This window comes from Copadichromis virginalis, linkage group LG16, assembly GCF_057382275.1.
Source record: "Copadichromis virginalis isolate Kocher_CV1m ecotype Utaka linkage group LG16, C_Virginalis_male_GT1.1, whole genome shotgun sequence".
Taxonomy (NCBI): Eukaryota; Metazoa; Chordata; class Actinopteri; order Cichliformes; family Cichlidae; genus Copadichromis; species Copadichromis virginalis.
In genome coordinates, this window is record NC_140633.1 from 7850707 (window position 1) to 7982876 (window position 132170).

General features: G+C 40.9%; 2 protein-coding genes and 1 long non-coding RNA gene across 3 annotated transcripts; 2 read left to right on the forward strand and 1 right to left on the reverse strand.

Moving 5' to 3' along the window:
* The first annotated feature begins 12819 nt into the window (after nt 1–12819).
* Nucleotides 12820–75054, forward strand: LOC146690177 (axonemal central pair apparatus protein HYDIN-like). The gene is made up of 92 exons (XM_085435061.1): nt 12820–12919; nt 14154–14279; nt 14970–15089; nt 15332–15466; nt 16328–16527; nt 16784–16908; nt 17449–17650; nt 17833–18007; nt 18642–18741; nt 19015–19133; nt 19478–19701; nt 19869–19936; nt 20052–20293; nt 20683–20783; nt 22507–22642; nt 23772–23936; nt 24032–24184; nt 24786–25024; nt 25140–25437; nt 25546–25689; nt 26156–26299; nt 26819–26911; nt 27176–27390; nt 28101–28275; nt 28861–29070; nt 30031–30213; nt 30346–30520; nt 30952–31082; nt 33108–33235; nt 33570–33706; nt 34523–34650; nt 34758–34871; nt 36974–37054; nt 37188–37337; nt 37482–37721; nt 38054–38183; nt 38296–38418; nt 38732–38902; nt 39036–39209; nt 39913–40085; nt 40347–40421; nt 40582–40765; nt 40900–41041; nt 48117–48243; nt 48322–48415; nt 48540–48631; nt 49604–49723; nt 50014–50175; nt 50337–50531; nt 50664–50864; nt 51030–51262; nt 51355–51537; nt 51709–51828; nt 51913–52072; nt 52151–52323; nt 52516–52714; nt 52829–52922; nt 53339–53432; nt 53524–53689; nt 53772–53854; nt 54065–54211; nt 54375–54465; nt 54969–55173; nt 55357–55589; nt 55689–55837; nt 55999–56194; nt 56355–56451; nt 56926–57165; nt 57264–57406; nt 57918–58142; nt 58237–58397; nt 58674–58768; nt 58926–59145; nt 59274–59474; nt 59553–59679; nt 60093–60258; nt 60776–60923; nt 61036–61243; nt 61340–61561; nt 62471–62640; nt 63860–64058; nt 69185–69337; nt 69419–69589; nt 69816–69925; nt 70057–70279; nt 71086–71295; nt 71417–71580; nt 72912–73062; nt 73143–73373; nt 73488–73712; nt 73924–74205; nt 74621–75054. Exons 1-92 carry the CDS (start codon nt 12842–12844, stop codon nt 74828–74830), a joined length of 14895 nt encoding a protein of 4964 aa, XP_085291187.1. The 5' UTR covers nt 12820–12841; the 3' UTR covers nt 74831–75054.
* A 429-nt stretch (nt 75055–75483) lies between these two features.
* LOC146690178 (uncharacterized) lies at nt 75484–85358 on the reverse strand. The gene is made up of 6 exons (XM_085435055.1): nt 85213–85358; nt 85010–85111; nt 84408–84680; nt 81691–81833; nt 79100–79203; nt 75484–76351 (listed from the first exon to the last, which is right to left on the reverse strand). Exons 1-6 carry the CDS (start codon nt 85289–85291, stop codon nt 76201–76203), a joined length of 852 nt encoding a protein of 283 aa, XP_085291181.1. The 5' UTR covers nt 85292–85358; the 3' UTR covers nt 75484–76200.
* Nucleotides 85359–115669: 30311 nt separating this feature from the next.
* On the forward strand, nt 115670–116738 carry LOC146690179 (uncharacterized). The gene is made up of 2 exons (XR_014915753.1): nt 115670–115893; nt 116481–116738. It is a non-coding gene; the product is annotated as an uncharacterized LOC146690179 (long non-coding RNA).
* The last annotated feature ends 15432 nt before the right edge of the window (nt 116739–132170 follow it).

Sequence of the window (132170 nt, forward strand, 5' to 3'; positions counted from 1 at the left end):
CATATGAGTGACTGACAGACATGAAAAATGTAAACCTAAGCTACGGGATGGTGTAAAATATTCAGTTTGTTTTTTATGCTATAATGTGTCTTTCCACAACTTTGTTCACACTATATCAGAGGCATTTCTCATAGTCTAGGCTCCCCAGTGATAGGCTAGACTATCTGAGTTACAGTATCACAACATACAACTGCAAACATTACTATAAAGGTGAATCGATTTCTCTTTTTCAAACAGTTTTAACAGAAACATAACACAAGCAGTAGCGGTTTTTGATACGGGCATCACGTGTATCGGCAAAAAAAAAAAAAAAAAATTGCTCGGACCCATGCTGCCCCGATGTCATGCCAGCGCATATTGGGAATGGTATAGGCCAGGGGAAATTCTAGGATCAGAGCTTTGGAGAGCCCACCCAGAGAGCTGCCCATCCAGGCAAGGTAAACTTTACTCGTCACGATGAGACTTCTTCCCTGTCTCTGTCAGTCCCTGCATCCTTAAATGTCTCCAGTTGTCCCGAGTTCCCTCTGATTATCTCCTTGGTGCATTTAAACCCCTGTTCCTCCCTGTCCTCATCATCTGTTGTCTTCATCTCCATTATCAGTCATCATAATTTTACCCTCTGTGCAAGTCTGCAAATTTCTTTATTAAATCACAAGATTCTTAAATTCATCAAGTCTCTCTGTGCCTGGGTCCTCTTCACAAATGACGTGCCATCACTGTTTTGTACATTTTAACACAATTTAATCCCCACATTTGTGAAAGAAAGGCAAAACACTTTTTTGAAAAGTCTGTATCAGATTTGATGGTTTTGTTAAAGGTTATTTAAATGCTGCTAAAGACTACTATTGCCAAAGAAGAATGGATTGGAATTTAAAAAAAAAAATACATATCCTAACCTTAATTACTGCGGGAGAATAATGAATGATGCTCATAGAGAGGAAAAAGTAAACTGAGTGCAGTTTTTGGACAGAGATTCACTTAAAGTGTATGTATAATATAATACAGATACATAAAAAATACACTCCAAAAACAGAAGAGTCCTTGAAATGTACAAAATATTATTAAAAGATTAGACAAATGGAGACACCTTGGCTTATGGTACAATGTATAATAATGTTAAGAAATATACTCTAAAAGGTTAGCTAGATCATGTCCCAGGCAACATCAGGGCATCTCCTCCTCTGGAGCAGCACCACCCTGGACCTATAATCCTACAATAAAAGATGTTAGTGTGTTTTGCATATTAAGTTTGCTTAAAAACTGGCTCTGCCAGGAGCCTGCATACACACCATCATGCCCTGGAAAGCAAGATCTGGAAGTGAAATCAAACTTCACACCTATAAACAATTGTATCATAAGAGTAATAAGTATTCAGCACTAGCAAGATAAGTGTCATATGCAGGTTTTCTCAAATCAGTAAACTACAATTATTTCCATAATTTGCCTCAGACATGGATCATCCCATGTACTCAGTCAACATTAATCTTCTACATGCATTCTTAGAAAAACAAACATTAGCAACACACATTGACTGTGGTCAGACGCAGGTCGACAGGTTCCAGAGGTACCATAAAAAGACCATAAAGTTAGCCATCCATAGCTGTGGAAAGAGTGTTATTCACATCATCAAAGTAACCTTCACATTTTCCCAACAGCACAGTGTAACAGCATCACCAACTCATAACCTGTAGACACAGTTTTCTTCACACATAAACCCAGAAATCCTGTAGTAGAGAAACATTAACTAGTCCTCTTATAAATCACATGATCAAACACATGAAGAACTGTAATGCTGTAGAAAAGAAAATGCAAATGTTAGCGCTGCGCAGGCGTATGCATACTTTGTCACAGTTACCTTGACTCAAGGTAGTGTTAGATTATAATATTATTTTATGCCATGTTATACCCCTAATTAAAGATTGTGAATTATTATGTAGTTTTAGTTTGCATTATTCTCCTGAATTAGAAGAAGCTGATAACTATTGCATTAGTTAAACTGATTTGCATTACATTAAACTGCTGACTTGTTGTGAATGAATGATATTGTTTTATGATGCATTATACTGCTGAGTTATAAGAAATCTAATTTGTCTGAGTAGAAGAGAACAGAGTGTGCTGGAGTTTTCTGCCCCATTTCAGCAGGAGCAGATAAACAGGGAGCCAAGGTCGTAGCTTAGGCGCTGTGTGAGAGAAAGCATGTGAATGTTTAGGCTTTGTATGATAAGGTGGAGGCACCAGAGGCTATAAAAGTTTGAGCAATGCTCCACCATTTTGAGATTTTGAGGCTGTCTGCATCAGTGTCCATCTCCCACGTGTGTGATCATTAAATCATCGTTTGACTCAACCCGACCGGACCAGTGTTGTTATTGTGGTTTTTCTCTTGTCTCCATCCCCAATATTTTGAACCTTAACATTTTGGGGGCTCGTCCTGTGGTATTGGGGTGGAATTTAAAAGTTTGGACGGTCCGAGGTTGTCGAACGGACAGGCACGAGCCAGTGGTCTGATTTGAGTGGACAAAAGCCGGCTTATCTAAAGGTAAGGCACTACCTGTTGAATTATTTCCAAAATGTGCCAAATTGGATATGACTAAATTAAAGTCTACTCACTGAAATTACTGGTAGAGTGTCTGTTTTGATTTTGATGAGAATCACCGTGTGTTATACAGTTAAAGTTGCTTAAGAGTATTTAATGAAGTTGAAGAAATATGAAACTGTTCCCAGAAGTAACAGAGAATGTTGGGTTTGAGTCCCTGGATATTGAGCTGAAGGCTCAGGTAGTTTGGTAGGGAAATTAGGACAGAAACTGTTCCCAGAAGTAACAGAGACTGGTTAATAGTTTTACAAATTAGGTCAGAAACTGTTCCCAGAAGTAACAGAGACTGTTTAATTGGTCGTAAAAAAGTTATCTTTCTTCGGTGAGACCCGTTATGGTAAAATTTCTCAAAATCGGTTAGGTGAAAATTATTATAGGACGGCAGCCCAGAAGTCTGCTAAGAAGCACATAGCCCGGGGGTTACGCCCCCTCCTGGCCGTGGACGCGCGGTCTTGACCTGTCGGCGAACAGGGTTAGTTCAGTTTGGCTTATCTGTGGGGTACAGGGCATCCTGAAATAAGCTAGGAGTTACCGAGTCTCCTCATCGTTTAAAACGGTGTCATGTGCTTGTTTGGACAAAGTTAAATTGAGTTAGGGATTTAGAAGTTAGGTCAGAAACTGTTCCCAGAAGTAACAGATACTGTTTGATTGATTACACAAAAGTGAGACTTTCTTCGGTGAGACCCGTTATTTTAAATTTGTCGAAATTGTATAGGCGCTCTTTAGAAGTTAGGTCAGAAACTGTTCCCAGAAGTAACAGATACTGTTTGATTGACTACAAAAAAGTTGGACTTTCTTCGGTGAGACCCGTTATTTTAAATTTGTCGAAATTTGTTAGGTGCTGAATCTGTCAGGCCTGTCAGTGATTGTAAATACAAGACGTCTTTTGTAATATAAAATAATAGAGTTTTGCCTGAGCTTGGTGTGAGACTCTGTGTGACGTGCAGCTGCAGCGCTGCGAGCTATTTTTAGACGGTGTGTGAACATGCAAATGAGCGGTGACACGCACAGAGGACTTTTGTTGCTGTTTAGCGTGTTTTTGAGTTTTATAATTTTGATTTGCAAACAATGATACATGCCTGTAATTAAAACGCTGATTTTGCTGATTATGATACTACAAATAAGGTTTTGAATGACTAGGGTGTGAATGAGGTTGGGTTTTAAAGCTGAAACTCAGAGAGGAGTGTGTTGGGAGACTGGCATGTAGTCTGCAGTGCAAAGGTGGGCGTCTTGCCTGCTAGTCTATTTAACAGTGATGAAAATGATATTAAATAAATCTCTCAGTGTGTTGATACAGGTGGCTATGGGGCTGGACCAACTGCCCCCACAAGCACGGCGGCCAAAGCAAAATTATAGTAATGGAAACCAAACTCAGCAAGAATCAGCAGCTGTGGAAAAGACAGCAGCTAGCAGAGAATTAAAGGAGAAATTAAGAGAAGTTTTAACACATAAAATTGCGGCCAACAGACTTGTGGAGGTTGGGAAGGCGCCTGGAGCATCACAACAAAAAGGGGAAATAAAAACACACACAAGCAGAGAAATGTGAGAGAGAGGCACGTGCTAGAGAAATGCCTCGTTTGAGAAAAAACGTTAAATTAGCCCATGTACAAACGCACATACACGCAATGAAGAAACAGCTTACACCCATGAACATGTGAAGATTTTCCAGCAACTTTAAAGCAGTGAAGCTTAACATACACCCGCCGTTACACAATAAAGTTTATCCACTACTAACAAATAAACCCTCTGGGTTGCAGGACAACAACTTAACTTCAAAAAAAAAAAAAATCACAACCAGTGATAACACGACAAATTTAGTGGTTAATAAAAGTCAAATTGTGACATGTTTTCTTCTGATTGATTAATACAAGTGATTACTGAATGAAAGAAAATTCCATTTTTGTGCTTTAAACATGATCTTAAGAACTTTAACATGTACCCGTGTTGTCCTGTCAGCTTGGTGGGTTATGAGAGGATTATATGGTGAGAAAAAACAAAAAAAGGGGGAGAGAAGGCTGACACAGGGCCTGGTCCCGTTGTTTTTCCCCTCTCTGAGTAACACAGCCAATACAACATGATTTTCCTGTTCGTTTGTTTTTTTTTGTTTTTGTTTTGTTTTGTTTTTTCTCTTTATGCTTGATTACAGGCTGCTTTGTCGGCCCGGAAAAGCCGAGGCTGACCCTGGACTCCTGCTCTCCCCTCTACCATCGTTGCTCTCTCCTTTACCATCTTCGATGTGACTCTGACCAAATGCTAAAGCAGCTGGACCCACAACAACTTGAAACTGTCAACAGTGCTGCAGGAAAACGATCTCAGGCAGCAGAGACGGAGAGAGTTAAATCCAAGGCCCGTTTCACTACACGGGGAGATTTCCGTCAGCGTCTTTTCTTTCTGAGAAGACTGAGAAAGACCCGGCTCCCACCACCGATTCTGACCACCTTATATAAAGGAATTATTGAGAGCATCCTGAGCAGCTATATCACTGTCTGGTTCGGGAACAGCACCATGCCGGACAGACAAGCTCTACAGAGGGTTGTGCAATCAGCTGAGCGCACCATCCGCTCCGAGCACCCTGACCTGCACTCAATCTACAGCAGGCGGTGCTGGACCAAGACCAGGAAGATCGTGAAAGACCTCAGCCATCCCAACAACAGACTGTTCTCTCTGTTGCTGTGTACGTGACAAATAAACATCTGGATTTGGAAAACGAGGCACTCGCAAAGCCACCAGCATTGTGCCTGATCGGACACACCCCTCTCACACACTCTTCACACTCTTGCCATATGGAAAAAGACAGCTTCAGTTGACAGAGCTGTGACGAGACGCCCATTAAGCCCAGATGAAAAGCGAGGCCGAGCAAAACCATGCTGACCTTAACCACTCTGCATTAAAACTGTGCAGGACAGTGACGGACCAACAATGACCATCGGGCAGCAAAAAGGGCGTGCCAGAGACAGGAGGAGTAACTGAGGTCAGGAGGCACCTCAGAATGGACAAAATACCAGGAGAAAATAAGCTGAAGGCACAGGTGTCGGGGCTCGGCCAGGAGCTGACCTCTGAGAAGAGCCGAACAGCAGAGCCGCAAAAGGCCGTGGAGCAAAGCAAGGAAAACATCAATGGACTTTAATCTGATTTCTACGGAAAAGACTCTGAGGTTTCTGCCCTCAATAAGACCTCGAGGCATCAGAGCAGAAACTGAGCATGGCCCAGGAGGAGCTAGCTGAAAATCGAACCCATCAGGCTTGGAGTCCAAGACACCGGACTTGAAATCAGGCCGGAGCATCCTGGAGCTAGATGAGCAGTGTGATTTGTCCGGTCTGCTATGGAGCAAACGTTAGGGGGATGGCTTCCTGTCGCCTCTGCCGTCCTCCGATCGCTCAGCGTCCTGGGCTGCCCAGCTCCGGACTGAACGCTCGGGCCGAGACACCCAAACAACCATGGACTCCATTCCCCTGGAATGGGACCACGACTACGACCTGAGCCGTGGGCTTGAAAGTGCAAGCAGGGATCCCAGAGAGCCTTGAGGCCTGTGTTAAACTAACAGAACAAAGATTGAGGTCTTCCACTGGGGAGGTGGAAGCTGCAGACTCTCCTATACACCTTCTGGATGTCAGCCGTTCCACCTGCAAACAAACGGACAGCAGTCGCACTTCTGCAAGCAACAAACGGACATCCAGACAATTGAGCTGCGTATCAAAACCCTGAAGGAAGACCGAAGCAAAAGGGTCAAGTTAAGGAGGAGCGAATTCTGTGAAACATAACCATATAAATTTTTATTGTTGTTTTTATTGTTTTTAACTTGTATTGTGTCTTTTACCTGTATTGCTATGTATCGCTTTTATTTGATTTATCTCTTTAGTTGTACAGCACTTTGTTTGAAAGCGCTTTATGAATAGTTATTATTATTATTATTATCCATCCATCCATCCATTCGCTTCTGCTTATCCTTTTCAGGGTTGCAGGGGTGCGCTGGAGCCTATCCCAGCTGTCAAGGGGCGAGATGCAGGGTACACCCTGGACAGGTCGCCAGTCTGTCGTAGGGCCTATTGTTATTATTATTATTATTATTATTATTATATGCTTTTATTTATTCACTTACTAATACTAATACTAATGTATTAGTAATACTAATACTAATTTTACTAATGTAAAAAATAAATTATAAAATACAAAAAACAACTATTTATAATTCAACTTTTAACTATTTAAATTTTAAATGTTTTCCTTTTACACAAATTTAAAGTGAAACAAAACAAAACACGGCAAGCCACAACACAATAAAATATAAATTAAAATATGCAAAACATATTTTCATGTAGGCCTGGGATGATTTTTTTGGGACAGTGTTTTCCTGCTTAGAATTGCATACATTGTCACGGCCAGCTCTCTCTCTCTCCCATGCAGTGTGTGTTTAGCATTTAACAAGCGTCTCTTTGTGTACAGATTCCCTGGACTGTTTTCCTGGTGTGCTGATTTGTGTCTGGATTGTGTGGAGAGAGACGAGCGTGTTCCCCTGGATTTTCCCCGGAGCCCTGCCCCCCTCACCTTTTGTACATAGCACTGCCCCGCACCCTTGTAAATAGCACTGCCCCTTATCTGTGTATATACAATCATTGGACATTGTTCTGTGATAAATTCTCTTGTGTGCATCATCCCCGGAGTCCAGCGCGTGAGTCCACCTTGTACGTCGTGACATACATAGGATTCAGTGAATAAACTTTCTGAATCCTTTATCATCCACAACTGAAAATAGTTGGAAATCAAGTGCAATCATTTTTGCTAGGTCTTTATCAATTGGGTTCTGTTTTGCTGGCATCACAGACTTCTGCAAAAACTGTCTAATAGAGCTCTGGGTTGGTTTAGGTGGTTGTGGTGGTATACTGCAAGATGCTGTAGATGCAGCCACAGCAACAGTTGTAGTAGACACACTAGCACCATTAATATCACACTCAACTGACTGTGTTTTATCTTCCCATTGCACTGATGGTTGGAGAGTTCTCAGGTGCCTGTGCAGGTTGTTTATGGAGCCGGCTCTGTATGATATCCTTTTCTAGCAGACTCTACACTCTGCCTATGTATTGTCAACAAAATTGAAATGGTTCCACATTTTGCTTCTTTTCGTGGTGTCACTCTTTTTCTTTACTGTACCTTTCTAATGTGACGATGTTGTCTCTTATTGTTGTCCCTGGCTCTCACTCTCCCTCCTGCTCTGTTCCTATGCTACTGCGAGTGTAACTACTGCCCCTCCCCATCTGCTCAGCGCAAACACAAGACTTATGTGTGGCGAAAAGCGAAAAAAGAGAGAGAGAGAGAGAGAGAGAGAGAGTGAGAGAAAAAACAAACAAACCATGGCTCCCAATAAGGAGGTACTTGAAATTATTTATGCCACAAGTTGTGTTTCCTTTCCTGTAGAATACCCAGAATTTATGTATTCTTTAAAAATGAAAAAAAGAAAAGCTTTTCTTTTTCTTTTTTTGTTTTGGCTAAATGGTTATTGTTTCACACCTGGTTCTTCCTGGTCTTGGACACTTTCTCTCTATCCCTCTCCTTCCTCATTCTTCTTTCTTTGCACTGACAATTACACAAACATACTGTATTCATTAAGAATGTTTTTTCTCTCTCTGTCCTTGTGCTGCCATTGCAAAGGTAATTGTACCAATTAAAAAGAATTTACAACAGATAAAAGATATAAACTGATTCAGATCAATTTAAAACAATTTTCTAATTAAATATCGACTCTTTCATTTGACTTGTACTGACTTTTTCTTCTTTAAACAAATATGTCCAAGATTGGAAAAAAAGGAATTAAACATAATTTATTCTGTTTGGTTCTGTGCTTCAACACACTGTCAATAAATGTACTGTAGATAAACAATTAATAGGAAACTTTAACAAACTGAATTCACAAAGTACATTAACTCCTTGGATGGCAAGAAGCAACATGGCTCAGAAAGCTAAAATAGATTTCAATATCTAGCAATCTAGCCTATGTTCGCTAATATTAACATAATGAAATTTGGGCATCCTTGGGGCCCCCTACAAAGGGCATAATCTCATCTTAATATTTACATTATTAAGTAATCCATCCACCTATCCATTCATCCATCCATTTGTTTCTGCTTATCCTTTTCAGGATGCTGGAGGATGCAGGTGCTGGAGCCTATCCCAGCTGTCTTAGAGTGAGAGGCGGGGTACACCCCGGACAGGTGGCCAGTCTGCCGCAGGGCTAACACGGAGGGACACAGCCATAGACAACCAGTTGCTCTCACATTCACTCCCACATTCACACCTATGGGCAATTTAGATTAATCAATTATCAGGGCCATGCAGAGACGTTTAAAGGGGCGAGTGCTCAAAGCTAAAAAGGGGCACATTGAACCAGGCTGAATAACAACAACACACATTCATCAAGAATCTAATATGGGCAACGAGGCAAAGCAAACGTAGCCTATGTTTTACCTGATGGGTACAATGTTGCTGTTAAGGTGTTGCTGCTGCTCCTGCTGCTGATAGTGCTGGAGGGCAGGGCTGTGCTGATCTGAGACTGTAGACATTAAAAACTCCATAGGAGAGATGGTAGCTGATTAAACAAGTGTCATGAGATAATAACAAAATGCAAAGATTGGTGACATAAGGCAACAAAAAACTGAGAAATAAACTAGACTGTGAATCACTCTTTGCTTCTCTTCTTCCTTCCATCCCATCATTTCGTATATCACTCTCCACTTGCTGTCCATCTGAGAACAAGGCACAACTTGCTATTGCAATAAACCATTATTTAATTATCCACACTTAACAACTCTTACACTTAATCTATAATAAAATGATGACAGAAAAATGTTATAGAAGCAAAACATTTCAGTTGTGCTTATTATTTTTGTTTATACTGGAATACCTCTCCAACAACTGGTACATGTGTTAATGTTACCTGTGCTCTTTCATTATGCACTCCACACTGTATATAAATGCCACTTGTTTTGCACATATTCAACTCTGTATATTTTATATATTTTATTATTATTATTATTATTATTATTATTATTATTATTATTATTATTATTTTATTTTATTTTTTTACTATTTAATTTGTAAAAATGTGTATACACACACACACACACACACACACACACACACACACACACACGTAGGAAAATATTTAGTATACACATCCAGAAATGCATACACTATTATACATTGGACATATATTTATTAGTTTCAGGTTGGCCATTCTTGTATTTTGCTCGTTTGTGTTGTTGTGTTTGCACATCTCTGTTGCTTGTGGGGCTCGCACACAAGAATTTCACTCGCATGTGCTGTGCCAGTGTGCCTGCACATGTGATGTGACAATAAAAGTGATTTGATTTGATTTGATTTGATTCTAATCCAGCTGCTGAGGGATCCACTACCTTTAGTAGCCTCACACAGCTCCTACTGTTTCCTCCTCATGTCCTTACCAGCCATGTCTGGACAATGATATATCATGAGTAATAATTTAAAAATCCATATACATAAAACACACACATGCACACACAGTGACATTTTAGACCTTCTTCAGAATACTGTATATACTGTGGGCACAAGTTTCCATCATGGTGCTGATCCAGAATCCTTCCCTTATTATTTATTACTAGAGCTACAATAATAAAGCAATGAGGGGAAAAAAGTAATAAATATGAAATAATGTATTTATGATGATTCCATTTGTTTCACTATCCACTCTGTGCAGGGGCAAAGCTTATTACATTTTTAAACTGTAGAGATACAATAATTTTGCTGCTGTAAAATCAGCATTTTGTTTTATTTAAAAAATAAATCTAATATAATCTGTTTCTTAATGTATGTTCTTTAAAATACAGCGTGTTTTTTTTAAATATTATAATTATAATCATTATTATGTGGACATGCATATTAGATCGTTTTTTAGTGAAATATCCCTCCAGAAAGGCAGGAAAAGCCCGGAAACTTACTTTAAAATATGTTCTAAATACTTTAAAACTAAATATGTTCCCTAAAACGGTGACAGAGCTACAGACCCATGACAGCCTTACACAGGAAGCCAGCAGCTATGACCAGCACTACTTGTGCAGTTAATAAAAGGACAGGTAATGTTTGTCGCGCTGTTGCACACACAGCACGCTCGTTTGTTTCAGTTCGTCAGTTGCAACAAGACAGCTTACCAACGTGTACGTAATAAGCTAATACTCCTGTGTGCTACACACTACAGTGTACGCTGTACACCTACTTACTGGTTTTGTCGCATCAGTCTGTGTCTCTGAGTTAACTTGTGTTTCTCCTACAGCTCCGGACCACAAAAAATGCGCGTGCTCTTTGTGAGCTCGTTCCCGGCTCGTAACCAGCGCGTTCTGCCGTCAAGGGCGATCATTGGTTAAATGTGATCATGTGACTAATACAAGCCAGATCCTTTTATTTAGCAAAACTGTGATTAATAGTTAAATATTATTGTTGAGGGGCACAGACAGGACTCCGCACGCACACACACATATAAAAAAACAATTGCCTCAACAAAAGGGCACTTTGGGCACCCATCAGGAAAGGGGCGGGTGCTCAAGCCCCTTCCGCCCCCCCTCTGCACGTGCCTGTCAATTATCCTATCCCCACTAACTGCATGTCTTTGGACTGTGGGAGTAAGCATTAAGTAATAATCGTAATAATTTAGGAACTATTACTTACAAACTACTTACATTTACTTACAACTGTTTTGTTTGCTGTAAAAACGGACTTTTTACCATCTTAGTACTTTTAAGCAAATCCAACTATCAGAACCAACAAACAAAGTTAGAATATTAGTTGTGAGGTACTTGCAAAACTCTGGTGTTTGATCATTTTTGTCAGTTTTTTCTTAGTTATATGCTTTTCTCCCTTCCTGGAAAGAGAAAAGTGAAAACATATATATGCACTGTGACTAATTCAAAAACTTTACAACTATGGAGACTTTGAGTAACATATAAATAAAGCTCATAATAATGCTGAATAACAACAATTAAATATAATCACTTTTAAATCAATTAGTCATTTTACTTGCTTTTACAAACTTACGTGATAGTTGTTGTATTCAAAAACAACCATGTATGAGAAAGCCTTCTTTTTGTCTGTCACAGCTCGAGCCAATCAGCAGACCCTATACTGAGACGTTGATGAGTGTGTTGCCACGACAACGAACCAAGACAACATTGACTTGCGCGCTGGTAACTGGCTGACAGAGGGCTTGATGTAAGGTAAAAAGTTCTTCGACACAACGGTGAGTTCTTATTAAGATGCTTGTTTGTGCAGTCTGTTAAACGATCCATTATTAACGTTAAAGTGAACGCATAGAGTTCTTACAGCCTATACTGTATGTACAACTACGGGATCCACGGTATTGTGAAGTGCTTAAGAGAGTGAGAATATAATGAAGTGCAAAGCTCAGCGAACAGTAGCCTACAACTGTTAACATAAAAACAATGCAAACATGAATAAAACAGCTAGGCTTTAGAGACTGTTTATGCTCCTCTTCTTCGTCAGTGCTCCAAAATTTTCTTATTCACACGGAGCACTGCACTCCGTCTAGGGGTTTCTTAAACTTACCAGCTAACACAACGACTTCTGAATAAATGTGATGTCGTGGTCTCGCTCTCTCTCTCTCTCTCTCTCTCTCTCTCTCTCTCTCTCTCTCTCTCTCTATATATATATATATATATATGTATATATATATATATATATATATATATATATATATATATATATATATATATATACATATATATATATATATATACATCCCATTTTTTTCTTCTTTTTGGTTACTCAAATGTTTCTACGGTCACATCAACGACAAATTTCCTTTTACTGATTCAAAAAACCCATATTTCATTAAACAGTCATGAGGCCATGCTGAGAAAGCACTTGATTTCTGAAATTGAATCTAAATCTTCAAATTACTGTACCATAAGTATGTATGACATAAACTGAAGTGGACATGGTATACCATCTCCACTGTTTGCCAGGTCTCTCTTGGAAATGAGATTTTTAATCTCAATGAGATTTTTTACCTGGATAAATAAAGGATTAATAATAATAATAATACAGCATATAGATTTCAGTTGTTAAAGACACACCCTAATGCTACTTCTGAACCTGATATGATAACTGAAACATAAAAAATGGATGTCTAGTTTATGACTCCATGTGTTCTCTTGTGTTCTTCTGTTTCCTTTCTTGCAGGTGATTTTGCCATACAACATATTCAGAATGAGCGTCACTCAGGTGAAGAAAAAGGCGTCCCTGCTATGCAACAATAAGCGTGTGAAGGAGGGGAAAACAAGGAGGGTGAGGTTCTAACTTGCATTTTTTCCCTTTTACCTCTGTAATTTTGAAGCTGCTTGCAAGTTATGTTGTGAAATATAGCCATATGACAGCTTTCAGGTGACAAGGAAATGAAGATGTTACAGCAGATGTCAGAAGTGGGATTTTCTGACAAATAAACAGCATTCTGTTTTCTTGTGACCTACTTCTTGCACACTGTCCCATTCTTTTTTAAATAATGCTTAAAATGATGAGTTGTCCTAATAATCACTTTGGCTTCTCATGTAATTCTCAAAATGAATTACATGACTACAGTGTTTTGTTGCATTGACCTCAGCCTAACCATTTTAGCTCTCTTCCACTTCACTTACAATTTTCTCAGGTCAGAATGTGGAATATTGATGTCCATACTTGCTTACTTATTTGGTAAGATTGTTAAAAAGAAAAAATTAGGCTCATCATCAGTGTGAGCTGCGCTGTTACACACCTGACAGAAACTAGGTACAATGTTCAGGGATGCAGTGGAGGGATTAACATTTTCTACTCTGCATTAGTTGTCATTTCATCTCATGCTCTAAAATATTTAATATTTTCAAAATAAGTGCATCCAGATAGTCTTTAGATTTTATAAAGACTTCAATCTGTGATATTTTGAAACTAAAAGACTTAGTTTGTTACGAGAAGCCACCAGTTTGCTTTGTTTCCGTTTAGATATTGGAATCCATCAAGATTTTAAATAGTCAGATTTCCAAAATAAAAGCTCCCTCATTAGATATGGAAAATAACATGTTCAGAAATATAAGATAGGTAATGACGGATAATCAAATCAAATTGTAAAAAATATTCTATCTGCTGCAGATGCTCGTTTTTACAATCTTGTGGCATTTATCTCTCTAACTGCATAATAAAATGAATAATAATTATTATAATTATTAATGATAAAAGCATAAATATTGCATAAGCAGTTTTGCAGTTATGTTATTCATTTAGATTTAGAGTTAAGCTAAAATCATTTTCCTTCAGAGAGACTAAGTGCAATTAGTTGTTTTTTTGCTTTAGGTGCACCAATGACAGAGGATTATGTAGAAAATACAATACCCAAAAAATGATGCACAAAATGAACATTATTTGAGTTTATGTATATGCAAGCATTAGAGCTGTAAGCTGAGCTGTTTCAAGAGCAATAGCCTACAGCTCAGCGCCTCATTACTGCTGATTAGGAGACCGTAAATAGGCCTGTGTTGCTGTGTGTTTGCAGGTGACTCCATCAGTTTTCTCCCAGGAGATGTTGCAGTCCACAGAGGAGCGCCTGAGTAACACAGCTGAGGTGCACCCACCTCGCATCCTGGAGTTGCTTGACCTGAGCGCCGCTCCACATCACAAAGTAAATGCCAGCTATAATTCTGTGATATCACACTAGTTTAAAAACTTTCTTCCTATTACACACAGTGATACAGTATAACATTAACTGGGAACCAACAATAACAGTGGCAACAGTCTACCGTAAAAGGTGCAAATTGAAAGGGAGTTCTTATTTTTAAATATTTTCTTTGATATCACTTACTCCTGCCTAGCCTATTGCCTAGCAATATGTAGAGACTCTTGTGCTGCAGAAACAGCTCAGACCCTTCAGGTGAAGAACTGTAGAAAGGCCGAGGTTGAAATAATCAGGAATTTGACTCAATCACAGCACATTTGCCTGATCACCAGTCTGTTGATTTTTCACACTCATCATTTGTAGAGTTGTCGCGACATTATATTTTCTCCCCATAATTGATTGTATATTTTAAAATTGCATCTGCACAAAAGCTAGGACTGCATAAAAAAGAGATAATTAATATTATTGGCATCATACTGTGTGTCCATCTTTTCACTGTTAATTAGGAAAAACATGTTTTCTTTTCTGATCATTACATCAATATGAATAAAAAGCTTGTTTAAATATTTACAAATATTATCATGTGTTTGTGCTCACAAAGCAGCAAAGCAAATGCACTGTTCAATACGTATTTAGTGCAAAGTATGAGGTGAATTGGAAATCTAAAGAATTGTCTCTGTATGTGTGTTTGGCTAGGGTTCTTTTCCAGATATAGATCAGCCGCTTTTTCAGCCCTACCCTTCTGAGTTGGTCTTCCAGAATTTCTCTCCTGGACAGACCTACAAGTTACCATTGCTGCTTCTCAACAATGACAAGGTATATTAATCAATAAGAGTAATGAAGATCAAATAATTTTGAAATCAGCATGACTGTCAAGCCTATATTTGAATCAGAAACATTTGTGAAACAACACCGCCGCAGCATGACTATTTGAAAAAGAGAAAATGTGGGGAGTGTGAAGAAAAGGTCATTGCTGACTGGAGGAAATCTGAATAAGATACCATGATAAGATACCATTTATGCACTTATCAACAGTTTATGTTTATTTTTTTGTTCAGGTTTCACGGCAAGTGAAGCTGGAGCAGCAGAACTCCGTGTATTTCAGTGTTTTGCCTTCAAGTGATGCACGCAGCAACGTTGCACCAGGAATGTCTGCCACTTTCACAGTCTTCTTCACCCCACACGAAAACAAGGTACAAGAGACGTTTGCATTTGATTGGACTTTGCAGCACAAAAACAAAGAAGCCTAGACTGAGAGAACAAAACACAAAGTCACAATAACCACATATAGGATGAGGATAACCTCATATGATCTTGTATAGCCTTTACAAAACTTTCTGCATAAATGTTTCATGAAGTCTCAGTTAGAATCAGAATCCACTAAAAAAAATTGTCCTAAATGTTGAATTTAACAAAATTAATTACACGTAAATTTTCTGTGTAATTTTGGTACGTAAATACAATATGAAATCAATCAAGAGAATATACTTGATTTGTATACATTTTCCTTAATGTTTAATTATTTCAACAAATAACCTTCTGATTTTGTCACATATATAATTTAAAAAATGTTTTTTAATTATTGGTTCATGTTTATTAAGGAAAGAATCGTTTTTTTATTGTTTTAAGGGTTAGGACTCAAGTATGATATTTTTGGTTAGTTTGTTATTTACATTTGAATAACTGAGCAGCTCATGGAATAAACAGCTTGTTTCGCTCACCCCAAACCTGCAGCGTCAGATGGCTGCCACTTCCTGAGCTTCATTATGTCTGTGGTTTCTTCCTGTTAGAAGGGAATTTTTCCTCCCCACTGTCACAAAGTGCTTGCTGATGGGGATTTCTCTATATTACTGTAGGGTCTTTGCTGCCTTGAGGTGACTGTTGTTGTGAATTGATGCTATAAAAATTCAGTGTAAGAATCAAACTGGATAAAATTGAACTGCTTGTATGCCCAAATTCAGTGGCACAAAATTATTTAACAACTGATATAATAAAGTATATTGAGTTTATAGAGTTTGTGTGGTTGCAACAGGCTTTTCTCCTTGTCTACACAGGACTACCACCATAGACTGGTTTGTGTGACAGAGAGGGAAAAGGTTGAGATTCCAATCCGGGCCATTGGGCCACGTGCCATTCTTGACTTTCGAGACAAGCTTGACTTGCCCGTGTGTCACGTGAAAGCTTCAACTGAGAAGACTCAACTTGTTTGTAATGTAGGAAACAGCAAAGCCAAATTCAGGCTCCACACAGAGAGGTGAGAGTAAAACAGTCATTCTTGTACCCAGTGAATAGTTATTTTTAAAGTTCAGCTTGTGAAAACTGTTAAATACATTTAAGAAAAAAATTCAGAATCATAAGTGAACAGAAAACATTTTTTACCTACTTATCAAAAATTACACAATGGAGTCTTGGGTATACCTTTAACTAGACTTTACAGTACTTATTGTTGGGTCTAGTTAAAAGTTTGCTTTTCCTCTGTCAGTTTCTAAAACAGTAACCTATTATTGCAGGCCTTTTTCAGTGACACCTGAGTTTGGGGCACTTGATGTTGGCGAGAGTATGCAGGTGACTGTGGTTTTCCACCCAATGAACACAGGAAACCACAGGCAGGATCTGTTGCTGCACTACCATACTGGTGAGAAAACAAAACTGTGACACCAATGAGACTTGTGTTGAAGACTCTTCAAGATGTAACAGATAAATACACACTGATAAGGGGCTTGCGAGAGCGGTGCGTATGTGTTTGTTGGTTAGGGGGCCAGTGAAGTAAAGGTGACATACTGTAGGTGATGAAAGAGAATATAGCCAGTCTTTAGGGAATGAAAATTCAGCTCATAATGGCTGTATTATATCACATTTCCTGCTTGGTATGGCTAGATCAGAGGGGTTGTTTTCTCTTCTCCCTGATTTCTTCTCATAGTACATGTTACATCTTAGTGACTTTGGTATACTGCCAGAATCTGGTATTTAGGAATCTCCTGTTGTCTTTCAATTAGACAAGAGTAACCCTGTTAAATTTCACTTAAATCCCGACAGTATTCCTCCATATTTTTACAAATGACTAATGAAAACAAAAATAGACAAAAAAGGTCTCTTGATACCTATTCTCCACCACTTATGTTACCCTGTGGTAACCAGTTACTTGGTCATAAGCACCATGATATCTTCTACTCAGGTGAAGATGTGTACATTAGCCTGCATGGGTCTTGTGAGGAACTGAACATCCACCTTGAACCTGACTCCATCTGGATGGAGAATACTTATGTCTCCCTGATCAGTACACGCACAGTGTCCCTCACCAACCACAGTAGCATCCCTCTTCAGTACTGCTGGACTGTGTGGCCCAGCCAACAAGAAGAGGACCTGAGCTTACTGAGGTATTTATGCATGAGCACAAAATGTATTTATTAGAGCATGTGTTGCCAGAAATGAGCTCAGGTACCCATCACATTCTTTCTGTCGTGTAGATCTTTGTCCTTCTACTGGCCTCTTTTTCTCTCTGACCCTCCTCATTTGCTATTTGTTATACTTTTCACTGTCTCTCCCCACTTGTCTCTAGGGAGGGCTCAGTGCTCCAGCAGAAGGAAGAAGTCGAGCTAGGACAGTTGCTTAAGTCTGACCCTGCAGGGATCCATTACCTCCCGCTGCAGTCCAGAGCCCCACAGGAACACAGAAGTCAGGATGCAAACGACTACCTCTTGGCCCTTTCACACTGTATAACTGTGGAGCCTCCGGTGTGTTTGTGTTTCATTGTCTTGTCGTGTGTTCACATGATTTTCCTCTTGCCAGACTGATTAGTTGAATACTTAAATGTCATTACATTGCCCATTGTTTCTTTTCCATCAACTCTAGAGGCAACAATGCCTCCTATAGTATGTCTGCATAATGTAATAGTTTTAAGTGGGGAGAAGGAACAGGAGCAACAGCACTTGAAATTTGTTGATGTTTCCGTGAATCATTTCTTGCAGCATGCTCTACCCTCAGAGCTGTATTATTGCTGTGAGAACAGAATTCTGAAAAGGTTGATCAGATCTGATGTTAAAACTGTCACACAGACTTTGTGATCAAGACTGTTTGCATATAACGTCTGTCTGATTCTTCTGTGACATTAGAACCACAGATTAGGGCCTTTCTGTCCAGAGACCTTTAGAAAGTATGAGCTGCTCTGTCTTCTGTCCCCAACTCAGCCCCATTCCCTGGACAAAGAGATAGACAGCACAGAGTTAGGGAGGTCACCTGCGTGTGTGTGTGTGTGTATGTGTAGAGTAAAGCCTGACCAAAAAATCAGTCGTTTTCTTCTTCTTACGTTTTTGTAATGTTTGCATTTTGATTCACTAAAATAATTATTGTTGTCTTTACGTGTTTCAGGAGGGGGAAATATGGCCCAGCACCACAGCGAAGTTCACCATCATCTTCAAGCCTGAGGAGGCCAGACTTTATCAACAAACCATATACTGCGATGTCACAGGTTTACTCCGGTTTCTCAAACACACACACATACAGCAGCAAAAGATAATAATTCATAATGTTATCAGTTTAATCAGTACTTTTTGTCCATTTTAGTCATGTTTACATTGTTAAAAAATAGAGCAAAATCACAGAAACACAGAGGCAACTTTTAAACTTCACCGTCACATGCATAAAATCTGTGTGATGTTTTCTTTCCTGTGGCCCTACAATTTTCCTTTCTCTGTCTTTAGTTCTATTGTAACTCTTTTATCATGGCTGTTTGTCATCTTAGGATGTGAATCACCGTTACCCCTCACAGTCAAGGGCAAAGGCACGGGCCCTCAACTTGTGCTTAACTATGATGGGATGAACTTAAAAGATTTATTCATAGGTGAAAGATTTCGCCAAGAGGTAAGAAAAACCAAGCCAGTGTGAACACGTTATGTTATTCCCAGTATGGCTCTAATGTAGAATGCTTGAGCTACAACTTTGTGTGAGTTGAATTCAGCCTTGGTGGATGCACTGCAAGGTTATAGTTCTTATCCACAAGATAACAAAACAGCATATATTGTTAAAAAAGCTGTAAAATAAAATAAAAACAAAATCAAAAGTTTTTCTTTTGACAGTTTTAATGCACAAATGTAATGCTGAAAGACTCTACCACCTTATATCAATTCATCTACTCCATGAAACACATTTTGTATTTAGATGATCAATATTGGGTATTTGTTCTCATACAAGAATTCATTCTTCAGGTGCAGTTGTCAAACAAAGGGCCAATTGATGCCCCTTTCAGGTGGTCAAGTCCTGACACCACTTTTGGCCGCTGTTTCTCCTTCAATCCCGAGGAAGGTGTTGTTCCCTCTGGCACCTGCCAGATAGTGGAAGTATCGTTCTGCAGTCCCATTCTGGGTTCATTCTTTGAGGAGTTGCTGCTAAGTGTAGCAGGACAACCTCAACCACTGACCTTCACTGTTGGGTAAAGTTAGCAAGCAGCGAGCCAGTTCTCTGCCAGGACATTTACATGTAACACAGCACAAATAAAAGCTGACCCAGCTGTAGTAGTGGGTCTATTACACTCTCACTGCATATTTTCAAATCTTATTGTTCCCGAGGTTTCAAGGTTTCTTTGTCTCTTCTTTGCAGGGGTTCCGTCATTTGTCCCACAATCCACTTCAGTGTTTCAGAACTTAATTTTGGGGATGTAGCCTTTGGTACATCACTTTTGCTCTTCTAGTTTTTATAACATATATCCAGAGAATAATGACAGACATCATCTTAATATATTCACATTTTCTCATATTTGCTTCTTTTAATCTCCCTGCATAGGTTTTCCAGTAACAGTTGGTTGTACGCTCTTCAACCCTTCCTTTGTACCTGTGAACTTCATCCTGCGTGTCTTGGGGGACCCGCTGGGCTCTCCTAGTGTTAGCTCATTCAAACAGATTTCGGATGAGTCACTGAGAGATTGGCAAGGTTATACTGCTAGAGATCTTCATCCATGCCCTGTGGAGTTCACGGTCAGCCCGGCAGCAGGCTCAGTGCGTAGCGTGTCCGATGTTGACATTAAGGTACAGTTTATTAACACCATCCCCGCCACTGACAAAATATTCCAGCAGTCAGTGTTTTCATGTTATGAAATAGTAGGAAAAAACCTCAAATATTCTGTTTTTATTTTTATATACATGTAAATTATGTAGATTATTTAGATAATATAAAAATATCTGGGGAATCTTGAAGGATTAGTAAATCTCATTGACATATTTTGCTGGTTTAGAAAATAATCAGATCTCTAGCCAGCAGTCATCATCATGGTGGTTACTCTGTCGATACTGGGGTCTTTAAAGCTGAAGGTGACATTAATGAACTTTCCTTTCTTTTTAACCTTAGACACTTGTTGTCCTGTCTGTGTATTGGCGTATTTGTGGTCTTGTTGTATGTCTGTGCGATGTTTGTACAGGTCACACTGTGCTCCAACACAGTCAGGACATACCAGCTGTCACTGGTGGTGGATGTTGAAGGTGTTGGGGAGGAAATTCTGACTCTGCCTATAAATGCTAGGTACACAAACATGCTTAATGTCCAGACTAGAGCTGGGCGATATATCGAGTTTTTAAAAAATATCGATATATTTTTATACGAGATATAAGATGTGACAATATCCTTTATATCGATATAGTCTATGTTACGTTATAATTATACTTGTGGAGCCGCAGGTTTGCCTCTCTTTCGTCCACTTTCGTCTTTACGCAATGTTACTCGGCCTCGCCTCTCCTTCACTGAACACAACTCCTCGTCCCCCATCGCTTCACCTGCAGGAAGCGACAAGATGGACACGGCAAATCTCCGTTAACGAGTTACTGCGCATCGCCCCATGCGTGGGGCTGGACGGCGTCAACGTGTTAGCTAGCTAACCACGCTAACGAGCTAACCACGCTAACGCCATGCAGCCCAGAGGGGCTGCACGGACTAAAATCCTTTCATTTTCTCAAAAGTTGACAGCGCGCCTTATGTATGAATTCTGGTTGTGCTTGATGGCCGTGAACCGATTTTATGTGGAACACGGCGCTCAGCAATCTGTCAAAAAATGTTTTAGTATGACTTTAGTAAGCTACGGAGCTGCACCGCTTGATGGATTGTCGGAGCATTACGGCTGAGCCTCGCGGAGTGATACGTACTGTGCTTCAACGTAATATTACCCTACTGTGTATAAGGACTATAAATGGCACCTGTTAAGAGACGCGGTTGCGAAGCGGATTTCAAACTCCAGGCTGTCAGTCACGCAGTAGAAGTTGGGAACAGAGCAGCTGTGAAATCTGTCTTTGTTATTGTGCTCAGCGTCTTTTAGTTTACATTTTGACTGCACAATTGTGAGCTTTTTGTTATGCACAAAAACAACATTGTTTTCTTTTATTTATGGAGCATTATTATTTAATAAATGCTCATAATTTATTTTTGAGTAAATTTTATGTACATCTGCTCTATGTTAATAAAAGTGCCTGTGTGACATCTGGGACACAGCTTTGACTAAGAACTCTCTTTTTGTTCTTACTTTATGGCTTTAAAAAAATATATCGAGATATATATCTTATATCGCCATCCAGCTAAAAAATATCGAGATATGAATTTTGGGTCATATCGCCCAGCCCTAGTCCAGACGTACTCAAATAAACAGTTATTGAAGTCATTTCTGTCACAGCAAAATGAATCTAAATGTCATACTGGGCCCATTTACACAGATCTTTATTCTCTATTAGCCTAAGACTGAAAATCTTTTTCCCTTTGAAAAGGGAAACGTAATAAAAAATGATGAATGAGAATGAATGGCCATCCATCTGATATAGGAAAATAGAATAAAATGTCTTTGTTGTGGTGTCTTGGTTGGTGGATGAGACCCATAAAATCCATGAAATGACATACATTACTATAATTTTTCTCATTTACTTTTTACTATAAGTATAGTAGTTTTTACGCTGTATTTGTCATTAGAGATTAAATGGAACATATTATGTTCATTACCAAGTCAAGCATCCCTTAAGGATCCCAATTAGTAGGGTGAGTGTTAAGTAATCTCTTCTGTCATCTTTTTTCCTAAAGCAATGTAGCTTTTTTTCTTCCGGTAGTCTCTGTTGCACTTTTGTTTGTTTGCATCCATTGAACTTGAACTTGGAGGATTAATAGAGTTTAGGCATGATGAAGTGCAATTACACATCTTTTATTCTCCTCATCTTTTCCTTGTTTTTCTCCTGATTGTCTGACTTGCTTTTTTCCCTTTTGTTGATAGGTGTGTTGTGCCTCAGATTTTGGTGGATACTCCTGTGCTACACTTTGAAAAGTGTTTCCTCAATCAACCCTTCGAACAGAAAGTGCGGTTGACCAACCCCAGCAATTTGCCTGCCTGCTACGGCATGCTTGATCAGGTTGGATGGATCACCGGAGCAACAACAATTATAGAGTTTACATGTTTTGGCAGCCACTAAAGTGTTTTACACTGTACCTTTCCTTTTCAATCAATATGAAGTTGGAGCCAGGAGAAAGTTAGCTTAGCGTAAAAATTAGAAATACCCACTTTTAGTTCGTCGCTTGCCACAAGGGGTCACCACAGGTAGCTGCACAAATTTGATTTTAGCAGATTTCTATATCAGATGTTGTTCCTGATGCAACTGCTAAGGGATTTGTGTCTCTTCCTTAGAACAAACTGGGATCTTTCACTTGTTAGGCAAATGTGTAAACAGTTACACTGTGGAGCCATGAGCATAAAGATTGGAAATGAGCAAACAAAAGAACTGGCTTTGTCTAAATATAATCAAATGGTAAAAGGCCTGTATTTGTATAGCACTTTACTAGTCCCTAAGGACCCCAAAGCGCTTTACACTACATACAGTCATCCACCAATTTACACACTGGTGATGGCAAGCTACATTGTAGCCACCAAGACCTCTGACCACCACCAGTAGGCAACAGGTGAAGTGTCTTGACCGGCAACCTTCCGATTACAAGGCGACCTCCCAACTCTTGAGCCACAATCACCCACAAACAACATTGTGTCTGATTTGATTTCGTTTTCTCAGCCTAATAAACAGCTCACTCTTCTTATTTTGGAACTCTGCGTGTGTTTCTTGTATTTCACTCAAAATTTTTTTATTTGGGATTAAGTTTAGAAAGTTATGTCAGGTGGTTCCACAAAACTGTGTCATGTAACTGCTAAGAAAGCGTTTAAGTTTTATTTGTGTTATTTTGCTTTGAATTGATTTGGATTTTTGAGACAAAGGGCAACAAAAGCTTTCCTTATATAATCAGTGACTGTGCTTCATATATATATATATATATATAGCAGAGATAGATTCTTTGTGTACACATGCACTGAGGCAACTTGTGGGCGACCGTGGTTCAGGGGGGCGCTTTGGGTGCCTAGAAAAGCGCTATATAAATGCAATCTGTTATTACACATGCACTGAAGCAACTTACCTAAACACATTTTGTACCAGATCTGTATGCTGACATTAAAACTTATAATTTAGTTTTTCTTTTTGCTTTCCCTGTTTTCAGGAATATGAGGATAATTCTTCGCTGCTTTTAGGCAGTTCTGCACCCAGAGGAGTGATTCATCCGGGCAGCTCCGAGGAGCTTCCTGTGCGTCTCCTAGCTAAGGCCCCTGGAATGCTGCATCACACGATACGTATTGCTGTATTTGGGAGCTCCCAGCCACCCCTGGTCTGTGGAAGTGCATGTGTGGGAGTGCAAGTTGTGTGTAGGTCTGAATACCGGCATGGTGCTTATTCTCTAATCCTACTTCTGTTCTGTTTCAGGAAGTGGCCTTATCATGTATTGGGCACGGGCCACTAGTTCACATTCAAACCACACAGCTACACTTTGGCAAAATCCCAGTTCTGACGGACATTGGCAAAACCCTGCTCCTGTCAAACCACTCGCCTATTCCAGCTCACTTTACCACTCCAATGGTACAAACACTCACCCAAGAAAATAAAAATACCATTTGTGACTTAGACAGGCAGGCGCATACTATTTACTTCATATCTGTCCAACCATAGATCTGTTCACGTATTAGCAGTCCGACTTTCTTAATTGCTGTGATTGATCAATTATCAGTCTAATTGGATATGTAATTTATGAGCTAATGATTTTACTGCTATGGTAACTCTTGAAATAATTAGTTGCTGCTTAAATTTGAGAATGAGAATAAGGGGCTTCCTTTGCACTAGTCATTTTAAACCAAATTGTGACATTTTACCAATTTAGATAGACTAATGATAAAATTATGTAGTCTCACTGTTTGGTGTAACATTTATGCACAAAAAATGCTGTTAACCTTTACTGTTGACTAGACTTCAACTTTCATCTCTTGCTCTCTCTTAATCTCTTATCTCTCAGAGTTCAAACCTTTGCAGCACAGTTATAGAAAATGCTCCCACTTGATATTTTCATGCATCACATTTAGTGCTGGAACGACCTATTGGAGCTTCTACGCTGCTTTGTGTTTTTTCCTCAGCTCATGATGTTCACACTATGAATAGACTCAGATTTTTGTTTCTGCTTCCTTAGACCATCAGAAAGCCCTTTTGGCGTATTGAGCCCAGTGAGGGGGAGGTGCCACCATGGAGCCAGGTGGAGCTCAAGGTCGTGGTGAATCTGAAGGATACAGTTCCGTTTGAGGGCAAGTTAGAGGTTTCCATACAGGACAGTCAGCCACTCACTGTCCTCCTGTCTGCCACTGGCACTGGCACTACAATTGTCAGTGACAGGCCTTTTGGTCCCAGCCTTGACCTGGGCACCCACTTCAGGTAGAAATCCCATTTTCATAGACTAAAATGGAGCGTTTCCTAGTTATTAATTCACGATGTAGATGTGGATAATACGACACTGACACTATCCTTCGTCTTTATTCTACTTTGTAAGTCATGAAGCATACCAGTACCACTTCAAGCTCTGCAACCATGGCAAGCGAGTACACCGGATGTACTGGAAGGTCGATACCTCACAGCCCACTGCAAAACTCTGCAAAGGTGGCACCTTGCCCGACCAAAGCTTCCTACCCCCTATCTTCACTCCTAAACAGAGAGATGATGCAAGACGTGGATCTTCACTCCCTTCCAGCAGGGAGAAGTCGATGGTTAGCCTCAGACCGTCTCGTCTGGAACTTTTTCCAGGTGGCTCTGCTGACATGGTGCTGACAGTCTCTGCAGACTCCCCAAAGGTGAAATGGTTTGTTGCAAGTTAAAGGTTTGCGCATGCACTAAATGACATGATGTAGCATAGTAAGCAGCATAGAACATGTAAATAATGCTTCTTTTCGACAACGCAGGTTGTACGTGAACGTCTGGTGTGCTACGCTATAGTTGGCCAGCAAGGGTATCAGGAGAAAATCATGTCTGTAGACATTGCTTGTCGCTTTGTGGCTCCGCTGCTCAGCATTTCCTCAAAGCAGCTGAACTTCTACATAAAGAAGGTTAGTCTTGAGCAAAAATTAGAAACAGTGCCTTGTCTAGAATAAATGCATATACTGAATGGTCTCTATTGTAATGCTCTGTAAGTTGCATGTATTTTTAAATATTATCTAAAGCCTAGTTAAAGGCTAAAGTTAAATATCCATAAGCTACAACTTTGATAGATAGCTATGTCAGTCTTACAGGTGTCCTTAATGCATTTCGAGATTCACAACCAAATGCCACATAGATGTTGTTTAGTTTAGGGATATTGTGACAGGATGTCTAGCATATTCCAAACTCTGTATAGTTTAGTGAAAGCATTTAGATTATTTTAACATTCAGAATTTTTGAAAATTACAATAGTTTAACCTTGTTAAAGACATCATTAGCTCACAGTTAACAGCTAGTTGTCGATTAAACTGCAGCAGCTTCATTCCTGTCCTTTATTGTGGTTCATTTAATTAAGGATTTGTATATGTGTTACAGGTCAAAGGGGAGAGTGTGCGGCCCCTGTATGAGAAGCTGATCTTGAAGAACGTGTCCTCTCTGCCTGTATCCATGAAGTTGTCGCTCATAGAACCTTTCTCTCTGTGTGAGGCCCCAGGGGAGCACAGTACAGCCACCACTAAGGTGCACATTGTTGTTTGCTAGTTGTTTTCGTTTTAAGTTCCAGGAAAGCAGATTTCCTGGATTCTCACTGTTCTGTGATAGAGCCATGCACCAATGTTTGTGAACATTTTTGTGGAAACATGTTGTGTTCTTACTGTCTTGTAGATGAGCTTTTCTCCAGATTAATGTTGTTATTTTGTTTTTGTTATTGTGTGTCATGGATATCTGTATGTGGTAGTGGGACTTCACTGTATGTGCACTATACAGATATAGTAGTTCAAATTAGGGCATCCATAATATGCAATTCGAATTTGAATTTGAGGAATTGCACTTTTCTGTAGTGGTGATTGAATGATCCTGATTAGAAGGATAATTCTGATAAACTTGGGTCCCGTGGCAGAATTATAATAAATATTTTATTAAATGATTTCTTTCTTCCAGGTGCAAGACCATGCTCTGTGAAAGAAGTGCTCTTACACTGATTTGCCCAATATACTGAAGTGCTATAACTCCAATAATAGTCTTGTGTATTTTTTCCAGTCTGTGGTTTTAGGCGACAAGTGTGAGGCTGAGTTGTGGGTATGCTTTAATCCAGCTTTCTATAAGGATCGAGTGTCACACAATGTGGATGAGGTAACTACGATACAGCCTCTTTTGATATATCATGCTGTTATCTTGTTTCAGTTGTGCATTTTTGAGCAGTGGCTTATTCACCTGGATTTACATTGAAATTAAATAGGCCGGATAGAAGTAACATTTACTTTTGTTTATTTATTTTTTTACTCATTTAATGATCTAAAACTAATGTCTTAATTAAGCTATCAGATAATCCTTGGCTTTGAATAAATGTTCACTTACTAACATAATTTTTTCCCTCTTTCTTGAAATGGTTTTCAGTATCTTGAGGTAAATTACTTGGGACACCCACAGCAGGATGTAGTGGACCTGCATGCAGAGGTCCACTACCCCAACCTCGACTTTCCCTCCACCACTGTAGATTTTGACTGTGTGTTAAACTGCACCGAGACTCACAAAGTCATGACCATCACAAACTGTTCCCTGCTTCCTGTGTCCTATTACTGGACCTTTCTGGATGACCACATTAACAGCAGGTATAGTCACACAGAATCTGGCCAAACAGTATTAGAACATGTATCACATTTATAAACCAGACACTGCAGTATCCTGTTGTATAATTGTAAAGTGATTGTGTGATAAGTCTTTTAAACCCAGATTTGTTCTGTTTTAGATGTTATGTGGGTCAGAAACAGCCAGCCACATCACTTAAGAAAGAGATTATAGTGCTATTACTGTGTTAATACAGAACCTATTTGGATATTTATTTTGACTAAGTAGTCTAGTGTCAAGTTTGAGATCAAGTATCTGACAGCTAAAGAAAATCCACAACAGAATCGTGTGTTTGTATAAACATGACCAAAACATTTCAGTGAGTTAACTAATTTCTAATATCTGTACTTGTTTTTAAAAAAAGAAATCTTGGATCTGTAAGATGCCAAAGTGAGGAAATATCCTAAATATTTTAACTTCAGATCTGAGTAAAGTTCTCTTAAAGAGAGAGGAAATACAACTGCACGATCAACTGATTCTGATTTTAAAAAATGAAATAACAGGTCCACTTCAAGAAGATCTTGAATTTGTTTGGGGTTTTTTCCACCAAGATGCTAAAAGATAGTATCATATTTTTCCTTCTTTGCAGAGAATTTTTCATATGTTCCATTTATTGTAAGATTTCAATGCAGTGATTATGAAAAATATATTTTTAAGTTTAGGGATGCTTTATTTGACTATTTTGCTCTTATAGAAAAACAGAGATGCTGAAAGGAAAAAAGAAAAAGAAGCAGAAACTTTCAGAAAGTCAACAGGAAGAATGGAGGCTCTCCTCTGCAACTCTTTCACCTGCCTTTTCAGCTCCTCAAACCCCCCTGCTAGCTGCAGATCAACAGAGCAGCACACAAGCTTCTGTTCGTGTGGAGGAGGTACGCAAATATTTCCATGTAGGAAATTTCTTCTTTTCTTTCAGGCACACGAAACATAAGCAGATTTGTTATCAAAAGAAACTAGACATAACATTTATGTCCAGTTACTTATGAGTCTTTGCTAAAATAATACAACAATGCCCTTAAAGCCAGTTGTGTTGTGTTGTGGCGTTCCAAGCAGATTACCAACAGTGCCCTCTGGTGGACAACCCATGCAACATGAATAATGGTTGAAGGGCATTTCTCCTGTTTTCTTCTTTTTGTTCATCCATGAATTTTCATAGTAGATTCATGGATGTAGTGAAAGAAGGCATGCAGAGGGTTGGTGAGATGGTCCGCTGTGATGACGCTTAAAGCAAGCAGCTGAAAAAAAGAATAAATCATTTGGACTCTAGTTGCAGCTACGATTATGTTCTTCACTGATTCAATCATAGAGTAATTTTTTTATAATCAAATTTCATTAGATTCTTGTCTATACATTATAAATATTTTAAATTTATTGTCCACCATCTTTCAAAACTGAGATTCAGAACATTGCTGAGAGTAAAACCTAAATAACATCTGGTTTTCTCGTTGTGTGTGTAGGTATTTGATATTTTGCCGACACATGGTCATCTGCAACCTGGGGATCAGCAGGCAGTCACGTTCTCTTTCTACGGCCACGAAAATATCAGCAGACAGGTGGTCGCGCAGTGCCATGTAGAGGACGGGCCTACATATGAAATCATTCTCAGAGGACACGCATCAGAAATCAGCTACACCCTTGACACCACCCATTTGGACTTTGGCCAGCAGGTGCGTATACAAGGCACCTTAATTCTTACGTTTCTTACGGGTATCTTTATTCCAGCCAGCTCCATCTCTCCAGTGGTTAAAGTTCAAAGTGTAAGTACTTGGACTCTCAGCTTAAACACATTCAATTTAAAATAAAATAATGAAATCTACATTAAGTTACCAAATCTCAGATTTAATTTTAGTACCTTTATATTAATATAGAAAGAACTGTGTGGAGCAGTTTTAACATGAAGATAACGATAAAAGGGCTCCCATTTGACTCAGAGCCTTATAATTCACAATAGTTTACATTTAAACTGAGGTGCAAAGAGTACAAATTTCTAAAGGTAATAATGAGAATACAATTCAAAACTGCTCAGATCCAAAGCATATTGCTTTGTAAATTGCTGTTAGACCCTTCAAGAAGTGAGTTGGGTTGACCTGTGTGAATGCCTAAGAAAGGGAGGAAGGGTCAAATGATATTCGCTGAAACATTCGAAATGACACCATGTGCATCTCTCAGCTTAGTTTTGAACACTTAGAAAGTTAAACACTGTATAGAAAGACTTACATTTACCATATTTCTATACACCAATCAGGCCTAACATTATGACCACTGTCAAGTGAAATGAATAACACTTTAAATTTTTTACATCATGGCATCTGTTAGTAGATTGGATTTGATTCAGAGTAACATGTTTTTGCTTGCCCTGCTTGGGCCCTTATGTGTAAAACTATCCTTTCTCATATTTTCATAAACCTTGAGATTAAAATAAAATGTCCATTACGGTCAATGCTTTTTTTTTGAAAAACAAATTGTTTTCTCTACCAAATTCAGTATACTCGGTCACTAGGTGGAGTACTTTGTCTGTTTGCAGTAAGCGGCTTGACATGATCATTAATAAAAGTAAAGGTACAGTTAACTTTAAAAGGCAAAACAGTGTTTCCTCTCTCCTCTTAGTCTTTGTCCTTTGCTTCTAGCTTTTTCATTGTGTAGGTGAAGTTGATGTAACCCTGACAAATACGGGCAAGGTGGGCTTCAAATACAGTATACACCCTCATAGAGAGGAGGAGGATGAAGGGGTTGGTGAGAAGGAAGCACGGCAGATGAAGGTCTTTGAACATGAGGTCAGGCCTGGTTGGCCTACAGTCATTCCTGCTCAGGTGAGCTTATGAGTTTGCCATTTCAATTGTGGATGTTCAAAGCTATTTTATCACGAAAAGGATGGCTTTCCTTATGTGTGTGTGTGTGTGTGTGTGTGTGTGTGTTTGTGTGTGTGTGTGTGTTTGAGACAGGGTTACCTTGATGCAGGTATGGTACAGGTTCTCCGTGTACTCTACCTTCCGGGCACTCCTGAAGTGTTTAAGAAAACGCTTCAGATGCAGGTGGCTTTCCTACCACTGGAGGAGATCACTCTGACTGGTGTGGGAGTGTTCCCCAGGATCAGCCTGAATTTACCACGAATCCTGTGTATGCACACACACACACACACACACACACACACACACACACACACACACACACACACACACACACACACACACGCACAGAGATATGTTCAATCCAAAATCAATGAGCTAAAAGATGAATATTTAGCTCATTTAAATTTACTTCAAAATAGTGCTTTTGCTCAAAATAAATAAATGATTCTGCATCAGACAAAAGGGCTGAAAATAGGACTTATAAATACATATGATTACATCAGTGTGTTACCATCTTATAGAACTATATAAGGATGTTGTCAATTATCCTTGTGAACTCATATTTCCCTCTTTTTCTCTTTAAACCAGTTTTGTTGAAAAGCATCAAGCTCAAACGGTCCATAATAGACCTCTATTGTGATAACAGTTCTTGAGACACAAATTCAACTTCTTATTTCTGCACTGTGATTTCTCTTACAGCGGAGGAGTGTTATAGTGACGTGTTACAGCAGGCCAGAACAGCTGTGGAGAAAGATGGAGTCAAAGAGAAGCTTATATATGAATTTACTGTTCGGGGAGGAGCAGCAACAGAGGCGACGCGTACACTCACAGTCAGTAACTTAATATTAGTGACACTTCACATTTTCTATAATTTTGTTGAGGATTAAGAAAAAATACCTATTAATATTAGGGGTGCAACGATACACAAAATTCACGGTTCGGTTCGGTTCGATACTTTGGTGTCACGGTTCGATATTTTTTCGATACAAAAAAAATGTTCATGCCTTTTTAATTTGTCATTTATTAAAATTATAAATATATATTTTAACTCAAAAGTAGAGTTTTTAAATTTAACCCTAACCCTTGTGCGTGTTTTTTATTTTGACAGCGAATGCGCACCTGCGGACCACTTATATGCACTCCTGGTTATTTAGCTCGTCATGTTGCAGCCACAGAAATTCTTTTGTCCATGAAACCATAAAGCTGCACTTTCTTTTTGCCTTCTAGTCTGATTTGTCATAACTTTTCCGTTTTGTGGTAAGCTTTTCTTTGGCTGTCACTTCTTCACCCTGACCTGTCTTATTTGGCTCAGCAGAACTGAAATATATATCCTGCTGCTTTTACACACGCACTCACACACACACACACACACACACACACACACACACCGGTTAGCGATTCTCTGCGCGATCAACCTCTCACATGTTTAAGCTTGCTGCGGGAGATTTCACTTGTCATGTTTGCATAGTAAGCTAACGATTGATAAGACGATGTCAGAGGAATTGGTGCGCAAATTATCATCACTCACCAATCAGTACTGTCGCTCTCTATACACAGTTTGCGCGATTGCAAAGTGAAAGCAAAAAACAAGCGCAAATTCAAACGCGATTTCAATATGTCACATATTGACAGTGGCTCACCGATGCCAATGACATAATTACCCAGCTACATTTCCGAAAGAATGCAAAAGCATTGACATATATTTTTCCTTCCTACAATAGCCGGACGGGCAGGGCAGAGATAGATTTTGGTAGCCCGACTGGAAAAATCGCTAGCCCCAGGACGTCGGGCTAGCGATTTTGCGAGCCCTGTATCTGATTGAGGAATCACTCATCTTTGGAAAAGAGAGTTTATTACAGAGAAATGGCTCTTTCCAAAATAAAAGCTATACTATACGCTTCTTCCGGGCTATATTCTCAGCAGCATATTAAACATATCAGGTCCCCATAAGGAGAATCATGTGCTAACGGCTGTCTAAATGACTCGGGTAAAGTTTGTAGCATGCATGCTTGTTGTTTTTGTCTTTGCACTAGGATGATGTCGGCGTAAATGTGCAGTCATATTCGTTGTGTTCCCACTAGTGCTTTCAGGTTAATCTCGTTGAAATGACCTTAACGCCACAACACGGCAAATCTCCGTTAACGAGCTACCCCTGATCGCCCGTGCATGGGGCTGGACAGCGTCAACACGTTAAGGAGCTAACTGCGCTAACACACTAGCTCCCACCCATGTAAATAAGCATTGCGTGGCACATCCAACATACTGTTTTACTTTAGTCCATGATGCGCTTACCTTCAGGGTCATACATCACATGAAAACCAAAATAATTCCAAACGCCAGATCTGAATGAGGGTGGGGAGGTTCAATTTGCCATGTTGCAAGGAGAGCTTAACTTCTGTCTCGCTAGCTTGCCCTGCGCTCTTCCTTCTGACGATGCTGTCTGTGTTGAGCGCTCAGTGGATCTGCGCTCGACAGTGCAGCCTAGGCGGAGTAGTCGAACGCAGATTCACTGAGCGCTCAACACAGACAGCATCGTCAGAAGGAAAGTTGATAAAATAAATTACAAATTTTGTATAGTTCGATACATATGCCTACCGAACCGAAAGCACTGTATCGAACGGTTCAATATCGATACGAATATCGTTGCACCCCTAATTAATATGTATGCTGACTTGATATTGTGGACATGTAGGGAATTTATGAGGATTTGTAGGGAAAATTAAGCACAAATAAAATCCCTTATTGCAGAGGTATTTGTAGATTGGTAAGGTTTGTTTGTTTCCTCTGTTGAGTTTTGAGTGTTTTTACCACTTCTTGCCTCCCCTGCTATTCTCTGTTCTCTCTTTGACCTCTAGTATGAAGATTTGCTTCACATGGAAATCGAACGATTGTTGGTCAAAAAAAATGCTCTTGCTGTGGCTAATAACTTGCTGGAGACTGAAGAACCACAAGAGTCCTTCAGAAAGTGGAACAAGCTAATAAAGTATGTAAACACAACTACACACATGCATTTTGGTGACTCTGTTTTGAAGTGAGAACTTTGTCAAACTGTGCTGGGGAATTTGTGACTGTTTAGCTTTTTTTACTTTGTGCACTCTTGATACGATGTCATTATATCTCATTGAAAGTCCACAAATCTATAATATAATGTATAAGATACTTCAGTTCAGTATACAAAGCAAAATTATATTTAGTAAAATTATAATACATATATTCTAAACATTTTTACAGACTTTAGTCTATAACAATAAGTTATATTGCTAACATGCTTGTTTGTGCCCAGTGTTTTATTCTTATTATTTAAATCTTTTTCCCAGGTTCCAACTCCCAGAGTACATTCTGGATTTTGGTTTTGTCATTCCTGGCAAAGTCGTGAGTCGTGCTGTGAAGGTCAGCAATAATGGATCAATACCTGTGTCTTTCCATCCCACTAACAAACATCTTGGGGACACAGGTAATGCAATGTCCTCCTACTTTTTCAGGTCATCATCGCTTTCTCTCTCTCTCTCTGTTAGACTAATTTACAAGAACAAAAGGAAAATAAACTTGATCTCTGATAACTCTAGAACAAAGATGAGGTAGCTGAACAAGTGACAGTTTTACCTAAAACCCTTAGATCGTTAAAGAAAGATTACAACAAGACACAAGGTTACAATCTTGGATGTGGATAGTTTGTTAAAGGCAGGCAAAGACAACCTGTGTTTTTTAAAATGCTTGAAATAAGGATTAGTGGGGTCAGGTTCATTGGTGAATCGAAATTGTCCGTAGGTGTGAATGTGAGTGTGAATGGTTGTCTGTCTCTCTGCATTAGCCCTGCATCAGGCTGGGAATCTGTCCAGGGTGTACCCTGCCTCTCATCCTGTGGTAGCTGGGATAGGCTCTCCAGCCCCCCTGCAACCTTGACAAGGATAAGCAGAAGAGAATGGATGATGGATGGATGGATGGATGATTGGATGGATGGATGGATGGATGGATGGATGGATGGATGGATGGAATAAGGATATGTTTGGAAGTGTATTTAAGACAACTGGTGCTGCTTTAAAGCAGCATCAAGTATTGATTTCTTATAGTTGTTTTTTTCTAGCTTAGCATGTTCTGAAAGAAGATAATAGAAAATGTAGATTTGTAGCAGTTTTGAAACCATCTTCATGTCTAAAGCTTTTGTACACAGTGGTGAATTTAAGTATTCACCTCAAGTATCATTTTTTTAAATTTCTCTTTAATTTAAATGATTTTAAAATAATTTATGACTTTTTTTGGTTCCTCACAGGTTTCACAGTAGACTTTGAAAGCATGAAGAACCAACCCCGTGATGAGACGAAGAGTTTCACAATTAAATTTGACCCTCAAGGAGTCAACCTGGATTTGGGTTATACGAGTGCTATTCTCCCGATCCAGGTATACACAGGCTTACACCTGTACATGTCCACAAACTAAATTTGTGTCTTTTCACTCTCCCTCTATAAGTTATTTTGGATCTAAGAGGATTTTCTTTGCTGTTACAGGTCGCAGGTGGTCCAACGGTGCAAGTGCGACTGTGTGCAGTGGTAACCATGCCAGCTGTCACCATTTCCAGTGATACGATTCAATTTGACACTCTGCAGTGTGGCATGTGTCAGGTACACCATGATAACAATGGATGATGACTCTGTGAAAGTTCTTTTCTCTTCCTATTCCTTTCTCGTCTAATATTTAATTTGAAATACTTAGTAAGTCAAAAATTGCTGTGCCTTGAAAATATTTTCCAAGGCACAGCACATTTCCCCCATTCTTTCTTCTAATTCCACCATAATAAGCAAAAAGGCTTATTAGGCTTATTAAAACAATACAAAAAAAAGAGTACAAACAATATTTGTAGTGTATACAAAATTATTACAAAAATCAAGCAAACGATAATAGCGATTAGTTTTCACCATCTAAGTGTATAAATAAGGCTCAAATATTTATATTAACTCTCTGTCTGCGTTTTTTTTTTGTTTTTAAGCTCTACTGTTATTTCATTGCATACAAAAACCAAATTCACAACTTTAACTCATGTTTCATCTTTTTAATCCATCTTTTATATACTTTGTGTATAAATTGAATTTATTTTCTTCATTTGTGATTGGACTGAAAGATGTAGGTAGAATCATATAACCATCCACAGTCAGATGATACAGAGAACCAGTGGGTACTTTCATTCAAATACAGCACCTTTCAAGACAAAGATCACAAAGTGCTTCACAAAAAAACAATAAAAATTTAAAAACAAAAATAGAATAAAGAACGAGGTAACTAAATGCAAATCAGAAAGATGCAAATTTGCAAATTTCTCATCTCTATATTTCTTTTCTTGGACTTGAGCATCTTTATATAATTCACAGTCCTTAGTTATCATTACTGGGCCATGGTGCAGCCTTTTTCACATCATCTTTTATTTTAAATTTGCCTTTTTTACCAGTTCCCCCTTTAATTCAAGTTTCTTCTGATTGGCTGTTCCTCACAATTAACAGTTTTGAACAGCAGGTAGGTACAGCTGTCAAGCACAGAGCTCTAACTGGGCTCACTGTGGTGCCCTCCTACATATAGTTACCAAGAAATTTATTTATTTATTTATTTTTTAATTTTATTTATTTAGGACAGTGCATGTTAATGAACATAAATGTAAAAAAAAAAAGACATGAATGTAAACATACCAGATTATAGCCAAAGGCTAATTTCCATCTGTTATCCTTAAGCATAAAAAATAGACATAATAATTCATAAAAATTCATCATTCATAATAAAAACTCCATCACCAAACTCACACATACACACCATTCTGTTCCCAAATAAAACATTAAAACTATACAACTCATACATGATCACACACTTGATTTGTCCATAACCAGTTTTTAACCTTTGCCTTAAACAAATTGAGTGTAGAGCATTCTCTAACTGGTTGAGGAAGACTGTTCCACAGATGGCCTCCCTTAACAGAGAGGACGTTCTGCCCAAATGCTGTCCGTCTGTAGGGTATAAACAAGTCTCCTCGGATTGTAGCTCGAGTGGTCCTGTCTGAGCTTTCTTTATGCCTAATGAACTGCTTTAGTGGTGGTGGAGCAAGCTAGTGTAAGACTTTATATATTAAACACACTCTTTTAAGTTTCACTAAGTTATTGAAGTTCAGTAATTTATGTTTTTTTAACACATGACAGTGGTGGTGGGAAGTCGGTTTTTTGTCAAGTAGTTTTAAACTTCTTTTATAAATGTTTTCAATAGTTTTAAGTGTTGTTGGACAAGCAAGTGACCAGGACGTCAAACAATAGTCCATATGAGAGATGATCATTGAGTAAAAATAAGTTTTTGCAACATTCATATTTAAATTATTACGTATATGATTAAAATTCCGATTATTAAATTTAAGTACCTGGGACTCTTTATTTATGTGACTCTTGAAGGATAATGTTGGGTCTAGAATGACCCCAGGATATTTAAATTCTGGAGCTAATTCAAGCTCTACTCCATCCAGGAATATGTTTGACTGCTTCAAGTTTAAGGGGCGTTTTGAAAAATACATACAGACAGTTCCGGTAAATCAGTGAATTGTCAGACCTATACTGTACATTCGAACCTTTGGTATTCTAAAGGGATGAGTAAATCTCTTTAATTGAAACCAGTTTTAACTTGCAGTAATGCGATGTCATTATATTTAATGACATATTGTTGTGCAAAATGTAAGAATTTCTTTATAACCCAACAGATGAAGACAATACAGCTGCTGAACCATGAGTCTGTGCCGTGTCACTGGAGCATAGCTGAGGAGGTTAAGCCTTTTAAAAAGGTATGACTGTTGTTATTTTGTGGATAATATAAAAAATGGAATCCACAGGCCATCTGTGTCGTGCCAAGAAAGATATCAGATAGAGAGAAATACAATAAATGTGATGCCTGCATTTGTTCTTGTTCTCACTCAGATCGATAAGTTCCTGCCCCTCTACAAGCGTAAAAAAGCCTGGCAGGAGCAGCGCCCACCTCCAGTGGTGTTTGAGATGTTTCCCTCCTCTGGTGTGCTGTCCCCTGGTGAACGGGTCAATGTCCACATAAAGTTCAAGCCTGCTGATGGGGTGAACTGCTTTTAATATTAGAACAATAACTGTTAGATATAATTAGTAGCATAACATCATACTGCTTAATCATGAAAAAGTAGCAAGAGAACGTGATATAAAATATGACAAAAGACCTACTGTTTTGCTCTATTTGTCTTTCAGTGTCCTTACAACAGACGGCTAGTGGTGCGAGTCGCTGACAGCACCCAGGAGGTGTTCATCACAGCTCAGGGTCAGGGTGAGGATCCACATCTCGAGTTCTGCCCTTCGGTACTCGAGCTGGGCCCTTGTCTCCCTGCCAGCACTGATGTTGAAGCTGAGGTTACAGTGAAAAACCCCTGTTCTTTCCCCATTGAGTTTTACTCCCTGGAGTTTGACACACAGTATCTCCAGGAAGAAGAGGTAGCACTTTTTTTCTAAAGTCTCAGAAATATTGTTGCAAATTTACTTTAAAATGAAGTGCATGATTTTTAAAGGCAAGGCTACAAGTGGTGTAGTAATATGAAGAGATTATGTGATTTCCTTTCATTGGTAAAATATGGCATGATTAAAAAGGCATCAGAGAAAGAGACAAAGTAGAAATGCTGTGCAATGCAATTTTTTCACTACAGTTAATCTCACACAGCTTTCCTGAATTAAATGATCTGTTTTTGTCTTTTGCATTATGTGGTGTCTCTAATAAGACATTTTTTTCTGGGTTTTTAACTGCCCTCTCTTCTCATGGTCACATGCAGATTCTGCGTTTGATGCAGGATTATAAAGACAACAGTGTGTTACTACTTCCTCCACGTGTCCCGGGAGAAGGGCTTCCCTCAGAACTGCTGGACTATTACAAGGAGTATTGCTCCAAGATGAAAGACGAAGGTATCTTTAAAGATACCTAAGCAGCTATTGATAATATACACACAGTTATGTCAGCACATATTTGTTTTAATGTCTGTCATAATGTCACTTTTAATCGATCTGTGTGCCCCAGAGCTGAAGGCAGGTACGGGTCATGATGATCAAAATGAAGACACACAGGGAGGAAAAAATAAGCCTAAACTAGATGAAGACCACCCAGAAATTAGAACTACAGGTGTGAAACCACCTGAAATGTGTAAGTACAGCAAGTTTCTTCTTTGTTGGTTCTCAGTCATCCAGGCTATGATCACCTTGAGTTGAAAGCAACAGCACTTCTTTGTAATGTCCTTTAAGATGTTTCAGAATCAGAATCAGAATCAGAAAGGGGTTTATTGCCAAATGTTGAGCAGGTTTACAACATTAGGAAATTGCTGCGGTGCTTCAGTGCAAACATAGTTTCACTTCTCATCTAGCAGTTCATAAAAAAATGCCATCAATTTTCAGACTTGTGTAATTTTCTTTGCAAACATTATTTTGCTTGTAAAATTAACATTTAAATTCAAATTCAGTTTTCTCAGAATTGACCAGATTGGCGAGCAGCGAGAGTCTAAGACAGTTCGAGATGACCCCTATCTGCAGAGCAGTTGCCCGACATATGGGTGTTGACCTGTCACCTGAGGCTCTGATTGGACGCAACTGCAGAGGCATTGCTATTATCGTATATGGAGCCCCACTGACAGGTTTAAAAACACATTCTGCAATGAAAGAATTTAAATGACGATAGTGAATGAAACAATCATCCCCTGCTGGAGTCAGTTAACTTGATATAAAAGGTGTGTGTGTGTATGTGTGTGTGTGTCTCTTTTTTTTCAGATAAGAGCAGCAGAGCAGCTGCTCTGGCACTTCGGTATGGAGCAGCGTGCCTCTGTGTTGATGATGTGGTTACAGATATGCTTTTAAATGGCACTTCACCGGTTAGCCTGACAGCCAGACAACTCTTTGACTTTGCTGCTACAGAGCATGCTCAGAAAAATGCTAAGGAAGCTGGTAAGCTGGAAGCTAGAAAGCAGCTTGTGATGGAAAAATGAGTAACACCTTTAACTGGTCATTTTCAGTTTTAAGTAAGCGGTTAAGAGCTGGGCTGCAGCGTGATTCAGCTGTCAAAGGAAAAGAGGGGCAGATTGCCAGTTTATTGCATGGTCTGAAAAAAGCATCATCTTTAAAAACCGTCCCAAAACACAGATACATGTTTTAAAATCAGAAAGGTTTTAATATGGTTAGAAAACTGAAATTAAATTATGAATTTATCGTTGGTGTGAACAGGTCAAAACAAAAGACACAAAAAATAGCCTGATATCAGGCAGCAATACCAACTCTTTATAGCCTGACTCTCACATCTGCAACCAGGCAAACACAAAGAGGACAGAAGAGTAAACCTTCTCTATATGTGATTGTTGGTTTTTATTAAACTGTTTTGTTTGTTTTTTCATTTAGCTAAACACATATTAATAGTTGTACTACAAAGTGATGAAGAAAATGTACACGGCAGTATAAAAACTCATCAGAATTTAGAACATGGTCTAAAAATGAAAATTTCCTTGGGACTAAACCATTAGAACCTACACTTACTGTATCCTCTGCAGCAAATTAAATGAAGCTTACCCCCATCCTTAGAGATATTTCAGATCTTTTACAGTAAGGCAGGATACCATAGCAGAAGAGTAACTAAAAATTACCCACCTGCTACCAGGTCTGGTCATTGAGGAAACGTCTGGATCAGGACCCACAGCACCTCTTGAAGCCTCCGATCCAGATTCATCGCCTTTTATACAAAATACAGCCAACAACTGTGAGGACAACAGTAGTGAAAATGACTCCAAGGCTCCCCTGATGACTGAAAATCAACACATTGTCCATTGTCTGGTACATTTTCTCAAAGTATCTCCGTATCTGTTGTCTTTGAGCTTTTCACAGGACTTTATTTTGTTTGTTTTTACTTTTTCTTTCTGTTTTAATGTATTTCTTTTCTCTATGAATTGGTGGTCTGGTCCTTGCTTTGCAGTTAAATAATTCATTTAAATTTCATTTCCTTTACACCTCTATACAAAACTATTGTATAAACTGTAAATACAGAGTAATTGTTACTCATAGAAAACCAATTTATTTAGTGTGATTTTGCTTCAGGGAGGAGATGTGACCACACTGAGGAGTCTGTTGCCTGAACATTTACTGGTTGATATCCTAGCAGAAAGATTTCAGGTGAGGTATTACATGGTGTGTATATACAGAAAAGTGCAAACTGAATAACTCTTAGCCAGTGCTGTGCAATAAATTGGCACAAATAAGGAATGTTTTCTCTGATGTTTCTCTATTTATTTTGTAATTCTCTCTAATGTTGGTGCTTACGTTGTGATTACAGTTAAGCGATTGTTATCGTGGAATAGTGATTGATGGCCTGGACTCAGCGTACACTCGGGTTCCAGCGAGCACTCTGCAGGTTGTTCTCAAGGCCTTAAGTAACCGCAAACACATCTATTTGGTCAACTTATCTGACTCTTATACAGCCCTGAAGGCACGGGAAAGAGCTCAAAGCGAAGCTGAAGGTAAAATATTTACAGACAGAAATTCTTATACCTGTGAACAGAACTTATAGTTGTCATGTTTATGTATTGAATTAGATAAATGACCAAAACTGTGTGTGTGTGTGTGTGTGTGTGTGTGTGTGTGTGTGTTTCAGAGGCTCTGCAGAAGGAGAAAGCTGCCAGGGAGGAACAATGGCTGCAGGACATGGATGAGGAGGAGTATAATGCTCTGCCACAGGAGGTGAAGGAGCGCATTAACAAAAAACACAGAGAGGAATTCCGACAGCAGAAGTTTAGGTACTGACAATATTTTTTTTTTTCAGTGAGGTTTTAATTTCTAGTTTTACCAAACTGCACAAAGTCAAAACTGATGTTTTAGCTTGATGAAATGGACACAGTCATCAATGGTATGATCAACATGCCTAGTGAGGCTCAGTTCTCTGGGTGAAAATGCCTTGTTGATGCCAGAGGTCAGAGGAGAATGTCCAAACTGCTTCAAGCTGATAGGAAGGCAACAATAATTCAGATAACCACTTATTACAACCCAAGGTATGTAAGGCAAGGCAAGGCAAGGCAAGGCAAGGCAAGTTTATTTGTATAGCACAATTCAACAACAAGGTGATTCAAAGTGCTTTACAGAGACATTAGAAACAAGAACAAATAAAAAGCATGATTTAAAATTGAATAAAGCAAGCAAATAAACTAACTAACTAATTAACAAACAAACAAACAAACAAACAAACAACAGTATATAAAATCAAAACAGATAAAATCAGAACAGTAGATAAAATCAGTAGTTAAATGTAAGTTTTGAAATTTAAGCTTAAAGTGTGGATTTGGTGCTTTATTCAAATGCAGCTGAGAACAGGTGAGTCTTCAACCTGGATTTAAATAAACTGAGTGTTTCAGCTGATCTGAGGCTTTCTGGGAGTTTGTTCCAGATATAAGGAGCATAAAAGCTGAATGCAGCTTCTCCGTGTCTGGTTCTGACTCTGGGAACTGATAAAAGACCGGATCCAGATGACCTGAGGGATCTGGATGGTTCATACTGGGTCAGGAGGTCATTGATGTATTTTGGTCCTAAACCATTCAGAGCTTTATAGGCCAGCATCAGAACTTTAAAGTCTATCCTCTGACGGACAGGCAGCCAGTGTAAGGACCTCAGAGCTGGACTGATGTGGTCCACTTTTTTGGTCTTAGTGAGGACTCGAGCAGCAGAGTTCTGAATGAGCTGTAGTTGTCTGACTGATTTTTTAGGTAGACCTGTAAAGATGCTGTTACAGTAATCAAGCCTACTAAAGATGAATGCATGGACTAGTTTTTCCAGGTCCTGTTGAGACATCAGATCTTTTATCCTTGATATATTCTTGAGGTGATAGTAAGCTGACTTTGTTATTGTCTTAATGTGTTTTTCTAAGTTTAGGTCTGCATCCATCACTACACCCAAATTTCTCGCCTGGTTTGTGGTTTTTAGATGTATAGATTGAAGTTCTCTGGTGACCTGTAATCGTTTTTCTTTGGCGCCAAAGACTATTACCTCAGTTTTGTTTTTGTTTAGCTGGAGAAAATTGTGGCACAACCAGTCATTGATTTCCTCAATGCATTTACCAAGAGCCTGTACAGGGCCTCGGTCTCCTGGTGACATTGTGATATATATTTGTGTGTCATCTGCATAGCTGTGATAGTTTATTTTGTTGTTGTTTATAATCTGTGCCAGTGGGAGCATGTAGATGTTAAACAGAAGGGGTCCCAAGATGGAACCTTGGGGAACTCCACATGTGATACTTGTCTGCTCAGATGTGAAGTTACCTATTGATACAAAGTATTTCCTGTTTTCTACGTATGTTTTGAACCAGTTTAGTACAGTTCCTGAAAGACCTGTCCAGTTCTCCAGTCGTTTGAGTAATATGTTGTGGTCAACTGTATCAAATGCTGCACTGAGATCCAGTAAAACTAGGACTGACATTTTTCCACTGTCTGTATTCAGACATATGTCATTAAACACTTTGGTCAGAGCGGTTTCAGTGCTGTGGTTCTGTCTAAAACCTGACTGGAAGGCATCGTAGCAATTATTCTGTTTTAAGAAGTAACTGAGCTGTTGAGAAACTGCTTTTTCAATGATCTTACTTAAAAACGGGAGATTTGAGATCGGCCTGTAGTTGTTCATTTGTGTCTTGTCAAGATTGTCCTTTTTCAGTATAGGTTTGATTACAGCAGTTTTTAGTGATTCTGGAAACACACATGATAATAAAGAAAAGTTGACGATCTGTAACAGGTCTGACTCTAAAGTCTTTGAGACCTTTTTGAAAAAACTTGTTGGCAGGACATCTAAACAGCAGGAGGAGGAGTTCAGTTGACCTAAGATGTCCTCCAGGTCTTTGCTGTTAATAGGTTGAAACTGTTTCATGGTGTTTAAACAGTTTTTTGGTGGACACAGTACATATGTAGAAAAATCGGGTCCGTCCTGCCTTGTATCAAGAGTTCAGGCTGACGGTGGTGTAATGGTATCAGGGGTATTTTCTCTTGTTCCCTAAGTACCAGCTGAGCATTGTTTAAACACCACGCACACACACGCCTTTCTGATTGCTGTAGCTGTCCATGTCCATCCCTTTATGACCACAGTGACCACATCTGCTGAGGGCTGTTTCCAGCAGGATAACACACCATGTCACAGATCATAGAGCGTCTCAAACTGGTTTCTTGATGGTCTCCATGAAATTCATTTCATTTTACTCAAATAACTTGGCTAGTTACACAGTCTCTATCCAATATAGCAGCTTTGGAGTGAAAGCCGAATCAGATATGCAGCTGACAAATCTGAAGCAACTGTTTAAATCTGTCATGTCAGTATGGACCAGGATCTCTGACGAATGTCCCCGAATCCTTGTTTACTATGTTATGAAGAATTTAGGCACTTCTGAAAGCAAAAGTGAGCCCAACCCAGTGATAGCATTACATGCCTAATAAAGTCATCATAAATGATAAGGGAGGTACAGAGTGGTTAATCCATGGAATACAGATGATTAAATTAAATTTCATATTTAAGTTGTTAAGAAGAAAAAGAAAATATAAACACAAATTATGAAAAATAGCACATTGGACTGATTAAGTTCTGCAGTGAACACTTCCAGTTTTTAACATTCGTCTGAAAGGTGAATTTTTAATCAAAATGGCATATTCAAATAATACAAACAATAATAAATACATAATATGTGCTTTAACATTTATATCAATAATGGTTTAGAATATGGCATAAGCCACTATAACCACATTTTGAGGTATTTGATGTCATTCATTTTGTCACGGCTGCCGAGGCGAGCCGTGTGGATATAGAAGGAGGACCCAAGATGCAGGCAGTGGATGAGATACCGGTGGTTTTATTTACAGAGGTGTAGTGGCAAACAAACAGTGGGGCATAACAAACAACTAAAGACACCTAAACTGGGAGAACTAAAATAACAGACCTGGGAGCATATGACAACGGATGATGAATAGCAGAGAGACGCAGACGAGGAACAGGACACCGTGGAACACAGGGTAACAGACTGACACAGAGTTACACAGACTGACACGGAGGAACACAGACGAACCGGCAACAGGCAGGAGAACACACAGGGCTTAAATACACACACCAGTAATCAAGGGATGAGAGACAGGAGGGCAACACAGCTGGGAGGAATCTGGGCTGACGGGACAGGGGAAACGTAAACTGATCACACTCACATACGACACGGACCTTCACAATAAAACAGGAAACTCAGATACATGGAACCAGACAAGACATTGAACTAAACAGACAGATTCACAAACAGATGGGGAGACACCATAGACAGACAGGTACAGACGCAGACTTAGAGGCAGATTGAAAATAACACAGAACTTAAACAATCATCTAGAAAATGATAACAAACCAAAAGCGCTGGGTCACCGACCCAGGACCATGACAGTACCCCCCCCTCAAGGGCTGGCTCCAGACAGCCCAGCAGAAACACAAAAACGGACCAAAACCAAAAAAGAAAAAGAAAAAAAACACCCGACCAGGGTGGGCGGAGGGGGCCCAGGACGGAGGGACAGAGTCCAAAAGGCCCAGATGGTCAAGTTCAGGAGGCCGACCATGCGAACGGCAGCGGGGCCGGTCCCGATGCCGGCCACGCAGTAGGCAGCGGCGTGGAAACAGTTCTGGGGGCCGACCGTGCGGACGGCAACAGCGGCGTGGAAACAGTTCTGGGGGCCGACCGTGCGGATGGCAACAGCGGCGTGGAAACAAGTCCGGAGGCCGGCCACGTGGAAGGCAGTGGCGGCGTTCAGGAGGGCGTCCACGGCGGCGGAGATGCCCAACAGGCGGCCAGGCAGATGACCGACGATGTGGAGGTGGTAGTAGGGGACCTGAAGGCTGCGTGGCCCCTGCAGCCCCAGGTGAAGCGGAGGCTGGACCAGACGAGGCGGAAGCTGATGAAGACGCAGAGGCTGGACCAGACGAGGCGGAAGCTGATGAAGACGCAGAGGCTGGACCAGACGATGAGGACGCAGAGGCTGGACCAGACGATGAGGACGCAGAGGCTGGACCAGACGAGGCTGAAGCAGAAGCAGAGGCTGGACCAGACGAGGCTGAAGCAGAAGCAGAGGCTGGACCAGACGAGGCTGAAGCAGAAGCAGAGGCTGGACCAGACGAGGCTGAAGCAGAAGCAGAGGCCGGACCAGGCAAAGCAGCTGATGAGGATGCTGAAGCTGGACCAGGCAAAGCAGCTGATGAGGATGCTGAAGCTGGACCAGGCAAAGCAGCTGATGAGGATGCTGAAGCTGGACCAGGCAAAGCAGCTGATGAGGAAGCTGAAGAGGAGGCCACTGCAGGTGATGCGGAGGCTGGACCAGGCGAGGATGAAGACGCAGTGGCTGGACCAGGCGAGGATGAAGCAGTGGCTGGACCAGGCGAGGATGAAGCAGTGGCTGGACCAGGCGAGGCTGAGGATGCTGAATCTGGACCAGGCGACGGCGTGGAGGATGCAGCAGAGGCCGGGCCAGGCAACGGCGTGGAGGATGCAGACGGAGGCGCTGCAGCAGGTGGCGGCATGGATGAAACTGCTGCTGCAAGCGTGGATGAGGCTGCTGGTGGAGCAGCTGGTGGTTGGACGGGCTCCTCGGGCCCCCCAGCTGACGAGGAAGAGGGCTGGACGGGCTCCTCGGGCCCCCCAGCAAAAACAGTCTCAGAACCAGTGGGCACTGGAGCCCCTGGCACACACAGAACAGAACCAGCAGGTGCGGAGACCTCTGGCAAGAACACAACAGAACCAGCAGGCACACGGGCCTCTGGCAGGAACGCAACAGGACCAGCAGGCACACGGGCCTCTGGCAGGGACAGAACAGGACCAGCAGGCACACGGGCCTCTGGCAGGAACAGAACAGGACCAGCAGGCACACGGGCCTCTGGCAAACACATAGCGGCCTGCAGCTGCGCAGAGCATTGACCCTGCTCAGGCAGCGACAGCTCTGTGCAGTCCTCAGCTGGCTTCTTAAACTCCAGGGGTCCAGAGTCTAATGGGGGCTGAAACCCAGCCTCTGGGGAGGCCCTGGAGTGCATCTCAGTCTCAGAACTGGCCAGCCTTTGAGGAATGTTGACATTGTTCTTGGGTTTGTCTCTCTGCTTAGAGTACGGAGTTGTTGAACTGTCCGTTATGGGTTGGACTGACATGGCTTGCTGTACAGGAGAAGTAGGTGAAGATGATGGCTGAACAGGTAGTGGAGCAACTGACACAGGATGCAGGGCTGGTGACTGCTGAACTGAGGATAAAGCTAATGATTCTTCTGCTAACCGGGCTATTGACTGGGCCATGGATTGTAACAGGGTTTGTAATAAGTCTGGCTGTGACTGTAATTGAGCTATGGATTGTGAGGCTGAATGTGGCGGAGGTGGCGACTGAGCTTCTGGCCGGGCGGCTAACTGAGCTTCTGGCCGGGCGGCTAACTGAGCTTCTGGCCGGGCGGCTAACTGAGCTTCTGGCGATAAACAGTTTTTGTCCAGTGCCGTACAGAACATCACCCCTGAGTAAACGGTCCCACAGTTCAGACCAACAATACTGTCCTGTCCACTCACCACAGCTGGCTGCTCGGACATCCCCAGGTCCGACTGTGGCGAGGAGCGTCGGCAGCGTGAGCGCCGTTTCCCCCTCGAAGGCTGGGTTGACGGGCCGGGCAGAACATCCTCTGTCGGACTGGGCAGTGAAGCATGAGCTGCAGGGTGGGTGGTAGCAGCCGGGGGGGGTGAAGACGGAGTCCATTCAGAATGAAATTCTGTGCAAGCGGGTGAAGTGAGCTGAGCAGCCAGGGGAGACCAGAAACCAAGCGCTGTAGCCGATTAGCCACGGCTTGGCGAAATTCTCTCCCCTCGTGCTCCAGCCACGCGTTGATTAATTTGTCCACGGAGTAAACAATGTCCTCCCGGAGCTCCTTGGGCGGGTTGAATGCTGCTGGGTCCATAGTGGCCGGTTCGTACTGTCACGGCTGCCGAGGCGAGCCGTGTGGATATAGAAGGAGGACCCAAGATGCAGGCAGTGGATGAGATACCGGTGGTTTTATTTACAGAGGTGTAGTGGCAAACAAACAGTGGGGCATAACAAACAACTAAAGACACCTAAACTGGGAGAACTAAAATAACAGACCTGGGAGCATATGACAACGGATGATGAATAGCAGAGAGACGCAGACGAGGAACAGGACACCGTGGAACACAGGGTAACAGACTGACACAGAGTTACACAGACTGACACGGAGGAACACAGACGAACCGGCAACAGGCAGGAGAACACACAGGGCTTAAATACACACACCAGTAATCAAGGGATGAGAGACAGGAGGGCAACACAGCTGGGAGGAATCTGGGCTGACGGGACAGGGGAAACGTAAACTGATCACACTCACATACGACACGGACCTTCACAATAAAACAGGAAACTCAGATACATGGAACCAGACAAGACATTGAACTAAACAGACAGATTCACAAACAGATGGGGAGACACCATAGACAGACAGGTACAGACGCAGACTTAGAGGCAGATTGAAAATAACACAGAACTTAAACAATCATCATCTAGAAAATGATAACAAACCAAAAGCGCTGGGTCACCGACCCAGGACCATGACACATTTTCTGCTTAAACCAGTTATAGACTTAGATTTACTATATCTACCATGTAATAAAAGCCCTCATAGTGATCATAAATATAGAGACTTGAAACTACTTCTTGCTTCCTTCTACATCCAGGAATATTGTGCACAGTTTTATTTATGCTGAGCATGCACAGTTTCACTCAAATACCAGGAATATATTCAAGTTCAAATGAAGGTAACTAAAAACAATTCACTTGTGTGTAAGGGAGCAGATGGCGAAAGAGCTGGAAGAAAAGAGGCAACAGGAAGAGAACCAAAGGTTAAAAGAGGTGGGTGGAAAGAAGGACATTAAAGAACCATCAAGGAAGAAGAGCTTGCTGGGGGTAAAGCAGGTCTGTATCCAGTATGAAGACCAGCAAATACAGAGAAAAATTAGAGCACTGAATTAATTTCTCCCCTTTCCTCTGTAGTCAACAGGGGCATTGAATGTGCTAAGGGCGTCTTCTGTTAACGACTCCAAAGAGCAATTAGGGGACACAAGAGAGCAATGTCATCTAAATGAAGGTGCAGACAAGTGTAAAAAAAACATGTAATATTTTATAAAATGTAATATAGAGTAAAAAATGAAACGGTTTATAGAGTGCAGCATAATCAGTTACTGAGTGACGTCTGGTCATTATTCCTACAGAGCATCATAGCAAAGAGGCCGATGATCCACAGAAGCAGACAGAAGGAACCACAGGTTCTCCTCAACCCACAGACACACTGGAGATAGACAAGGTAGATTAGAGCTTAGCAACGATGTCAACACACTCAACCCCAGTGCATTATTTAAAATGGTAGATATGTATAGCAGACTAATTACCTACTTTGTAACTTACTGGAGTTTTTATACTGCATGTTTGGGATACATTATTTCATAAGATTGTGTAATGTTATACAACAAATCAGATATGAGGAATGATGGAATAATAAATTGAGATGAGTTCTTACTATTTTAACAACATGTCTGATTTTTTTCAAGTATGTTTTGAATACTTGATTTTAATTTGAGAAAAAAGGGATTCAAGAAACAAAAGTACTTCTTATAGGCCTATCTGTTACTATGTGTGCTGTGAAATCTTCAGCTTCTCTTACTTTAGTTTTTAAAACCACTTGTCAGAGATTTACAGTTAACAAACGGTCAGGTGAATAAACAACACTGAGACACTTGATACTGACACCACGAACTGCAGTATTCGTTTATTTTTATAGGTTACATCGTCAATATGCAAATATAATCACATTTCCTGTTACGCAGGTCCTGATGCTGTCTGTGTGTAAGCTGTGTGTGTGTGTGTGTGTGTGTCACAAAGTGTGTGTGTGTGTGTGTGTGTGTGTGTGTGTGTGTGTGTGTGTGTGTGTGTGTGTGTGTGTGTGTGTGTGTTGCAAGTCAATTTCTAAGAATAATATAATGCAAGTCAACTTCTGCGGATGTGTATTTCTGTACTGATCTCTTGCGGTAAATGAACACAGAGTCAGGGTCAGCTTCCTGTTTCTACAGAAAGCTGTGTCTGGTGAAATATGTGAACATAAGTATAACATAACATTTGAAGCATAATCAAATAAAACAATAAAAACTCCCTAACACCACTCAATGAAGAATTAATGATTTACTCTGCAATCCAGTGTCTTGCATTCTGCACAGGATCTAATTACATTAAAGTATTTAATTTTGCTTTTATATCCAACATGAATCATGTTTGTTGCCAGAATACAGAAACTGTAAATGTGAAGAGTGCAGGAGAAGAAAAAGAGTTGAAAGATGGAAAACAAGCAGGGGAGAGGAATCAAAAAGACAGAGCAAGAAGACAGGGCTTACCTGCTGGGAAGGTTTGTACAAATATGCCATTTAAGGGCTCTTTGTTAAGTCAATAACATAAAATCTGAGGCCTGTATTACAAAGCAGGATTTAGTCCAAGTAACTTTGGGTCCAATCCTGGGTTTCCATACTTCTCATTCAGATGCTTCGTACTCACCTTGGTAACTTATGCTGTAAACCTAACCTGTTCTGGTGCACATTATGTTCTACATTAGAGGTTAACAGACTCACATCATTGCCTACTAACCATTCAAGTGCCACCATTTCTTCATTCTCCATTGCTCACCATACCCCCATTCAGTCCCAGGTGGAGAACCTGCAGTCTAAGTTCTGTCAATACGAGGAGAGCCAAGCCCTGGTGGAGCATATCCTGCAGCACTGGGACCGGCGCCGGGGATTGTTGTTGGTCCCACTCCCCACTGAAGATGCTTTAGGGTCAGCTGAAGTTACAACAGAGAAGCAGGTGTGTTAGCTGGCCAACACACCTGGTGGTCCTCCACCAGGTGGCCCTCCAATCCCTCCTTTTTTTTTTAACTTAAATGTAAGACTGCTTGGAAAATTGGAAAGGTGTGCTATAATTCTTTATCCTTGTTTGAATCCAAAATATTTTTTCCATCTACACAGTCCTCTGCTGATAAGAAGAGCAGGAGAGTCAGTAACAAGCTCATATCACCTTTGCACAGTCAAATAGCAGGACTGTCAGAAGCAGAGAAGGCAGACGACAAGGCATCTCCTCTGGACATTCCATATATTGTGTTAAATGTAACAGAAAAAGACTACATGAGCATCATAAGCAGCTCTTTGCCTGCCCTAGATGAGGTATAGCATCATTTCACAGATCTTTCATTTTTATAAAATTATTAATTATGTTTCTGTTGAAAATGAAATTATTCTTTCATAAGTTTAAGATGAATTCCTAATCTATTTTCTTTTCTGCTTTGGTCTCATTAGGTGTTGGATGATTTAGGGATAGGTCCTAGTGGCCCTCCAATCCCTCCTTCTGTCACCTTCTCTGTCGTTCCTTTTCCCAAAAAACGAGAGCAAGCTAAACTAGAACAGACCTGTTTCACCTTCCTGGTTCCTTCAGGGCTGGATGAAAAGGACAAGGACAAGAAAGAGGACGAGCTGCAAGCATCCGTTTTAAAGTTATCGGTAATGTCTAAACAAAAAAAATCATTCTTAATTTGAGGCAAAATCTGAAACACAAGCAACATGGACCTCATGTCCATTTAACCCACACAAGCTTATTTTGGTGTTAAAAGCATGAAATTTTAGGTTTTTAAGTCAGAACACTGTTTGTCTGCTGTTTTTGTAAAGGAAGAGGCAACAGGCTCTAAAGGTCATGGCAAGGCCACCATTAAGGACAGCACAGTGGCGAAGGACAAGGATAAAACGGGCCGAGAGATTCACAGGAGCAAGAAACAGACTTCCGCCAAAACAAAAGCACAGGGACCAGAGCGTCTCGGGTCACGTTCGCATGCCTCCTTCCACCCCGAGGACACTGACCAGGAAGAACATCAAGCAAGCTTGGAACAAAAACGCAGCCATATGTAAGACGTACTGCAGAATCACTAATGTTCATTAGTGTTTTTTAATTTGTTGTTGGTGCTGCTTGTCTGAATGTGTGCTTGTATGCATTTAGTCTGACAGCATTTCGCTGGGTTGTGCCAGCTGGCGGTGAGGTGGTACTCAAGATCTGGTTCTACTCAGAGTCACCAGGAACTTTTAAACATACCTTCAACTTTGAGATAGTCGGGACCCGGAGACTCAACCAGCTCATCTGCAGAGGAGTTTCTACTTATCCTTCCATCAGCAGTGATTACATGTCAGTCTGCGTAGTGTGATGAACTAATGTAGTGAAATAACTGCAAACGGGGAGGTTGTAGTTGGCGTGTTGTGTTCTGCCTCACTTTGTAAAAATCTAGATCTATTTTTCACAGATGAATTAAGTTTGAAGCTTTTTAATAGTCTGACTTTTTGTGTGTGATTTCCACAGGACTGTGTTTCCCCACAGTAAGAAAGTCACTCAAACTAAAGAGGGGCTTCTGAAGACCTATGTAATTAAACCTGGATACTTTGAGTTTGGACCTTTGCTCTGTGGCAAGACCAGAGACAGGTGAGAGGCAGAACGATGGCTATAAATGGTTTCATGTGGTTGTGGCTTTCTTTGTATTTACAGATTCACGTGTGTGTTTTCTAGATACAAGGAAAACAGGTACCCCGAGAACTCAGAGAAGCTGGTGATTCACAATAACTCATGTCTGGAGGCTGAGGTCCAATTCAGTTTCAAGCATGATACGCAGGCCACCACATATCTGTTGGACCCCCCAGCCATGACCCTCAAACCGAACCAGAAACAGGTAGAATAGCACTAATGCTGTCTGATAATTTTACTCTACTTTCTCTACTTACATTTAAATACTTTTCCACCCTACAAGGAGTTGACGCTTTGGTCGTACCCAACAAAAGTAGGACAAATGAAGGACGGCTTGATTTGCCAGATCAAAGACAATCCTGAGCTTGTGGTCATTGAGCTTTCGTGCTGGGGCGTTCGGCCAGAGTTGGAGTTGGAAAGCAAGCATTTGCACTTTGACAGGATTTTGCTGCACAGGTACCAACATATACCGCAGTAATTCAGGGAACACGGATAACTATTGCTCAGTTTACAGATTCAAAAGTGAATTTGAAAAAAAAAAAACCATGAAGAATTTTCTCAAAAGAAAGGAGCTTCAATGATAAAATATGCCACAGTGGATAATTTGGGATTTCTCTCTCTTCACCCAACCTTTTTTATCCTGCCCAGGAGGGACAGCCGCAGCATTATGATGTATAATAAGACAGCTCTGCCAGTGTCCTGGAGATTGCAGGGTGTGGAAGAGTTGGGTGATGAGTTCACTGTGCCACAAGATCAGGGCATCATCTCACCTAACTCTTCTTTCCCTTTGAGCTTGCGCTTCAGAGCCCGAAGGCCACTCAATATTAAGAGAATCTTGCGTCTGGAGGTAGAGTACAACCAGAACAGTACTCATGCTGTAGTTAATAAATAACATGAAATAAATGAATATATTATAGACATGTTATACACACAGAAGTACATCATGTGGGTTTTTTTCCAGGTAGCCGATGTGGAGAAAATCCTAGGTGTTGTATACACTGAAAATATTCAGGTTACTGCCGAAGCCTATGACGTGGACCTGGAAATCAGTCCAGGTACAAATGAAACAGCTTTTCGTTTAAATGTGAAAGTGAATGTGGGCCTTTTATTGATTTAAATGCAGTAAACAATCCGATTTTGACCATTTTGAACCTGCACTTCCATTCTCCACATTTTATGCAAAAGAAGGAGTCACATAAAAATGATATTTAAGTTGAAAAAATGTAACAAGGATGTTACAGTAACTGAAAATCCATCATACAGACATTGTTATATACATTTATATTTCCTTAAATAATGAAAATTAAGTAAAGCTGCCTTTTTATCATGAGGAAATATTTTTGTCACAGAGAACCGGCATCTAACGCAGCTAAGGACCATTAACAGATAGCACTGCAAAATGACTGACTGAGTGGGTGGCAGGATATAATAACCACCAATAATGTACTACATGCTCATGTTTCTATGTCAGATGGCTGTCTTAATTTTGGAACCATCAGAGTCTTTGAGGATGTCAGACTGTCACTCAGATTGAAAAACCAAGGAAAATATGAAGTATCTTACAAGTGAGTTTAAACTGATAGTTTTTGCAATATTTTATTCATATAAAGGTTTTCATGGAACGGTCATTTAATTTTATTGTTCTCTTATCACAAGGTTTAATGTTGAGCAGACAGACCCAGCGCAGCCAGACCTAAACTCCATTTTCAAAGTGTCTCCTCAGTGTGGTAGTCTGATGCCCAACAAGCCCGCAACAGTGAACATCCTCTTCAAACCTGATGTGGAAGTGTTCATTAAAGACCAACCTATCCTGCCTTGCCAGGTTCGATCCATAAAAAGTAAAAACTTTATTTAAAAGATTTAAATAATTGATAGCTGACACTGAGTGAGCTAATCTTTTGCAGGTGATTGAACCGAGCATTGGGACAGGAGGAGAAACTGTAGCTATCGTGGCGATCAGGGTTTCAGCCCGATCTGTTTTCACCAGGTGAAGGCCGATTCACGCTCTCACTAATTCTGCACTATTAATATATTATTTATTAATAGTGCAGAAACATTATTGTATTATCGTATTATAGTATAGAATTTGAAAAACTGTGTTTCTTTCATCTCATTTCCAGCCTCTTATTTTGCTCATATGAAGCAGCTTAGTAGTTGTTTTTTTGTTTTTTCGTGTTTTATGTTCGTCTCTCTTCAGATACAAGATCACACCTTCATCCGACTTGAACTTTGGTCCTCTGATCTATGGCAACAAGAAAAGCCAAAGCTTCACCATCGAAAACAATGGGGTCTTTGAGGCCTCTTTCACCATCTGCCGCATGATCACAGATCCCGTGAGGACAGGGTAGGCCAACAGAACACACAAAAACAACACATCCAGCACATGTTATTTTAAAGATATTTTATTTGCTCCACCATTTTTAGTTTTAGTTTTCACAAAACAAAATTTTGTAACATTTATTGTTAATAAATTGTGTATTTTTTTTCTCTTTACATTCTGGTCTCAGGGGTCCAGGTAAGACTATATCAAGAGAGACCCTTTCAGGGAGGCCCAATGCTGCCAAAATACCACCAGAATCCTTTCAGAGTTTTCTTCAGGTGAGAGAACACTGGTGAATTTCACACCAGTGACAGTGCCTGATAGATGGTCCTGTTTGTGGTTTTACAGTCATTGGACTCTTCATTAATTTTCTTAGAGTTACATTTTCTGTTTATTTTGAGATTAGTCAAGCTAATAATTAACACATGAATAATCACAAAACAGTCCTGACATTTTTTCTTTCAGTTCCTTTGAGTTGTTATGGATTTACAAAAGTAAAACAGACAAAATAGACACTGAAAAGGTCTATAAAGTGAATTAATAAGAAACATGATAAAACCCCTTAATTTTAACAGGGAAGCAATACAAAAAACGGTGATGATGGTCATGAAATAAAATTGTGTATAATTTAGTGTCTTTGATTTTTATGCTTAATAGTTTGTAAAGCAAAATAAACTAAATTCTGCTCTTTGACATTAAATTTGATTTCTTTTTGTAAGTACTCCTTTCAGTATTCTCATCACCTCTCCTTGCTTCTTCTGATTTTCCTGAATTCTTCCAGAATCGCCTCAGCGTGGGTATGTTCTCAGTGTCTCCCTGCATTGGGAGCCTACAGCCAGGGTCTCAGCAGCTGGTGACAGTGGACTGTGCAGCTGAACAGCTGGGCAGGTGGAGCCAGGGTCTGCACATTGACATCATTGGGCGTGACCCCTCAGACCATCCTGATGGCATACCCTACACACTGCTGGCTGAAGTCTGCAAGCCAGGTGAGAGCTGCATGATTCTTTTTTGATCAGTAAAGCTGGTCAGGCTCAGCTCTACAGTCCTGAAATTACCAAAGGCATGTTAAAAAGATTTTTGATCAAAGATCAAATTCTGTTCTAAACTTACTGCTAGCCGTTCTTTGACTTAAATCATATTATATCTAGCTCTTTTTTTTTGGTTTCTAGGCATAGTATTGGATATGGCCTCCATCTTTGAGGAACACCATCTGTGCTGCAGCAGTAGCCAGCTTTCTTCAGAGCAGTTTTGCAATGCTAAAGGGATTTTTGTGCTGGATGAAAATAAGTTTATCTTCAACAAAATCCTGGTGGGTCAAACCAGCCGAGCTCGCTTCAAACTCACCAACAGCAGCAAGGTCCCCTGCATGCTCAGCTTGGCCATCAGAAGTGCTGGGCCTAAGGTGAAGTGTTTAAAGTCACAAGGATAAATGTATATCGGACTGTTTCTGTCTATCATAATGTAGGTAGAAGTTTGAGTCTAAAATATGTATGTTTTACAGTCATCCCGACACATTGAGGTCTTTGACTTGCCTGTGACAACACTGAGCATTCCCAGCCTCTCGCACGCGTTTGCTGTTGTCACCTTCACACCTCAGGCAATGCAGCATTACAGTGTTGTGTTTGAGGCCAAGGTGGAGGGAAGTGGAAGGTAAAGAAGCAAATGACTGTGTATGCCACTGCGGTGTTGTCTTTAGTTTTTCTATCCCTTTTTTAATCCCTGTTACTACTGTATATAATAACAATAACAGCACCGGTTGTTTTCTGCTGCTGACTTCTCCCACCCTGCTCTCTTCTCTCTGCTGGATTAAGAGTGACACCCACAATTAAGACCAGCATGCTGGAGTTTGACCTTTTGGGACAAGGCACTCTGCCCAGTGTTTGTGTGGTACGTCCAGGTCTGAGGAGCAGTAAAGGAAGCCCAGTGCTGCACTTCAGACGGGTACCAGTAGGGCGCAGACATATCCGACCCCTGGTGCTGTTAAATAATGGAAATGTTCCAGCTGAGGTGAGAAGAAGGAAATTCGTCTGTTTATCCATTTTAAATTCAGTAAAACCAAATTATACCAAAATATAAATATTATTATTTACAATGCATTCAGAAACATAACAAACAGTCTAGGTAGGATTTCATGAATAATGAATGTGTTTTCTGAAAATGTGTATAGGTCCAGATTGACATGCTGGATGAGCATGGTGTGTTCACCCTAAAAGCTGCGTCTGACAACATTAACGCCTCAGTGGACTCCACACAGCGTGCTTCAGGTAAATAAAACTTGTATTTGTGAAACAACACCTACAGAAAAGTGCACTGTAATTTTAACTGTAATGTTTTAATGCTCGTTTTACCACGGCACTCTGAAAATACAGCTGACATTTCTTTAATCTAAGTCTGAGTTCTTAAGGCTGTAGTGTGACTTTCTCTCCTAAGTGGCCATCTTAACATTGCTGGGTACTGTCTTACATATTGTTGTAACTATTCATCGCATTAGCTGGCAGTTCTTTATAGTCCATGAGCATCAACGTGACCTTATTGCAAGAACTTCCCATTCAATTTATGTCCCAATTTATGATTTATAGATCCTAACCGACATGACTCGGTTTTACCCTGTCTTTTCTTTGAGGTCAAGTGTGATCTTGTTTTAGTTTAACAAATGCACTGAAAACTAGTGGGTGAGGCTTTAAACCATTCACACTTCCCACTCCTCAATGGTTTCTGACATTTTTCCTTCTCCACAGAGCACAAATCGGTGCACAGAGTAAACCTAAAGCTGAAGAGTAATGAACCAGTGGAGATTGAGGTTGGCTTCTGCTCTGATAAACCCTTGAATGTCAAGGAAAAAATGTCACTGCAAGTGAAGGACAACCAGCAGAGCAACACTACAATAGAAGTAACAGGAGAGGCTTACCAGCCAATCGTCTCTCTAGATCACATCAGCAGGTCGTTGCAGGATATAGATCATGAAGATGAAAAAGAAGGTATGGCATAAGATTTTTTTTACAAAACCTCCTAATCTTGTGATTTAGTTCAACAGAAGCTTGAGTCTTTTATTAAAGACCTAATTTCTCATTTATAGGTAATTATGAGGTGCTGGATTTTGGTGACTGCCATGTAAACGTTCCATACAAAGAAAGTTTTACTATGACCAACCACAGCAGCAGCCAGGTGCTGAGGTTTGAGTGGCCCCCTAGTGGACCTCATGTCAGCTTTTCACCACAGGTAAAATATCAACAAAGTGGCAGAGGCTGTCAAAACTGTTAAATGGTGGAGCCAAAAAATACTTTTTCATAGCAGTGATAAAATGTGCATTGTCAAAAGTCGCTGGTTAGTTTGGCATTATTTTTGAAACAAAATAATGCCTCAGTGCAATCAGCATTTCTCTTGTGCAATAATTAAATAATTTGTGGTTTTAAATATGTACCAATGACTTTATATTCATTTATTTATTATACTTGCTCTTTTTTAAACTTTGTATTGATGTTTTTTTTGTTTTTATGTGAGCTTGTGCAACATAATTTCGTTCTGCGTTGAATATTTGAGGTAGTGCTGACAATGACAATAAAAAAAATCTTGAATCAAACCAGCATCAACAAATAGTAAATACAGCTATAGACATTATTTCTGAACACACGCAGTTCCTTTCCTAAGACACTGATTGTAGTAATTTTACATTTTCTCTTGCTTGTTTTACTGCCAGCTCAGGAAAACATTTAGCTGCTTGTTGTTACAGGTGGGACACCTTCATGCTGGTTGCTCTAAGGAAGTGATTGTCACATTTAGCTCCAGCAAGGCAGTGACTCTGTCTCAGCTGCAAATGAGATGTAAAGTTTGCCAGGTGGAGTTCCAGCAGCCTGTAGAGGAGGTAGCTGACTGGGATGACCGACACAAGATGGTACACTGGCTGAGTTCTTCAGAGAAAGCTTCAGATGCATCCAAACAGGCTGTAAAGGACAAGGTACATGTGGGCCCTAGCTTATTGTGTTAGAGAGACAAGTGGTGTCAAATGCTGTATAAGGAGACAAGTTAATAAATCACATTCTTTTATCCAGGTGATAAGAACAGATCCTGAGCCTTGCTGCTCTGTGGTCGACGGCTCTCAGGTGGAGCTTGAATTACGCATCAGTGCTGTCTGCGACTATGTGAAGTTAAGCTGCAGCACAGACATCATCCTCTTTGAGAACACCATGCTTTTCCAAACCAGGCTGCAGCAGTAAGTCAGGTTTTGTGTACAACATATTCCAAGTCATCAAACCTAATAATATATAACATGGTATTCTTGTGAAACATTATTTGGGGTTTCTTATTCATCAGATAGAAATGAAAATACTAAAGATCAAAAAGATAGCCACTAAAGGCTTATATGTGATGTATATCTAACATTACATTGCTCAACAGTGGGCACCATAAATGTAAATTCAAAAATATGTCTTTCTTTCTGAGTATTTCTGAGTGTTACTTTTTTTGTTGTCTGCACACACGCACGTAGACTGCAGGTTGTGAATGAGGGAAGTTTGAAGGTGGAATTCTCCTGGGAAGTTCTCATGGATCCAAGCAGCAATATTGTCAGCTGTGACCAAGAAGGTACGACAGAAATATTATATCATCAATATTATTGGGTCAACTTGTCATTGTTGGATTTGATCCTGAAAATAAGTGCTATTTCTTTCTGTACCTACACGTGAATACTTTAAAACCTGGACTTGACTCTGTGTAAATGTCTACATGTGGTGTTTAACAGAGGGGACCTCGACTTCTCGACCTGGCAGCAGATCAGCAGGATCGCTGACTGAAGCCCGTCCTCTGGCGAACTTGTTGTCACTTCTAATGTTGAACCCTGAGCTTCCTCCTTTCAGCATTGAACCCAGCGTAGGGACCATGAAGCCGGGTGCCAGGCAGAACTTCACTGTTCGCTTTTTACCCCTGCAGGTGTCCACTTTTCAGGGAAAGCTGTTTTGCAGGTAAGGGAAGTGTAACATTTCCATGCAGGTAAACGTTTAACTAGGTATTTTCTTCAAGTTTTTTGAAAATGGCGTCAATGGTTTGGATGCTTTTCTTTCCTTTTTGTAAGTATGCACTTTTCTTCCAGTATTCAGAACTTGCAGGATGGGGAACAGGTCCCGTGTATCTCAGTGTGTGGCCGCAGCCTTTTGCCCCAATTCCACTTTGACCTGGAAGATTCAGACTACGTCAGTGGGAACCGTCGTAACTCTGAATTCAGTGGCCCTCTGGACCCAAACACCAGAATTTTGGAGATTCATGCCATTGGTTTGTCTGTACCATCAACAAGGTAATAGCAAGTAAGGTTAGAACTTCTATCTCTGTCAGTGTAACCCGGGATGTTTCATGCTCTCGGTTGACTCTTTAGGTCTTTTAGTGTGGTGAACCCAACCAGTAAGCCCTACTCATTCAAATGGAGGTGTGAGGACAAAAGTAGGAGCCATTTCCACTGTCTCGTTCCATCTGGTGTCATTCCCCCTGGGAACAAAGCAGAAGTAAGAATAGACAGAGTGCACCCCACATAACAGTGATGGTCTTTTCGTCGTAAAGTATCTCACAGAGTGTACTACCTCATTCCCATCTTGATCTCATTTTCTCCATTAGTCAGTCTTGGGTTCTCTTCTTTTACCTTTATCTGTCTTTATTCATCTCACTCACTCCACGTGTTTTTCTTGAACTAACAGTATATAGCATTATGACCACCTGCCTGATATCTAGCCCCCCCACCCCCACCACCACCTCTCTTTTGCCATGAAAATACCAAATAACTGTGATGCACTGGGTATTCTGATACCTTTCTATCAGAACCACCATTAACGTTTTTGGCAATTTGAGCTCCAGTAACTTGTATGTTTTCATGAATGAGTCTTGGCCACCCCTGAACCTGCTTTGTCTGCTTTGTTTGTAGGTGTGTTTTGAGTATGTTGCCGAGCAGCTGGATGCAGTGGAGTCCTTCTGGACCTTCATTGTTGACACTCTCTCGCTATCTGTTCCCTTCCTATGTGTGGGCACTGCTAGAGAACCAATCACCTATCTCGACAGACCTCACTTTGACTTTGGGGAACTGCTTCTTGGTAATTCAGTTTTAATATATACAAAAGCAAACGTTCAAATAATCCCTTATACTCATACTTTGTGCGTATTTGCTTCTTTTGATGGTAAAATTAGATGATTTTTTGTCTTTAACTGGCTTGGCTAATGAAATGCAACAAAGAATACATGTCATTCAATTGAGCTTAGATTTACAGCAAGTGTGATGATGTCCTGCTCTGCCAACTCAGTCCCTGCCTGCATCAGCTGATGGCTCTACCAATGCCCTTCCACAAATCCAGTTGGCAGCTCTCACACAGGGCATGCTACCTAAGTTTCTTTAGCCTGCCTACGGTTGATGTGCATCTGCAAGCTGCTTTGCAACCCACTTCCAACACAGCTCCTCTTTCAGTTTATGCCTTAAGATTAGTAAATATACTGTCTCTAATGATATCTTGGTGTTAATGGCAGATGTGTTGCCACAATAGGTGTTTCTAAGAATAAATTAATCTATCACATTCTGATACAGATTACTTTGAATTTTTCCATGTACTCTTAAAGGACAAAAAGTGGAACAGGCAGTTAATTTTGTGAGTGAAGAGGAAGAGCCCTTCCATTTCTCTGTGGTTCCTTCATCTCTTTTCTGTGAAGACCAGCAATCGAGGCTCATATTGGAGCCCATGACTGGCACAGTGGCACCCAAAAACAGGTTAATGACATTATAATCTTAATGAGATAGCGATGAAATATGCTCCCCAATGGCATGTTATAGAAAGTCCAAGAGAAAACTGCATCAGATAATTGTAAACTGTTTTGTGCAGGTTGCCATTATTGGTGTCGTTCACACCTTCCTGTGAAGGTTATGTGAGTTTCAAAGTGGTTCTGAGGGTGAAGAAGAAGTCAGAGCCACTCACACTGATCATTAAGGCTGATTGTTTCACCCTGAGCACTTCTGTACAAGTTGAGAAGCCAGAGGGGGGCCTCAAAATGATTGCCCCCAACCACCAAGAAACTCTGGACTTTGGGGAGGTGAGATGATACAGACAAAAATATTCATATGTATATATGTACAGTCACCTTCCTTTACATGACAACTTAGAGCTTCCTGTGTGTCTTTCTGTACAGGTGGGGATTTCAGAGCAATCCACTTTTACTTTTCTGGTGTCCAATCTGTCAAGATTCATCCTGGAAGTGAACTTTGAACTAACGGGTCCCAAAGCACTGCAACAGCACTTAGTCACAAAAACACAAAATGCTGCCATCGATGCTGGGAAGCAGCTGCAGTCTTCACTGTGTTTTTCCCCCCAGTGCATTTGCAACCTCAAAGACGTCAAACTAAATATCAAGGTAATAGGCTGGTGTGGATTTTTACAGAAGTAACATGCTTTAAAGGATCATCGAGGCTTTTAAGACTAAAGGAAAACATCATGCTTGTAGTTCTCTTTTAAGAAAAGCTCATGTACATGTAGGCAGTTTGGCTGAAGTTATCATTTTCATTAGCAGTTATTGTTATACCATAAAAATAGATCATCTTTTAGAACTAAGTCTGTCTATCTGAGTATTGTGTGATGTTTTTTTTTGTTTCCTTGCTGACAGTTTAACCAAAAGGCATTTCCAGTGGAAATGGGCTGACATATCCTGAGCATAACCATGTATAATGTGGCTTTGTAGCTTATCAAGGTCGTGCTAAAACATTTTTTGACAGATTTTCGAGCGCCGTGTACTACATAAAATTGGTTTGAGGTCTGTGAGCACAACCAGAATACATAAGGCGCACAGGATTATAAGGAGCACTGTCCATTTTTCAGACAATCAAAGGATTTTAAGAGCGACTTATTTTCCGAAAAACACGGTAATAACGACGGCCCGCTTGCATGCCCTACCAAAAAATGTGCTTTGGTGTGTATCTGACGGATGAAAGCCAAACCAGTTCCACACCACTGAAGTTGCACCATTTTTACAAACCAATTCTGGTTCATCTGTTTCATTCGACGATCCTCTTTCGCCTTCTCATTCTCCGTCGCCGCCATGCTTTTTCTGCCATGTGCGTATGAAAACAAAGGCACTGCGCATGTGCGTTTTACCCATATTCTATCGCGACATTTTATTTTCTTATCATTGCCTAACACTATACCGGTATTACCGTGAACGGTATGATATGGCCCAGCCTTAGGTGTGAAAGATAATAATTATTGAGTTTTGCTTTCTGGGCATTTCCCTTTCTGATGTAAATTTCTTCTTGATTCATCTCATCAGGTGAAACGTGGGCCAACATTTGCCTTTGATATAAAAGGCAAGGCTGTATCACCCAGTCTCGAATTCTCCTCTACCAAGCTTAACTTTGGGAAGTGCTTCTTGTACTGTCCTGGTATGGAACCGGCAACTCAGACCCTAGTGTTAAGGAACAATGGCAAGAGGGACATCAGGTGTGTTTAAGTCTCCGAACCATAAGCATGATTTTTTTATGAACTATTGGATTAGAGTTCGCATATTTATTAATATAATATAATATGTAATATTAATATTATATTAACACATAATGTTTTGCTGCAAATATCATCAAAGCAGAACAGATTTATTTTAAAATGTAAGGTAACTGACATTTGATATTTCTTATCTCTAAACTAGTTTTCTGGATTTATGGTAACTTAATGTTAAACAGTTGTTGTCGTAGTTTGAATTCCAGTTTTTCTAGGATTCAAGGTTCTTCAAACATTCAAAAGCTGTTACTGGTTTTACTCTTATCTGGCTCGTTGGCTGGTCCTGTCCTGGCCAACTCGGCATGATGCGTGGGAAGAAGAGGGAGACACTGCTGTAACTTTGCCTGAAGCAGATCTTTAATTCTTTTCATATAGGGCAGCAACATGACAATATCAGTTACACTCAAACATGCACATTCTAAACACTTTACAGTTGATTACAGTAACTTAATGACTGTGTCAGCCCTTCATGGTGGTTGCAGCTCAATGTCACATAATCTTGTCCCAGGCTTCCTACAACAGGAAGTAACATCACACAGAAGGTCCAGAAACAAGAGGATCATTTAGAGCCTGATTGATAAATTGCTTTTAATTCAATTTAGAATTTTTACTCAGCATTTTTTCAGTGTCGCAGTTTAAAAATACGCTTTTTTTAACTGCTGCAGCAAACCATGGATTACTCATTTACATTCTGCTCGAATCAGCCAGTTGTTGTATTTGTTCAGTTTATATGTTGCCACTGGGAAACTGCAGATTTTGATGTTGCATAGTTTATTTCTGTTTGACAAACTTTGCAAAATCAACACTCAGAACATCGTAAAAGGATGTTTCTCCTGCCTCTTCTTTACTTTTTAATTTGTGTTTATCATTCGTCCCAAATACAAATACTAGCATATCGCTAATATCGCTGATAGTGACGCCACCAATATATCAGTCAGGCTCTAGTATCATTCAGATTTTTGTTTTTTTGTGTCAGGTAACTCTGAGAACAGCACGTTGCTGTGTAGATAAACAAAAATTTGACTCACAGAATCTGATCCTTCAAATCTTGTGCTTTCAGCAGGATGCCTCAGTTCTGTTTCTCTCCACCACTCAGTTGTTACTATAATCAGAATAAATGAGACTTTGAGAGTCTAAAATTAGATTCCTGTCTTCTGCTCCTCAGCATCCAGTGCCAGTTCAAGAACACTGCTTTCTTGGAGATGGACTTCCATGCAGATATTTTGTCACCTGCTGGTGTAAAAGAGATACCATTCACCTTTTATCCTCGTAAGCCATGTCAGTACCACGAGAAGCTCACCTTCATCTTAAACAGCTGTGTCACAAAACAGGTGGAGATACTGGGGCAGGGCATCGAGATGAAGGTGAGAACCACTGTGCATGTGGTGGACTCAACAACTATATTTAGGTTTTTCGTCAAAATACAATTTTGTCGTAAAAAAAAAAGATAATAATTAAAATGATATTTAAAATAATAAAATTAGCACAAAGAGCAACAATAATAATAAAAGAGTATAAAATGATAATTAGAATTACATTTAATACAATAAAATCAGCACATTAGATTAAAACAATAAAATCAGGGTCAGACTGTGTCATAAGCCAAGGAGTAAAAAATGGGTTTTAAAAGTGGACAGTGAAGAGGCCTCTCCAATGTGCTGGGGCAGATTGTTCCACAGATTAGGAGCCGCAATAGAGAAGGCCCTGTCCCTTCTGAGCTTTCTCTTGTACCTGGGTACCTCGTCGCGAGCTCCCCCAAGCAACGGCTTTCTTCTGTGTTTAATTTTACTTTTCCTTTATTTTTTCACGAGCAGCACTTGTCTCTAGGGCTGGGTATCGTCACTGATTTCTAGAATCGATTCAATTCCGATTCACAAGGTCCCGAATCGATTCGATCCACGATTCGATTTAATTCGATTCGATTCAATTTAAATCTGGGAAATTTTGACAGTCAGAAATATAATTCAGATCAGTACATTTACATATTTTTGTATCTATAAAAAGGAAGCTGACACTCGCAAGACTTTATCCAAGCTGTGAGCATCACAGCAGATGCCTTTGTGTCAAAGTAGCTGAAGATAAAACACAGAAAAACATGTAGGTGATTTTCCTGGCCTGGGATTTTATAAAAAATATTCTGCAGTACATCAAAAACGAAAGAAAACCATTAATTAATCAACATTACCTCTGACGTTACAGCGGTTTTATTAGAGACATGGCTAAGCATTTTGCATTTTGAATAATTTTAAAAAGTTTAAATTTGTTCAGTATTGAACAGCAGAAATGAGGTTTTCTTTTCGGAAGAATGTAAAAGGGAAAAAAACAGCGGCCGACAGCGCTGTAAGCAACAGTAGACTTGTGCGTAACAAGCAAGCGAATAATGAAGAAAGCGAAACTGTTCGAGAGAGAGGGGGAGGGAGAGAGCTGCGCATCGCAATGGAAGCAAAACAGTAAAAGAGGGAATTCATGACGATGTTTATGTGAAGCGTTTGGATCTTCTTTTGCTGCTGGTTCGGTCAATATTGTTTGGAGAGACATCAAACTAACAGCCTTAGAATCAGCGCATAAAGGGCGTGAACACAAAGCGCGGACCCGGATCAGCGAGCTGTCGGCTTTCACTTTCAGCCCCGACTGTGAGAAAGGCGACATCTAACTGATTCTGATCCGCGGGTCACGCCCTGTGTTTAAGTCTATGTGAAGAATCCCTGTACCTGCTCTCATTTACTGTTTGGTGGTTCTTGAAATTTTGTGAGATGTCACCAGAGATTCTGGCATTTCGGACACAATAAATTTATATTAAAAAATCGATTCAGGATTTTAATGAATCGATTTTACGTTATCCAAGCCAGAATCGATTTTAATCGATGAATCGATTATAAAAACCCACCCCTACTTGTCTCCTTGTGTACGACCGACAAACCTTACTGGACATAAAAGACGGTCTTTCTTATAACTTTCCGGAGTTCAAGTTTTGCAACACGGACGCTCCGTTTGCAGACCCCCCATTCATCTCACCTGAGACGCCTTTGTTCTCTGGCCCTGGAGGCCGCAAACGCCGACGCAGAGGGAGAAGATCTGGCGTTCTGGTTCGACTGAGACGGCGCACTTACAGACCACCATTACCCAGTTTATTACTGGCTAATATGCAGTCTCTGGAGAACAAGCTGTGCGAGATTCGGGCACGGATCTCATTCCAGCGAGAGATGCGGGACTGCTGCGTGATCTGCCTCACAGAAACCTGGCTATCGGACAAAGTACCGGACTCCGCAATACAACTGCAGGGGTTCTCTGTGCACCGCGCGGACAGGTCACAGGATCTTACTGGGAAAAGCAGAGGCGGTGGTGTGTGTTTCATGATCAACAACAGCTGGTGTGATTATGCGAACGTGCACCCGGTCAAATCCTTCTGCTCACCGGACCTGGAGTACCTGATGATTAAGTGCCGGCCATTCTGGCTACCGAGGGAATTTACAGCAGTGATTATTACGGCTGTTTACATTCCCCCACAAGCCGACACTGACCGTGCACTCAGGGAACTGTACAGCGCGATCAGCAGCGAGGAAACCGCACACCCAGAGGCAGCGTTTATCACAGCCGGAGACTTTAATAAGGGAAACCTGAAGAAAGTCTCACCAAAACTCCATCAACACATCCTTTTTAACACACGCGGAAACCGGCTACTCGACCACTGTTACACCTCTTTCCGGGATGCGTACAAAGCCCTCCCCCGCGCCCCATTCGGCCAATCAGATCACTGCTCCATCCTGCTCCTGCCCGCCTACAGGCAGAAGCTGAAACAGGAAGCTCCAACCCGGAGGGCGGTGCACTGTTGGACGGACCAATCGGAGTCTGCGCTGCGGGACTGTTTTGATCACGCGGACTGGGAAATGTTTCACGTGGCCGCCAGAGACATTGATGAATACACAGACTCAGTCTGTGGATTTATCAGGAAATGCGTGGAAGATGTAGTCCCATCCAGAACAGTCAAATCCTTCCCAAATCAAAAACCCTGGATTAACGGAGATGTTCGCGCGGCACTGGCGGCACGGAACACCGCCTTTGCCTCCGCGAACACATCGGACTACAAACACGCACATTACCAACTCCGGAAGACGATCAAAGCAGCCAAACGTGAGTACAGGGACAGGGTGGAGCAACAGTTTGACAACCCTCGGAGTATGTGGCAGGGACTAAACACGATCACAGACTTTAGAGGGAAAACCAGCACACCGCAGACCACGGCCTCTCTGTGTGAGGATCTAAACGTATTCTACGCTAGATTCGACGCAGCGAACACCATGAGACCGGACAGTGTGCGCACCGCGGATGACGTCAGTGCGCACACTGTGTCTGAGGAGGATGTGCGGAAGTGCTTCAGGAAGGTGAACGCACGCAAAGCTACTGGTCCGGACGGGATTCCCGGCCGCGTCCTCAGGTCATGCGCAGCTCAGCTGGCTGGAGTGTTCACGCACATCTTCAACCTTTCCCTCTCTCCGTCTGTAGTCCCAGCCTGCTTCAAAATGGCCACCATCGTCCCTGTACCCAAATCCTCCACCATCTCCTCATTGAACGACTGGCGACCTGTAGCCCTTACCCCCATCGTAAGCAAATGCTTCGAGAAGCTGGTCAGGGACTTCATCTGCTCTGCACTACCCGACTCACTGGACCCTCTACAGTTCGCACACCGCCACAACAGGTCCACTGATGATGCCATAGCCCTGACACTACACACTGCCCTGTCACACCTGGAGAAGAGAGACACGTATGTGAGGATGCTGTTTGTAGATTACAGCTCAGCATTCAATACCATCGTTCCCTCGAAGCTGGACAGGAAACTGCAGGATCTAGGACTGAGCAGCTCCCTCTGCAGCTGGATCCTTAGCTTCCTGTCTGACAGACGCCAGGTGGTCAGACTGGGCAGCATCACCTCATCCCCCATCACACTGAACACTGGTGCTCCACAGGGGTGTGTACTGAGCCCCCTCCTGTACTCACTCTACACCTACGACTGCACAGCCACTAACAGCTCCAACATCATTGTGAAGTTTGCGGACGACACTACAGTGGTGGGTCTTATCACCAACGGTGATGAGACGGCTTACAGGGAGGAGGTCAGCGCCCTGACCCACTGGTGTCAAGACAACCATCTCACCCTCAACGTCGCAAAGACAAAGGAGTTGATAGTGGACTTCCGGAGGTGCAGAGAAGTACACACCCCCATCACCATCAACGGCGCTGCTGTGGAGAGAGTGAGCAGCTTCCGGTTCCTTGGTGTACATCTGGCTGAGGATCTTACGTGGTCAGTACACACAAACAAAACAGTGAAGAAGGCGCAGCAGCGCCTCTTCTTTCTCAGGAGACTGAAAAGATTCGGCATGAGCCCCCGCATCCTCAGGACCTTCTATCGCTGTGCCATTGAGAGCATCCTCACTGGATGCATCACCACCTGGTATGGCAACAGCACCGCCTACAACTGCAAAGCTCTCCAGCGAGTAGTGCGGTGCTCTGAACGGATAATTGGAGGTGAGCTTCCCTCCCTCCAAGACATCTACAGGAAGCGCTGCCTGAGGAAAGCGGGGAGGATCATCAAGGACTCCAGTCACCCCAGCCATAAACTGTTCAGACTGCTTCCATCAGGAAGGAGGTTCTGCAGCATCCGGTCCCGTACCAGCAGACTGAGAGACAGCTTCTTCCATCAGGCCATCAGACTGCTGAACACGTCATAGACACCTCAGCTTCACTGCTGGAACTTTAACATTATGCACTCCATACTGTATATAAATGCCACTTGTTTTGCACATATTCAACTCTGTATATTTTATATATTTTATTATTATTATTATTATTATTATTTTTATTTTTATTTTTTTTACTATTTAATTTGTAAAAATGTGTATACACACACACACACACACACACACACACACACGTAGGAAAATATTTAGTATACACATCCAGAAATGCATATACTATTATATATTGTACATATATTTATTAGTTTCAGGTTGGCCATTCTTGTATTTTGCTCGTTTGTGTTGTTGTGTTTGCACATCTCTGTTGCTTGTGAAGCTCGCACACAAGAATTTCACTCGCATGTGCTGTGCCAGTGTGCCTGCACATGTGATGTGACAATAAAAGTGATTTGATTTGATTTGATTTGACCTCCAGGAGCAGCTTGTCAGCCTACACCTAGAACATAGATTGAATACCCACCTCACAGTGGTTATGGATGGATTAAAAGGCATCTTTTAGATCTAATATGGGCTTATATCAATATAGCATTTAACTGTATTATGTGTTTGAAAAAAGCAACTTGAACACATGTAAGATTTATAAAATCAAGCTACATATTTAATAATTTTATTGATATTAGATTTTCAAAAACCTGGATCCAATGTGAAGATGCTCTGATGTCCACTGGCTTCATAATTTGACCATAAAATGTATCAAAATCAGTATGTTTTTAATATCATATCCTGACTTTTTGTAGCTGGAAGTTGAGCATCCAAGGCAGAAGAAGGTGAAATTGGGACCTCTGAAACTGGGTCAGAAGATGAAAAAACAGGTGGTTCTAGTAAACCGCAGCAGTATCGACCTTTCTTGCACCCTAATGCTCAGCACAGATACACCAATTGATCAGAAGGTATGCAGACAGACAACGCAGGCAAGATATGCATAAACAGCAGTCCACTCGAGCAGCACTTCATGTCACCCTCTCTCCCAGGATCTGTGTTTCAGTCCAGAAGGTGAGCTGAAGCTGAAGTCTAGTGGCGGATCATGTAATGTTCAGATCCATTTCTCACCTCATCAGCGCATTCGTCCCTTCATTGCTGAGCTGCAGGCAAAGTGTTTAGGCTTGATCCAACCCCTGCTGACCATCCAAGGCTCTTGCCAGGTACATAAATTTCACTGTGAAACAGATAATCTGTTTCTTTATGTGTCTTGATCAGCATCAGCTTCTAGGAGTAAATTGTCACATAAAATATTTTTTAATAAACCTTTCCTTCAGACTTCCTTTAAAAAAGTTCTGAATATAGACTGTATTACTAATATGAATTAAACTGAATGCCATGATCTTATAACAACGATTACCGTTAACATAATTCACAAAAAACTACCAGGGTGTTGAAGTTCAGCTGGACCAGGACTGCCTTTCCTTTGGAGCTGTGGTCCAGCACTGCCAGGTCAAGAAGAAGATTGTCATTACGAATACTGGCGACAGTAGTGCCAGGTAAGGTTAGACGCTACCAGCAAACAAATCTCCACACAGACACACAGTATTGTATTATTGCAATCAGGTGTCACATGCACAGGATTATATCCTCCTATTTGCTTTTTAATTTTCAATCCACCTTCTTACAGGTTTAACTGGAAAACAGAGGATTTTCCTGCAGAGTTGTCCATTGTGCCATTAAAAGGATTTATCAACCCAGGGATGGAAGTTTCCTTTCAAGTGACGTTTGCCCCTGTGGAGCTGCGTAACGACACAAGATATGAGAATCTGTCCTGCTTTGTGGAGGGTTCCTCGTCACCCATCACCTTTACTGTCACTGGCTCCTGCATCGCCACCTCCACCAGCAGAGAGGTTTGACTGAAGCACCTTTTCAGACAAATACAGTGTTGAGTAATATAGTAAACAAACAAAAAAAACCATCTGATTGATCATTGGATAGTTACTTGTTAAGAGCTATTTCAGGTTAACTGAATGCTTTTGAAGACCAGTGAGGATGAGAATGTGTCATATTTACATGATGCATGTATGTGATCTAACTTTTAAAAACCACTGACTTACATGTGTAAGTGATTATTTGTGCTATTGAGTTAAAAGTGAGAGACTTTGATCTTACCTTTCAGTATTCACATGCAGAGCAGCAGTGCTTTATGTATTCAGTAAACTAACGAATTCTGTTTCCATTTAATTATTTTAAATAACCACATGGCATGGCATAGTTTCAGGTTTCTAATACAAATCTGCTCACTCACATGGGACAGTGTTTCCAGTAACCAGTCAATAAATTCAATAAATTTGAAACCAGATGATGGCACAATAGTAAAGATGACTGTGAGTGTTTCAGATTGTAGGAATGGTTAGAGGTCAACATCAGGCGATGTGAAACATATATAAGAGTTTTTAAAAAATATTACTTGGCTTCAATGAGCTCTGTAACACTAATGTCTACAAGAAGTCTATCTAGAGATTGAGTTGAAGGTAATCTAATTTTTTACCATGACACAGGAATTAATTTCTCATATCAGCAGATGTAGCTCAGATGTGGGAAGATTATGTTTTGACATCAGAAGTTTAAACGTCATACGTCATCTGTTCTTTGTAATGTCAGCGCCTTTGAGCCATCTGTCACTGAACTGTTGCTGCCCTCTCTCTGTGTGCAGGTGGTGAATTTTGTTTGCCCAGTTCGTGGCTCTCACACTCAGACCCTGTCTGTGCTCAACCCCACAAACCAGGGTTACAGCATCGCACCTGTCATTGAGGGTGAGCACTGGAGTGCAGCACTCTCTGTGAACTTCGAGCCCCACCAGAACACGGCATTCACGATCACCTACCGACCTATGACCATGACTACTTCTGGAAAGAAACATCAGGTAGAGGAGCAGTGCCATTTTAGTGGCACTGAGTTAAATATGAAATGCATGTAGATACGATTGATTGATTAAATGGATTTAATCCCTGAAAATTGTACATTTCTCCTTCCTTTTACCTCAGGGAACAGTCTTTTTTGCTTTTCCCGATGGGACAGGCATGCTGTACTCCTTGCAGGGAACTGCTGATCCTCCTAAAGCAGAGGACACTATTGTGCACGAGCTGCCGGCAAAAACTAGCCACACTGTGCTGCTCCCTGTGCACAACTGGCTCTCTAGGCAACAGCGGTAAAACACTTAAGACCACATTTACTAATCGGGGTAAAAACGCTGAAAGGTGTGGTTATATTTATGGGGAAGTTGCACTGTTTTCTAAGCACAGGCACAGTCAGTTCACTTTAATATGACATGCTGAATCAGCAAGGTTAGCACAAGGTCAAGAGATGATATTCAGCTAATTTACTAACAGGAGAAGTTTGTTAATGGAACCACCAAATATTGTTTATTTATGTGTAATAAAACTTTATTAAGGAAAAAAGTGTTTTTGCAGGTTAATAATGTAATTGCATTGATCAGAACAACCACAAACAACCGCTTCAAACTAACAAACAAATACAAAACATCAAAATAAGAAATGGGCTGCTATTAAAACTTCTCGAGGCATGATTACTGTCAGGATAAGGTCCAAATTCAGCATCATCATCCTTGCATTATCTTTTTTCTTCAGCCATATTTGTTGAAATTCCTGCCACAGAAGCCACAGAATGTTGAAAAGAACCTAATGCCAAAAACTGAAATTTAAGTTTTGTTGCTGCTGATATTGTGTGTCTCCTTTAGTTTGGAGGTCCCAGGTGGCTTGGTATAAGTTTTTATCACATCTTTGTCTGGATTTCCAAATAAAGTGACACGAGTGCAGAAACGTCTCCTAAATCTCTGCAGCAGTAACTGACACATTCAAGTGTAAAAAATAATGTTTTTTTTCTCCTACTTTAAATTGCATGTTGCCATTGTTAAAAATCCATCCATCCATCTTCATCCGCTTTATCCGAGGCCGGGTCGCGGGGGCAGCAGCCTAAGCAAAGAGGCGCAGACCTCCCTCTCCCCAGCCACCTCCTCCAGCTTATCTGGGGGAACACCAAGGCGTTCCCAGGCCAGCCGAGAGATATAATCTCTCCAGCGTGTCCTGGGTCTGCCCCGGGGTCTCCTCCCGGTGGGACATGCCTGGAACACCTCACCCAGGAGGCGCCCAGGGGGCATCCTTGTCAGATGCCCGAACCACCTCAGCTGGCTCCTTTCGATGTGGAGCAGCAGCTGCTCTACTCTGAGCCCCTCCCGGATGGCCGAACTTCTCACCCTATCTCTAAGGGAGAGGCCAGCCACCCTTCGGAGGAAGCTCATTTAAATCATTTGTTAAAAATCTGTTATTAAATATTTAGCAGCAAAATATACCACTGTCTTTACCAGCTATTTTTTTTTTTTAAATATGTGTATGCTGACCCAGAGATAAAAACTGTAGCTGGGTAAAGTGGAAATCGAAAATTTAAATATTCTAGCACTTTAATAAAAAGTGGAGGGAATGATCTCAGTCATGTCATGAATGTTCTCATCTGTGTTCTCAGGTTCCTTGTGCAGCTAGAGATAGTGAAGCCTGATAAACCAGATGCTACAGTGTCCCTCAGGGGCATCAAGTTCATCGATGTCCCCGCCCATGCTAACAGGGACTATGAAATGTCTTTCTTTACATATACAGAGGGACAGTTTAACACCAAGGTTTGATCAAACATTACACATTTCCAGATCTGAACTGACATTTGTTACCCATCATGACATCCTTTAATCTTTTTCTTCAGGTGACATTCCGTCACCATGAGACAGGTGAGTACTTGTTCTACCTCGTTACCTTCAAAGCCACGTCTCCAGGAGTCCTGTCCACCATAGAGTTAGTGACACCAGTTCGCCGGGCGGCCTCAGCCACCGTTCAAGTAGAGAACCCCCTGACCACAGCTTCCTGCCTCACCACTGAGTGTAAAAGCCGTGATATCATTGTCCCACCTCAGCACACGGTGCCAGGCCAGTCCAAGGTGAATACTGAATGCGTCTTCCATCATACTTGGAAAACAAACAAACAAAACCCCTGTGTTTCCATAAACAAACTCTAATAGGCACTGTCTGTGAATGTCTGCCTTTCCTTTTAGGGTGTTTTGCCTTTCGAGTACAAGCCTCTGCAAGCAGGCGAGTCTACAGCACGGCTAACTTTGTTCAGCAGTGAGCTGGGCCACTTCCACTATGATCTGCTTCTCAGAGCTCTGCCTCCAGCACCAGAGAAAACTGTGCACTTTAACGCTTTACTGGGCCGTAGCCACACCGTCACTGTAAAGTTTATCAACTATGCCCGCTTCAAAACCACGTACTTCTGTAAGGTAAAAACAAAACAAAGAAGAAGAAATAGCCCTCTTCTGTCTTTGTATACATTCATGCTAGGATGACTTTATATGCATTCAGTGTCAGCCTTCATCACTTCTTAAGACACCTTTTTATGTGTTCTTTATAATTTGTCAACACACAACTCAGTGTCTGTATCTTTCTGCCAGTTTTAAACAGAAATTTTCTCGTGTTGTCTCTCTCCTCCAGACTGATTACCCAGACTTTATCGTGGACAAGAGTGTGAGTGTAACTCCGGGTTTCCACGTGGGCTCAGAGGCCAGCGTGGACGTCTGTTTTGAGCCTTCTCAGCTGGGAGAAGTGAAAGGCCAGCTCAGCCTGTCTTCAGGAGTTGGTGGAGAATACATATTTCCCTTACATGGGTTATGCTTGCCCCCCCAGTCTCAGGGCCCGTTCAGCATTAAAGCTGGTGGGAACATCATCATCCCCTTCAAGAATGTGTTCCTGCAAACCACAGCTTTCTCTTTTCTGGTAAAGACCAAGTAGAATTTGTGAAAATGGGCACAGTGAGAAAACCAGACCAAGCAGTGGCGTAAAGCTAAAAATATCTTATTGACATAACATTAAGTGATTTCCAACATACTAATTCAAACACATCAAAAAAAAGTCAATGTTATTAAAAACAGGGATGTTTTACTGAGGAGTATTTACACTGTGTTCACTGTGACACCATGAAACATTAAATTTAGCCTGGAACAGATGGCAGAATTGTGCAACTCTGTTGTGCAACCCTATGTTTCAACAGATTTGACTCCTGCTTCTCTCTGATACAACTTTCACTTTAGCAATTTTTTTTAGCATTGATAAATGCTTCAGTTTATGTGCTTCACTTAATAGTGCAGCTTATTTTGATTTTATGTAACCTGAACCCTGTTTATGCCTATAGGTTGACAACCACCATTTTATAGTCAAAGGAGGGGGAAGCATCAAATCCAAAGAGATTCAGAACATCCAGGTGTCCTTTGAGGCTCCTCCAGATGGCTCTCCAGGACCGTGGTTTGGCACCTTGACCATCTCCAGTCAGAGCTCTGAGGGCTACAGGAAGCCCTACTCATGGGTCTATTACCTGAAGGGCCACCGCCCCGAGTCATTATAGAAACATGCAAATATAGAAAGACAGAGATGCCAACATGAGTACAATGAAAAAGACATTGATTGCCAGATTGTACGATGGTCCAGTTGCATATGCTGACAAGTGACTTATCTGAAGCTTCATTAAGATTTTATTGCCAAAATCCAGAATATCTCCTTGTGTAGTGCGTGATTCAAGTAATTAGCTGACAAACCTGTCAATAAATATTTAACAACTGACTGAATAAATTCTGCAAAGAAAACTCGGAGATGCCTGTTACTGCACACACATGGGGGGAATCATGAGTTCATTTGAACAGTATATGTGGTCCATTGATAGGTCCAGTTAGATCACTTGACTTCCTTTTTGTATCATAATGACCCATATGTTAACTTTTCACCTAAGTGAATTCATCCAAACTGGCCTGTTTGCTGTTAGACTCATGGCACATTATGGGGAAACTAGCTATACAGCAGTAACTTTCTTATTATCCAAAGTTAGAGCTATCACATCACACATGGTGAGGAGCTGCAGTGTATATGCAAAATTCACTCTTTTTACTTTTTAAGGAAAAACACTTTGATACAACCTTTGTCAGACTGTTCCGGTGGCCCACTCTTCCTCTTTTCATGGTGGAAAGAACAAACTTAATTAATTAAACCAAAGTGCACATAAGATGTAATTTACAGACTTGTGCTTAATCATTTATTAATCATAAACAATCAGCCCAGCTTTACTGCTTGCAACAACAAGCCAGAAAAAAAAAAACCCACACAAAACAAAAACGCAATATCCCTGCATTGCAGCAAGTCACATGGTACAGTTGTAGCAAAAAGTTTTGAGAATGACACAAATATTGGTTTTCACAAAGTTTGCTGCTTTTTGTTTTTATGATAGCAATTTGCTTATAATGCAAAACGTTTAGAAGAGTGATCAGATGAATTGAAAAGTCCTTCTTTGCCATGAAAATGAACTTAATCCCAAAAAATCCATTTCCACTGCATTTCATTGCTGCCATAAAAGGACCTGTTGACTGAGGACAATGTCCTGACATCAGTATAACTACTAACATATTGTGACAACTTCTGATTATCCATAAACATATGACTAATATGCGGTGAGCCAGAGAATCTGCTGTAGTTCTGCTTTGGCCACTGGTTCTCTTAAAATGTAAAATTAACTGATATATCAGAAAAGGCAGTCAGCAGTTGGACCTCAGTTCATGTGCTCAATTATGTTTTCTTTTTTTACAACAGGAAGTAAATCTATTTATAAAAGTGAACAGTATATAGCTATAGCTACAACTCAGCACTGCAATGCTTTAGCTAAATAGGTATTCAGAGAGGAATAAAACAAAAAGAAAATAATAAATGATAAAGGATCAGGAGTGGGTATTATGGTATTTTTTCACAGACCCACGGCAGAGACTTCCTGCATGAATAATCATTCCACAAAGTGTTGTTAGATATCCTGATATGAGCACAGTCCTGTTCACCATACTGTGGGTCTCCACTGCCATTATTAGGTTGGCCATCTGCCCAGTACCTGACAGATCAGTGAGCACAATTATTATCTTTGAGAAAATAATTAGTTCTGAAACAACAAAGGATGAAAAGATTTTTATAACATCAAAGATTACAGATGATAAAATCAGTTTCCTGGCTTGATTAATCCACTGAATTTATGGATCTACAAACTCTGTAGCTGTTAAGAACAAATTGCAACAAAATGCAAAACAAAACTTGGTGAAAAAAATAAGCTACTCTGTGTTTTTTGTTTGTTTGTTTGTTTTTCTCTGTCAGGAGATGATGCAGGGACGTGCAGAGAGGTTTAAAGGGGCGGGTGCTCAAAGTTAAAAAGGGGCACATTGAACCAGGCTGAATAACAACAACACACATTCATCAAGAATCTAATATGGGCAACAAGGCAAAGCAAACGTCGCCAATGTTTTACCTGATGGGTACATGGTAAATGGCCTGCATTTGTATAGCGCTTTTCTAGTCCTTAAGGACCCCTAAGCGCTTTACACTACATTCAGTCATTCACCCATTCACACACAGGCGATAGCAAGCTACATTGTAGCCACAGCCACCCTGGGGCGCACTGACAGAGGCGAGGCTGCCGGACACTGGCGCCACCGGGCCCTCTGACCACCGCCAGCAGGCAAACATGGGGTTAGTATCTTGCCCAAGGATATTTGGCATGCAGCCAGGAGGCAGCCTGGGATCGAACCACCGACCTTCTGATTAGTGGCTGACCTGCTCTGCCACCTGAGCTACAGCCACAGTACAATGTTGCTGTTGAGGGGTTTCTGCTGCTCCTGCTGCTGATAGTGCTGGAGGGCAGGGCTGTGTTGATCTGAGACTGTAGACATTAAAAAGTCCACAGGAGAGATGGTAGCTGATTAAACAAGTGTCATGAGATAATAACAAAATGCAAAGATTGGTGACAGCGCTTGGAACCATAAGGCAACAAAAAACTGTGACATAAACTCGGCTCTGCCTGTGAATCACTCTTTGCTTCTCTTCTTCCTTCCTTCCCATCATTTCATATATCACTCTCCACTTGCTGTCCATCTGAGAACAAGGCACAACTTGCTATTGCAATAAACTATAATCTAATTATCCACACCTAACAACTCTTGCACTTAATCTATAATAAAATGATGACAGAAAAATGTTATAGCACTGCCTTTAGTAGCCTCATACAGCTCCTGCTGTTTCCTCCTCATGTCCTTACCAGCCATGTCTGCACAATGTTATATCATGAGTAATATTTTTTTAAATCCAGCTAAATAAAACACACACATGCACGCACACACAGGGACATTTTAGACCTTCTTCAGAATACTGTATATACTATGGGCATCATGGTGCTGATCCAGAATCCTTACATTATTATTTATAAAGCAATGAGGAGGGGGAAGTAATAAATAATGTCATTATGATGATTCCATTTGTTTCACTATCCACTCTGTGCAGGGGCAAAGCTTATTACATGTTTAAACTGTAGAGATACAATAATTTTACTGCTGTAAAATCCAACTTTTGTCTTATTTAAAATATAAATCTAATATAATCTGTTTCTTAATGTATGTTCTTTAAAATACAGCGTGTGTTTTTAATATATTATAATTATAATCATTATTATGTGGACATGCATATTAGATCGTTTTTTAGTGAAATATAATCCCTCCAGAAAGGCAGGAAAAGCCCGGAAACTTACTTTAAAACTAAATATGTTCTAAATACTTTAAAACTAAATATGTTCCCTAAAACGGTGGACAGAGCTACAGACCCATGACAGCCTTACACAGGTAGCCAGCAGCTATGACCAGCACTACCTGTGCAGTTAATAAAAGGACAGGTAATGTTTGTCGCGCTGTTGCACACACAGCACGCTCGTTTGTTTCAGTTCGTCAGTTGCAACAAGACAGCTTACCAACGTGTACGTAATAAGCTAATACTCCTGTGTGCTACACACTACAGTGTGCGCTGTACACCTACTTACTGGTTTTGTCGCATCAGTCTGTGTCTCTGAGTTAACTTGTGTTTCTCCTACAGCTCCGGATCGCAAAAAATGCGCGTGCTCTTTGTGAGCTCGTTCCCGGCTCGTAACCAGCGCGTTCTGCCGTCAAGGGCGATCATTGGTTAAATGTGATCATGTGACTGATGCAAGCCAGATCCTTTTATTTAGCAAAACTGTGATTAATAGTTAAATATTATTGTTGAGGGGCACAGACAGGACTCCGCACGCACACACACATTAAAAAAAATAATAAATAAATAAATAAATAAATAAAAAAAATTGAAAAGTTGCCTCAACAAAAGGGCACTTTGGGCACTCATCAGGAAAGGGGCGGGTGCTCAAGGCCCTCTAGCCCCCCCCCCCTCTGCACGTGCCTGAGATGATGGTAGTGTTGGCTGGTGTCTCCTATATGTGGTTTTATTTCTGTTATTCATTTTTAACTGTGTGGTTAACACATTTGACTTTCACAAATAATATCCCCAGTTTAATTCCAGGAGACAATTACCCAGGTTAAAATCTGTGCTAAATCAAAACCCTGTGTTTTCACCTGCTGTGGTAACCCCATGGGAAATAAGGAAGCAGCTAAAAGTACATTCTTCATTCTAAAATGCTTAGTTAATATCATGTATGACCACCATAAGGCTATCAAAATAACTCAATTTTTATGATTTTCAGCGATTGACATCTAAGTCTATTAGTGAGTTTATTTGTGAGCAGCATGTATTATAAATATAATTAATATAATCTGCCAAAATGACAGCTTACTTCAGATTAAGAGGAGTTCCGTCTACCCATTTCCATTTTCCCTCTTCTTCTATATCATGTAAACCAATCCAAGTCGGTCTTTTGGTGAGCCTAGTAAGGTACTCCTGTTCAGAAAGAACAAAAACATGAATTCCCATTTGGGAATTTAGTTTATTTAGTTTATACATACATTTTAATGAAATTTGCAGATTGTCTTGGTGGAGTTTAATAAACTCAGCCGTCTGCTCTTTGCTCCCTAAAATATAACACTGGACACTGGAGTAAAATCTCTACCATCTCACACTTCTGTTTAATCAGTTATCTGTTTGACGTTTATTCAGCTGTGTGAAAACTTTAATCTCAGCCAAACCAATTTACTCACAAACAAAACACTGAAAAAAGCCAAACAATAACATTTTGAAGTTAACTAAGTGACTTATATATCATGTTTAACCTGAGTAGCGAAAGACCGCAGGGGGTTTGACAACAATGTGCTGGGAGTTCGCTGCTTTGGCCGGCTCTAGTGAGCCATTCATCTCCTCCTTTGGCCAGCTTATTATCCCTGCAGGGTACCTGATCACAGGCAGGGCATAGGTGTTGACAGCCCGGATCTTATTCTTACCTTTCAGCTGACTCCTCGGGACTTGCCTGGTACTTGGTGGTTGCAACTTTCCTAGTGTTCTCCTTATGGTTCCCATTTGCCCTTGAGTACCCCAGGTACTTGTAGCTGGGGTACTCAAGGGCAATGTTGCCTTCTTGTAGTTTGATCCCTTCAGTTCTACTTTCCCTCTCTTCGTTATCATCCAACTACACTTCTCCAGTCCAAACAACATTCCGATGTCATTGCTGTGTATCCTGGTGGTGTGGATCAGCGAATCTCTGTCACATTCACTCTTGGCATACAGCTTGATGTCATCCACGTAGAGGAGGTGGCTGACGATTGGCCCATTCTGTAGTCAGTATCCGTAGCCAATCTTGTCAGTGATCTCACTGAGCAGTTTCAGGCCTATGCAGAACAGCAGTGGAGACAGTGCATCTCCTTGGTAGAACCTGCACTTGATGGTGACTTGTGCTATGGGCTTGAAGTTGGCCTCTAATGTATGGGCTCTAGTGTTGTACGCCACATACACATTGAGTTCCTGATGACGGCTCTTAGGGTCCTGTTGATTTTGTATAGTTCTAGGCATTCCAGGAACCCAGGTGTGGGGCATCTATCCAGGCAGCGCACAGGTTGCTGAGCCTAGTCTTGCTGTCTCAGACAACTGCTCGGTCTACCAGTAGCCTCCTTTCTGTGCCCCGCTCATGTAATGAACCATAGCTTACCCACTACGATGCTTGACAAAAGCTTCCATTTGGTACCAAGGCTAGGACCAGTCCCTTCTTGGGGTATTTGGGGATCAAGACTCTCCGGCCTTCAGTCATCCATTCAAGGTGTCTCTCATCGATTCAGTGAATACTCAGCCTCTTCAGCCAGTAGGTGTGGCCATGGTGAAGTCTGGTGCTGTCTAACTCTTCACTGTGATGATTACTAGACCATGTTCAGGGTCTGTGATAATCACTGTGATGGTTAAATCACAGTGATGGGTACTGGACTTCAGGGAGCAGCCCACTTCTCATCAGGGTGTTCTGGTACCTCAACACCTGACGCAGGCCTTGTTAATCCGGTCACGTCCGAGCCTGTATGGCTCCATATTTATCTTTTTTCGCTCATGTCTGTGGTAAGCTATACCATTATACTACACACACACTAGACTTCTTCCACAGTATCCAGAGTGAGATGGAGTAACAGCTGTTTCAGGGTTTAATAATTGCTGGGACATAAAAATATGTATAGTATGTTTGTTTGCGTTGCTGTAAAATGTCAGTTTTTATAGTTTTTCTCCTGCTTTGACCCACCCTCTAGTTCTCATCTGAAGATGTATTGCCAAAACAGCTCAATTGTAGTTAACAATTAAATTTACTATATAATCAATTATAACTGGCTGCAAAATAATTTCATATGTCAATTATTATAGGTCCGTCAGTATTTGGGAGCTGAATCTTCAGCCCTGCTGAAAGCCTAGATGGAAGCTTGTCAAGTAAAAGTGAAGAAAGGAGCATAAACGAGACGCGCAGCATACAGGAGACCGCAAAGCTGAGAGCAGAATTGATCAAATTAGGAGCTAAAATAAAAGACTGAAGTGATAGCTGTTTTTATTTTCAGCAATTTTCCATTTTTAAGGACAAAAGGTTTCAAACTTGTCCACGCCTTAAACCTCATGTGTGTTTAATCTAGTAGTAGCAAATGCGTAAAAATAAGGGATTTATGAGGACACTGAATAAAAAATAGCTTCCTTGAAAACAACATTTACAATTTAGTATTGAATGAAAATAATCTATATACAAAGTGTCTTTGAATGGCACAGAGCCATTGCTCAGTGTCTGAGCGGCAGAACAGCAGAATCTTAGCTGGAAGCTCACAAAACCATTTCAACAACCACCACACCGCTAAAACTAGACATCTCACAAATTCCAAAAATGCAGGTTTCATCACACTCAGAAGTAATGAATGAGGGGTATGAATATGAATATTCATGTATAAACACAGTAAAACACATACATATGAACTGTACCTGTTCTTTAACGCAATCAATAACCACCAGATCTGCTCCTCTGGCTCTGCAGTCCCTTCTGGCTGCATCCCAGGAACCAGAGCTTCCAGAGAGGAGATAGCAGCTACAGCTGAAACGACTCCATCCTGCAGGACATTGTATAACTAGAAGAAATTAAAAACAAGTAATATTTCAGTAAGGTTAATGAAAAATATTTAATGAACCTTACAACAATGCTCATTTGATCTGTTTAATTAGATTTATCTATAGTTTATTCACCTCCTGACTTTTATATTTGTTTGCCTGTGTATATTTACTATGGTGACAGTTTTTGTACTTAATCTATTTTAGGGCTGCAACCAATATTTTAATAATCAGTTATTCCATTCAGTAATCAGATAAAAAGTACTTTTTTCTTATTAATGGGCAATAATAAATGTTCAAAAGAAAAAAATCACAAGTCTTTTAAAATGAACTCATCATCAGTTTATATTTTAGAAATTGCTGTTGCAATTCTTTCATGTATTTACAGGCCATATTAAAAAAATTCTTAGATGCAAAAATAAATATATGATGTCAAGTGCAGTAGTGCCCAATGAAATAATACAGCCTAAACTAATCATTCCAAGGTTTTAAACATTATTAGGAGACAAAAAACAAACAAGCAAAAAGTATTTTATCTCCTGGATGAGGTGTTTTTGTGTAAGTGTTTTTGTGCCTGTGTCTGTGTGCTTTAGTTTTCTAGTAAATGTGTTGTTGTAAGCCTTTAGAGGAGCATGTGGGAGTTGCAATGAAGAAAAGAGAGCATATCAGTGTTCTGATATTTGCCTTGTGCATGTTTTTACTAGCCTACAAAAGAAAAAAAATTGAACAGAGTTTTTTTTATATTATTTGACTTTAAATCTGAAAATGACGTTACAAAAGCATCTTCTATTCACGTCAGAGTTAGCTAAATACATGATTTTATGTTAGCCTCCCCCCACCTTAATGAAGAGGGTGAGCTCAGGTGGAGTGAAGAAAGCATGTTTGGTCTTGGTTTGTTGCATCCAAAACAGCAGCACTTGTGGCTAAAACTTTACTGGGAACCTGCCAGGAGTCCTTAATGAAGCCAGCTGTTCAACAAACTCCACCATGAAAAAAATTATTTGCAGCTGTTCTCATCTGACTTATTCGGTTTACACAGCAAAAATCTGCAATAAAGCTACATCGGACTAATAAAGGTAATAAAGTTAAAATATGCAGATGAACTGCTAGCTTAGCCTGATAGGATGGTTAGGTAGATTGCTTAAATCATCCTACTAATCTAAGGGTGAATCTAAGGTGGGAGGGGGGGGGGACATGGGGTGTACTAGAAAATATTTATTTCAAGTTTTTCCAAGCATTATCTTGCATATTTAGATTAATATCAAATATAAATAAATTAGATATTAATTCAGTTGTATTAATATATATAAAAAATACTTTTTTCCTTTTCTTCTATATTGATTATATATTACATATATCTATTATATATCTTTATATTTATTATCACTACATTATATTTCTCATGTTGGGTGATCAGTGTATTACAGCAACCAAAACAAAACCAAAACAACAACAACAACCCATGACTCAATACAATAAATACAGTTTCACAAAAAACACATTTTGAAAAGTTAAATGTTATACTGTGTCAATATCAATATCAATCAATATCAATCATTCCAAATCCAAATTAGAACTTTGGCACAACCATAAACTGTAAATAAAGAAGGGACGTCTCTGAAAAGTGAGGCCAATCCAAAAGTGCTTTAAATGCCTCTCTGAGAATTAGAAGGTGAAATATTGAATTTGATGTGTGCAGAAGAAAACAGTTTTCCATGTCAGACAAATATCTTGAAAGAAAAAAGATTATTATTATTATTATTATTATTATTATTATTATTATTATTAATAATAATAATAATAATAATAATAATAATAATAATAATAATAATAATGAAGGTCTGTGAAGAAGGTCTGTTATTATCAGTCTTCTGCAGGTTAACATCTCACTATTGTTGCTGTCTTTCCCAGAGTAAAAGTAAAAAAATTAAACTGCAATCTACCTAAGTTTTACGCAATATGCAAAATGCAGCTACAGTAACTGCTCCTAACTTCTAATAACTGGGTGAAACTGATAGAAGGTTGTGTTTAGAGACTCAGTGATTTGTGAATCTCTAAACAAACCTGTAGATCAGAAAGTGATGTCTCGGTGAAAAGATGCATCACAACTGAATCAAACATGACCACAGATGAAACAAGTAAAATAACAGTTAAAAAAAGATTTAAAGGATATTGAGATAAAAATAAGAATATGTAGTGTCAGTGTAAGGGCTATCAGCTTCCTTTTCAACTTCCTTAATGAAAATACATTAAGGATACTTGTTGTGGATTCAATCATTTTATAAGTCACTAAACACCATTAAATACATTTCACATATGTGTCAATGAAATACAGCCCTTAAATTATTTTAGTACCATTCAGATTTGTAAATGTAAATTTGTGACAAGCATAAGGTACACTGCTGCACTGCAGCTTTATAGTGACAAGCAGTGATACGGATAATGGTTCATATGATATTTTCCTAATGACTGAAATTTGATTTTAAAAATGTGTTAAGTCAGAAGAAAATGATTACATCATTTGTTTGGAAAATGAATCACTACATTTCCGAGAAAAACCTTTTAGAGACACAACAGCTCACACGAGGACTCACTCTGCTTTTTAAGCTCTTCAGTCTTTTTAGTCAGCAGATCTCGCTCCTCAGTCATGGAAGAAAGTTGGTTACTGACTGCAGAGATGTTTTTAGTCAGCAGATCTCGCTCCTCAGTCATGGAAGAAAGTTGGTTACTGACTGCAGAGATGTTTTTAGTCAGCAGATCTCGCTCCTCAGTCATGGAAGAAACTTGGTTACTGACTGCAGAGATGTTTTTAGTCAGCAGGTCTCTCTTCTCAGCCTGTGCCGACACATGTTCAGCTGAATTGTGGTCTGAAATAAAAGGAAATAACATTGATGCTTTCATTGATTGAGGCACAAAAGATCTAAATAAAAAATATTTTAAAATTCTGACTGTAATTTGTGAAACATATTAATTATGTAAACCAGTTTTATGCTTGCACAAGTTATTGTTGCTGTGATCTTGTCGTCTTCAAGATAATTTCAAGAGGATCTTGAAATGGAAGAATCAAAAATTCCACATTGCATTCCAAATTTTATTAAAAATTACATACATTAAATTACATTAAAAAATAGCTCTTAATCATTCACATGGTGACTGATGATCAGTAGAACAACTATCCATGAAAAATCCAACTCACAGAAGAAACTAACTGTGATAAGTCCAACCAGCAATAAAACAGTGAGCAGGCTCAGGGAGAGAATAACACCCAAATAGAAACTTCTCCTAGAGCTCCTCTGACCTGAAAAGAAGACAAAAAGAAAAACAAACAAGGAACCCAAACAAATGTTCAGTAGTAATAACAGATGTTATAACCTCCTTGTTCTATCACTTCCCTTTTACCTGTGTAATTTGTTGAAGGTGTTGGGTTGTCAGGTTTAACGCATTCATCATTTGCATATATTGCCTCCATTGCATACATGGATTTGGATTTTTTTGGAGTTTTGGAGAGCTCGGCTCTGCAGCACAGGATGAGTGAAGTGTGAAAGTCTCACTGGTTTCAGTTGATTCTCCTTTTAAATTCAGAGGAAGTCACATATTTCAGTGGTTTGTGCAGCTATGCAACCACTGAAACTTGATATGTTCTTAATTAAGCCGTATATACATGTGATAGTCATACGAACTCAAACTGCTTTTCATGGTTGTGTAAAAATATAATTTTGCTTAAGTGTAAGTAAAACAATGTATGAAAATGTGTGTGATTAATTTATTTGTAGAGATTAGTACTAGAAAGCACCGTGAATGCTTAAATTGAGTAGAAAGTTTCAATACAAGTACCAGTTCATTCATCATCAGAAATGGACAAATCGTCTCCATTAAACAGATTTGTAAAGGTCAACTGCTATACAGTCCTGAGGAATAACACCAGAACAACAAATAACACCAAGCAGGTCATGGCTTTTAGATTATGAAAATCAATAAATTACTGCAGACCAAAACTAAAAGGGCAAAATAAGAAGTTCCTCACTAGAGCACCAGTGACAGTGTCACAAACTGAATTAGCAAACTCAGAAAATTAATTTAAAAAGACTATAGCAAATAAAGTAAGAGTAGGTTAATTCAACAAGCACCACAGACAGACTCGCGCGCACACACACACATAACTGAGCATGACCCTCAGTGAAAAAGGTGAAAATCAGCTTTTACTCTTATAATATGGTTAAAAAAAGAAAGTTGTAATTTAGAAACTACTGTGCTATATATTTGTGTGACATGTGTAGCTGTGAAGTATTTGCATAGCATAATTTCTATGACCATTTTTTGTTAGTAATATGTTCTTTCCCTCTCACTGAATGACAATAATATTAATATTTATTATTATTATACTGCAGTGCCATACACACACACACACACACACACACACACACACACACACACACACACACACACAAATGTTTTATGTCATTTTTTATGTGTATGTGGTTTTAAGTTAGTAATTTCCACATCTCTATAGGGCCTGTAGAAACCAAGTTGAACATAAAAGACAATTTACATAAAATAATAAATGATTTTGGCCTGCAATGTATTTAGTATTTTGTACACTGCCTCTTGAACTATGACAACTAGGATAAGCTAAAGCTCCTGAATTGGATAAGAAGGATTTTAAATGAATTTATTCCTAGGTCTGACAAATGGCAGCCAAAAACTGTAGTGTCTTTCTCCACTCTTAGTTGACTTTCTTACACAATAAAGCCAGCACTGACTACCGTGTGAAAAATGTTCTGCAATGTAATAGTTCTGCAATGTAAAACTAAAAATTTAGAAGAATAAGGAAGTATTACTGCTGTGGTCTTACCACTGTAAAATGGTTCACAAGACTTGTGCAACGGGCATTATTGCACATGTCCAGAACACGTGTCCAGAACACACGAGTCCAGAACAGAAGTCAAACTTTTTTCTGTTCAGTTTTGAAGGAGACAATTCTTTATTTCCACAAAGATACAGAGCCCTGCAAGGGACATTGGAGAAAAAAATATGAAGGTGTACTTTGCGAGATCCCGCAAAAGTTTTGAGTTCATGCACCTCCAGGTCAGAATTGAAAACTTAGAAACAACCACAGCGATGGAGGCCACACACCCATGTGAGAGATTCATAGATTTTTATTTTGAGCTTGGACTAAATTATAAAAACATTAACATGGTGCTTGGCAGTAGACCCAGCATGCATGTGTGAGTGAGAGATAAAGGGAACGTAGGAAGTGATAGAGGGGGAGTAGATAAAGTATAGTGAGAGATGAGAGCAGGGCCAGGTTGAGGGAATGGAGAGGCTTGCAGGAAGACAGACAAGAGAGGGAGAAGAGGTGGAGAGGAGCAGGGAGTAAATGAAATGAAAACTGTGTAAATACCATAATTTAGGCTACTATTTTTTTTAGGCAGGCATGTATGCACATTTGTTAAATTTATGTATTCTTTTTAACAGGATCAGCTGGATGACACTGCACAGGTTTGGAATACACACTCCATCATGCCATCTAAAAACATCAATATCCCCAGTGGTCGGCCTAATCTAATGCATTACCTGAGCTCTATGGACAAGAGACTTCCTTTGCCTCACTGAAGAACATGTTGAACTGTATAAAAACGAGTGTGTTTTTTCAACTGACCAAACTATGTGATCCAGATGTATATGAACTGTGCAATAGCCTTAAAACTGAGTCCCATCTAACTACAGCAACAGACCCATATCAGGCTGTGAACTTGTACATGGATCTAAGAGAGACATGCCATGGGTGTGGAGAAGCAATCCATTACATACTGACCTTGTGAGCAATTGTTTCAATGGCAGGCTGCATGTTGTTCTTAGGTGGTAGAAAGTGGGAACCCATCCTTGTAAAGTGGTCAATAGGGATGGGTATTGATAAGATTTTCACGATTCCGATTCCATTTTCGATTCTGTTTAACGATTCGATTCTTTATCGATTCTCTTATCGATTCTTTTTAAAAAAAGGAGAACCCTAAGGTCGATTAGCTTAGAACTTTGTTTTATATCTTCTCTTTAAACAGAATAGAAATTTAGGAGTAACATGGCCTTACAAACCCAACAGTGAGATCTCAAGAGATCCACAGCCTATGGCTCTTTAATGGGGTGTCACAGGGTCCCCAGGAAAAAAAACCTGTAGTGATCCTGTATGTGTCAGGATTGTGTCAGGTAACTGAGATTGCCCACCCCTGGTCTAGAGCCCTGGTTTCAATGTTGGACTCTCTTACCTCCTGTGTGCGTCACGTCACCTCTGGGGAGACTGGCGGTAATCGCATCTTGCATGCAAGCTCTCCATCCCTGGAGGGAGCCCGGGCTGCTGCATCAGGGGTCTTGGATAAAAAGGTGGTGTCCACAGATGCTTCCCTAGGGGAGTGGGGAACGCTGTGTGAGGGGGCATCAGTAAGAGGGATCTGGACCCAGTGTTGGGTAAGTTACTTTTAAAAAGTAATTAATTACTAATTACTAATTACTTAGTCAATATTGTATTTAAAATACTTATCTAATTACTGCGTCAGAAAAGTAACTTAATTACTCAATAAGTAATTTAACTAAATACTTCTTAAAATCCTTAAAAACCTTGAGTAGGCAAACAATAGAAATTAAACTCTTTAAATAATAAATACTATTTTTTTTAAAGACGGAGACTCTACAGTACGCAGCGGTAGCATCTCTTCCACAATGTAGCCTGCAATCATTTTTTAAGCTCACCTTTCTGTGCTGCTGAAGTAAAATCAAGTTTTACCTGCTTAGGAGGAGTTGCTGCGGTGCAGTGGCACTATGGGATATTTGTGTATGTCCCCATGTACACACCTAACCTCCACCCACTCTGCCTCCAACAATGCCCCTGACTGAACCAGGGTTTGGTAGACCAGGTACAAGTGTACAGCTTAAGTCCACCATGGCATGGCATATACCCCTATGACATCTTACCGGAAAACTATATGTATCTTCCTGGATGGGGGGGGAGCCCCAGCAACGTGGAACACCTGACCTACCTCCATTAGTGGACACTCTCAGAGGAGGTGTCCCGGTTGCACGCGCCTCCAACACTCCTGCCCCGATGTCCATGTGATCCTCGGTCATCCTGTGCAGGACCACCGCAGGGCAAGGAGAAAGAGACGATGGCAGAGAACAAGCACCAGACAGAGTGTCCAGGTTTTCTGAATCTTGCATCTGGTGGTTGCCCTGGTCCTGTAATGCCTCTAGGTGCTTGAGCTGCGTCACCACCTGCTCCAGGTGCATGGCTGCCAGCTCGGCCTGCATCTGAGCCAGGCTGTGTACTGGCTGCACGAGCTGCGTATCAGATATCTTGCGGTTTATCATTTAACACCACTGTGAACAGCAAGGACGCAGGTGTCATGTGTTTGCAGCAGCTTTGGAGCCATAGCCACCTGCACACTCCTCTCTCCTTCAGGTCTGGCATCATCGTGGCATTGCCGTATTGGTCCATTTGATCGACCTTTGTTTTTATTATTTATTATATTTTATTTTCAGATGTTACAGACGGGACAGACATGAGTGAGGGATAGGAAAGGGAGAGAGAAAGAGGAAGGAAAAGAAAAACAGAAGGGGAGAGGGACAGTGAGAAAGGGGGGGAGAAAAAAAAATCTCCTGGATCACCTGTTGAGAGAAGAATAGAAAACAAGCAAAAATAACCAAAAAAAAAACCAAAGCAACATACTAAACACAACACCATCGCATTAATCTAGCTAAGTGTAAACAGTAGTAAATACTAAAAATTCAATGTTGTTGTGCAGCACGCAGGACAGACAGCGCACAATGTGCTTTGAAGTAGCAGCCAAGAAAGGTGTAATTTAAGTCTACGAGCAGTGAACACCCATGTGCATACCTGTGTGGATCAGCGCGCTTGTATTCAAATGGTTTCCACATGTAATGGTCTGCAAGAGGATGTAGCGAGCCATAGCCCCGTCCCCCAGGGCATGAAGCAGGCATGGAGGAGATCCAGGCCCCAGACATTCAGAGGCCTCAGAGTGCGAGAGCCCAAGGAGGACCACCGGAGGGGCATCCGTGCCACCCTCATGGGAAGGGCTGAGGATCCCCAGTAGCCCAGTAGCCACCGAGCAGAAGCTAGAGGGGGGTCAGCTGTGCCAGAGTGAACTGAGCTGCAAGCCCAAAGGCCGGAGGCCCGAGGGCCCCCTGCACCCCAGAGGAGGCCTGACCGAGCAACAGGCGCCAGGCCCCGTCAGGTAGCCACCAGGAGTGAGCCGGTACATACCTGAGTGCCCAGCTCCCGACACCAAGAACTACCAATGCACCGACCCCTGAGGGCATCAGTCACCGGCAGGGAGTGTGGTGAGGGGAGATAGGCCTTGGAGGGCCTGGGAGTTCCCAGAGAGGTGGAGTCTAAGACCCGACCTGACATATAGACACAGACAAACAGGCACACACAGACACAAACATGCGTTCCCACCCTCATGCACACATATACAAACACTCAGCACTCACCCAACGTAAGGACTGACATAAATGGACATGTACACACAATCACACTCCCCAAACATACTCTATACCCCGGGTCCAGGTACCCTCGCCCCCAGAGGGGGAAACAGAACCCGGACCCAAGAGATGTTACCCTTCCCCCCGGGGTGGAGGCAAGCAGACCGTCCCAGGCCAGTCGGACAGCCAACATCTCCTCCCAGCCCCCCCGCCCCGATGGCTAGCAGAGAACGGGGGTGTTCACCCCCGTTCTCTGCTAGGTCTGGCATCACTGAAATAAGGAGAGCACAATTAATGAAGTCCTTTAAACTGACCTGCCAGCCTCCCTGGTGCTGCCCCTCAAGCCCACTGTACTACTCCTCCTCTGCAGCTGAGCCGCAGACCGCATGTTTGACCTAATAGACAATTGAATTACTTGGAATACTGGGCAACAGTTGTTGGATATGTCACTAAAAATGTCCCCAAAAGGCCCAAATACAGTGTTTTGGCTTCAAAATAACCCGGATCTAATAAAATGTTTAACAATATACAACAGAGGTGGGACCAAGTCATTGTTTTGCAAGTCTCAAGTAAGTCTCAAGTCTTTATCCTCAAGTCTCAAGTCAAGTCTCAAGTAATGTCAGGCAAGTCAGAGTCGAGTCTCAAGTCACTGGTGTAAAAGTCCGAGTCAAGTCACAAGTCTGAAATTTTGAATTTCAAGTCCTTTCGAGTCATTAAAAAAAACGAAAAAAAGCATGTTGCAGTTATGCTAAATGTAAATATTAGACCATGTAATTTTTAAATCTGTGTTTTTCTCAACACATGACAAAATAGTGAACTTAGAAAATATACACAAATTGTGAAATTGCACCTCTTTAAAATGCAGCTCAATTAAACCTAGCTCCAAGAATAATTTTCACCGACAGTTCTGAGATAAGCTGCATGTTATTCTTGGATGCGGTTGTAGGACCGGCTTTAAAATCGCATGACAAAAATATCACACACATTAAAAAAAAACTGCATCACCAACGTAGCCTGGAAAACATTTGCTAGTTAGATGAAGTCAGCTATCTCATCTTAGCATATTTATATGCATATTTATAATCATACGGTTCTTGGAGTGAGTGCACACACTCATGAAGTTTAGTAACTTCCGGTCACTGCAACAAGCCCAGGTACAGTTTACCGCCGGATGGGTGCAGGACCTTGAAATGCACCGTGTAGAACGAAAGACCATCGTACGTATCATATAAGTTTACCAGTCTCACAAATCGTCTTCATAAATACACATTCGTTAACCGTTTATTAATAGGACCTTTGAGCTCAACGGTAATTAATTAGTAGTGGAAATAATTTCTGGTACCCATCACAGAAATGTAGCAGTGACAATAATACTGTATGCTGTAATCGTACTGGGCAATTAGTGATACAAAAAACCTGTTTTATCCTGTGAATAAAAGTATATGTTTTTGTCAATGTACCATAATAACAGAAGCGAAACGCAATATTGTGTCAGGACAATTCACTATTTATGCACAATAAATAAAGGAGCATAGCACGACAATTTCTGTTCAGCGCCAGACTTGCTTGTAACCTATATCACTAATTATGTTATGAAAATGACGTATTAACTACAACAGCAGACTGACCTTTGTGTAAATGCTTGGAGCAGACTAACCTGTGAGCTGGAGGGTTCTGGGACGTTATATTTGATCTTTGAATGGCTGCAATCCAGGCCATCCGTCGCGTCTTTGTTACTTCGGAAACATGGCTCGAACAATTTCTCTTCAACGACGTAATCCGATAACAACCGATCTCTTTACCCGTCGGCTTCCCGTGGCTGTCATGCGACCGGCTATTGCAGTTAATAATACAACAGCTTCTTGACATTTTTGTGTTTCTTTTTATCTCTGTGTAACTGATTTTAATTGAAAGCCTGCGTGCGCTAGTACTTCTTGCCACGAGTTCCCAGAATTCTTTGCGGTTTACCCCTGAATGACGTCACATTTTCAATCTCTATATAATATGCGTGTTAAATTTTATATTTGGGGTGAAATATCAAGCCTTTTCAAGTAAACCGGTTCAAGTCCAATTCAAGTCCCAAGTCATTGGTGTAAAAGTCCAAGTCAAGTCACAAGTCTTAGAACATTTTTTCAAGTCAAGTCTAAAGTCATAAAATTAATGACTCGAGTCTGACTCGAGTCCAAGTCATGTGACTCGAGTCCACACCTCTGATATACAATGTACAATATGCAGAAGACTTTAATCATAATTTGAAACTTGTAATACAGAGTTTTCTGAGAGTAAGAAGGGCAAAAGCACTGTGTGGTAAAGAAGGCAGCAGATGGCTAGGAACAAAAAACTGTTGAAGAAATTGTTTTGCTTATTCACTGTATTTGGTTAATAAATGTACATTTCAATGTGACTCAGCAACCTCACCTTCTAACAACTCTCATGTTGTGTTAGCGGGACTAGATTGTGGTCAGCTCTGCTAAGGAGTGGGGCAGTGATAGAGAGGCAATGCAGTAAAGTAAAAACAAGAGGCTTTCAAAAATTACTAACATTTCTCAGGTTCAGCATTTAGTTTATTGTCCTTGTAATATTTAACTGGCTAAATATTTTTTAAAAGCCACCTTTGCATTCTAATTTTAAACAGCATTGTAAAGTGCTATGTAAAATTAAGCCACCTTATGAGGTACTTCATTAGGTACACCTCTTCAGTTACTTCTTAATGCAAATATCTATTTAGGCAATCACATGGCTCCTGTGTGCCATGTGATTGTGCGGATAAACTGTAAGGCTGTATGTAGATAAAACCACATGTATCCATGCAGGTACAAGTGGGTGTGCTCACACAAATAAACAGATAAGCTGTCTGTAAACCTGCCTGATTCCCAGACATATGTCAGCACAAATTAAGGTTTTCTGAGGAATAGCTATCAACTAAAAGAGAAGAAAGTTATTTTTTGGAAGACAATGAACTAAATAGTGTGCTGGCAAACAAAACCAAATATACATATTCAGACTGTCACTGCTGATATGAGTTACTAATGGGGATGTATGAGATATGAGAACACTTAACAGCTTTTAAAACAAATTGCTAACATGTTCACAGATTTTTTTAATGTAAGACGCAAAAAGGAAGTGTATGGGTCATCAGTAACAGATGTTACCGTAACATAAACTTGTGGTACAAACTAGAAAATGAGAAGTAACTCTAAAATATTCTTAGATCTTTATCAACGATGCTTAGCTGAGAAACAGTTTTGCAAAAATGTTGTAGATAAAAATGTAATATATCTCTCTTGTGTTTTTAACAGAGCTTAAACATTTGTTTCTCAGCCCTGAAAAAAATTGTATTTTAATTTAGGAGTTTTGTCTCTGTTGGTTCCTCTGGGTTCTTCTTTTGTTTATATAAAAACATATTAAGGACATTTTGGGGAAAAATAACAAACAAACTATGAATGCACACACAAGTACATGGAAGGAGTCCAAAGTCTTTGCAGCTCACAGTCTGAAGTAGATCAAAGCAAACATTTCTGAAATTTAAACAACAAAAATGGAAGGTATTCAAAATCAAATGAGCCTCATACCATTCGTTCTAACCAGGTTAACCAGGTTTTCGACCAGCACCACATGTTGCAACAAACTGTTAAGGAGGTTGTGATGCTAAAGATATTAATGGATGATACTCCAATCCTACTCTATGCATAATCATTTAGGGTATCAATCTATTTGTTGACCATCAGAGATGGGCAGTAACGCGTTACTTGTAATTACAGTAACGCGTAATTACAGTAACGCGTAATTACAGTAACGCGTTACTTGTAACGCGTTACTGTAATCCGATTACTTTTTTCAAGTAACGAGTAAAATAAGGGATTACTATTGCAAAAATGGTAATTAGATTACCGTTACTTTCCCGTAGGAACGCTGTGTTACTGCATTACTAAAACCGTGATTTTTTTGCGAGAATGTCTCATGACAGTGGTGACAACAGCTGCATGCAGATCAACAGTGGATAATATATCGAGTGCAGGAGAGAGTATGAGCGTGCAGCGTTTAAAGCGTGGAAGTACTGACCTTATTTTGAGTTTAATTCCATAAAAAGTGACAAAAACATTAGTGTCCGTTGTGCATGGGAAGAAAACTTCTTTTTACAGCAAAAAAAACCCCTTAACTTCCAAGCAAGCACCGAGTGCGCTATGACGTGATGGGAAATTCACAGAGAAACTCACGGATTCTTCCACTGACCGCTGCGACACACCTGTACCAGGGTATAGGGCTTTGGAGTTGACGTCACGCCGCAATGCATTGTGGGAACGCAGCTCCATTTTCGGGGTCTACGAATCAAAACAAACACACTGTGTTGGAACGACGACGACAAGAAACATGCTTAAAAGCAGCTCAAAAGAAAACGGACGGTATAGAGACCGATTGCGTCCAGAGGCGAAGCAGCGGTACTTGAAAAAAATAGAGTGCATCGCAAATCTGGACCCATATGAAATACGGCAGTGGAGTAAAGACCCAGATGACTTACCGCCACTGTCCTACCCCGATATCTTCATGTATCTTGTTTGTGGAGTAAGCGCTTACACAGCGAACCAGTTTCGTAATTACAAGTCACTGGAGGCGCACATCCAATTTACAAATGGCTGGGTGCAAGATTTGGCTATTTTCAAGCCGCCAAACTCTCAGTACATTGTCAAAGTAAGTCAGCTGGAGTGCATCGAGTGAAATAGCAATTTTCCACCCCCCACCATAATTAATGTTATACATTTATCATTGAACTGCTAAAATATCGTTATCATATTATATGCCCGTAATTGTAAAGTACATGCAAATTAACACATTGATAATCGGGCAAATTATTAACGCCAATTTGTGTCCTTCCTGTCTCATTTCTTTTATTGTCTTTACATCAACCAATCAAGTCACTCCATTCGATGTTTGATCGCAATTTCTATAACTTCCGAGACCACCAACGATGATATTATTCAGCTATAAAGTGTGATGTGAACATATTTAGAACTTACCGGAATGAAAATGTCTTGAGCACACCAACTGATATCTGCAGACGTAACAGAACTTGATATCAGCTCGTCTCACGGCTGCTATCCAGGCTAGACGCCTTCGTTTGGTAATATCCGATACATGAGCTCCTTCATGTTGCTTCCAGGTTGGGAAAGCATAAAAAGACAATCCAAGCTTATTCCGTGCCGGTCGTAAGATCGAACATTGCAGCCGACCACACAGCAAGTACGAACCATGGCTATGCTTTCGCTCCTTACTTAGACCCCCAAAATGGCGGATCGGGCCAAAATCCTTTCCACGCCCACCCCCGTGACATCACGCTCCAAAGCCCTATACCTCCGCCTACCCCACTCCTGCTTTACAGGTGAAAATAGAGCAACAGAACTGCTGAGTCTTTGATTTTTTTATTTTCTGCTGTGTTTTACTTGCATCTATTTGAAAGAGTGAGTGTAAACACACAAAAAAAGTATGTGCTGGAATGTGCAGAAAATAGGTTTAAATGTTAAACAAATTTCTTCCAGTCAGAGAATGTTGCATATAATTTAATTTTTGCTTGATGCATAAAGTTAAAAGATTAAAACAAATAAAACAAGTTTTAAAAAGGGACTTTTCCATTTGATTACATTTTGTATGATGGATTATGTAGAAAAAGTAGAATTGGGCTGAAAGATCTATCGCTTTATCACCTACTCAGGTTGTAAATCGTGTTTTTAAAAAGTAACTAAGTAACGAAGTAATTAATTACTTTTAAAAATAAGTAATCAGTAAAGTAACGGGATTACTTTTTGGGGGAAGTAATCAGTAATTAGTTACTGATTACTTTTTTCAGGTAACTTGACCAACACTGTTGACCATAAACTAAGTGTTTACAAAAGATAGAAACAAAAGATATACATTTGTAGATGATAAATGTTATATTAACAAAATACAAATGTGGTTTGTCATTTATGAACCTTTGGTAAAGCATTAAGTAAGCATGAAAATATCATTAGAAAATGTTTAATAAATACACAGATAATTTTTCATGAACAAATGTTTGTAAATGATCAGTATAAAACTTGCTGATGTATTCTTTTTAAGGTAGCCTATCAAAAGTGTAAAAAGTGATCAGGGTATTTTTAATTTTATAAACAAGTTATATTAAATATGTAACTGGACTGTCGAGCACTACAGGTGTTTGTATCTTACCTGTCATAGATGATCTGTATATGTAAGCTAAGTAATTTACACAGCCTAAGAAAAATGTGTAAATAATTCCTTACATTTCAATGTGTTACATATCATTAGTAGAGCTTTGTTGCTTGTAATATATTGGATTTATGCATATACAAGTTATTAACAATACTTTCTGCAGCCCCTTATTCTAAACTGTAAGTTTTCACCATATCCAAACAATATTTTTATTGTTTAATATGTGTTTTTTTTCCTTCTTTTTTATTATTTAAGATTTATCCAACTTTAAGATAAGTGAGGGTGTAGATAGTTTCTACAGAGGCTATATAAAGTGCTAGTGGTTGTGAGTGGTGGTTCAGTCCATGTTATTATTGTGTGTTTGAGGGTACAGTTGTCCATTGTGGGTGTGTGTATGTTCAGTCCATGAGTTTAACGTGGGTCAGATGTCAGGAGGCAGAGTTCAGGAGTCTGACAGCTGTGGGGAAGAAGCTGTTCCGGTACCTGGAGGCTCCTGTGGCGCCTCCCAGAGGGCAGGAGGGTGAAGACTCCATGTGATGGGTGACTGGGGTCTTTGATGATTTTCCCAGCCCTTTTCAGACACCGCTTCCTGTAGATGTCTTTTATGGCAGGAAGTGGTGCTCCAGCGATGCGCTGGGCAGTTTTCACGACCCTCTGCAACGCCTTCCGGTCCGAGGCAGAGCAGTTCCCGTACCAGACTGTTATACAGTTGGTCAGGATGCTCTCGATGGTGCAACGATAGAAGTTCACCAGGATGTCTGAGGACAGGTGGTTCTTCCTCAGGGTCCTCAAGAAGAAGAGGCGCTGGTGAGCCTTCTTGACCAGCTTGGAGCAGTTGGTCATCCAGGTGAGATCCTCGGAGATGTGGACTCCCAGGAACTTGAAGCTGCTCACACGCTCCACAGCCGTCCCCTTAATGTGGATGGGTGGATGTGGGTCAGCATTCCTCCTGTAGTCCACGATGAGCTCCTTGGTCTTCTCGGTGTTAAGCAGCAGGTTGTTTGTGTCGCACCACTCAGCCAGACGATCCACCTCCTCCCTGTAGGCGGCCTCATCGTTGTCACTGATGAGGCCAATCACCGTGGTGTCATCTGCAAACTTAATGATGGTGTTGGAACAATCAGCAGGTCTGCAGTCGTGGGTGAAGAGGGAGTAGAGGAAAGGGCTCATCACACAGCCTTGTGGTACACCGGTGTTCATTGTGATGGTAGATGAGCAGTGGTTATCCAGCCGGACATGTTGGGGGCGGTTGGTCAGGAAGTCCAGTAACCATTTGCAGATGAGGGAACTGATGCCCAGGTCTGTCAGTTTCCTGATGAGTTGTGGGGGGTGTATTGTATTGAATGCTGAACTGAAGTCTATAAACAGCATTCTGGCGTAGGTGTTGTTGTTGTCCAGGTGTGAGAGGACAGAGTGCAGTGCGATGGAGACTGCATCCTCTGTGCTCCTGTTCTGGCGGTATGCAAATTGGTGGGGGTCCAGGGTGGGGGGGAGACAGGATTTGAAGTGTCCACCAGTAATTCCTCTGTGTGGTTCCTCCTGAGCCGCCAGACATTCCAGGCCCTTTAAATGTTTGGTATGAGCTCCTATTTGAGCATCAACAAATGCTGGTTAACAGTGTAATGCCTGTTCCTGTAACCTCGCGGGGATAAGCCTGCCACTCATCGCTGATGATTATGGATCCTCTTTTGGCGTGATGAGCTATAAGTGGAATCAGTTCTCTTTTTGTCCTGTTTTCTTTTTATTTATTTATTTATTTATTTATTTTTTGTCCTGTTTTCAAGAAATCAGAGAACAGGTCTTCCTGAGGTCACTCCTTGGTAGAAAGCCCCCAGAATATCGAGTTTAACCAAAATACCAGACATTTGCTGTGTTATCAGATGCAGTAATCAGCAAGTATTTAAGCAAAAATGGCACAGAGTATGGTAGTGATGGCCAAATGAAGCTTTCTGAAGCACTGAAGCTTGTATTGAAAAACGGTTCATTACCCGAAGCTTTTCAACACAGTCCTCTCTGGTGACATCTGGTGGCCAAAAATATGAAGAGCAGCTTGAATCCACAAAATAAAACCAACTGCTTCATTAAGATTGCTCACTCTACAGAGTGGAATTCTGTCTGATATTGGGCCGCCGTTGTGTTGCTTTGAACGTGTATTTTTTGGTGGTTAAAAAATGTGGTTTATTTGTGTAATAAATACTTCTGACCAGTAAACTTTCCTTGTTTAAATATGCACCATTGTGTGGTCTTTCTTTGCTTGTGACTTCTTGATGTTGGTAAATACAATAATTGAAAAATACCACATTACATATAATATACATATGATAATGTACAACACATTATGGAGTATGCTTCTGCTGTGAGGTCCTGCCTCCATGCACTTATGCAATTAACCGCTAGACGGGTATATTTATAAATAATATTAAATTAGGGAAATTGTCCCAGACATATTTTTGACCTGGGGGTAGAATTGAAGGGAAAATGCTTATGAACTTGCAAATTAAAAACATGATGCATTTAAAGTATCCCTTAAGAAGAGAATTTGTTCTAGTGTGCGATGGCCGAACCTGTTCCTTTTCGTGGAGATAATTTCTCCTGCCTTAAGGGAAATCCCTTCACATGGCACAGAAGAGGCTGGAGTGCAGAGAAACTGGTAGAGATGCAGGTATACAGTCTACCTGGGCCCCACAAACTATCAGCTAAAGAGAATAATAAATTAAATTGCTGCACATTTGGCAGACTAACATTTTCAGATTAATTACACAATAAAATATATATTTTATAAGATTACATGTAAAGAGTCAAGTGGAAGTTTTTCTAAAGTTATTTAATGATATTTACATTATGGAAGAAGATTTTTGACATTTTACCTTTTTCCCGTTGTCAGATATAATAAGCACGCACAAAACAAAAGCAAACTGCCAGAAAACAAAGCTGGAAAACCCACCCGATTGACAAAAATCAACTCAAAATTCTCCCACACAACAGAACCTCCTCTATTCCTCGCTGGCTCCAAATCTCTCAGTGGAATGATCAGTGGTTCGCTATCTGTCACCATCAAAACAGGACGTCACTGATCACGTGACTCTGGCCAAGCGAATCAAGCTTCGACACAGTGCTTCTGAAGCAGTGTGTTGATTTTTTGGACACACGCACCGGAGCTTCAGCTTCAAGTGGGCCATCACTAGAGTATGGCATCCACATGTGAACACACCTCTCCTAACCCTGCCTTACAAGCCAAATCGCTCCGATCTCTGCTTCTCCAAAGCAACCCCTGCCCACATGAAAATTGAGAATAGGTTTGACTTTGTTTTGAGCTGTTTTGCTATTTGAAATAGGAGTCTGAAGCATGCTGTGGAGCTTCAGAATTTCATCTGTATCCTACTCAGCAGACAAAATGTCCTCCACACTGCTGTCCACCTATAAAATGATGATTATGTGATATTATACAAAGACATTAAAATAATTTCTGCAAGGTTACAACAATTTAAAAGTTATTTATTATTAACAAACAAAGGTTTTAAAAAGAACTGAAACCTTAAACCAAGTATTCAGCAGGAATTTGAGTGTGATATCTCGCCTCTCTACTAAACAGTAAAAACAAGGCAAATACTCTGTAGTCACATGGTGCTTTGTTCTCAGGCCAAAATGCCGGCATGCCGGCAATGAAATGACATCATCCAACTGTCCCATTCATGTGGTCTGTCATTAATCAACTTAGACAGTGGTCTGCTAAATAAAATAGCAAAGAATTCATTACGATATGAAAGAAAATTTAGTTACAAATATAAATATGTGTAAATTACATGATAACTCTGTATGGTACCATTCTTCCTCTCAAACAACCCATTTGTTTGTGGGTGGTATGGTATTCTTGTTCAACAAGAATCTACTTGGGTGCTTTAAACTGCTAGAATAACTTAAGAATACACTGGGTTACTTCATCAGTGCTCTTTGAGTTTAAATGATATGCTTGGGGCCATTTAGTTAAACAGTCAATGAGTACACATATGTCCTGGATTCCATTCAAAGTGATTTTGAGTTTTCCAGTCAAATCCATGCTGATCAACCCAAATGGCTGTGTTACCTTTTAAAGACAGAAAACATTACTGATTACATGTGAGCAATTTAGTCTTATATATTTCAGGTTTTTAAATAACTGTTTTTGTTGACATGCAAAAAAGACTAGTAAAATAACAATACACCTAAAAATGTTCATCGTTATTGGTATATACTCCACCTCCTTTTTAATTATGACCCCACTGACTCACCTAAAAGTGCCAGGGGGCAGCATTTTTGAGTTTATTTTCTATTTTTTGATTTCTTATGATATATGGGTAATATTGTTAAGTTCTTGTGTCACACTTGTGTGTATTAGTCTGGCTTTATTTGGGTTAATGGTCTGTTTGTCTCGCCAAATGTTCTTTGAGTCTCGTCTCTTCAGGTCTCAGGTTTTCCTCATGCTCCTGTCCAGGTCATGTTCATGTCATAGTTTTCATGTTTAGTTTTAGTTTATCCCAGTTTAGGTTTTAGTTTAACTTTCCCCCAGTTCGCCTTACCTTGTTTTTTTGTTCTTGTTTTTTGTTATACTTAGTTTTCTCTCCTGTGTCTGCCTTTAGATCCACACCACAACACCCTTGCTGCTAAGCTGTGACAGGAAGGAAAGCAAAAAAAAAAACAAAAAACAAAACAAAACCAAAAAACCCCAAAAAACCTAAAACTAAAAGACAAGTTTGCTTAATTATTTTTAGTCATGTAAAGCTCATACAAATCTCTTTTAAGAAAACAAAAATGAAATGTGTAAGACATCAACAACACCTTTCATCTTTGCCCCATATTGGCGCCAAACAGTACTCTTGTTATCATAAAAATTTACACAAGATGTAACTTTTTATGAGATTCACAATATGAATGGAAAGTTCAGGTGTATGCAGACCCATAAATTAATGTCCTCAGTCATTTTCTGGTCAACCGCTTAAATCTTTGAGAGGTTGACTCTTGGGTTTTCTTCTGACCACAATGTGATCATGTACTGCTAGCATGAAAATCGATGAACACTTTATTTGCCTCTTTGGGCTCACACAGCACTTTGCACCGTATAGAGTACAAATGGCCATCTGTAATAAGTCAAAGGAATATGTGCTTAATTTAAACCGTAATAATGTAGTCGTAAACATGATATAAATGTCTGTTGTACTGCAACATACTCAGTAGTCAGTAACATACATACATAAATGTTAAACTGTAAACTTATTCAGTAGTAATTTATTCTATAGTAAAACATTTTATGACATTTTGACGTACACTGTATATTTATGAGCCATTGCTCACAGATCAATGATTTTAGACCTACAGTTAAACAAAACAAATAAAACAGCCTTTTACTATTTACTGGCCGGGTAAATGCCGTGTAGCAGAAATCGTCTTCCGAAAACAGCTGAAAAAGTGGAACTATCTGCTGAAAAGCGGTGAAAAAGCTGAACGGTCATGAGTAGGAGTTAAACCAGCGCCACCTGCTGTCAGGGTGCCTGCTCATCTTGCATGAGCTAAACCGGCGCTCATCCCAGCTAGTTGAACTGACGTGCAGAAGAAGCTGAACTGTCCACTCAGGACAGGTGAAGAAGAAAATGCCTATGGCATTCACCCAATTACAACTCCGTCATCTCCAGTAATGGTGGTGACAATGGTCACTTGGGAACGATAAAAGACACTCTACATGTTTTAGGACATGTGTGATACACAAGAGACATAATTATGGTACATTACTTTTGCTCCTGAAGTGGGTAACATTTAATTAAAGTACAATTAAAACTCTGTGTCAAATAAAGACTAGTGCAAGCATAACAGTTACAGGGTAAATAGTAGTCACTGTTAAAAACTCATCAAAACTCAGAGCTCCTGGCCTTTCAACAAAAATGTTATTTTTTGGAAAAATTTGTAGGAAAGGTTCAGTTGGTTTTGTATGACAAAATATGCACATACAGAGTGGGATCCATTACTGTTTAATTCTCAATTTACACAGCTAAAGCGAAAAAAGACGATGCTACAGAAAATGACATCAGCAAAAAAACATAAAAAAAAAAAAAAAACAAACCACAAAACAGTTGCCAAACTATTGGCAACTGAACCTTCTTCCTGTTGATGATATTATTTAAATTTCCAAATGTATGAATGTATATTTTTCTTAGCGCAGCAATGAACAAAATTATTTTTAATCTCTTTACATTATGTAGAAACAACATTTTAGTGACAAGTTATGAGCAGATGTGATGATGTATTTGAGTTGTTATGAGGAATGTTTCTAGCATAATCTGCCATGAACAACCCTCTTGAATGACATCAAGAAAATCTGAAGAAGAAACGACATTTTTGTGAAAACTTGTAAACAGCAGTCACTTTTTGGCAGCTGAAAAATGTAGAATAGTATAGCAGACACACATACAATATATGTGCATCTGTCAACCAGCATGCAGTCTGTTTCAGTTGCTCCTGCTTTTTCTCTTCACTTTAATTTTTTTCTTACTTATTTCTTTGTCCTTTACTTTGTACTTACATAATTTTCTTAGGGATTATTAAGGTATTCTGATTCTGATACTAAAGCTGTCAATAATTATAATCCTGTGTTGTGTCACGGACCCAGCTCTGGGGACTCAGGGTCCGTGAACAGCATAGACTATTATTGCTATTATTATTTGCTGTGCCTTCTGCGATGCTGTCTTATCTGTGTTCCACACGTTATCTGTATAGGCAGGGTGTGGGTATGTATATGTGTGTGTCTGCGGGTGTGGCTGGCCACACCTGAAGTCCCTGCCACACACCTGCTGCTGATCAGGGCTCGTCGGGGGAGCTATTTAGGAGAGTGCTGGAGCTCCCACCGGCGCGGGATCATTAAGTTAAAACTCCAAGTCAGTGTGTGTAGTATTAGGAAGTGCGGATCGTGTGTGCCCGCGGGGGTCAGTGTTTAACGGCTGCTTCTATTGTTTTCCTGCAGGAGGAACATGGAGAAGGACAGCACACACAGGGTATGCAGAAACACGACAGCGGGGAGCACGAGCACGGACCCGCAGACAAAAGTAACGTCGTTACTTGTAACACTGTTCCTCCCCAGTGATGGGAATAACGGCGTTACAAGTAACGGCGTTACAAGTAACGGTGTTACTAACGGCGTTACTTTTTTCAGTAATGAGTAATCTAACTAATTACTATTTTATCGTTACAATGCCGTTACCGTTACTAACAAGAAAATGCGGTGCGGTCACGTTACTATTTTTCAACAAACAGATGGTTGAAGCTGTGTTCAGCTTACCGCATCTTATATCAGTTGTACGGAAGTAGCTGTAAGTAATCTGGGCGCTACAGCTTTAAGCAGCTACGCGCGCTCCCGCGGGCGGCAATTACTTTCTGGCAGATGATCACTTTTTGGCACAACACCTGGAGCTCAGGGGGGCAAAACAATCGCATGAGTGCTGCTGTTTGACTGAGGAAGAATAAAGTAGTCGTGGTAAGCCAATCACATGACCACTGTAAGGTGACAAAGCAACAAGGTGATATATACCAGTTTTTAATTGTGTTGATAGGCCACGTAAAACCAGAGTCGTGATAAACAAAATATACACTGTTTTTTTTTTTTTTAAACTATAATTAATAACCTTTTCAAAGTAACTTGCTCAACACTGTTCCTCCCTGTACAGGATATGTACATCCTTATCATTGAAAGAGACTGCAGAGTTCTGGCATGAGGAGTTAGCTCTTCTGTCGTGGAAAAAAACATAGTCACCTCTAAATTGGACTAATGAAACTCTCTCTATTCTGGTCTTGTTAGAATTTAGTTTATCTTTAAGATTATATACCTTATAATCAGGCATGTGCAGAGGGGGGGGCTAGAGGGGCTTGAGCACCCGCCCCTTTCCTGATGGGTGCCCAAAGTGCCCTTTTGTTGAGGCAACTTTTAAAAAAAAAAATTATTATTATTTTTTTTTTAATGTGTGTGTGCGTGCGGAGTCCTTTCTGTGCCCCTCAACAATAATATTTAACTATTAATCACAGTTTTGCTAAATAAAAGGATCTGGCTTGCATCAGTCACATGATCACTATTAACCAATGATCGCCCTTGACGGCAGAACGCGCTGGTTACGAGCCGGGAACGAGCTCACAAAGAGCACGCACATTTGTTGCGGTCCGGAGCTGTAGGAGAAACACAAGTTAACTCAGAGACACCGACTGATGCGACAAAACCAGTAAGTAGGTTGTTAGATTTGTATTGTTGATTGTCATTTATGCTTAGAAATATTTACTTATATATGCTTAGAGTTTTGTAATTAGTTGTAGATTGGTAGAGGTTTTGATCCTTGATAGTCTGCAAACTTTGTGTGTATTAGACAGCACTTTGGGAGCATGAGAGGTCATACCGTGTCTTATTGTTTTATGGTAGGATTAACGTAGTTGCGTCTGTTCTAGTCTAAGTGCTCTTTGTTTAGATGAACTGCAGGACTTCTTCACCGTGTTATCTAGGATGAACCATCTAGGGGGAGGGGGAGGCTACCCTCTTCCTGACCAAGGATGTTTGACCCTTTGATCAGCAGTCCACACACACACACACACACACACACACACACACACACACACACACACACACACACACACACACACACACAGGCAAGGTACTCTTTGTGTGTATGTAGACGTCATATGTTAATGAACTTATGCATATTCATGTAACCTCAATAAAAAAACAGTGGTACGGGAGAACGGACGAGAGCAACTGGGGTCAAGCGAAGGAACGGTGCCTGTCCGGTTCTCTCCCGTGCACGAGAAACATGAAGAAGCTTGCCTACTTGTGTCTTGCTTTGCAGTGTAATTATATTGCCTTCAACGTTCCAGCGGATGGGTTCAAGCTACAAACCTATCATTAATTGGTCCTTCGAGAGCCGGAGCCCTGGAATCGCATTCACCGAGGGGAGGAGGGACACGCTGAAAGACTGACGTCAGCCAGGAAGTTCCTGTGGATTCGCTGTCTGTCTTTTCTCCTCGATGAATGGCGATCGGCGGGATTCGATGCTGATATTACACGCTAAGCAACACCAAGTAAGTTTACAGAGGCCGACTCTATAACCGTGTCGTTGTGCAGTCTCCGCCACTTTGTGAGGCGTTGAGAAGTTCGCTGCTTTGTGGAGCGAAACCCGGGTTCCTTGCTACTGTGTGCAGCAAGAGGTTCCTTACCGCTTTGTGGGGTAAGAGGTTCCTCGCTACTTTGTGCAGCGAGAGGTGAGTTCTCCGCCACTTTGTGAGGCGTTGAGAGGTTCCGCGGGGTCCAGATTGTGCTGGACAGTAGGCCTATTTTGTGTTGTTGTCATTGTCGTCGTCGTTGTTGTTGTTGTTGTTGTTGTGTGAGTGTGTGCGGAGCAGAACATGTGGTCTGTGACACCGACTGCTGTTGTTATCATGGGTTTCTAAGCAACCAAGAGTGAGTCGGAGGGAGACAGACGTTTGTGCTGGACTTTGCTCCTGGCAGCACAAAGTATTTATGTAAAAAAGAGAGAGAGCGATGGCTCCTTAGCTGCGCGGGTTCACGCGAGCGCGGTCACGCGGACCTGAGCCGTGCAGTTAATCGCAGGCTTATAAATGGAAGAGATTCAAATGTTAGAAGTTTTCAGAAAACACACCAGCCTTGAAGAGCGTGTGGAGAAGGCCAGTCCACAGCACTTAAGATATGCTCTGGTGAATGGCTTTCCCCCCACCCCTTGCTGACACAATGTTTATTCTTTAGCTTGCCCTGATCGACAACAGCCTGTGTGCCAGACCATAGATTTAATTTAGGTGGATAGTTGTTAAAAGTAATCTACATTAAGCTTGTGGTTGCTCAAATTCAGTACAATGACATATGAGGTGAAGTGTTATAGATAAATATTTAAGCTAATGAAGTGCATAGAGGCACTTGACCTGTGTGAAAGACTGTCGTCTTATTATGAGCCATTGTTGAGATATACAGCACACCTGTGAAAACAACTAATATGCTGAACCCTATATGAAACATCTAAAAGTACGTGATGGAGAAGCTGTATTGAATATGAAAGTGTAAGACTTTGCCGCTGTGGGAAGAGCATGCAACTACTGTGTGATGTTGCGTTGCGTTTTTTTCTTTTTCTTCTGAGCTGATGAGCAAGCTACACATTATCAGATCAAGAGCTGTCTGAGAACTACTCAAAGAGAGGGAAACAGAGCTATGAGTGTGCAGCGTTTCCGTGAGCAGTTTTCCTGCATCTTGACTTGTGTGTAGAGTGTTCATAACATCAGCATCATGTTTTTGTTTATTTGTTTGTTGGGTTGAAAAATAGTTAAATAAACTGGTGATCATATTTACGGATCACCATGGCACATATCATCAGCCATGTGATTTATTTTTGCAGATGACAAAGTGAGTGTGAATGTGTCTGACGTCACAGTGTTTTTGTGCGCTGTGTAAAAGTAATTGCCTTTGATTGTGAGTGAGAGCGGTGATTCTGCAGGTCACCAGCTATTGTAACGAAAAAAAAGAAAAAAAAAAGAGTGAAAAAGAGAAAGAATTTATATTGTAGATGAAAAAAAAAAATCATAGGAAAAAGGTTTTGTGTTGATCAGCCAAAAACAACTACAATTTCATTTTCTGCTTTTAAGAAAAGACTGTTCACAAAAACACACACAGAGAGAGAGATGTGTGTTGATTAAGCAGTGATGATAATAATGAAATGTCTTAGTTTGTCACTTTCAGGTGAAAAGCAGACCTGAATCAATTTTCCACATGCAGCAGTCGGAAGAAAGTTATAGTTTAACATCATTGGAAACATGCAGGCCAAGTTTCTGGCTGACTTATTTACAGCGCCATGTGTCTCTCAACCTCACAAGCAAGCAAGCTCTCACCCCTCCCTGAAGACAAGGAATGCAGCTCCAAAGCAATAACATGATAAAGAGACAGCAGCAAGTCCTGAGCAAAGAGTCCCAGCAAAGCAGCAGCAATGTGGACAAACAGTATCAGAGAAGAAGAGCAAACCCATCATCCTGACTGATCGGATGGATGGCACTGTGTTTACAACAGGCTGTGACTTCACTGTGCATGTGAAGAAAACGTTTGAGGAGAACTGAACAGTTGGAGTTTGACATTTGCCACCTGTGGAGTAAAATGGCAAGAAGAGACAGTGGAACACAGGACAAAGCTGAAGGAGAACTGCCGGCTGTTTGGACTGTTGAAGTGGGAGAGGACAAAAGAGTGAGAGGACAACAGAGTGAGAAGACTAGGTGAGAACACAGAGGAATGCTGTTATTTAATGTGGGAAATCAAAATTTGGGTTAGCAAACCTGGGGAAAAGAAAACTGACTGCTTAAGTTGGAAAATTGAGAAGGAGTCTGGATATATGCAAATATAAAAAACATATACATCATATACAAAATCACACACACAAGCAGAACATGCATTAACCCTACTAACACAAACACAAGAGAGCTCATGAAGATTAGACAACATCTTCAGCATGTGAGTCTGTTTATCATCTTGTCCAAGTCACTTAGTGTGATGCAAAGACCAGTGGACTCATAGCACATTAGTTAAGAAATGATTAAATAATAGCAGAGAAATGTGTAGGAAAGGCACAAACACCCATGCAATGAAAATTAGCTTGTTATCTTTCATCAGTGTTAAAATAGTGTCAATTTAGCAGACACTTGTTATTAAATACTGGATTTATCCAATGCAAAAAATTGACTCTCCAGGTTGCAGGACAACAGTTTAACTTTTGTGGGAAAAAAGATCCTGGTTTGACCAACCAGTGATCAGACAATAAATTTAGTTGTTAAAATGGTAAATTGGGAGAAGCTTCCTGCTTGATTGAGGCAGCACATGTAATTTACTGTATGAGGGAAATTGTCTTTTGTGATACTATTTTGAACATGCTTTTCTGTCGTCCTGTCAACTTAGTGGGTTAATAGCTGATATGCAAATTAGTTGATCGGTTTTAGATTAATGAAAGGTGATTGAATTCTAGCACGAGTGAATGAGATGTGTTGGAGTTTGTTGTGTGTTGAGTGGAGACTCTAAAACACTGAGTTTCCTGTTTTGATGTGCGAGTGAATCCTGTATTTAGATACACAACTCTGAATACGTCAGAACAAACTTCTTTTGTGAAGTGCATGACAGCATGTCACATGTTTTATGATGAAGGGAAAAAGGAAAATTGAATAAAATAGATCTGTGGTTTAAATGAGTGAAGAGCACAGACCTGGTGTTTAAACTCATAGCTAATAAGACATTAGGCTTATGTTGTGAGTTGTGCAGCTGATGGTTGGTTTGGAGTGAATCTAGCTGATGATTCTTCTCCTGTTGTGAAGTTGATGAGGAGTTTGTGTCATGACTTAGCAAGACCTTTTTATTTTGATACTTTCACAGTGCACTGAAAGTTTGGTTTGATAATCTCTGTTATTTTTCATTTTTATTTTTTGAACAGGCACTGATTTTGTTTGTCTATTTCTTTTCTTTAAGCAGATCTGCACGTCGGGAATTAAAAGTGCTATACGACCTGTCGAGAAAGCTGTTACAAGTGAGTTTTCTCCACATTGAAATGGGCTCAGGAGAAAGCTACTTATTGGGACAATATTAAATGAGAGTCCCTGTCCTAAAAAGGATTCAGCGATGTAATCCTATCTAAACTTCTTTTTCCTTTTGAAATGACGTCATTTTGCTGAGAGTGGAAACTAAATGCGACGATAGGTTCCACTATCAGCAAAGAAAGAAAGAATGAATGAATGAATGAATGAATGAATGGAAATAGAATAAAAACAAACTGACTGACTGGTAAAAGCTGACAGGACTTGACCACGACTCAAGTTTAACCTCCACCTAGACAGGACAAAAGGGTGGATGATTTTATGTGTTTTTGTTACAGGAGCAGAAAGATGACAGCAACATTCGAGGATGCATGATGATTTAATCTTTTAAATGCCATTTTCTCTGTCTGTGAATTTACTATGTGTGTGTTATTCACTACCTTGTGTTGCTTACAGAGGTAATGGTGACAAAGTATGCAATACGCCTGCGCAAGCGCTAACATTTGCATTTTCTTTTCTACAGCATTGCAGTTTTTCATGTGTTTGATCATGTGATTTATAAGAGGATTAGTTAATGTTTTTTTTACTATAGGATTTCTGGGTTTATATGTGTATGACATTCTTTCTACAGCTAGGGATGGCTAACTTTATGGTGTTTTTATGGCACCTCTGGAATGTGGATGGCCGACGCCTGCCCACCAGGATAATCAATGTGTGTTGCTAATGTTTGTTTTTTGAGACTGCATGTACAAGATTCAGCAGAAGCGGCCAAGTGACATGAGACAAACAAATAAGAGATGCGGTGTTATGGAATAGTTAATATGGGCTCATTTGCTGGCCACTCTTGAGCCCATAAATAATATATGAGTGGAGTGACTTTGCTTACGAGAAGTCACTGATTACATTACTGTTGACTGAGTACATGGGATGATCCATGTCTGAGGCAAATTATGGTAATAATTGTAGTTTACTGATTTGAGAAAACCTGCACATGACACTTGTCTTGCTAGTGCTGAATGCTTATTACTTTTATGATATAATTGTTTACAGGTATGACGTTTGATTTCACTTCCAGATTTTGCTTTCCAGGCCATGATGGTGTGTATGCAGGCTCCTGGCAGAGCCAGGTGTTATGCAAAACACACTAACATTTTTATTGCAGGATTATAGGTCCAGGGTGGTGCTGCTCCAGGGGAGGAGATGCCCTGATGTTGCCTGGGATATGATCTAGCTAATCTTTTTCTTTAAGACAGGAATCCAGGTTTGGTGAGTTGACGCATGGGTGTGTCCATGCGTCAAGAGGAGGGGTCCAAGGATTAACATTAAACAATGTTTTTTATTATTGTTGCAGTGATTTGTGTGATTAGCCGTTTTATTTACAAATATTAAACCTATGCAAGTGGTGCACCCATGTTCAGATGAGGCTTTGATGGCCTATAAGTGAAGTTCACTGAACTAAAGAATGTGGTTTGATGATTGTTGACATACTCTCCAAATAGTTTGTCTTCCTAGCAAGGAAATACAGGTGCAGCAGTAATCTCCTGAGAAATCTTCAGAGGCCCAATGAGAAGCGCATAGCTGACAGGACCAGGCAGTGGTTGAGGTCAAAGGTCAAGCTGGTTGGGGCCCATCATGAGATCAGACCTTGGAGCCACAGCAAGGACCATTTTAACTGCCTGCAAAATAGCGAGAGACCCTCCTGGATTTATCAGAGCCACTGCAAGGGCACCCTCAAGACAGCACAATAGAGAAATCTCACACTTGGTTGTTTCAGTGGTGAGGGGGGAGTGCTGATTGAGCCCCCGTAGGGTAAGCTCGCACTTCAACCTCCAGCCTCTGATCAACTCTAGGGCAACCAAGTGCGAGGCGTGACGGACCTGTGTGCGACCAGGACCCTCTTGGTTACCTTGACTACGACGCTCATCCTTATAGGACCCCAGCTGGTGCCGGAAACAGCTGAACCAGGAGGAAGGCAGAGGAGATGGACACATGACAACTCTCACCTAAGAGAGACAGATCCAGCAGGCCCAAAATCAGGACTATGCATTACGAGAAGGAGTGCCTGAGAGGATCGTCCACAGGATGGGAGCTGAGGCCAGGAGAGAGACTTCAGGAGGATCAGAGATCATCTTCAGCACAGCAGACATCACACAGAGAGCTGTGCTACTGAGCTTCCAGGAGATCAAGAGGAGACTTCCCACAGCAAGATTTTAAATAAAATGAAAGATTCAATATTGACGCTGAGAAAGACAATTAAGGTGTACGACGTGCTCTGCCTTAAATCTTCAGCAGAGTTGGGATATGAAAACTCGAGGGATGAGGGCTCCATCGACAGCGCAGAAGGAGTTCGAGGATGACATCATGATTCTGTGAAAAGCACAGGAACCAGAAGCTATGGTGGTGATGACAGCAATTTCCTATGAACATCATCTAATGCTGTGCCACTGTACTGTGCATACGATGACACTCTGAAGGCTGCTGGGATCATAACAGCAGTAAGATGACGGAACCCAGCACCCTTTCCACAGAGAGCTTTTTCTGCAGAGCGTGGACAATGGCAGAGTCATAAATATCCCCCTCACAAGACGAAGGTCTGAAGTCAGGTGATGGGGGCTGGTAAGAGGCCATAAAACTGGAGTGCTGAGAGGTCTGCAGCTTGGAAATAGCTGAGACCCATGTTGACGAACAACAAAACCAACTGGTATGTTTGAATGTTTATTCTACATACATTTGGACTCTGGTCCTATGGACAGTGATGGAAACAACTGGAAGAGACATTCATGACGCCCTGCAGAGCTTAAACCACTCTGCAGAGAGACATGTGATGTGCACACCCGGAGGAAGCATCACCAAGCTGGGATGTTTTTGAAAATGTTATCTTCTTATTTTCACTATTAAATTAACAATTTCTTTGTTTGCTCATAGGATGCAGTTTGCCATGAGATGAGATCAATGAGGAATGGGATAACTGCTAATACATTTGTTGAACTGTGTACCTTTTCAGTAATTTAGGGTGATTTGACGTATGCTGAGTATAAAAATGTTTGCATTGAAACTGTCAGACATGAGGTATTCATACCTGGGAACTTTTCAAGCATAAAGGTCAAAAAGGGGGGAAATGTTAGATTTGTATTGTTGATTGTCATTTATGCTTAGAAATATTTACTTATATATGCTTAGAGTTTTGTAATTAGTTGTAGATTGGTAGAGGTTTTGATCCTTGATAGTCTGCAAACTTTGTGTGTATTAGACAGCACTTTGGGAGCATGAGAGGTCATACCGTGTCTTATTGTTTTATGGTAGGATTAACGTAGTTGCGTCTGTTCTAGTCTAAGTGCTCTTTGTTTAGATGAACTGCAGGACTTCCTCACCGTGTTATCTAGGATGAACCATCTAGGGGGAGGGGGAGGCTACCCTCTTCCTGACCAAGGATGTTTGACCCTTTGATCAGCAGTCCACACACACACACACACACACACACACACACACACACACACACACACACACAGGCAAGGTACTCTTTGTGTGTATGTAGACACAAATGTTAATGAACTTATGCATATTCATGTAACCTCAATAAAAGAACAGTGGTACGGGAGAACGGACGAGAGCAACTGGGGTCAAGCGAAGGAACGGTGCCTGTCCGGTTCTCTCCCGTGCACGAGAAACATGAAGAAGCTTGCCTACTTGTGTCTTGCTTTGCAGTGTAATTATATTGCCTTCAACGTTCCAGCGGATGGGTTCAAGCTACAAACCTATCATAGGTGTACAGCGTACACTGTAGTGTGTAGCACACAGGAGTATTGGCTTATTACGTACACGTTGGTAAGCTGTCTTGTTGCAACTGACGAACTGAAACAAACAAGCGTGCTGAGTGTGCAACAGCGCAACAAACATTACCTGTCCTTTTATTAACTGCACAGGTAGTGCTGGTCATAGCTGCTGGCTACCTGTGTAAGGCTGTCATGGGTCTGTAGCTCTGTCACCGTTTTAGGGAACATATTTAGTTTTAAAGTAAGTTACCGGGCTTTTCCTGCCTTTCTGGAGGGATTATATTTCACTAAAAAACGATCTAATATGCATGTCCACATAATTATGCATTATTAATTATTAATTAATGCATTATTAACAGCCATAATGCTCGGGTCTTATTTTCTACAGTTGACAGGCTAACAAACCCTCCTGTGTCAGTGGCAGCTGAACTTCATTCGACCATGGCCTGCAATGACTTTGCCAAATTCTTCACTGAAAAAATCCAAAAAATTAGACAAGCAATTGGTACATCAACAGCAGATCCAGGATATGTACTGTGTCCACCAAAAAACTGTTTAAACACCATGAAACAGTTTCAACCTATTAACAGCAAAGACCTGGAGGACATCTTAGGTCAACTGAACTCCTCCTCCTGCTGTTTAGATGTCCTGCCAACAAGTTTTTTCAAAAAGGTCTCAAAGACTTTAGAGTCAGACCTGTTACAGATCGTCAACTTTTCTTTATTATCAGGTGTGTTTCCAGAATCACTAAAAACTGCTGTAATCAAACCTATACTGAAAAAGGACAATCTTGACAAGACACAAATGAACAACTACAGGCCGATCTCAAATCTCCCGTTTTTAAGTAAGATCATTGAAAAAGCAGTTTCTCAACAGCTCAGTTACTTCTTAAAACAGAATAATTGCTACGATGCCTTCCAGTCAGGTTTTAGACAGAACCACAGCACTGAAACCGCTCTGACCAAAGTGTTTAATGACATATGTCTGAATACAGACAGTGGAAAAATGTCAGTCCTAGTTTTACTGGATCTCAGTGCAGCATTTGATACAGTTGACCACAACATATTACTCAAACGACTGGAGAACTGGACAGGTCTTTCAGGAACTGTACTAAACTGGTTCAAAACATACGTAGAAAACAGGAAATACTTTGTATCAATAGGTAACTTCACATCTGAGCAGACAAGTATCACATGTGGAGTTCCCCAAGGTTCCATCTTGGGACCCCTTCTGTTTAACATCTACATGCTCCCACTGGCACAGATTATAAACAACAACAAAATAAACTATCACAGCTATGCAGATGACACACAAATATATATCACAATGTCACCAGGAGACCGAGGCCCTGTACAGGCTCTTGGTAAATGCATTGAGGAAATCAATGACTGGTTGTGCCACAATTTTCTCCAGCTAAACAAAAACAAAACTGAGGTAATAGTCTTTGGCGCCAAAGAAAAACGATTACAGGTCACCAGAGAACTTCAATCTATACATCTAAAAACCACAAACCAGGCGAGAAATTTGGGTGTAGTGATGGATGCAGACCTAAACTTAGAAAAACACATTAAGACAATAACAAAGTCAGCTTACTATCACCTCAAGAATATATCAAGGATAAAAGATCTGATGTCTCAACAGGACCTGGAAAAACTAGTCCATGCATTCATCTTTAGTAGGCTTGATTACTGTAACAGCATCTTTACAGGTCTACCTAAAAAATCAGTCAGACAACTACAGCTCATTCAGAACTCTGCTGCTCGAGTCCTCACTAAGACCAAAAAAGTGGACCACATCAGTCCAGCTCTGAGGTCCTTACACTGGCTGCCTGTCCGTCAGAGGATAGACTTTAAAGTTCTGATGCTGGCCTATAAAGCTCTGAATGGTTTAGGACCAAAATACATCAATGACCTCCTGACCCAGTATGAACCTTCCAGATCCCTCAGGTCATCTGGATCCGGTCTTTTATCAGTTCCCAGAGTCAGAACCAGACACGGAGAAGCTGCATTCAGCTTTTATGCTCCTTATATCTGGAACAAACTCCCAGAAAGCCTCAGATCAGCTGAAACACTCAGTTTATTTAAATCCAGGTTGAAGACTCACCTGTTCTCAGCTGCATTTGAATAAAGCACCAAATCCACACTTTTAAGCTTAAATTTCAAAACTTACATTTAACTACTGATTTTATCTACTGTTCTGATTTTATCTGTTTTGATTTTATATACTGTTTTGTTTGTTTGTTTGTTTGTTTGTTTGTTTGTTTGTTAATTAGTTAGTTAGTTTATTTGCTTGTTTTAATCAATTTTAAATCATGCTTTTTATTTGTTCTTGTTTCTAATGTCTCTGTAAAGCACTTTGAATCACCTTGTTGTTGAATTGTGCTATACAAATAAACTTGCCTTGCCTTGCCTTGCCTATTATAATATTTTAAAAAACACACATTAAGAAGCAGATTATATTAGATTTATATTTTAAATAAGACAAAATTTGGATTTTACAGCAGAAAAAATTATTGTATCTCTACAGTTTAAACATGTAATAAGCTTTGCCCCTGCACAGAGTGGATAGTGAAACAAGTGGACTCATCATAAATACATTATTTCATATTTATTACTTCCCCCTCCTCATTGCTTTATTATTGTAGCTCTAGTAATAAATATGTAAGGATTCTGGATCAGCACCATGATGCCCATAGTACACAGCAAATTCAAAAGTGTTAAATGTTTTGGTGTTAATAGTCTTCTTGCAAAAGTAGAGTTAATTTTACTCTAAGTAGAGTCACATTCTTTTAATGTCACTCTGAGGTGTAAAATGATAGTAGTTAAAATCGAGTGTTAAAAATGAGTGTTTCTATGTCAAATCTGGAGGTGTTACAATGGAAACATTAACTCTTGACCTCTTAACTCTGAACTCCTACAGGGGCTATGACACCAACAGAGTAAATTCACAGACTCCGCCCCCAGCACGGCTCCAATCGAAGCTGAAGTGAAGCCGTTTCAGAACATTTTGCTCTACATATTTGAGTTGTTTGCCATGCTTGGTAAGTCATTTTTTCAAAGATTGTTTCAATTATTATCATGAGCTTTTACTTCTGTGGCTCTTTGGAGTTGAGACAAAGCTGTGTGAAAGGCATTAGCCATGTTGCTCGGTGATAGCATAACATTCTGTTTTAGCTAGCTGAAAGGTATTGTTTGCGGGCAAATACCACAGCCTTGAAAAAAGCTTGCATGTGAATTTTCAGTCAAACTTTTGGTCAAATACACCTAAAACAATGTCTAGAATGTGAAATGTTGGTATAATGGTGCTACTTGAAGCCTGAAAACGATCGCCCATAAAAAAAAACCCGAGCAAACAGCAGTAGCAGACGTCCTGACTGGATTCTACGTTAGCATAGATCCCTCCAGAGTTTTGTGCACACGGTTTAGGTAAAAATGAAAAAGGTTGAGGTTTTACATTTAGTTCAGTATTACCTGTTGCCTGTGTCCTTGTCTTTTGGGAAAATACTTTACACAAGTAATGGCTCAAAGAGGATTCCTTTTTTTTTTTTTTTTACTGTGCTGCAATTGTTTACTGGATTATTTGTGCCATTATTTAGTGTCAACTAATTTTTATTCAATCACCACACAGGATATGCTTGTGAAGATGGAATATGGGGGAGAGCAGAAGTGCGTTGAAGTTCCACAAAGGGATGAATGAAGGACATGCATATTGTATTGAAGAAATAAGTGTTGAGAATGCTGTTATTTGCATTTACCAGCTCACCTATGTCAGACCTTTTGATAAACACAATTCTAATGAAAGTGAGAACATGTACACTGTTACATCTTTCAGAAAATGTTTTGAAATTGTGGTGCACAGTTCAGAATAAATGTTTTTCAAAAACCATTGCGTCTTTTTAGTAAATGTTTATTTCCAAAAGAAATTTCTAGAAGTTCAGAACAGTAAAATTCCCGCTTTTTAGAATGAATTAGAAGATAACTCTTACGTAGTTAAACTAAAATACTCTTTGAGAGTTAATACAGTGGGGCAAAAAAGTATTTAGTCAGCCACCGATTGTGCAAGTTCCCCCACCTAAAATGATGACAGAGGTCAGTAATTTGCACCAGAGGTACACTTCAACTGTGAGAGACAGAATGTGAAAAAAAAAATCCATGAATCCACATGGTAGGATTTGTAAAGAATTTATTCGTAAATCAGGGTGGAAAATAAGTATTTGGTCAATAACAAAAATACAACTCAATACTTTGTAACATAACCTTTGTTGGCAATAACAGAGGTCAAACATTTACTATAGGTCTTTACCAGGTTTGCGCACACAGTAGCTGGTATTTTGGCCCATTCCTCCATGCAGATCTTCTCGAGAGCAGTGATGTTTTGGGGCTGTCGCCGAGCAACACGGACTTTCAACTCCCGCCACAGATTTTCTATGGGGTTGAGGTCTGGAGACTGGCTAGGCCACTCCAGGACTTTCAAATGCTTCTTACGGAGCCACTCCTTTGTTGCCCGGGCGGTGTGTTTTGGATCATTGTCATGTTGGAAGACCCAGCCTCGTTTCATCTTCAAAGTTCTCACTGATGGAAGGAGGTTTTGGCTCAAAATCTCACGATACATGGCCCCATTCGTTCTGTCCTTAACACGGATCAGTCGTCCTGTCCCCTTGGCAGAAAAACAGCCCCATAGCATGATGTTTCCACCCCCATGCTTCACAGTAGGTATGGTGTTCTTGGGATGCAACTCAGTATTCTTCTTCCTCCAAACACGACGAGTTGAGTTTATACCAAAAAGTTCTACTTTGGTTTCATCTGACCACATGACATTCTCCCAATCCTCTGCTGTATCATCCATGTGCTCTCTGGCAAACTTCAGACGGGCCTGGACATGCACTGGCTTCAGCAGCGGAACACGTCTGGCACTGCGGGATTTGATTCCCTGCCGTTGTAGTGTGTTACTGATGGTGACCTTTGTTACTTTGGTCCCAGCTCTCTGCAGGTCATTCACCAGGTCCCCCCGTGTGGTTCTGGGATCTTTGCTCACCGTTCTCATGATCATTTTGACCCCACGGGATGAGATCTTGCGTGGAGCCCTAGATCGAGGGAGATTATCAGTGGTCTTGTATGTCTTCCATTTTCTGATGATTGCTCCCACAGTTGATTTTTTCACACCAAGCTGCTTGCCTATTGTAGATTCACTCTTCCCAGTCTGGTGCAGGTCTACAATACTTTTCCTGGTGTCCTTCGAAAGCTCTTTGGTCTTGGCCATGGCGGAGTTTGGAGTCTGACTGTTTGAGGCTGTGGACAGGTGTCTTTTATACAGATGATGAGTTCAAACAGGTGCCATTCATACAGGTAACGAGTGGGGGACAGAAAAGCTTCTTACAGAAGACGTTACAGGTCTGTGAGAGCCAGAGATTTTCCTTGTTTGAGGTGACCAAATACTTATTTTCCACCCTGATTTACAAATAAATTCTTTACAAATCCTACCATGTGAATTCATGGATTTTTTTTTCACATTCTGTCTCTCACCGTTGAAGTGTACCTCTGGTGCAAATTACTGACCTCTGTCATCATTTTAAGTGGGGGAACTTGCACAATCGGTGGCTGACTAAATACTTTTTTGCCCCACTGTATATAAACTCTTAACACCAAGTGTTAAATTATCAACTCCAGACAGATTTGGTTTAACACTAAATCAGAGTTAACATACCAACTCTCCAAAAAGAGTTAAATTAACACTCTCTGGTGTGGACCCATATAGACACTTTAATAGTGTTGAAATCAAATCCGACAGTGTTAATTTGGACATGCTGGATTTGCTGTGTATATACAGTATTCTGAAGAAGGTCTAAAATGTCACTGTGTGTGCGTGCATGTGTGTGTTTTATTTAGATGGATTTTTAAAAAAAATATTACTCATGATATAACATTTTCCAGACATGCCTGGTAAGTACATGAGGAGGAAACAGTAGGAGCTGTGTGAGGCTACTAAAGGCAGTGCTATAACATTCTTCTGTCATCATTTAGATTAAGTGCAAGAGTTGTTAGGTGTGGATAATTAAATTATAGTTTATTGCAATAGCAAGTTATGCCTTGTTCTCAGATGGACAGCAAGTGGAGAGTGATATATGAAATGATGGGATGGAAGGAAGAAGAGAAGCAAAGAGTGATTCACAGGCAGAGCCTCAATTATTTCTCACAGTTTTTTGTGTCCTTATGGTTCCAAGCGCTGTCACCAGTCTTTGCATTTTGTTATCATCTCATGACACTTGTTTAATCAGCTACCATCTCTCCTATGGACTTTTTAATGTCTACAGTCTCAGATCAACACAGCCCTGCCCTCCAGCACTATCAGCAGCAGGAGCAGCAGAAACCCCTCAACAGCAACATTGTACTGTGGCTGTAGCTCAGGTGGCAGAGCAGGTCAGCCACTAATCAGAAGGTCGGTGGTTCGATCCCAGGCTGCCTCCTGGCTGCATGCCAAATATCCTTGGGCAAGATATTAACCCCATGTTTGCCTGCTGGCGGTGGTCAGAGGGCCCGGTGGCGCCAGTGTCCGGCAGCCTCGCCTCTGTCAGTGCGCCCCAGGGTGGCTGTGACTACAATGTAGCTTGCTATCGCCTGTGTGTGAATGGGTGAATGACTGAATTCAATTCAATTCAATTTTATTTATATAGCGCCAAATCACAACAAAAGTCGCCTCAAGGCGCTTCATAGATACAGAGAAAAACCCAACAATCATATGACCCCCTATGAGCAAGCACTTTGGCGACAGTGGGAAGGAAAAACTCCCTTTTAACAGGAAGAAACCTCCGGCAGAACCAGGCTCAGGGAGGGGCGGCCATCTGCTGCGACCGGTTGGGGTGAGAGAAGGAAGACAGGATAAAGACATGCTGTGGAAGAGAGAATGTAGTGTAAAGCGCTTAGGGGTCCTTAAGGACTAGAAAAGCGCTATACAAATGCAGGCCATTTACCATGTACCCATCAGGTAAAACATTGGCGACGTTTGCTTTGCCTTGTTGCCCATATTAGATTCTTGATGAATGTGTGTTGTTGTTATTCAGCCTGGTTCAATGTGCCCCTTTTTAACTTTGAGCACCCGCCCCTTTAAACCTCTCTGCACGGCCCTGCTTATAATTTAATCACACATTTGTTTTATGTTTTACAGCACAACGTTATTTATCATAGAATAGAGCTTTGAAAAGAGAATACCACACATTTCACAACCGGAAAGTATCACAGTGGTGCTTAGAGTAGACTGGTACATTGGCTCCATTAGGCCAAAGCAACTCTATAAATCAGTTGTTAGGAAAAGCTCTTTTTCCCTCTTCTCGAACTCTACAGGAAAAGAGATGGCTGCCATGGTGATGTCAGACGCAACATCTCCTTATAGGGAGATGTCCGAAAGGTGCAGAAGATGAAACGTGAGCCGGACATGGGTTCTAAAGTCTTTCCTCCAACTGTTGGCCAATCATGTTAACATTCTTCTCAGCCAGAGAGATGGAGGTCCGTGGCACTATGTAAAACAAATCTGGAATTCTAACCATTGAAAACCGTTGTGAAAATTTGAGCATATTTGTCTTCTCTCATAAAAACCCAAAGGTCTTGAACACTCATCTTTCCATTGTTTGCAGTACAAAATGACACATATCTTTTAACAGGTGTTAGAAGTTATGATCACATCACTCCAGTTTTAGCAAATGTATACTGGCCTTCCGTTTTTGTATTGCTTTTAAGATTTTTTGACTTACTTTCAAAATTTTAAATGGCATGCGGCCAGCTATTTAAGCAAATTCCTCAAAATATACAGTATAACCCCAAAAAACCACTGAGATTGTCTAACCAGATGCTCTTAGTACAGCCAAGATCTAGATTACAGCATAGAGCATAATTTGAGTTCAGTTTGAGACAGAGTATTGTATTTGCTTCATCTCATGTCTTATTTTACTGTTACTATTTTCTATTGTTTTCTCTTGTTCATTAACTAACTTGTAAAGCATTTTGGTCAACTTTGTTGCTTTTAAATGTGATATAGAAATACAATTGACATTGACATACACACAAGCGGTAAAGACGAAACGAGCCACAGGTGGGAACACAGCTGACACTAATTCAGGCTAGAGAGACAAAAAGGAAGCAGAACTGAACATGATACACTGGAAGCAGGAGTCACCAAATTAAAACAAGAAGTAACCTACACTGTGACTCAAACATGTCAACTTGACACAGGAACCAGAGAGAAACAAGACAATGTTTAGTTTGTCTTGAAAACAAGACAAACTAAACATGTGACATGCAGTGGTGTGTCTAGAAAATCTTTGTTGGGGGGGGGGGGGGGGCAGGTAGGGGCACAGATTTGGAGAAGGGTGGCAGATGTAATTGGCAGATAATGTTAAAAAAAATTCTACCAACCATTAACCATAATTCAATAACCCTATAAACCTAATAACCGAATGCGCTTTTAACTCTTATTAGAATGAGATTTTAACCACTACAGTGCAAAGTTTTTAGATACTGCGTTGATAAAGTACAAGAGATACAATCAGTGCTTTGTCAGTGTTTATTCAGCATTCAAGGACAGCAATATTTGCTTAGTGTCACGGTCGGACGGTCCTTTCCGGATGACCTTGCTTGTGTTTATGTTTTCTGTGTGTGTTTGCTTCTCCCTCTCTCTCTCCCCGGTCCTCGGGGCTGTTGACGGAAGTGCGCGCCGTGGGAGAGGCGTGTCCGGGCGACTGTCGTCATCGGGAGTCCCTATTCGCTGTTGTCGGCCCACCTGCAGCTGATTACCTGACCAGCTGTTGGTAATCATCCCTCCCGGCTAGAAAGAGGTATTTAACCTGGACAGTCAACGTGGGATTATTACTCCGAACTGGTACAGTCTGTGCGAGCAGTGTGAGCTTGGTATTTGGCTAGCGTGTGGCTAATAGTGGATTTTTCCTTCTTCCTCCAGGAGAGGTGTTGTGGAAGTTTTCCATTTAAATAAAGCCTGCAGACGAGCGGTGAGCGAGGGTAGCTAACATTCTTTAATCAAAACACACAAAGAACAGACAACCAAGCTTGTGGAGAGCCCACATGACCGCGGGGCAGACGGTCAGCAGAGTCTCACTGAGTCTAACATGGCTCTCAGTTAAATACCTTCTTCAGGAACAAAAGGCAGTACACAGCTGTTTCACACCTTAAGGTTCACACTCCCTTGCTACCTCCCAGAGTCATCGAAGAGACAAAAGATTCTTCCTGTGGAGTTGTCTGCTTCCCCCAACTTCCTTACTAGACCCCCACCATTTGTCTTAATGTATGAGTGTGAGACTTGTTAAAATCCAGTGGCACCAAGGCATTATACAATAAAATAATGTGATTAATACATAAGTAAAAGAAATTCCTATACAGAGGCGAGCAGAGAAGCGAGTTGGGGAGCACACACACTAGGGAGTTACAAAACAGAACGCACTGGGAGCAAGGGACGAGCACGATTGGAAAATTGCACTTTTGAGTGAATTGTTGGACTTGCCTGTCTATTTCACTGTAAATAAACACACTGTGTTTCTGTGAAGAAGAACCGCGCCTGGGTCCCTCTTTTCCGTGACAGAATAATCCCACCACCATGGACTCAGCGGAGTCTGCTTCACGCCAGCTGTCTCTCCAAGTGGAGGTGTTGGAGAGACATGAAGAAATGCTGAAGCACGTCTCAAAGGAACAACACGCGCTTCTGCAAGCCATAACTGAGCTTAAAGGTATGTTGATTTCCTCACCTAATACGGCTCCAGCGCAGCCCGCCTCTTCGCTAGAAACTGCGACAGCCTGTCCGCTTCCTCCTTCACCTCCACCGCGGCAGCGAGAGTACTCACTCCCCGCGCCTGAAAAATTCGACGGCGAGTTGGGGAAGAGCCGGGGTTTTCTGACACAATGCTCTCTGGTTTTTAGACAACAACCTAGTGCCTTTGTCTCTGATTCTACTAAAATCGCTTATTTGGTGCAACTTATGACTGGGCGGGTGCTTCAATGGGCACAGGCAGTATTTAGTACCCAGCCCTCTGTTTCATATGATGTTTTTCTTAGAAAGATTCGCTGTGTATTTGATAAAGGTGCTAGCTCGGACGCCGCCGGTCATCGCATGTTTTCTCTGAAGCAAGGTAGGAGTGTTGCTGACTTTTCCGTGGAGTTCTGGATCCTGGCGGAGGAGGAGAGGGGAGGAGAAAGCACTGTGTGGAGCCTTCCTCAACAGCCTTAACGAAAATATTAAGCGTGAGAGCCGGGGATGGTCGGCGGCCTGCTGGGTGCACGGGTACATCTAGGGACCTTACTACTCTGATGTGGAGAGGTGAGGTGAGGAGGAGCAACATGGGGATGAAGAGCAACCCATGCAGCTCGGCCGAGCCAAGCTTTCCTCCTCTAAACTGGGGCGCAAACAACGGAACGGTGAGTGCTTTCTTTGTGGAAAGAGAGGACATTTTGTTGACTCCTGCCCAGACCGAGTAAAAGAGTCGGCCCGACAGTAATTGTGGGGATACTGGCGGGTGCCACAACCAAAGTGTTCCCTCACCTTAGCTGCTCTGTTAAATTAATGTCTCACTCCCTCACTCACTCCTGCTGCGCACTCATTGACTCTGGCTCTGAACAAAATTTCCTAGACAAAGAGTTAGTCAAAAACTTAGGCCTGCCCCTACTTCCCCTTCCAGAGGTCCTGAAGGTCTCAGCCTTAAATGGCGGCCATCTAGCCTCCGTCACACATCGCACGCAGGAGGTTACACTCATTATTTCGGGAAATCACTCTGAGAAAATCAGTTTATTGGTATTCAAAGCCCCCACACACCACTGGTCCTGGGATTTCCTTGGCTCTAATGTCACAACCCCCAAATTGACTGGGCCAAAGGGTGTGTAACTGGCTGGAGCACGTGGTGTCATGAACAGTGTTTACTTGCCGCTGTCCCAGATAATCCCGGGACCACCTCTGCAAAAAGTTCCTCACCCCCCGACCTTACCTTGGTGCCTTCGGATTGACGGATCAACAGCAAGCTACATCCCTGTGCGTTCTTCTCCCGCAGGTTGTCTCAGGCCGAGAGAAATTATGATGTGGGCAACCGGGAATTGCTCGCCATCAAGTTGGCGCTCAAGGAATGGTGACATTGGCTGGAGGGCACTGAGCAGCCTTTCGTGGTGTGGACGGACCATAAAAATCTGGCGTATCTCCAGGCAGCCAAGCGCCTCAATGCCCGACAAGCCAGGTGGGCCTTATTTTTTACTCGTTTTCACTTCTCCATTACTTACAGGCCTGCTTCTAGGAATACTAAGCCCGACGCGCTGTCACGCCAGTTTGCACCCGAGACCGATGAGGACGAAAAGGAGAAACCAGTCCTGCCCCCCACCTGCATTGTGGGCGCGCTAACATGGGAGATTGAAAGGGTGGTCAGGGACGCCCAGCGACAGGAACCCGACCCTGGCACAGGCCCAAAGGGGAAGCTGTATGTTCCGACCACGGCTCATAGTCAGGTCATTCACTGGGCAAATACTGCCAAGTTTTCGTGCCATCCAGGTAAAAATCGCGCTGTCTCCTTTCTACAACGTTTGTTTTGGTGGCCCTCTCTTATTCTCGATGTCCAGAACTATGTTGCGGCATGCCCGGTGTGCGCACGGAACAAAACCTCCAACTCACCTGCTTCTGGTCTCCTGCAACCGTTACCCACTCCAAAACGCCCGTGGTTGGACATCGCCCTGGACTTCGTCACCGGCCTGTCTCCCTCTTCAGGTAACACCTCCATTCTAACCATTGTTGACCGTTTTTCCAAGGCCGCCCACTTCATCGCTCTGCCCAAGCTCCCCTCTGCCCTGGAGATGGCCCAGTTACTGACGCAGCACGTGTTTCGGCTCCACGGCATCCCCGAGGACATCGTTTTCGACCGAGGCCCTCACTTTACCTCGCGGGTTTGGAAAGAGTTCTGCGCCGAATTGGGAGCTCAGGTCAGTTTGTCCTCCGGGTTCCACCCCCAAATTAATGGTCAGACTGAAAGGGCCAATCAACAGCTGGAGGCCATGTTGCGATGCGTCACGTCATCGAACTAAGCGACCTGGAGCGACCAGTTGGCCTGGGTGGAGTACGCGCACAACGCGAGCACTTCGTCAGGAACTGGACTCTCGCCCTTTGAGGCGTCGCTGGGGTATCAACCCCCCCCCTCTCTCCATCTCTGAGGGAGAGCTGGCAGTTCCCTCTGTCCAGCACCACCTTAGGCGCTGTCGTCGGGTCTGGCGGGCCGCCCGAGCAGCACTCCTGAGAACGGCCGAGCAGAACAAGGCATTGGCGGATCGCCGTTGCACTGCTGCTCCGGATTATCAGGTCAGCCAGCGGGTGTGGCTCTCCAGCAAGCACATCCCCCTTCGGACTGAGTCTAAGAAACTGGCCCCTCGATCTCTTGGCCCCTCCGCCATCCAGAAGGTCCTGAACCCAGTGACAGTCCGGCTGGCCCTTCCGCCTACTATGAAGGTACATAACGTCTTCCATGTTTCTCAGATTAGGCCCGTCCAGACCAGCCCTTTGCTGAAGCACCCCCAAAAAGGATTTGATGATTTGATTTAAAGTATATTAAAAGCATATAAATTAAAAAACTTCCACAAATAAATGGTATAGATTTTAAATGCTAATATTTGCATATACAGTCGTTCTATTAAATTTTATTTACATAGCACCAATATAGCCACCATAATGTGCTTTATATTGTAAGGTAAAGACCCTACAACACCAGAAAGAAACCCCAACAATTACACAAACCCCTATGAGCACGCACTTGGCAACTGTGGAAAAACTCACTTTTAACAGGAACCAGGCTCAGAGAGGAGGAGCCATCTGTGAACAACTGGAGATTTTAGCAGCTATTTTATAAACAGCGCAATTAAAGTCTTTTTGAGTTTGATTAAATACAGCAATGGTGTATAGACTCACAGAGTGAAAAGACGTGAGAGAAACATCAATCGGAAATCATCAATCTGTTTCTAATGATAGAGTTAGTGCAAATGTTAGTGGGGAAGCAGAGAGAAGCACAACATAAAAGTAATTTGAACCTCTACTTTAGTGAACTACTTGAGTAAACATACCACGTTACTTTCCTACTACTTACCCAGGTGTGTTGATCACTGTAAAATTAAGAGTACTAATTAATAGGGGCAGACAGTTGATGCAGGTGCTACTTTGGGGCAAAAACTTTATTATTGCATGTTTTTCTTCTTTATTCTGCTTGAAGAATGTGACAAATCCATAAGCTGAACAGTAATGTGTTTATTTAGACATATTGCTTAGTGAAAGTCTGCTAAATTTTCACCATGCCTTGACTGTACAGCACAGCAGCTTATTTAGAAACATGTGGGCCAAATGTCAGAGATTTTCAAAAATGAGTTACCTTTTGAAATCCTTTAAATAGATGACCTAAGAAATGAACTCTCTGTCATGCCAGTTCCAGCAGTATTGGGATCTATGGCAGTGAAGCATATTTTCAGTGGCCGTATTCTGCAGCATATCTGTCATACTGAAAGTGAGGACATATTTCAGTAACTCCTTGATGTTTTCATCCTAACCTTATTTCATTTGGCCACTTGGGGGTGCAAAAAAAGACTGCTTTTATTTCCAGTCATCAAGTTGCTTCAAGTACCACTACTGCTACTTATTTCATATTGTGTAAATCTACTATACAGTATATGTACATCTATATATGTTAACATAGGCATTGATTATTAATGGATGGCTCATATGAGTGACTGACAGACATGAAAAATGTAAACCTAAGCTACGGGATGGTGTAAAATATTCAGTTTGTTTTTTATGCTATAATGTGTCTTTCCACAACTTTGTTCACACTATATCAGAGGCATTTCTCATAGTCTAGGCTCCCCAGTGATAGGCTAGACTATCTGAGTTACAGTATCACAACATACAACTGCAAACATTACTATAAAGGTGAATCGATTTCTCTTTTTCAAACAGTTTTAACAGAAACATAACACAAGCAGTAGCGGTTTTTGATACGGGCATCACGTGTATCGGCAAAAAAAAAAAAAAAAAATTGCTCGGACCCATGCTGCCCCGATGTCATGCCAGCGCATATTGGGAATGGTATAGGCCAGGGGAAATTCTAGGATCAGAGCTTTGGAGAGCCCACCCAGAGAGCTGCCCATCCAGGCAAGGTAAACTTTACTCGTCACGATGAGACTTCTTCCCTGTCTCTGTCAGTCCCTGCATCCTTAAATGTCTCCAGTTGTCCCGAGTTCCCTCTGATTATCTCCTTGGTGCATTTAAACCCCTGTTCCTCCCTGTCCTCATCATCTGTTGTCTTCATCTCCATTATCAGTCATCATAATTTTACCCTCTGTGCAAGTCTGCAAATTTCTTTATTAAATCACAAGATTCTTAAATTCATCAAGTCTCTCTGTGCCTGGGTCCTCTTCACAAATGACGTGCCATCACTGTTTTGTACATTTTAACACAATTTAATCCCCACATTTGTGAAAGAAAGGCAAAACACTTTTTTGAAAAGTCTGTATCAGATTTGATGGTTTTGTTAAAGGTTATTTAAATGCTGCTAAAGACTACTATTGCCAAAGAAGAATGGATTGGAATTTAAAAAAAAAAATACATATCCTAACCTTAATTACTGCGGGAGAATAATGAATGATGCTCATAGAGAGGAAAAAGTAAACTGAGTGCAGTTTTTGGACAGAGATTCACTTAAAGTGTATGTATAATATAATACAGATACATAAAAAATACACTCCAAAAACAGAAGAGTCCTTGAAATGTACAAAATATTATTAAAAGATTAGACAAATGGAGACACCTTGGCTTATGGTACAATGTATAATAATGTTAAGAAATATACTCTAAAAGGTTAGCTAGATCATGTCCCAGGCAACATCAGGGCATCTCCTCCTCTGGAGCAGCACCACCCTGGACCTATAATCCTACAATAAAAGATGTTAGTGTGTTTTGCATATTAAGTTTGCTTAAAAACTGGCTCTGCCAGGAGCCTGCATACACACCATCATGCCCTGGAAAGCAAGATCTGGAAGTGAAATCAAACTTCACACCTATAAACAATTGTATCATAAGAGTAATAAGTATTCAGCACTAGCAAGATAAGTGTCATATGCAGGTTTTCTCAAATCAGTAAACTACAATTATTTCCATAATTTGCCTCAGACATGGATCATCCCATGTACTCAGTCAACATTAATCTTCTACATGCATTCTTAGAAAAACAAACATTAGCAACACACATTGACTGTGGTCAGACGCAGGTCGACAGGTTCCAGAGGTACCATAAAAAGACCATAAAGTTAGCCATCCATAGCTGTGGAAAGAGTGTTATTCACATCATCAAAGTAACCTTCACATTTTCCCAACAGCACAGTGTAACAGCATCACCAACTCATAACCTGTAGACACAGTTTTCTTCACACATAAACCCAGAAATCCTGTAGTAGAGAAACATTAACTAGTCCTCTTATAAATCACATGATCAAACACATGAAGAACTGTAATGCTGTAGAAAAGAAAATGCAAATGTTAGCGCTGCGCAGGCGTATGCATACTTTGTCACAGTTACCTTGACTCAAGGTAGTGTTAGATTATAATATTATTTTATGCCATGTTATACCCCTAATTAAAGATTGTGAATTATTATGTAGTTTTAGTTTGCATTATTCTCCTGAATTAGAAGAAGCTGATAACTATTGCATTAGTTAAACTGATTTGCATTACATTAAACTGCTGACTTGTTGTGAATGAATGATATTGTTTTATGATGCATTATACTGCTGAGTTATAAGAAATCTAATTTGTCTGAGTAGAAGAGAACAGAGTGTGCTGGAGTTTTCTGCCCCATTTCAGCAGGAGCAGATAAACAGGGAGCCAAGGTCGTAGCTTAGGCGCTGTGTGAGAGAAAGCATGTGAATGTTTAGGCTTTGTATGATAAGGTGGAGGCACCAGAGGCTATAAAAGTTTGAGCAATGCTCCACCATTTTGAGATTTTGAGGCTGTCTGCATCAGTGTCCATCTCCCACGTGTGTGATCATTAAATCATCGTTTGACTCAACCCGACCGGACCAGTGTTGTTATTGTGGTTTTTCTCTTGTCTCCATCCCCAATATTTTGAACCTTAACATTTTGGGGGCTCGTCCTGTGGTATTGGGGTGGAATTTAAAAGTTTGGACGGTCCGAGGTTGTCGAACGGACAGGCACGAGCCAGTGGTCTGATTTGAGTGGACAAAAGCCGGCTTATCTAAAGGTAAGGCACTACCTGTTGAATTATTTCCAAAATGTGCCAAATTGGATATGACTAAATTAAAGTCTACTCACTGAAATTACTGGTAGAGTGTCTGTTTTGATTTTGATGAGAATCACCGTGTGTTATACAGTTAAAGTTGCTTAAGAGTATTTAATGAAGTTGAAGAAATATGAAACTGTTCCCAGAAGTAACAGAGAATGTTGGGTTTGAGTCCCTGGATATTGAGCTGAAGGCTCAGGTAGTTTGGTAGGGAAATTAGGACAGAAACTGTTCCCAGAAGTAACAGAGACTGGTTAATAGTTTTACAAATTAGGTCAGAAACTGTTCCCAGAAGTAACAGAGACTGTTTAATTGGTCGTAAAAAAGTTATCTTTCTTCGGTGAGACCCGTTATGGTAAAATTTCTCAAAATCGGTTAGGTGAAAATTATTATAGGACGGCAGCCCAGAAGTCTGCTAAGAAGCACATAGCCCGGGGGTTACGCCCCCTCCTGGCCGTGGACGCGCGGTCTTGACCTGTCGGCGAACAGGGTTAGTTCAGTTTGGCTTATCTGTGGGGTACAGGGCATCCTGAAATAAGCTAGGAGTTACCGAGTCTCCTCATCGTTTAAAACGGTGTCATGTGCTTGTTTGGACAAAGTTAAATTGAGTTAGGGATTTAGAAGTTAGGTCAGAAACTGTTCCCAGAAGTAACAGATACTGTTTGATTGATTACACAAAAGTGAGACTTTCTTCGGTGAGACCCGTTATTTTAAATTTGTCGAAATTGTATAGGCGCTCTTTAGAAGTTAGGTCAGAAACTGTTCCCAGAAGTAACAGATACTGTTTGATTGACTACAAAAAAGTTGGACTTTCTTCGGTGAGACCCGTTATTTTAAATTTGTCGAAATTTGTTAGGTGCTGAATCTGTCAGGCCTGTCAGTGATTGTAAATACAAGACGTCTTTTGTAATATAAAATAATAGAGTTTTGCCTGAGCTTGGTGTGAGACTCTGTGTGACGTGCAGCTGCAGCGCTGCGAGCTATTTTTAGACGGTGTGTGAACATGCAAATGAGCGGTGACACGCACAGAGGACTTTTGTTGCTGTTTAGCGTGTTTTTGAGTTTTATAATTTTGATTTGCAAACAATGATACATGCCTGTAATTAAAACGCTGATTTTGCTGATTATGATACTACAAATAAGGTTTTGAATGACTAGGGTGTGAATGAGGTTGGGTTTTAAAGCTGAAACTCAGAGAGGAGTGTGTTGGGAGACTGGCATGTAGTCTGCAGTGCAAAGGTGGGCGTCTTGCCTGCTAGTCTATTTAACAGTGATGAAAATGATATTAAATAAATCTCTCAGTGTGTTGATACAGGTGGCTATGGGGCTGGACCAACTGCCCCCACAAGCACGGCGGCCGAAGCAAAATTATAGTAATGGAAACCAAACTCAGCAAGAATCAGCAGCTGTGGAAAAGACAGCAGCTAGCAGAGAATTAAAGGAGAAATTAAGAGAAGTTTTAACACATAAAATTGCGGCCAACAGACTTGTGGAGGTTGGGAAGGCGCCTGGAGCATCACAACAAAAAGGGGAAATAAAAACACACACAAGCAGAGAAATGTGAGAGAGAGGCACGTGCTAGAGAAATGCCTCGTTTGAGAAAAAACGTTAAATTAGCCCATGTACAAACGCACATACACGCAATGAAGAAACAGCTTACACCCATGAACATGTGAAGATTTTCCAGAAACTTTAAAGCAGTGAAGCTTAACATACACCCGCCGTTACACAATAAAGTTTATCCACTACTAACAAATAAACCCTCTGGGTTGCAGGACAACAACTTAACTTCAAAAAAAAAAAAAATCACAACCAGTGATAACACGACAAATTTAGTGGTTAATAAAAGTCAAATTGTGACATGTTTTCTTCTGATTGATTAATACAAGTGATTACTGAATGAAAGAAAATTCCATTTTTGTGCTTTAAACATGATCTTAAGAACTTTAACATGTACCCGTGTTGTCCTGTCAGCTTGGTGGGTTATGAGAGGATTATATGGTGAGAAAAAACAAAAAAAGGGGGAGAGAAGGCTGACACAGGGCCTGGTCCCGTTGTTTTTCCCCTCTCTGAGTAACACAGCCAATACAACATGATTTTCCTGTTCGTTTGTTTTTTTTTGTTTTTGTTTTGTTTTGTTTTTTCTCTTTATGCTTGATTACAGGCTGCTTTGTCGGCCCGGAAAAGCCGAGGCTGACCCTGGACTCCTGCTCTCCCCTCTACCATCGTTGCTCTCTCCTTTACCATCTTCGATGTGACTCTGACCAAATGCTAAAGCAGCTGGACCCACAACAACTTGAAACTGTCAACAGTGCTGCAGGAAAACGATCTCAGGCAGCAGAGACGGAGAGAGTTAAATCCAAGGCCCGTTTCACTACACGGGGAGATTTCCGTCAGCGTCTTTTCTTTCTGAGAAGACTGAGAAAGACCCGGCTCCCACCACCGATTCTGACCACCTTATATAAAGGAATTATTGAGAGCATCCTGAGCAGCTATATCACTGTCTGGTTCGGGAACAGCACCATGCCGGACAGACAAGCTCTACAGAGGGTTGTGCAATCAGCTGAGCGCACCATCCGCTCCGAGCACCCTGACCTGCACTCAATCTACAGCAGGCGGTGCTGGACCAAGACCAGGAAGATCGTGAAAGACCTCAGCCATCCCAACAACAGACTGTTCTCTCTGTTGCTGTGTACGTGACAAATAAACATCTGGATTTGGAAAACGAGGCACTCGCAAAGCCACCAGCATTGTGCCTGATCGGACACACCCCTCTCACACACTCTTCACACTCTTGCCATATGGAAAAAGACAGCTTCAGTTGACAGAGCTGTGACGAGACGCCCATTAAGCCCAGATGAAAAGCGAGGCCGAGCAAAACCATGCTGACCTTAACCACTCTGCATTAAAACTGTGCAGGACAGTGACGGACCAACAATGACCATCGGGCAGCAAAAAGGGCGTGCCAGAGACAGGAGGAGTAACTGAGGTCAGGAGGCACCTCAGAATGGACAAAA

Bases quoted from the DNA above. Each gene is read 5' to 3' on its own strand.
- LOC146690177 (XM_085435061.1), top strand. From the start codon at position 12,842: ATGAGCGTCACTCAGGTGAAGAAAAAGGCGTCCCTGCTATGCAACAAT. The intron at 29,071-30,030 runs GTGCGTATACAA...CTTTGCTTCTAG, and splicing joins ATTTGGACTTTGGCCAGCAG to CTTTTTCATTGTGTAGGTGA. The intron at 38,419-38,731 runs GTAAGTACAGCA...ATTCAAATTCAG, and splicing joins TGTGAAACCACCTGAAATGT to TTTTCTCAGAATTGACCAGA.
- LOC146690178 (XM_085435055.1), bottom strand. From the start codon at position 85,291: ATGTATGCAATGGAGGCAATATATGCAAATGATGAATGCGTTAAACCT. The intron at 81,834-84,407 runs GTGAGTCCTCGT...AATTTCTTCTAG, and splicing joins TGAAGAGCTTAAAAAGCAGA to TTATACAATGTCCTGCAGGA. The intron at 76,352-79,099 runs GTAAGCTGTCAT...CTGATCTGTCAG, and splicing joins GGAACTCCTCTTAATCTGAA to GTACTGGGCAGATGGCCAAC.